The sequence below is a fragment of the Helianthus annuus genome, chromosome 2, assembly GCF_002127325.2.
Source record: "Helianthus annuus cultivar XRQ/B chromosome 2, HanXRQr2.0-SUNRISE, whole genome shotgun sequence".
Lineage (NCBI taxonomy): Eukaryota > Viridiplantae > Streptophyta > Magnoliopsida > Asterales > Asteraceae > Helianthus > Helianthus annuus.
Window position 1 is genome coordinate 21,599,268 of NC_035434.2, and position 144,179 is coordinate 21,743,446.

The 144,179-nt window shown below is 38.3% G+C and overlaps 5 protein-coding genes and 1 long non-coding RNA gene across 6 annotated transcripts; 2 read left to right on the plus strand and 4 right to left on the minus strand.

The window, feature by feature from the left end:
- Nucleotides 1–19,096: 19,096 nt before the first annotated feature.
- LOC110902551 lies at nucleotides 19,097–19,945 on the minus strand. Its single transcript, XM_035980416.1, has one exon. It carries the CDS (start codon nucleotides 19,943–19,945, stop codon nucleotides 19,097–19,099), a length of 849 nt encoding a protein of 282 aa, XP_035836309.1.
- Nucleotides 19,946–22,794: 2,849 nt separating this feature from the next.
- LOC110887560 lies at nucleotides 22,795–24,720 on the plus strand. Its single transcript, XM_022135140.1, has one exon. The coding sequence runs from the start codon at nucleotides 22,795–22,797 to the stop codon at nucleotides 24,718–24,720; it is 1,926 nt and encodes a 641-aa protein (XP_021990832.1).
- Nucleotides 24,721–36,850: 12,130 nt separating this feature from the next.
- LOC110912398 (triose phosphate/phosphate translocator, non-green plastid, chloroplastic) lies at nucleotides 36,851–41,378 on the plus strand. The gene is made up of 9 exons (XM_022157095.2): nucleotides 36,851–37,314; nucleotides 38,373–38,495; nucleotides 38,576–38,728; nucleotides 38,813–38,898; nucleotides 39,789–39,873; nucleotides 39,974–40,093; nucleotides 40,558–40,626; nucleotides 40,740–40,869; nucleotides 40,986–41,378. The coding sequence occupies exons 1-9, from the start codon at nucleotides 36,922–36,924 to the stop codon at nucleotides 41,054–41,056; spliced, it is 1,230 nt and encodes a 409-aa protein (XP_022012787.1). The 5' UTR covers nucleotides 36,851–36,921; the 3' UTR covers nucleotides 41,057–41,378.
- Nucleotides 41,379–50,958: 9,580 nt separating this feature from the next.
- On the minus strand, nucleotides 50,959–55,173 carry LOC110912410 (GDSL esterase/lipase At5g62930). Its single transcript, XM_022157101.2, has 6 exons — nucleotides 55,002–55,173; nucleotides 54,816–54,893; nucleotides 53,612–53,752; nucleotides 53,430–53,506; nucleotides 53,194–53,358; nucleotides 50,959–51,299 (listed from the first exon to the last, which is right to left on the minus strand). Exons 1-6 carry the CDS (start codon nucleotides 55,098–55,100, stop codon nucleotides 51,128–51,130), a joined length of 732 nt encoding a protein of 243 aa, XP_022012793.1. The 5' UTR covers nucleotides 55,101–55,173; the 3' UTR covers nucleotides 50,959–51,127.
- Nucleotides 55,174–58,133: 2,960 nt separating this feature from the next.
- Nucleotides 58,134–68,206, minus strand: LOC110912417 (GDSL esterase/lipase At5g62930). Its single transcript, XM_022157109.2, has 6 exons — nucleotides 67,992–68,206; nucleotides 67,780–67,857; nucleotides 65,012–65,152; nucleotides 64,831–64,907; nucleotides 63,733–63,897; nucleotides 58,134–58,453 (listed from the first exon to the last, which is right to left on the minus strand). The coding sequence occupies exons 1-6, from the start codon at nucleotides 68,088–68,090 to the stop codon at nucleotides 58,282–58,284; spliced, it is 732 nt and encodes a 243-aa protein (XP_022012801.1). The 5' UTR covers nucleotides 68,091–68,206; the 3' UTR covers nucleotides 58,134–58,281.
- A 35,707-nt stretch (nucleotides 68,207–103,913) lies between these two features.
- On the minus strand, nucleotides 103,914–106,624 carry LOC110902619. Its single transcript, XR_002571279.1, has 3 exons — nucleotides 106,491–106,624; nucleotides 105,221–105,292; nucleotides 103,914–104,261 (listed from the first exon to the last, which is right to left on the minus strand). It is a non-coding gene; the product is annotated as an uncharacterized LOC110902619 (long non-coding RNA).
- Between the last annotated feature and the right edge of the window lie 37,555 nt (nucleotides 106,625–144,179).

A 144,179-nucleotide genomic window follows, 5' to 3' on the forward strand; every position in this document is an offset into this window, starting at 1 on the left:
ATATAGATGACATTCTTTTGACAAATATATGTTACATAAGTCAAAGCAGTGTTAACACAAACTTTGATATAATAGATCTCATGATATCTCTTACATGATAGATATCATAACATACTGAGATAGATCCAATGGGACATTAGTTCCGTTCCATAAGTTTAACATTAAATGGGTCCTTACATATGTAACAAACAATACTGCTCTCCTTTAGAGGATGATAGGATAAATGAGATTATTTCCTTACGCTTCATTAATTAGAAGCCTTATGTAAGTTCAAGTATATACTCATTTAGATATTACTCACATTGCAACACACTAGATATGTCTAGATTAACGTGAAGCATTTAATAGAGTATTGCAATATCTTTAAAAGAAACGAGAGGCTATGATTTGAAGAAGAAGTGAGAACTCAAACCGGTTGATTACTCTAACTTTGTAATATTCAAAGATGACAAAAATGTAATTTCGGGTATATCCTTATGTCAGCAGACAAACCTATCTCATGGATGAGTCATAATAAACTGATAATAACAACCTAAGTTATAACGACATAATACAGTCACTAAATGTTGTTGGAAATTTATCAGCGGACTCATAAGTTTATTAACTCCATATAATTATTATTTTGAAGACTTAGTGTGATAAAGTGTAACACCCCGGAAATGTAAAACCTTATATTCGAATTATAGAATATATAATGAACAAGAATCAATTAACTAGGAATTTATAACCTAGTTAAATACAAGACTTGAAGTAACTTATAATAAGGTTATATCAACCAAACTATAAGTTAAATGAAAGTAGAGGGGCCAAATTAATAAAAACTGAAACTTAAAAGGTAAAATGAGAAATAAATCCCAAACTCTCACAAGTGGGGGTGCTGGGATCGATCAGAAGAGCTGGGCGACCAGGGGTTTTCTTCAAACCCTAAAATCCTCACAAAATTCACAAATTGAAGCCTCTAATCTGCTCTAAATCAAGTCTTGAACATAAATTAGTGATCACCTCGTTGTAGGGATCAAAAGGTATGTAAAAATTTGGTATTTTGTTGCATCTTGAATTCTAGGTTAAATATGAAGAACGAAAATTTAGCTTGATTAATTGATGCATGGATGAAATTAGAAGGGATATGAGGTTTAGGAACAAACCCTAGTTGGTTCTTGACAAAATCTTGCATGATACTTGTAGGATTTCATAATCACCATTGTAAGTGATTGATGAGCTTGAAGAAACTTGATAGATGTTAGAATTATAATTCTTGTTCTAGCACAATCTGAATTTAAGAAGTAATTTCAGAAATATTGATGTTAAGATATGTGCAAGTTGACTAATTGAAGTGAAATTAGATGGTAATTACAAGTCATGAACTTGGTAATGATTATGAGAAAATCTAACCCGCTAGGTGTTTGTTGAAATGCCTAAGTGGGGATTTAAATGTTAAAAATAGGATGAAAATGCAGATTTGATTATTGTTTATAATGATACGTTAATAATCATGAAAAGAGTTCTAAACCAATTGTAAATTGAACTCTCTAGGCAAAGAGTCCGGATCGTCAAGCGGACAAGCCAGAGGGAATACGCGCGGGAAAGGTGTGCTCTAAAGGTACGAAATTACCGTTTCGTTACATTAAGTTTATTTGTTAGTCTTATGTCTTTACATTGAAACATGGTAAACAAGATAAACCAATATGTCACGGAAGTGACTATGTGTCTTAAACAAGTAAAACGGGTCAAAACAAGTTGAGTAGTAAACCTTGAAGTTAGTTACCATCACTTGATGAATGGTTATAAACAAAGCGTAAGCCGTGTAGCGGACACGCTAAACTAATCGAGAAATTTAACCCCTAATACAGGAGTTAAAGTTCGAAATTTTAAGCATGTTAAGTAGTATAAAAAGGCAAGTTCGAAACCTTGGAAACAAGCATGTAGATTATTGCGTAAGCAATCCCTCGAGAGGGAAGCAAAACGTCATAATTGGTAAAATCTAGATATGAGTAATTAGCCTTAGTCATGTGACAAACGTGTTCGAAATTAAATTACGGTGATGTAGGAAAAGAATCGGCAAAACTGCAAAATCAAGAAAGAATGTACAACATTTACCGTAATACCGTAATGTAACACCTCGAAAATTTACGTCCAATAATGCATTGACACGTGTCATAGGCTTTGCATATGCGAAAACATACTTTAGAGGGACTAAAGTTGACAAACAGTGAAAACTATGGAACGTAAGGGTCCAAAGTGTCAACAATGGATAAATAGACTCTATAATAACCCTACATGGTGTTTATAACCCTAAACGGATAGATCATGGATCATACGAAGCGGAAAATGCACGAAAGTGAGGAATTACAAACTACAGGGACTAAAAGTGTCAACATGTTGAATTTATACCTCTGAGTGATCTTTTAGCAGCCCCGAAGCTTTGTAATGCTAGAATATACTTACTAGAATATGTGGTAAAAATTTCATGAAGTTTCGTTATCGTATGAGAAAGTTATGGCCAAAACCGTACTTGAGGGGTTAAAAGCGTCAACGTCGAATTTCATGACTTTTCGGGTGAGCGCAAAGTTAACCGAGGACTTTACCATGTTGGTAAATGTCCCAAGGTTCCTAAAAACCAAGTTTGAGGGTTTACGAGTCAAGATAAACGGCAAAAACCTCGCGTGCAAAGAACAGGGACCAAACTGCAACATTTAAACAAAGTTTTGGGACTGCAGACCCCAGGCGGCCCGCCTGGGCAGCCTTAAGCGGGCCGCGTCCCCCTGCCAGTAACAGAATTCGCGAATTTTTGTTTTTGGGTCGGTTTTATGAGTTGATGACAGCTTTCAGCACCTCCCAAATGCACCAATCAACCCTCATGCATGCTAGGACACCTGTGGCTCTCTTACAACACCTGAAACAACATAAATTCAGATCAAATTCCTCATTTGGGGGCACTTGTGTAGCAACCAAGAACACTAGCAACTTTCAAAAATTCACAAGGCATCTCCAGGAGCTTTCTGATCGACAAGGCTACTTCACAGTGCTATCTAAGCTTCATTAGGACTCTTGTAAGCATCCATAACCTTCTCTAATTCGTTCTAGCATAGATTATTAGCCAAAAGTCAATCCGTCATAAATATAGTTTGACTTTTCGATTAAACGAAAATGGCTCAGTCATTTCTCAAATTGAAAGTACCTACAAGTTGGTATTTATGTGGGAAACAAACCCTCAAAAGGGTATTCTCTGATTCCCACTCTAAGTATGCTATTTGTCGAGTCAAAGTTGTTCTTAAAAAGTCAACAGAACTGGTTTTTACAAAATATAACATAAATGGTAATGTAGATGACATGCAATCAGTTTGATCATCAAAAATAACCTTATAATGAAGGTAAGAATATGTTTTATCATAATCAACTCGACAATCTTTAGTATAAACTCGGATCGGAACCGAAAGTCTTATAAAACGACTTTTTCTTTGACTCTCGATTCGGATCCGTGCATGCATGTTTGAGATCTGCATTAGAGCTTATTTTGAACCATTTATATTTATGATTAACCCTCTGGAATTTTACAACTTGATTCCATGCTTAACCGATTCATATGCATGTTTCCGATTTATGCTTAAAGTTGACTATTTTGCCCTTTTTGTTATAAAACGTGATTTTTGGAAAAATGAAAGAGTAGAAACCTTTATTACTGATTTATAAACTTGCACCGAAAATTTGATATCAGTTGGAGGTCCAGATTTCGAGTTATGTCCGATATCGTAAAACTATAGCTTTATGTTAAATAAACGGCGCATTTAGCATATAACCAATTTAAGGCCACTTTTTGATTTAAAACTTTTTACCCTTGATGTTATATAATATTTTGGGATTTTTGAAGATTTTTATTTAATTTTTGGCTGATCGTATCATAGGTCTCTAAGTTGATTCGGTTAATACCGGTTTTGACCTTTTAAGCCATAAAATGAGTTTTATGCATCCTTTTGACCCCTGATTTTATTTGTTAAATAAATTATTTTGAGCATTCTGGAAATATAAAAATCTCAGCTTTCTTTTGAAAACCCGGAAACGGCTCTAAATCGCCTTTCTAAGCGTTTTTAACGCATAGTATGCGTTATACCCCTATTAAACATATAAGGATTATACCTACTGATGTATTTAGCATATTTTTATAAAATAACAGTAAGTATAAGTTTTTGAACTCAGATTTCCAGTTTTGACATTTTTAGCCCTTGTGAAATTACCAAAATACCCCTAAGGTGCATAGCTTGATTTTAAATGATAAGTTTTGTATATGGGTCATACCCTACTGTTATAATATGTCAAATTAAGTATATTTACTGTATAAATCAGACCTGTAACTCAGATTTCCAATTTAACCCTTTTATAATCTTTTAAATGACCAAAATGCCCTTATAAGGCATAAATTGAGTTTAAATTCATTCGAGGCATAATGGAACATAACTTGCTGATATTATATCATATTTAAAGCATATTATCTCAAGGAACTTGCATATGACTCTTTTGGCTACCCGTAACGCTCTTTTAGCGCTCGGTTCGGTTTATGTAACTAGTTTGCATAAATTGACCGAAACGGGTCAAACGTTATCATTTTTGTCTCAAAATCCAGAATGTATTTAGCATACCCATATTATACAAGTATTCAAACTTGTCGGGTCTAAAACACATTCTATCCGGTCTTCGCTTAATCGTGCGCTTGAATCATATCGTCCTTAAACTAACCGGTCTAAGCTTAGGCTTAAATAAAGACCCGTTAGGAATCTAATAGGTTATTATAAACCTTTGTTCCAGAATAGGAGGCCCAGTAAAAGCTACCTTCACTTGCCAATTGTGATTCATACTTACTAAGGTAAATACTTTTAACTTATTTTCCCTATACGGGCTTGGGGTAAGGTATATAAAATACCGCTTGGTCCGGCATCGAATCATTTAATCGTATAGTGGTTGAATTCATTGAGATGACCTTGTTTTGAATGTGTTTTATTACTTGAAGCCTTTGGGGGGTTAATGACCATGTCCCGGATATCCTTGGCATCATCTTACGAGATGGCCACGACCTGAGCACGGGGTGTAGGCGTACACCCGTCAGTGTATAACTCTATATTGTGGTGTGTCTATTAATCTTTAACCCGGTCTACGGATCGGGCTACTGAACGCGGAGTAACATGTAAATCCATTACAAGTTTATATTGCATAATTATCCCAAGTTATAAAAATATTTTATGCCATGTGCACTTAAATCAATTTTCAATCATTTTCAAAATGAGTCAGTTAATTTGTATTTACCAGTGTAAACTGACGTATTTTCCCAAAAGGTTAAGTGCAGGTACTACACGTACTAGGCTGGCTGTCTCCTAGAGCGTCCACAATAGTCTCGCAAGCTCGGACGACAATAAAACTGTTGAACAATTATCTTATTTTATTTGATCCGCCTGTGGATCCGTTTCAACTACTCGTGATATTTAATATTACATTTTATTTAAAGTTGAAACGAATCTATTTCTGCTTCCGCTGTGCATTATTATATTGTGTTGTTTGTCTATGATGATGCCAACTACGTCACCATACCCCCACCGGGCCCACCGGTGACACGTGGAAATTAGGGGTGTGACACGTAACTTACGGTAGCTAGTAAAATGTTACGGTGGTTGCCTACTGAGTTACGACAGACCACTGTACCCAGGGGCCACCGTAACTTACGGTGGCTACCGTAAGTTACGGTAGCGCCCAGTCATGAATGCTGAATTTTTATATTTCTGATTTCTCGAATCTGTTTTTGGACATAGTTTCGATTATGTTAATTTCCAAGGACCTTAATACTAATGTTTATTGCAAATTTTCAGTTTCTAGGTAATTCAAGTAAGTGGATGATGATCAAGCAAATGCCTCCGAACCGAACACACAAATCAACGCTTCCGCACTTGATCCATTTTGTTTTTAGAATATGTAACACTTGTAGTTTTGTCTTGAATGTTTAATTAGTAGGGTTTTAATTTGTATGTTAGGATCATATATGGTCTTAAAAACACAAAAGCTTTTGTAAACTCGTAAATTTTTGTACTAAATGCAAGTTACCTATCATTAATCCTGTTAGTTAAAGTTGGGTCTTACAAGTTGGTAATCAGAGCTCAAGGTTGTCAATAAAGTGTTCGGTTCAAGCTTGATCAAGCATCCGGTTAGAGGTAATCGTTTAAGTATATTTAGAAAATATAGAAATAAATCATGAACAAATATGCATGAAAAGAGTGTGTAAGCTCACTCAAACACAAGAAATGCATGAAACAAGAACGATTGAATCAAGTTATGAACTTGATTGAATCAAAACAAGTAAAGCATGTGTTATAAATGGAATGTTTAACAATCTATGTAAACATTTCAGTAATAAAATGGTGGATGGAGGTAATGATGATGCGGTGCCAAGAGTCACCGAACAAGTGAGGGAAGTGATTGCCAAAGAGGTTGGAAAGGCGATCGAAAACAATTTGTCGGGCTTTATTGATAAAATTCAAAACACAGTTTTATCAATAGTAGACGAGAGAATCAAGAAATTGGAAGATGATTCAATTTTAGCAAAGGAAAAGCCCGGAGGACGAAAGCCTTGTTCATACAAGGAATTCATAGCATGTAAACCACCAATATATAATGGGGAGGTTGATCCAATAGTGTGCCAACGATGGCTAAGTGATATCGAAGGGGTATTCGAGAGGACCCATTGTGACGAAAATGACTACGTAGCCTATGGTACGGGTCAACTAAGGAGTCAGGCGAAAGATTGGTGGGATAACAAAAAGAAAGAGATTGGTAGTGAAGCTGCGAAGGCCATGACATGGGAAGAGTTTAAGACGCCATTTCTCAAACATCATAGCCCTAAGGCGGTCGTTAATAAAATCAAGGAAGAATTCATGCAACTTAGGCATAAGGGCGAGACCATGGACAAAATTACAGCAATGTTTATGGATAAGATGAAGTTTTGCAATGAACTGGTGACCAATGAAGAACAAAAGATATACTACTACCATAACATGTTGAGCGCTGAGTATAGGGAGTTTATGACTCCTTCAAAATACGAGACCCTTACTGAGATCATAAATGTTGCTCGGGAAAGGGAGATCGAATTGAAAAAGAGCGTCGAAAGGGGTGAATGGAGGGCACACGATGTTAATCCAAGCCCTACTAAGAAGGCACGTATAAGCGAAACAGGGAAGAAAACGGATGCAAAGGGCGGGTCGCCAAGTTGCAAAATCTGCGGAAAGGGTCATAAAGGCGAATGTCGCTTCAAGGATAAGCCTTGTCCCATATGTCGAAAGACGGGACACATGGCTATATCATGCCCGGAAAAAGTGACAGTTTGCTACAATTGCTACCGACCGGGTCAGAAAAGATCGGAATGCCCGGAGCTGGTTGGAAAGAAAGATGAGCAAGACCCGAAAGGTGAAGCCCCAAAAGCAAAGGCAAGATCTTTCCAATTGACCGCCGCAAAAGCAAAAGTTGAACCTGAAGTGGTCTCAGGTATATTTGCTGTAAACTCGATTCCTGCACGTGTGTTATTTGATACGGGTGCGAATAAATCCTTTATTTCATATGGATTTATTCGACATCCTTCATTTGTTCTAACGAAATTACCTATGCCCTTAGAAGTAGAGATATGTAATAACAAGAGCTTTATTGTTTGCGATGTATGTGAAAACTGTAAACTGAGCATTGATGACGAAGAATACATGATAGATTTGATCCCGATGTCGATGGGGGAATTCCAAGTGATAGTAGGGATGGATTGGTTGTCCCGATTCCACGCGAAGGTAGTTTGTTTCCGAAAGGAAATAAAACTGACGTCTCCTAGCGGAAAGCATGTTACGATATACGATGAGAAAGGGGGTAACCCGGTGATATGCTCAATACTAGAAGCCCACAAATTTATGAGGCATGAATGCAAGGCCTTCATGGTATACGCAAGTGAGTCGGAGAAAGATTCCCTCAAAATTGGAGACGTGCCGGTGGTGCATGAGTATGAAGATGTGTTCCCGGAAGAACTACCGGGAATACCACCAGAACGGGATGTAGAGTTCGGGATTGAATTGATTCCGGACGCAAAGCCCGTGGCCAAGGCTCCGTATCGACTTGCGCCGTCGGAACTACAAGAATTGATGTCTCAAATCCAAGAATTGCTCGACAAAGGGTTCATCCGACCAAGCGTGTCCCCGTGGGGCGCACCAGTTCTATTCGTGAAAAAGAAGGACGACAGTATGCGCATGTGTATCGATTACCGAGAGTTAAACAAACTCACAGTGAAGAATCGATACCCACTTCCAAGAATTGATGATTTGTTTGACCAGCTACAGGGAGCAAGTTGGTTCTCCAAGATTGATCTCAGATCTGGTTATCACCAATTGAAAGTAAAGGAGGAGGACGTACCGAAGACGGCCTTTCGTACGCGGTACGGGCATTATGAGTTCCTTGTAATTCCCTTTGGGTTGACTAATGCACCCGCGGTTTTCATGGACCTCATGAAACGGGTTTGCAAACCTATGCTGGATAAGTCGGTAATTGTATTTATCGATGACATTTTAGTATACTCGAAGAATGAAGCTGAGCACGAGTATCATTTGCAAGAAGTGTTAGAGACACTCAGACGAGAAAAGCTGTATGCAAAATTCTCAAAGTGCGCTTTCTGGCTGCGAGAGGTACAGTTCCTTGGGCATATCATTAGTGCCGACGGGGTACTAGTAGATCCGTCGAAAGTAGAAGTCGTATCAAAATGGAACGTTCCAAGGAATCCCTCAGAAATCCGAAGCTTTCTAGGGCTCGCAGGATATTATAGGAGATTTATACAAGATTTCTCCAAAATTGATTTACCTTTGACCAAATTGACTCGCAAGGAGGAAAGGTTTGTATGGGGCATTGAACAGGATGAGGCCTTCCAAACGCTCAAAGAAAAGTTAACTCACGCTCCGGTGTTGACATTACCGGAAGGAGTTGACGACATGGTGGTTTACTCGGATGCGTCACATTCGGGGCTCGGATGTGTTTTAATGCAACGAAGCAAGGTCATCGCCTACGCCTCGAGGTAATTGAAGATCCATGAAAAGAAATACCCGACACACGACTTGGAACTGGCGGCAGTAGTGTTTGCTTTAAAAATATGGAGGCATTACTTATATGGGGTAAAATGTACAATCTTTACCGACCATAAAAGTTTGAAATATTTCTTCGATCAGAAGGAATTAAACATGAGACAAAGGCGGTGGTTGGAAACGGTCAAGGATTACGATTGTGAAATACACTACCACCCCGGGAAAGCCAATGTAGTGGCTGATGCGTTGAGCAGAAAGGCAGATTATACCCCGATACGGGTACAATCGTTGCAGCTCATTGTGACCTCGTGCTTACTAGAACAAATCCGAGGAGCACAAGATGAAGCAGTAAAGACGGAAAACTGGAAAAAGGAAAGGATTGTTGGCCAAGTTAAAGATCTCGAGGTAGGCAGTCACGGTTTGAAGACACGTTTCGATAAAATTTGGGTTCCTAAAACATGTGGAGTTAAAAAGCTTCTACTTGATGAGGCTCACAAGTCTCGTTATTCCATTCATCCGGGAGCGACCAAGATGTATAACAACTTAAAACAAAACTATTGGTGGCCCGAAATGAAAAGAGATGTCGTGAAATACATGGAAAAGTGTTTGACATGTCTACAAGTCAAGGCGGAGCACCAAAAGCCATACGGTAAACTCCAACCGTTAGAAATCCCGGTTTGGAAATGGGAACATATTACGATGGACCTATTAACCAAACTACCAAAAACGAACCGCGGTTTCGATGCTATATGGGTAGTTGTAGATAGATTGACGAAAAGTGCTCACTTCATTCCAATTCGTGAGACTTATACGTCAGAAAAGATGTCAGAAGTTTACACTAATGAGATAATAGCACGCCATGGAGTACCGGTATCCATCGTGTCCGACAGGGATACCCGGTTCACTTCAAATTTCTGGGGAGATTTCCAAGAACAAATGGGAACCAAATTGTTCATCAGCACTGCGTACCATCCTCAGACGGATGGACAGAGTGAAAGAACAATACAAACGTTGGAAGACATGCTACGGGCGTGCATAATCGACTTTGGAGGCAGTTGGGATGTCTATCTACTGTTGGTCGAGTTTTCATATAATACCAGCTACCATGCTAGCATTGGCATGGCACCGTACGAAATGCTCTATGGTAGGAAGTGCCGAACCCCGGTATGTTGGGGGTGAAGTGGGTCCACGTGAACTTGCCCACCAAGATATAGTACGAGCCACTAATGAAAAGATTGATGTGGTTCGGGCTCACTTGAAAGCGGCTCAAGATAGACAAAAGTCGTATGCTGACAAAAGGAGGAGACCAATCGAGTTCCAGGTTGGCGATAAAGTCATGCTCAAGGTATCCCCATGGAAGGGGGTTATCCGGTTTAGAAAGTGAGGGAAATTGAGCCCAAGATTTATCGGGCCGTTTACGATTGTTGAACGGGTAGGAAAGGTAGCTTACCGCCTTGAACTACCGGAAGAATTAAGCCGAATTCATAACACATTTCATGTGTCACATCTTCGGAAATGTCTAGCCGATGAGACAACTTATATCCACTAAGCCGTGTAGCGGACACGCTAAACTAATCGAGAAATTTAACCCCTAATACATGAGTTAAAGTTCGAAATTCTAAGCATGTCAAGTAGTATAAAAAGGCAAGTTCGAAACCTTGGAAACAAGCATGTAGATTATTGCGTAAGCAATCCCTCGAGAGGGAAGCGAAACGTCATAATTGGTAAAATCTAGATATGAGTAATTAGCCTTAGTCATGTGACAAACGTGTTCGAAATTAAATTACGGTGATGTAGGAAAAGAATCGGCAAAACTGCAAAATCAATAAAGAATGTACAGCATCTACCGTAAGTTACGGTGGATACCGTTACTTACGGTAGCTAGTAAAATGTTACGGTGGTTTCCTACTGAGTTACGGCAGACCACTGTACCCAGGGGCCACCGTAACTTACGGTGGCTACCGTAAGTTACGGTAGCGCCCAGTCATGAATGCTGAATTTTTATATTTTTGATTTCTCGAATCTGTTTTTGGACATAGTTTCGATTATGTTAATTTCCAAGGACCTTAATACTAATTTTTATTGCAAATTTTCAGTTTCTAGGTAATTCAAGTAAGTGGATGATGATCAAGCAAATGCCTCCGAACCGAACACACAAATCAACGCTTCCGCACTTGATCCATTTTGTTTTTAGAATATGTAAACACTTGTAGTTTTGTCTTGAATGTTTGATTAGTAGGGTTTTAATTTGTATGTTAGGATCATATATGGTCTTAAAAACACAAAAGCTTTTGTAAACTCGTAAATTTTTGTACTAAATGCAAGTTACCTATCATTAATCCTGTTAGTTAAAGTTGGGTCTTACATAAAGTCAGCTACCATGACTCCTTGAACAGTAACAGTTCAAGAGGTGTTGCATTAAGTTTCGATACGCAATTAATTATTCGTTTATGAACGAATTGAGGAAACTAAGTCTGTGTATCGAATACATTCATGATATGCTTAAGGATCCTATAACTGAAGGGTTATTACCCATAAGTCTTATTAAGAGAGCTCATAGACGGGTATTAATTGATGGTCGTGCGCAACTGCATATCGTACTATGAGGTAGTGTTTGGTATGAAGGAATGAGAGATGGAATGGAATGAATGATTACGAGGGAATGAAGAAAAGGATGTTTGGTTGGTCAATGGAATGGAATCACCCATTCCAAAAAGCATTCCATTCCCTCAAAATCATTCCTTCCATCTCCCATGTTTTTTTTCCATTCCATCCCCTCTTGCACCATTCATCAACACCACAACCCACCACCTTCGCCACAACCCACCACCACCACCACCATCACCACCTACCACCGACGCCATCGCCGCCACCCGCCACCACCTCACCCCGACAGCCACCGACGCCGCCGCCACCCACTCGCCACCGTCATCACCCATAGTTGCGACCAACCGCCAACGCCACTCGCCGCCGCCGCCCACCATCATCGTCGACGCCACCACCACCGCCACCACCAACCGCCGCCGCCACCAACCGCCACCTCTGCTGCCAACCACCACCAACGGCCACCTTGCTGCCAGCACCACTCGTCGTCGCCGCCGCACCGCCACTCGCTGCCACCACCACCACCCATCGCCGCCGCCAACACCCACCACCGCCACCTATAACCACCCACAGTCACTACCACCGACCATCACCACCACTCACCGCTGATTTTATTACTCCGTTTTCTTGCCTACCGAACAATACACAATAATAATTCATTTCATTCACACATAGTAACCAAACAAGACATGGAATGGTAATGATCCATTGCATTCCCTCATCCGTTCCATTACCTCGTCCATTCCATTCCTTCGTCCATTCCATTACCACATACCAAACAGACCCTGAATGACTAAGTATTAGTTAATTTTCCTCACCAGTTTGATTTTGTATGTCTCTAAGAATATGTTAAACCGGTATAATGGCATATAGACACATAAAATTACAAATCAAACAAAGGGCTTATGCATATTTTGATCATAACGATTAGGTTTTAAATTAAGGCTATAGTATGACTAATGGGGGTACTGAGTCGCATAATGATTCAACGACTGTATTTCTCTGCTATAGTTCTTGTTTAAGGCTAAAATGAGTGTTAACTCCTGATCAGGCTTATCTAATACACATAGTAAATGATTACTCAGCTAAGTGGGAGAATGTAAGATTAAATATATATATATATATTATGTTATCTTTAATCTAGTAGCCATTATAATCATTTACATTATATAGATCAATATATATAACAACCTATTAAATAATTAGTTGGTAATTGTTGATGGGCCAAATTACCCTTATTAACTAATTAGGGTTTCCTCTTGAGTGCATATATAAGGAGACTAATGTTGAGGTTTCAAGGTTAGACAACTTGATTAAACACATGACATCAAATCGCCTCCTCTCCTAACCGACTCCCCTTTATCGGTTTCTTCATCACCATCATTATATTGCACCAAAAGGAGGAACTCGACCAATCTGACGAACATGACGTCTACTTCATTCTCTAGTTTGGTTACTAGCTAATCAGGTACACACGTCTTATCTTATTGTTCATGATTGAATTTACATAATTAGGGTTTATGTTTTACCCATGTTCTTATAATATAATCAACAGTAAAGCAAGAACGCAAACACATGCAAATAGTATAAATAAATAAACTCATCAAATTGTTTATAAGACGTTGTCAATGTCAAAAACAAGTCCAAACATGAATAAACCTGAGAAAACTGTTCAATCCTACGAATCGTTCACTTAAAGAAAGCTACCTAACCGCTCATGCCTTGAACCGTACACAGCCGCCAAAAGGCGGCTGCCTTCCTTACGTCCCCTCTGTTTTGTGATCTTCAGCCGTCAAAAAATTTCTTTCCCCAATAGCATACCAAAGATAAATAATATATCTCATGTGCCGTCAAAAATAAAACCCCCCAACAAAGTGGCATCAAAAACCCTCTCTATCCAAAACCTCTTACACTTTGCGTAACCCACTTTCCAGCCCATCCAAATTCATTAAGCCCATTATTTTATTTGATTTCTCTTATGGCAAGCCCATCGATTAAACTCACTCCCACTCCAAAGTCCATTTAAATGTTGTAAGCTTGTAATGCATGCCCATGTTTTCCTTTTGTACGAAACTAGTAGATGCCCGTTGCGGGTAGGGCTGTAAACGAGCCGAGTCGAGCCGAGCTAGACCCAGCTCGAGCTCGGCTCGAACTCGATTCGAGCTAGCTCAGCTCGAACTCGAATTTCAAATCGAGCTGAGATTTGAGGCTCGAGCTCGGCTCGATTAGAATTTGAGCTAGCTCAGCTCGGCTCGATCTAGCTCGAACTAACAAAAAACTGCAAAATTTATTACTTAAAAAGCCCTTAAAATGAATTTCTTCTTAGCCTAAGGGCCATAATTGCCATTTAATTTAACCATATGGCTAAAATTGCAAGTATAAATAGTTAATTCACTTTCTCCATTGTCTTTACCTACTTTTATAGGGGAGATACTCCCTTACTTTTTGTTTCTAAGCGATGTGGGACAAAAAATGCAGAATGTAAACCTTATCGAGCCAGCTCACAAGCCGAGCCAGGCCAAGCTCGAGCTCGGCTCGTTTACAAATCGAGCCGAGCCGAGCTGGCTCATTTACAACCGAACCAATTTTGAGCCGAGCTTTCTTCGAGCTTTTTTCGAGCGAGTTTCGAGCGAGCTGCGAGCCACGAGTTTTTTTGAACACCCCTAGTTGCGGGGCGATTGCTGAATAATGAGCGAGTGTTAGACAGCTCATTGACACGAAAAACAATTAAATCGAGTCAATCGATTAAAACAAAACACTTTTATAGTTTTGATTAAAAAAAGTAAAACAATGGCAACATTGTAATTTTTAACTAAGGGAAAGTTGTATTTTTTGACTGGGTAAAATCGTAAGCTGTCAAAAGCTAAAGTGATGGCAGTACTGTAAATTTAAACGAGGGGCAAAATTGTAAATTTTCACGGGGGAAAATTCGTAATTTTGAACTTAGGGTAACAACGTAATATAAATTTGAACTAAGGGCACAATCGTAATTTTAAGCTGGAGGTAAAACCACAATTTTATTTTGAACCGAGGGCAAAATCGTAATTTTGAGTTGGGGGCAAAAGCATAATTTTATTTTGAACTGGGGAGAAAACGTAATTTTAAACTGAGGGCGAAATCATAATTTTTTAAACGCGGAAAAATCACATTTTTGAACAGAGGGCAAAATCGTAATTTTAGCTGGGGAAAAACAGAATTTTATTTTGAACTGGGGGTGAAAATGTAATTCTGAGCTGAGAGCAAAACCACAATTTTATTTTGAATCGAGGGAAAAATCGAAATTTTGAGCTGGGGACAAAAGCGTAATTTTATTTTGAGCTGGGGCAAAATCGTAATTTTAAAGAGGGGCAAAACCGTAATTTTAAATTGGATATAAAATAATAAACTGGTTGGTCCAATGGCGGAGTGCAAGGGAAAATAGTAATTTTGAATTGAGGGCAAAATCGAAATTTTGAGATGGGGACAAAAGCTTAATTTTATTTTGAGCTGGGGTCAAAACGGTAAATTTAAGCAGGAGCAAAAACGTAATTTTAAAATGAATATATAAAATAATAAACTTGTTGGTCCAATGGGGGAGTGCCAGACAGCAGCCTGACACTATTTCCCCAATTGGCCGGTCCTGGGGACAGAGGGCAAAATCGTAAAAATATTTTGAACTGCGAGCGAAATCATAATTTTAAACTAAGGGCAAAATCATAATTTTGAGCTATGGGGGAAAACATAATTTTATTTTGAACTGTGGGCAAAATCGTAATTTCAAGCTAGGGGCAAAAACATATTTTCATTTTGAAGGGGGCAAAAGCATAATTTTAGACGGAGGGCGAAATCGTAAATTTTAACTGGGAGTAGAATTAGAAATGGGATTTTGAACCGAGGGTAAAAGCGTAAATTTTGAGCCAGGACAAAAATATAAATTTATTTTGAATTAGGGGCAAAAACATAATTTTAAACAAAAGAGGAAACCGTAATTTTAGGCTGGGAGTAAAATTAAATTAAGAATGGGCGGTCCAATAGAGAAGTGCCAGACAAGCTGCCTGACACTATTCCCCAAACTCCAAAATTATGAGAATAAAATAAAATTAAATTAAGAATGAGCGGTCCAATAGAGAAATATCAGGCAAGCTGCCTCACACTATTCCCCCAACTCCAAAATTGTATATTTAGGATAATTCCAAGGAAACAAATGAATCAATTTTAATATATTCATTCCAATGATAGTCATGACATGTCTAGTAAACTTTGCATCTCATCTTTTATTTATTTGTTTATTTTAAATACTTCAATCAAACTCATTTTCCAAATTACAAATCTAATAGAAAAACTAATAAAAAAAATAATATTTCTAACTAACATCGATGCATTTATAACAAAAATAATATTCAATAACATGTACTCAAAATGTATCGATCAAATCCTCACACTTATTTTTTTTGTCCCGAAAAAATTATCTAAAATGGAACACATTCAGAATCAATGGCATTTGTAAGAGCATTCACATCCATTCCACCATATTTTCACCCTAAATTACACTAAAAAACACTACATTTTCTCTCTCATTTTCAATTAAATAATATTTTTTATACATTTGTCATTACCTTTTCTCTCTCCTTTACTCACAACCACTTTCAAAATATATTAAAAAATTATAGGGGGTAAACAGTGTCCCTCAAATATACAGATGAAGAGTAACATTTTCTCTCTGCTCCACTCATAACCACTTTTTATACTCTTTATACTATAAAAACTCCACTCACAACATTTGGTGGAATGTATGTGAATGGTGAGAAATAATGTGGTGATGGCAAGTGTCCTCCTATATATATATATATATATATATATATATATATATATATATATATATATATATATATATATATATATATATATATATATATATATATATATATATATATATATATATATATATATATATATATATAGGGTAATGCTAGACAAAAAACCCTAAAATTCTTAGAAAACTCTGGAAACCCAAATCTCCCCCCATTTTTACCCAACCTCCCGACATTTTTTTTTTTTTTTTGAAAAAAATTACACATGTAATATACATGTTTTAGAGTGTTTTGGGCCAAAAAAACAAAAAAGCGCCGAAGTGATTTTTTTAAAATAAATAAACAAAATTCAGTGCCTAACATGTGTTAGACAAAATGCTGAAAGTTGCTGAATTTTTTTTTTTTTAAATTATCCCTTCGGCGCTTTTTTGATTTTTTTGGCCCAAAACTCTTAAAAACATGTATATTACATGTGTTATTTTTTTCAAAAAAAAAAATGTCGGGAGGTTGGGTTTTCTAGGGTTTTTTATATAGATAGGGTTTTCTATCTAGCCCTACCCTATACATATATATATATATACATATATATATATATATATATATATATATATAGGGGAGGGTTATCTTGAGAACGCTAAATATTGCGAGAACCGTGAGAACGAATGAAAAAACCAATCAAAACCAATTTTTTTATACAAACCTCATTGTAATTAAAATACAACATCAAAACAAGAATTTATAACATCAAATAATTCATTTCTCATTTCAAAATCATTCTTTTTAGATTTTTTACACATGTGTAAATATAGCAGATTTACACATGTGTAAATGGCAAACTTACACATGTGTAAATTTTCTTTATTTATGAATTCACGTAAATTTAAACGTGTAAATTGAATTTCTAACATTGTATTCGAATAATAATGATAAGTGTAGAAAAAAATTTTGAATTTGAATTGTTTTTTATCAAGTTCTCATGGTTTTTTCATTTGTTCTCACGGTTCTCACAAATATTTAGCGTTCTCATTTAAACCCTCCCATATATATATATATATATATATATATATATATATATATATATATATATATATAGGGTAAGGATAGTGTAAAAAGGGCCTAAAGTGTGAGAAGTGTAAGAAGTGTATTATAACACTATATATAATACTATATAACACCATATAAACACCGTATAACAATATGTAACACCATCTAATACCATATAACACTATGTAACACTATATATCATTATATAACAAATATAACACTATAAGTTGTCTGATAACATGTCTATGATAGATGTATAGTGTTATATTTGTTATATAATGATATATAGTGTTACATAGTGTTATATAGTATTATATGTTGTTACATATTGTTATACGGTGTTTATATGGTGTTATATAGTATTATATATAATGTTATAATACACTTCTTACACTTCTCACACTTTGAGCACTTTTTACAGGATCCTCTACCTATATATATATATATATATATATATAATTTTTTTTTTCGGGTCCTATATCGATTTGGGCCATGAGCAGTCGCCCACCCGGCACTTGCTCAGGGCCGACCCTGTCCTAACAAAGCCACGCAAGTTCGGGTCCCAAAAGTGAGCAATAAGTAGATTAATCATAGATGTGTGTTTTGTCGTTAAAAAATAAAAGTTAGATTTGTGCCTCTACTTCATTGCAAGAGAAAGTGCATTATGGCTCAAACTCAAAGTGGTCTTAATGGTGGTGTGTAGTTAGTTGTGTCATTTTGAGCGCATCAACAACCAGCTGTTAAATGATCTATATGGTCTTTGATGATCAAGTCAATATACACACGATTTTACAAGTCTGTATCATAGTAAATTAGAAGGTAAAAATGTCTTAGAGTGAGATAAAGTTTTCTCATTTTACACGATGACAATTGAGCAGAACTTAGCGAGTCACACTTGTGTTGGGCCTAAGCCTATTGGCCATGCTCACCGCTCAAATGAGTATATTTTCTACAAAAGTGGTTGATTTAGCTATATTTGGTCAATATTAAAGGGGCACTTTAGGGTAAGTACCCTAGTCCTGACCAATCATCACTCGTCAAATTAAAAAGTGCATTAAGTACCCATTAACTAGTAAGTAGTGGTGGCAGTGTTATGACGTGGGTACTTAATAGAGTCAAATGCCCTAACCAATCACAAGTTACCAACACCTCTCAAAAGTCAACACCCACCTAGAAAACAAACATCTCAAGTGGGTACATGTGTTAGCTTCACAAACCCGCCGGACTTACCCTAGGGGAGTAGGGGGTGGTGGCGGTGTGCTGGTATGGGTACTTACCCTAAAGGCCCTACCCGCTTGGTGCCCCGTCCCCCTAAGAGCATTTACAATGGTTTCTCTGTATATTTGTGAGTGAGTTACTTATATTATAAGGAATGATTGTGAGTGGTTGTGGGTGGAGGAAGAGAACATATTACTGTTCATCTGTAAATATACGAAAACTCTGTTCACCCTTATTATATTTTTAATGTTTCTTGAAAGTGGTTGTGAGTTGAGAAAATAGAAAAGATAATTTTTTTTTGAACAGTAAACTTCAATAGAAACTAGCGAGACCTCAAATCAAGGACCGCCACCACGAAAGTTACAACATATACAAGGGATTAATCGCCCAATCTTTCCACAGAATGGAACAAAACCTAGTCCTGTTTTTTAACCACAAATACGACCAAGACTTAATAGAATAAACGACTTCCGTAACCTTCGGCTCTTTTGCTTGGAAAACTTTGGCGTTTCGAGCCCTCCATATAGCCCAGCAGGTTATCATAACAATCCCTTTGACAGTCCGTTTCCCCCGTTTGTTAGCTGGAATATGATGATGCAGATTTAACAAATCTTCAAAATCGAAAGCAAAAATAGGGCCTATCTTGCACCAATTACCTACCGCAGACCAAACACCAAAGGAAAAGCCACACCCAGTAAACAAATGCATCACGTCCTCGTCCTCCACATCACATAAAACGCAAGTCACATCTGGCATATCAATGTTCCGACTACGAAGTACTATCTTTGTAGGAATGCGCTCCATTTCAGTTCGCCATACAAATAAATTAACCTTGCCTGGAACCCAAGTCTCCCACTTCATCTTGTAGTTACTCGGCTGTTCTGTGCCTTCCTTTATCAGCGTTTTCACATCAGCTACAGAAAAGGGTTGTCGAGTGTCTGTCTTCCAGTTCCATGTATCGTCCGAACCTGTAAACGACACATTAACTAATAAATAAGATACCTGCATCTCTGAGATCTCTGCTACTGAAGAAATGCCTTTTCGCCACTCCGGAAAGAAACGCAGGTTGTTATCCACCCTCCGCAGCTGATCAAAAACAGAACAGAGTTTAGATTTCTCCAAACTGTAAAGGTTCGGCCACCGGTACTTCAGAGCTGTGTTCCCAATCCAAATATCATACCAGAATTTAATAGCTTTCCCGTTTCCCATCGATGGTCTGATGAGGTCGATCAGTTTGCTCCCATTTAGCTACATACGATTGACTTCTTTAACTATATTGTTCCAGCAGCCTTTAATGCAGCAGCCTTTAATGCAGCAGCCTTTAATGCGACTGTTGAGAGGTAAAAAATCCCACCGGCCTCTCCCGTAATGAACAAGTTGCACTACCTTCACCCAAATAGAGTTAGGTTGCGTTTTGAATCTCCACGCCCATTTCGCTAAAAGGGCAATATTAACATCCCTTAGCTTTGTAATGCCCAAACCCCATTTCGCTAAATAGAAAATATAATTATAAAGGTTTAAAAAATATTATTAATTGAAAAGAAGAGAGAAAATGTAGTGATTTTTAGTGAAATTATAGAATTGATGATAAGGAATTCAATGTGGATGCTAAGTGTTTAAACATTATAGCCTATTGGCATCTTAGGTGTGAGATAAGGCTTAGGGACCATTAGGTGTTGGGTCCGATTCCTACGAAGGGATTTTTACTAGATTTATTAGGTTTCCTCATAAATTGGTGTATAGGCATTATTGCCTATGGATAGTGGCGGACCCATGATTTTTTTTTCAATGGGGTTCGCTTTTATTGGTGTTTAGATTTTCCACAACCTAACGTTCGAATTTTCGGGTTGTCTCCATTCGGGTCGGGTTAGAAAGAGAAACATAGTAGAATACAACACTAAAATTCAATAATCCTTGCATAATTAGCTTTAAAATTCGAAATTTCTTTTTAATATTGCATAATTAGCTTTAAAATTTAAGTTTTAACAAAACTAAGTCACAAATTCTAAATTAATATTCATAGCACGAAACATTCAAATCTAAGTTGTTAGATGCTTGCTATCAGCAGCCTCTTCCTCATTTCTCATGAAACTTTTGCAATTTTAATGGTGCTTGAGAGGTTTCTTTTGTAAATGTTGGAATATGCAACACTTGTATAATCTCTGCATGTTTTTCATTCTATTATATGTGCATGGTGGGACAGAAAACAAGTAATGAAATCATTTTAACACATAATATAATATAATATATAATGCATTTATCCAATTGATATACTTCTATAAATAACCGATTTCAAGACATAATATACACTTCAATTTATTCAATTAATATACTCATGTAAATAACTAACTGGTTTCATTAAATTTTCTCTGAGTTGAATATGTATGATATTAACTGCCCCAAAAATATATAAAAAGCAAAAAAAAAAAAAAAAAAAAAAAAAAAAAAAAAAAAAAAAAAAAAAAAACAAGGTATTCTGTAAATAACCGATTTCAAAACATAATATACACTTCATTTAATCAATTAATATACTCCTGTAAATAACGATGAACCTTTATATATAGATTACAAGGCTTTTCCACTCCACCAAACTTAATCTTGATATTATGGATTCCATTTTATATATTCTTATGGGTCCCTAAAAATTTTTACATACTGAAGAGGTATGGTCCCAATTCCCTGCCTACATGGCAGGGACCACACCACTTTTATGCACACAAGGCATCCACGTCAACGAAACACTCCAGAAGCTTCTAGAAACTTCTGGATGATTCACAGTTGGCACCAAAGATGCTCCATCCGACATAAAGGACAACACGTGTCACCACTAGCAGAATGCCACATAGGCCTGCAACAATTCAGGGAGCAGCACTGACAGTGCCGGTACGAGGTATCCAGCGCAGGCGAATGCAAGAACGCCACGTGTACCACTACACCTGCCATGACAGAGCAGACCAAGAGGATATTCCCCTTGGTCGGACAGCTGGCACGCGCTCACAGCTGGCACGGCTGCTCCTTCCTTCTTCACCCTCCGGCTATAAATAGGACCCTTCATCATTCAGGTTCAGGATCTTTACTCTCCTTACTCACTCTATACACACACTGTTTATTTCCTCTCGGAACAGTACTTATTCTCACGCCGGAGCCTGGTTAAGAGGGAAAATCCCCTTCCCCCCTCTTAACGAGACTAACGGTGTTTACTGTTTTGCAGATTTCGAGTTATCAATACGAGTAAAAGAAGAGGTTGAACCCATTGGACGAAACAACCCCCTTGATTATCCTTGTGATAATCACTGTTTCAACATTGGCGCCATCCGCTTTTTTGCAAAACCACTCTCACCTCTTTTCTTTCCTAAAAAATACTCGTAAAAATGGCAGACCAAAATCATTCACACCCAGTCGACGGAGAAGTTTCTTCCTTTGAACTCGTTTCGGACACGGCACACGTCCAAAGGGGTCAAAGGAACGAGACCATCCAAGAGGGACAGCTGAACAACGAGTTTCCATCCATCTTTGGAAGTGCATCCAGGGCTGTTAGCCAAACCACAACTGGACCCGCTTTCCAAACACCAGCAAGAATCATCACTCAAACCACAAACGGAGCTGCTCTCCAATCTCCAACGGGGATATTACACCAAACACCTCCGCCGATGCAGACTCTAAGCCATGGAGCAGGCCCTTCTGCTCCATCGGAACAAGCGCAACTCAACTACTCTGCACTTTTAGGGCTACCCGAGGGAAAAACTCTGGCTTCCTGGTATGCCGAACAAATGGCGTCCATAAACCTCGTTTATACGCAGCTCAGCGCACAACAAGCCTTGCTCCAAGCACAGGCTAACTAATCAGCATTCGTAACTCCACAACCAAGGTCTCTGAGTACACACACTGCTCAGCAGACAAACGCGTGGAACTTACGTCCAGAAAGAGGACCAGTGCAAAATGTAAGAAGACCTAGCGTACACGACACACGCGATACTTATGCTGAGACAGAGAGCAACTTCGTTCAAAACTCCAATCTACAACGAAGGCCGATCCAAACCCGTTTGGGCGTGCGCAACATGAATACGGAATGGGAAGAGGAGGAAGACGACCCAACTTACAAGGAGGAATCCACAGTGTTTAGCAGACTTCCTCCGGAACACGAAGCATACAAACCAACCAAGCGCGCGGGGTATAACCCCAAAGCAGAGCATGATTACACCTTGAGCTATCGTCCTGAGGACATGGCTGAAAATTCAAAATTCATTCGAGAAATCGCGTGCGCGGCCATTGACAAAACGAAATTACCACATAACGTGGGTAAATACAACGGGTTGACGGACCCAGACGATCACCTCCAGGTGTTTAAAGGTGCAGGAGCAACAGGCGGATGGAACTTACCAACATGGTGTCACCTGTTTGCTCAGACATTCGTCGGCGCGGCGCGCAATTGGTTTGACAACTTACCGGCCGGCAAAATCAAATCATGTGTCGATTTCCGAGAGAAGTTCCTAGCACACTTCTCTCAGCAGCGAAGACAAGCCAGAGATCCGGGTGATTGTTTGAACATATGGAGAAAAGACTATGAAAGCGTAGAAGATTTCATTACAAGGTACAACAAAGAATGTTTAGAGATCGGAGACATACCAGAAAAGATGATGCGCGCGCACTTCATGCGAGCGGTCAAGTGCGACGATCTGGTTAAAAGAATCAAAGGGCGAGATGGAGGACCCAAAGACTGGGGAACCTTCATCGAAGCATCCAAGACTATCGCGCAGACAGACAGGCAACTGACCGGTGACGATCACCGTCAGCGCGCGCACAACCATAACGATCGAAACAACATAAGGGGCAGAAATCAACCCTGGAAGGCTTCTGGGCACAGAGAGAGAAGTCCCCCACGGGATGATGCACGCCATACGATCAACCAGATAGCCCATCGAAAGGAAGTGAAGCGTGAAAATAGAGAAAAGCAGTGGACTCCATTGACCAAAACACCTTCTGAAGTCTTGGCCACAGAGAACCATCAGTTCAAACCACCTTTGCAAATGCGCAACAAGAGAGGTCAAGACCCAAATCTCTTCTGTGAATTCCACAAAGATACGGGCCACTTAACCGACGATTGTTTCAGTCTAAAGCAAGAAATCGAGAGAGCCCTGCGAGATGGGAAGCTCACTCATCTGGTCAAAGGCGGAAAGCGCGACTACCGCCAAATACAAAGAAGAGACGAGGGACCAGATAACAAAAAGCTCAGAAAGCTAGAAACCCACATGGTGCAAGGAGGTCCACGAAGACCAAGGAAAAACTACAACAAGCGCGCGCAAGATGATTCATGGCGCGAAAGGCAAGTTATTTTTCCAGTTGTTAGAGGGGGTCCAAGAGAAAAGCGACCAATAATCATTCCGGGTGTGGTCGGCCACTACCAAACAGATTACATCTTCATTGATCCCGGAAGCACCGCAGATATTATATATGAACAATGCTTCAATCAATTTGATCAAGAGGACAAGGCGCGCCTAGAGCCAGTCGACTATCTACTAACTGGTTTCTGCAACGAGGCCGTTTTTCCCCTGGGACAAATATCATTTCCGGTGTTGCTTTCAGACGGGAGAAATTCAAGAACTGAAGAAGTCACATTCATGGTATTGCCGGCACACTCAAGACATGACATCCTCCTGGGAAGAGAATCCCAAGGAGATTTCAGTATGATCTGCTCTGCACCACATTCCGCTGTCGGATTCCCCACCGAAACAGGCATTGCGCTGATATATGCCAGTAAGGAAGTTTTAGCAACAGACGAAATCAGACCAGCCAAAGCAAGCAAGCCGGCACCGCGCATAGAGGCAGAAAAATGGGTATTGAACAGCGCATACCCAGAACAAACGGTCACTCTGGGGCCCGCCATGTCCGACCTAACGCGCGCGGCGCTCAAGAAATTACTGCACGACAACATGGACGTGTTCGCTGGACACCGGCTGATATGGTTGGCGTTCCACGGCACATAGCAGAACACCGTCTAAATGTCTCAGAAGACGCAAAGCCAGTGGTGCACGCCAAACGCCACCTAGGCGACATCAAACACGATGCCATGAAAGAACAAGTGCTAGAGTTGCTAAACGCAGGAATCATCAGGGAAGTCCGGTACCAAACATGGGTAGCAAGCCCAGTAATGGTAAAGAAACCGAATGGTAGTTGGAGAATGTGTGTTGACTACAAGGATCTGAACAAAGCATGTCCCCATGACTGCTACGCTTTACCAGACATAGACGAGAAAATAGATTCTTTGGCAACATTTCGGTGGAAATGTTTTCTGGATTGCTACAAGGGGTACCACCAGGTCCAAATGGCCGTTCAAGACGAGGATAAAACCGCATTCCGCACACCAACGGGGCTGTATTGTTACACCAAAATGTCGTTCGGCTTAAAGAATGCAGGCGCAACATTTAGTGACGCCATTGGTAAGTACATAGAAGTGTACATGGATGATCTGGTAATCATGAGCAAGGAAGAGAGCGCGATGCTGGCAAATATCCAAAAGACCTTCAACACGCTGCGCAGCATAAGTATCAAACTGAACCCAGCAAAGTGCTCATTCGGAATGGAAGAAGGGAAGTTCTTGGGCTTTATAGTCACAAAAGACGGCTTCAAGGTAAATCCAGAGAAGGTCCAAGCCATAGAAAGAATGCCTTCACCGTCAAACATCAAAGACATGCAGAAGCTAGCAGGACGATTAGCAGCACTCAATCGTTTTCTAGCTAACCATGCTGCAAAATCCTTCCCATTCATCAAGACCTTGCGCAACTGCATGAAGAAAAGCCAGTTCCAATGGACTCCGGAAGCAGAAAGCGCATTCCGCGAGATGAAAGACTGTCTCATCAAGCTACCAACTTTAACCGCACCAAACAAAGGAGAGCCTTTGGTACTTTACCTCTCAGCTTCTGATAGGGCAGTCGGGGCCATACTGCTCGTTGATCGTCAAGGTGTCCAAACACCTGTCTATTACGTATCTCGAACCTTGACCGACCCGGAAACCAGATACGCAATCATGGAGAAGCTTGTCATTGCACTGATCCACGCGTCAAGAAGGCTGCGCAGATATTTCGCTAATCACGTCATCCACGTGCTAACAAACTACAATATCGGAAATATCCTAGCAAGGCCAGAAATATCGGGAAGGTTGGCCAAATGGGCAATAGAGCTGGGGGGACACAATGTGATTTTCTGAGCACGTCCATCGATCAAGGGCCAAGTCTTGGCAGATTTTATGACAGAAGTCCTAGACGACAAAGACAGAGAATGTAAGGCGATGGAGAAAGCTGAGAAAAAACAAACAGAAGAGCCATGGCTACTGTACACAGATGGTGCATCTAACGAAGATGGGGCAGGCGCAGGGCTAAGGCTAGTAAGCCCTGACAAACACGAGTTCACATACGCCATACGCCTAGACTTCAAGAGCACAAACAATGAAGCGGAGTACGAAGCCTTTCTGGCCGGCTTGCGTTTGGCAATCAAAATGGGGGTCCGACACATCGAAGCACACGTGGACTCCATGTTAGTAGCAGGCCAAATCAACGGCCAGTATGAAGCCAAGGGCGACATAATGGCACTATATCTCAACCAAGCAAAGATGTTGCTACAAACCTTCTATTCCTACAAGGTGCATCACATAAACCGCAGCTAAAACAAGCCGGCAGATGCTTTAAGCAAGCTTGCGTCGACAAGTTTCCAGCACCTAGCAAAGGATGTGCGCATAGAAGTTTTGAGCAACCCATCTGTTCCACTCAGAGAAGTAAGCGTCATCCAAACAGGAACCACGTCCTGGATGACACCCATAATCATGTACTTACAGTCCGGGATACTTCCAGAAAACAAAGCTGAGGCGCGAAAGATCCAATACAAATCAGAACATTATCAGATGGCAGACGGGATACTGTATCGGAAGTCATATCTCGGCCCGCTGCTAAGATGTGTTGACGCCGACGACGCGAATTATCTGATCCGAGAAGTACATCAAGGCATTTGTGGTATCCATGCCGGGCCGCGAATGGTAGTGGCAAAAGTAATGAATGTCGGATACTACTGGCCCGGGATGCATCTTGATGCCGTGAAAGAATTGAGAAAATGCAGTGGCTGCCAGAGGCACGCGCCAAAGACCATGCGCCCCAAGAACGAACTGGTGCCAGTAACGACCGCATGGCCTTTTCAGCAATGGGGCATAGACATGGTAGGCCCTTTCCCAGAGGCTCCAGGAGCAGTCAAGTTTATAATAGTCGCGGTTGATTACTTCACCAAGTGGGTAGAAGCAAAGGCCCTCGCATCAACCACATCGGCAGTCGTTAAACGATTCATATGGGAGCAAATCATATGCCGGTTCGGCTTACCCCTCAGAATCATCACCGACAACGTAACAAACTTTGCAGCAGATGATCTCGAACGATGGTTCAAAGAACTGAACATCGAACATACCTTCTCTTCGGTTGCTCACCCGCAAGGGAACGGTCAAGTCGAAGCAGTCAACAAGAGCATCGTCGATGGCATAAAGCCAAGCCTCGGTGAAAAACGACGAGGTTGGGTCGATGAACTACCCAGCATACTATGGGCCCATAAAACAATGCCAAAAACAAGCAATGGCGAAACGCCTTTCAGCTTGTTCTATGGGTCTGAAGCAGTGATCCCAGCAGAAATCGGGCTACCATCTCCAAGAATGCTCTCCATGAACCTAATCAATAACAACGAAGAACGGAGGATCGACCTGGACCTCCTAGAAGAACGGAGGGAGATGGCAGCAATCAACGAAGCCAAGTACAAGTCAAAGCTGGAAAAATATTACAACTCCAGAGTCCGAATCTGCACCTTCAATCCGGGAGATTATGTCCTAAGAGACAACGAAGCGTCCAACGCAGAAAAACCCGGAAAACTGGCTCCCAAATGGGAAGGCCCATACATAGTCGATGCAGTACTCGGCAAAGGAGCCTACAAACTACGCACCATCACCGACAAAGAGGTTCCACGAACCTGGAATGCCCAACAACTCCGAAAGTGCTACATGTAACACAACCATGTAATCGTAAAGGGCGTACAGCCAACACATTTACTCTAATACAAGAAGTGTTTGGCTACTTTTATTTCATGCAAATTTCTTGTCACAACTGCATTTATTACTTTGGGCGTACACGAAAACATCAATGGCTCGACCATAGGAAACGTTGTAGACCTCCAAGGCTCGTCACAACCAAGTGAACAGCCGGGTCAGAAACACAACCAAAGCCTACAAAACGCCAAAACATAACTTCGTGCCCACATAAACACGAAAATATCGATAGCAAGGTAACTAAACATTGTAATGCTCCCAAGGCTGATTACAGCTGAGCTCACACAATAACCTGCAACTCGATCACTTCGTATGTCACATACAAGCGCGCATACTTAAACGACAGAATAAAAACGTTGTAGCAACACAACATCACCTGTCAGCGCCATCATTCATTCGTGACACCTGATCAAAGTAACTAAACATGCACATATTATGACGATAACAAATTCGCATAACCATAGAAAAAAGCGACAAAATATTCACACGAATCCCAGGCACATACGCCCACAGGTAACAAAATTTAAATTGTTTTAAACAACCGACATTACAGGCCCATTCGCGGCCATACACGGCGCACAGGCCGGAGTCCACCTTTCAAGTCTGGCTGGGGCAGCACCCCCGGCCGCGTCACTATCCTCTCCTAACGCTTTCTTCAACAACGCTACCCCATCCACTTTACAAGCCAACTTCTCAGCAGCCCGAACAACAGCAAACTCAAGCGTGGCAAATTCTCCCCGTTTGGCAGTAAAAGCACCTTCACAATCTTCCTTGTACAGCTCAAAATGATAATCCTTCTCTTTGTTTATGACTGCTGCTTTACCTTCAGCATAACCAAACTTTCGGCCACTATTGTAAGCTGCCCTACCCAACTCAAACATATAAGTGGCAAGCTCAGGAGAATGCAGGATGCGATCAGCCAGCTGCACAAAAAGGAAGCTCGAATATGATGAGTAGAGGAAATAAAAATAAAAAGGCAAAAGCAAAAAGAAAAGAGAAAATAAGGCAAACAAAGAACATTACCAAAGGCACACCACGTGAAAGCAACCACCTGCTGTCAGCTGAGGCCTCCTCAGCAAGAAGCTCGGAAGCTTGGCACTCAGCCGTTTTCTCAGTAAGCAAGCCCTGAGCAGTCTCACACTCAGTAGCTTTCTCCTGAGCAAGAAGCTCCAGCTTGTCAATCCGAGCAACATACTCCTTCTCCTTTTTCTCAGCAGCAACACGCGCCTGCTGCGCCTCTTCAGCAAGGGCCGTCTTCTCACCAGATAACCGCACGATGGCATCACGCTGCGATTGCATCTCCAAATTCGTACGCACACACGCAGACTCCCAATCTTTCTGTTTTTGCTCATTTAACTGTTTCTGCTCTTCAAGCTTCCGCTCGACTTCAGCAACCCTCCACTGCAAACCCTTCTTCTCAGCATTAAACTTTTCCCTCTCTTCAGCAAACGACTTCTTCGCCTCCTCAAACGCAAGAGTCTCATCTCCCATCGACCGCCACTCGCGAAGAATTTCTTGCGAGGTGGCAAAGAAATGAACCCCAGCACTAACATGATCGTCCATAAGGGCAAAGCGGTTACGATTCTTCTGAAACATCCTCTCAGCATGCGGAAGAGACAATGAGAAAAACTCATGACAATTCTTAACATCATCCATCTGAGAGCCCTGAGTAAGGCTCCAACGGGGGGCGTGGGGCAAATCGTCGCAGGCTGGGTTACCCCAGGAATCATCAGGATTACGCTCAAAGTGCGGACTCCGGACAACGCCGGAAGTAGCTCCACCCCCACCAGGAGGACGTTTAGTGTAGATGGTTTGTTGTGGGGTGGTCTCACTAGACTCCATCTGCACTTCAACACCTTTTCCCCTGTCACCTCCACCATCACCTCCGCCATCACCTCCAGCAGCATCACCTACTTCAAACATACCTTCGGCAAACCCTTCACCACCTTCCACGTTCACCTCAACACCACCACGAGGAGGGGTCAAACCAACTGTCCTCGACGGAGGAGAAGTAGGTGGAGTAATCTGAGAAATATCTACCGCTCGAGGTTTCTTCCCAATCTTGACTGCTATCATAAAACATGAATCAAGAACAACTCCGAGAAAACAACAAAAAAAAAAAACCAAGAAGGAAAAACACTACAATGCACAACTAGAAGCTACTTACCAGTTGGAGGAGCAGAGGCAGCAAATATCTCCTCCAAAAGGTTCCCACGACCCCCACTAAACACGCCCAAATCAATCTCAGACTCCGAGGGCGCTGGGGGGCCTCCTTTTGAAGCTTCGCCTTCTTGGCAGCAAAAACAGCAGCAGCCTGCTCATCAAGTCGACGTTTGTGATCATCGAGAGCTTTTTTCTTCATGTGCTCAGATAAGGTAGCACTGTCATCAGGATCCGACTGTTGACTCTTTTCACCAACCCCTAAGTCAGACAACGTATCAGAAACTACCACATAACCTAGACAAGGATGAGTAGAGGGTCGCTTACGAGAAGAACCAGCACCTTTACTCTCAGGCTTCTTCTCTCTCCTCCCAGACCTATCAGTTCTCGCCTTTTTCCTCGACTCCAACTGAGCAGAAGGATCAACCGGCACCTCTACATCATCGTCGTCACCAACAACCTCGTGCACAGGTTCAGTAACATCACCGTGCACGGTACCTGCACGCGCGCAACGAGAGGTTAGATCTTCAAAGTTTTGACCAGAACTTTCACTTGAAAGAACAATGACTTCTTCGCGACCCGCAACGAGAGGGTCATTCAAAACATCTTCACCTAGAACTTCGGCGACATATCTATTCAAGCTCTCATCTGACGGATGCAAAAAACGACCCCGGATCTGGTCTAACCACGTCGGGTTCCCATCCGCTTGAATAGCCTCAACCATGGTACCAGCTGTCTTCGGATCCAAGACGTTTAGCAAGCTGTAACCAACTGCAACGGAGCAACAAGATGAGGGAACACATCAAAATATACTAAACCTAAAGGAAAATAAATCAAAAACAAACTCAAGGAAGAAACATACATTTACCCTGATGGCTGTACACAGGTTGACCCAGTGGATGTTTGGGCACCCACAACAAACTCATCCCGGCCCCAACTAAAGCCATCTCATCCAGCTGAGAAATGGCAGTCGCCTTAGAAGTTATCCTTTTATACCAGTCCTGAGCAGCATAGTCTTGCATATAATCCACCTTCGGAATCCCTTGACTCATATGTCTGTAGGGCATCTCTATGGGAATCACACCACGGCGGATGTAAAAGAACTTCTGTTTCCAGTCATGAAGGCTCTTTAACGGCACAGAGCACACCGGAGCAACACCCGTTCTCGCTTGAAAAGAATAAAAACCACTGGTGTATGTAACGCTGTAAAAAACGTTGAGCATTTCGAAAGTAGGCTCAAGACGATAAGCCCTACAAACATACTCAAAGTGGGTAATGCGTGGAAGCCCAATCGCATTTATTTGAGAAATATGAAGTCCATAACCCCTTAACACAACAGCAGTAAACTTCGTTATCGGTAATCGGAAACTACCCTCCCGGAAAAACGCTACATATAAGGTGATATAGCCCGGAGGAGCATCCAAAGCAGTAGATCCAGGAGGAGGATACTGAGCCCCCCACTCAGGACGGAAGTTCATCCCCCTCACCAGGTTCTGAAACTCATCCTCCTTCCAGTTAATAACAGCCTGATCCGGACCAGGAGGGGCTCTACCTCTATGTTTTCTCTTCTTCTGGGAAGGATTCCTCTCAGACATAGTGAATACAAAGAAGTAAGAAAACCTAAACTCAAGAAAATATAGAGAAACGGCGAACAAGGGGAGAAGATAGAAAGAAAATCACACTTGAGATTTGAAAATGTAAAGGAGAAAGGGTAACCGCCTTTTATTTATACCCATCGCATTTAATGCGATGGGTAGTGGAACGGCAGGGCACAGAAAAAGCACCCAATAGATGACTGCCACGTCAGAGGAGAGAGAAGACGTCGTCTCTTTTTTCGGGAAGCATGGGCGACAAAATCGGCTGACGTGACAGAAAGTCACTGCAAAAGCAACTGTTCACCTCCGATAAGACAGGGATGTCAGATGGTCACACCAAACACTTCCCCATAACCACCAAACTTCCACCAGAAGGAAACATCAAAGGCCAAAACCCATGCGCCATGCGTCCATTTAGCTCACCTTTTTCAAAGGGCCAAAACCCATGCGCCATGCGTCCATTTGGCTCACTTTTTTCAAAAGGGCCAAAACCCATGCGCCATGCGTCCATTTGACTCACCTTTTTCAAAATGCCAAAACCCATGCGCCATGCGTCCATTTGGCTCACTTTTTTCAAAAGGGCCAAAACCCATGCGCCATGCGTCCATTTGGCTCACCTTTTTCAAAAGGACCAAAACCCATGCGCCACGCGTCCATTTGGCTCACTTTTTTCAAAAGGCCAAAACTCATTCGCGATGCGTCCATTTGGCTCACTTCTTTCAAAAAAAGACAACATCTACACGCAACGCGCCCATTTTGGTCCATTTTACATGTACCAAACTCTACGCGATGCACAGAACCCACAACTCTCATAAGTCCAGAATCCCTCCTAGACGATCAACTCAACTAGAAGGCACACTGGACTGGGAGGACTTGAAGAGGTATGGTCCCAATTCCCTGCCTACATGGCAGGGACCACACCACTTTTATGCACACAAGGCATCCACGTTAACGAAACACTCCAGAAGCTTCTAGAAACTTCTGGATGATTCACAGTTGGCACCAAAGATGCTCCATCCGACATAAAGGACAACACGTGTCACCACTAGCAGAATGCCACATAGGCCTGCAACAATTCAGGGAGCAGCACTGACAGTACCGGTACGAGGTATCCAGCGCAGGCGAATGCAAGAACGCCACGTGTACCACTACACCTGCCATGACAGAGCAGACCAAGAGGATATTCCCCTTGGTCGGACAGCTGGCACGCGCTCACAGCTGGCACAGCTGCTCCTTCCTTCTTCACCCTCCGGCTATAAATAGGACCCTTCATCATTCAGGTTCAGGATCTTTACTCTCCTTACTCACTCTATACACACACTGTTTATTTCCTCTCGGAACAGTACTTATTCTCACGCCGGAGCCTGGTTAAGAAGGAAAATCCCCTTCCCCCCTCTTAACGAGACTAACGGTGTTTACTGTTTTGCAGATTTCGAGCTATCAATACGAGTAAAAGAAGAGGTTGAACCCATTGGACGAAACAACCCCCTTGATTATCCTTGTGATAATCACTGTTTCAACACATACCGTTTCTACTTACTTTTTAAAAAACATTGGGATCTCAGGACCCCGACCCACATAGTATGGGTCCGCCCCTGCCTATGAAGATGAATATGCTAATCAGGTGGTTCCGCTGGTGATACTATGATACGTTCCGCTGGTGATACTATGATACTCCAGTGGTCTGTCATACTTCGGTGATATGTAAGTGATCCACATTTGTTTAAAAAAATACTAACAATATTGTAAAGTACTATAATTAGAAAAGCAGAAAATAATTTTTTTACGAGTTTGTGATCACATTTAATATATTAATTATTTATGTAATATGCAATTAAATATAACGAGTTGGTGACTCAACTCCAACCCAAACTCAGAAAGTGAATAACTTATAGTAATTTAGATTCATACCTTATAAAATAAAACTAAAACTAATCTAATATACCAAATTGAACATTCTTAGTGATTAGGTGGTCCAAAGCAACCACATCAACTAGACAACCATTACTAAATGGTCCAAACCAACTACGCCATAAATTACATTTCATGCATATAGAAAAGGTCCATCTTTATTAGCCACATGTTTATTATAATGATTAATAAATAATATTCTAATGGTATATTTATATTCATATTCATATATGATAAAAAATAAAGAGAATGAACAGTATATTTATTATTCAATTAATATTACCATTGATTTATTATTAACTTAATATATTACAATTCATATATGATAAAAAATAAACAGAATGAACAGTATATTTATTATTCAATTAATATTACCATTGATTTATTATTAACTTAATATATTACAATTAGATTATTAAATTAATATTAGAATTAGATTAAGAGATGAGCAAATGATATTTGGTATAGGTACCGGTCTCAAATTTATCAAACTGGTGTATTTTTGGTACCGGTTCCGCACAGGTATTCACCGGTTTTTACCCTCAAATACCGGTGTTGTACTAATACCGAACCGTGCCATACTAGGTATATTCGGTACCGGTGCCCACTTTTGGGGATTTCGGTACTAGTATTTGCGGTACCGGTTGGTAACGAGCTCATCAAATCTTGTAGCAACGCAGCAATGCAAGTAGCAAATGGTATTGGGTATAGGTACCGGTCTCAAATTTACCAAATCGATGTATTTTTGGTACCGGTTCCGCACAGGTATTCACCGGTTTTTACCCTCAAATACCGGTGCCGTACCAATACCGACCTGTACCGAACCGTGCCATACTAGGTATATTGGGTACCGGTACCCACTTTTGGGGATTTCGGTACCAGTATTTTCGGTACCGGTTGGTAACGAGCTCATCAAATCCTGTAGCAACGCATCAATGCAAGTAATTGCACCGTTTAGATTACTTTTCATACACACAGTAAGTAAACTGTATTTCGTTTGAATGAGGTTTTATATACACAACAACTTATTTTGCTTTCTTTTTTGTCTTTTTCTGTAATGAATGAATTGTAGCATGTAAAATTAACTTGAATATTTAGAATATTGATGAGCAAATCGCATCAAATCCTGTAAACGAACCGGTATCGTATCGGTACCAAATTTACTATACCAAATCATTTTCGGTACCAATTTGGTACCCACCTTTTGGCGTTTTCAGAATCGTTACTTTCGGTTCGACACCGGTCTAGCACCATACCTGTATTTATTGATTTCTACCTTCAAATACCATACCGTATTGTACCGAGCATTTTCGATGCCGGTACCTAATTTCGATGATTTTCTGGATCGGTACTTTCACTGCCATTACCGGTACCGAGCTCATCCATATTTTAACGTGTTAGCACCGTAATAACTGAACTGAAAACAACCGAATTTCCAACGTGTAGGGCGTGTGAGTTCTATTATTATATATTAGGTTATTTAAAATCGTTTTTTTATGACGGAGTGACTATCCTTACCATGTCATTTTATTTATGTTTTGATATTCGGTATCTGTTTGCCGTTGCTGACACGCCTTTTGTAGTCATTGGGTCCCGCCGCAACACGCGGGCGGCAAATATAACTAGTTTAACATAATAGTTCTTTATAAACTTCATAAAAAAGTTGGTAGTTTTGTTTAATGCTCTACGTTTGTTTCATTTTCTACATACAACCAACTGAAATGATTCATTATTTGAACCAGGCTTGAACAAACCAAAATTCGAATTTGGTTCTCGAATAATCAAATCGACTTTATGATCTCAACCCGATTAAACATGAATACCTGAATTTAAATTATATATAAGACCATGGGGTGTGGTGTCGGGGAAGGGTTCGGGGTGGTAAGGTGGCATCCCTTCCCGTCGGGGAACCCCCTCCCCCGTCGGTGCAATCAGGGTTGGTCCTCCCTGAAATGCTTCTCTCTCTCTCTATCTCTGCTTGCTTCTCTCTCTCTTTCTTAAGATTATTTGATGGTGCTGATTGGGGCACCACACCCTTTGATGGGTGAAGGGAAGGGGTTCAGAAAGGTGGGGGAAAGGGAACCACACCATAGTCTAAGAGCATTCACATTCATGCCATCAAATTATGTGTATAGAGTTTTTATAATATAAAGAGTATAAAAAGTGGTTGTGAGTGGAGGAAAGAGAAAATGTTACTGTTTATCTGTATATTTGGGGGGACACTGTTCACCTCTATAATTTTTTAATATATTTTTTAAGTGGTTGTCAGTGGAGTAGAGAGAAAATGTAATGTTAAATGTATAAAACATTTAATATATTTTTTAAGTGGTTGTCAGTGGAGTAGAGAGAAAATGTAATGTCAAATGTATAAAACATATTATTTAATTGAAAAACTGAGAGAAAATATAGTATTTTTTAGTATAATTTAGGTTGAAAATGTGATGGAATAGATGTTAATGCTCTAATATCAATAATGTCAATATGAAGTTCGGTTTTCGATTCCGGTTTTAAAAGTTTTAGATTCTAAAAACACAATTCAAGTAAACAAAATAACTTGAAAAGGATGGGAGTTACAAAAGAAATATGAAAATAAAATAATAATAATAATAATAATAATAATAATAATAATAATAATAATAATAATAATAATAATAATAATAATAAAATATAGATGCATCCATACAACAAAAACAAAAACGTTGAAGAGCCATTCCACCAACCCACGGTCAATCCTATATTATGTCTCTGGACTCATACTTGTTCTATATTCATAAATTGACTTTTAAAATATAAATACCACGTAATAAAACAAAGAAAAATAATAAAGATAAAATTTAAAGGCGAATAAACTTGATATTATTAAAAATTACTTAATTGTATTAAGTATTAAATATTTCAAGCCAGTCTTTTAGCTGAGTTTAATATCACATATCGGGTAATGAGCATCCCAAGTAGTTTTTTTAGTACATAACATAATACCATAAACGGTATACATGATATCTTTCGTATATTATAAACTCAATAGGTGATGAGTAACACATACCCTATGAGTATGAGACAGTTATAAGACACAATATCAAAACAGTAAAATCGGTGGTGAAGTGGTAAGGAAAGACCTATTGTTTCAAGTAACCTAGTTCGATTCCTACCCCATCATTTAGTTTTGGCGTCACCTGGTGATGATGGAAAACTAATCGAGTAGGCTGTGAGCGCTAGTTCGATCCTTGAACTGAGCGGGTTTTTCTATATCCAAAGTATATAGAGATTCTAAACAAATATGATTATATTCTAAGGTATATTATTATTCTTATATTGAATAAAAAAAAATATAAATTATATTGAGATTCTAAACAATAAACCCTATTAAATAGTAGAAGAACACCACAAATCAGACTTGTTTTCCCTCCTTTCCACGCTCTTCTTCTTCCTCCACCAACAACCTCTCTTCAATGGCGAAACTGCTTCACATTCACCCTTCCACGTCACTTCCACTTCCAAAACGACCTCATCACACGTCGTTTCACCCACTCACTCATGCTTCATCACCATATCCTTCCAATTCATCGATCAATTTCAACTCAAACACTCATTTAACACCTTCAATCTGTTATTCATACTCATCACAAAACCCTAGCCTTTCGATTTCCAATCCGTTACATATTATCGACCACAGATCACGCGACGGTTACGCAGTGAAAGCGACGTTGAATCCTGAAAGTTCCGGCGAAAATGACGCCGTGGCGGCGGCGGAGAAGGCGAAAATGACGGAGCTGTTGGTGCTTGGAGTGTTGTTTGGCCTCTGGTACCTGTTTAATATCTATTTCAACATTTATAATAAGCAGGTGAGTTCGTTTTCTTGTTTTATTGAAGCTGTCTGTTTATGTAGGTTAAATTAGGTATTTGATGTTTTGATCGATGTATAGATTACATGTGAAATGATCTTGTTGATGCTGCCAGTTTCTTGTTCCTCAAGTTGTGTGTGATCATCGTGTATTTGTTTCTATAGTTTTTTTCGATGTATTTGAGTTGAAATTTCGATGTATAGATTACATGTGAGATGATATTATTGATGCAGCCAGTTACTTGTATTATAGAATCATGTATTTGTCTCTATAGGTGTGTAATCGATGTATGGATTACATATGGAATGATATTGTTGATGCAATCAATTTGTTATTCCTCAACTTGTGTGTGTGATCATCGTGTGACTACTTGTATAGAATCGTGTATTTGTTTGATTGTTTCTATAGGTTTTTTTGATGTGTAGATTACATTTGAAAATTGAAATGATATTGTTTATAGTTATACAATCAGTTGCTCAATCATGTGTCTATTTGTATACAAATATAGAATCGTGTATGTATTTTTATAAATTTTGGAGTTATTATGTGGAATCAGTTCATGTGATTTTTTTTTGTCATGACCTGAACTGCAAAATGTTTTGGTGATTATTATTATATATTCAGGCAAAGTTAGGTTGAAGACTTAATTTTGGTGATTATGGACCCACAGGATGAAGAGTGAAGTGGTGTAAACAAACTGAAAGTTGTAATTTGATTAATTAAATGAAAAAAAAAAATGAAAGTGAATAGAATATTATCCTTGATTGGTCTCTCCAGTTGATCATTGACACGTGATTTTATTCAAATTGTTGTATTACTGTTTCATTGGATTTAATAGATAAAATGAAAAAAGATTATAGGCTGATTTATAGATTCATATTGTTGTTCTAATGGCTGTGTAATCCAACCATTGATGTAATTAATGTACATTGATTATCAGCTGTTTTCATGACTAATAAAATCTTTTTATCCTCAAAGTTCTGTAAATTAATACTGAGTTTTCTTAAATAATTTGGTCAGAATAATAAAGGCGGTTCATCTTGATTAATGTTTTTCAGGTTCTAGAAGTTTTCCCAAATCCAGTAACGATGACTGCAGTTCAGCTTGTTGTTGGGACATTCATTATATTTATGTCATGGGCTTTAAATCTTCATAAATGGCCAAATATCAGTCGCGGACAGGTACGAAGAAACTGATCAAATTGATGCATCGATTGCATATTTGTATATTTCTTGAAGCTAACTTGATTACATTTTGGCAGCTTTTAGCAATCCTTCCATTGGCTGTTATGCATACGTTAGGTAATCTTACGACCAACATGAGTCTCGGCAAAGTTTCTGTTTCGTTTACTCACACGATCAAGGCAATGGAACCGTTTTTTACAGTTGTACTATCTACAATGTTTCTAGGAGAGGTTTGTTTACTATTATTCTACTTCTATGCATTCTTGTATATTTTTTTACATCAAAATACATGTTTAACGGTGTTGACTGAACAGATCCCGACAGCATGGGTATTGAGTTCGCTTGTACCAATCGTTGGTGGAGTGATACTTGCATCATTGACCGAGGTCTCTTTCAATTGGTGAGAACCGAAAGTTGAAATTTGACGCCTTTTGTTTTTTTCCCAATGGTGTCTTTTAATTTTAGTTACAGCTGGCAAAATGGACGGGTTGTGTAACGTGTTACAACAAAATCTTTTTAGTATGTGTAGGCAAAGTTCCAGTTGGGTCAGGTTGAACCACAAACATATTTTGTTTGCTTAATAAATAGCTAATGGTTCAAATATGATTACAGAAAGTCAGAAACTATGTTATTGCAATAATAATCAATTTTTTAGAGTAAAATGCCGTTTCGTCCCTGAGGTTTGGCCAGTTTTGCGACTTTCGTCCAAAGGTTTGTTTTTCCGCATCTGGATCCAAAGGGTTTGAAATCTTCTCATTTTCATCTGGCTTGTTAACTCCATCCATTTTTCTCTGTTAAGTCAGGGGTATTTCCGTCTTTTTTGCTAACTTAAAGGGCAATTCGGTCTTTTTCACTTTATGTAAAACGACCGAATACCCCCGAAAAAGACGGAATTGCCATTTAAGTTAACAGAAAAGACGGAAATACCCCTGATTTAACGTAGAAAAAAAGGATGTAGTTAATGAGCTGGACGAAAATGTCAAAATTTTAAACCTTTTGGATCCAGATGCGGAAAAATAAATCTTTGGACGGAAGTCGCAAAGCTTGCCAAACCTCAGGGACGAAAATGGCATTTTACTCATTTTTATAAATTGAAATGATTTATCAGGCTGTTAACCTTTAAAGTTACCCTTTGTGCAACTTTCAACCCGTTCAACCTACTTTTTTATTTGACCAATCGGAGATAAACCGTAACCCAAATTGACCCATTAAAAAGTAAACGGGTCAAAATTACCACATGTAGTATTAAGTAACTACCGAAACTATCTTAAGTTTTCATTCTGGTAATAGGCCTGGCTTTTGGAGCGCAATGGCATCGAATTTGGCGAATCAGTCACGTAATGTCCTGAGCAAGAAGCTCATGGTTAAGAAAGAGGTAACATTGGTTAAAAACTATTTTTATTTAGCATTGCATTTTTTGTTATGATATTGTTAAATGTAAAAAATAAGAGTTAACTAAGATTCATATTTTACAGGAATCGTTGGACAACATTACTCTATTCTCAATTATAACAATCATGTCTTTCTTCTTGTTCACCCCTGTTGCATTGCTAGTGGAAGGAGTCAAATTTACCCCTGCATACCTGCAATCCGCTGTGAGTATTAATCTATACAAGATTTGAATTTATTAGTTTTATAACTATGTTTAGTTAGAAGCTGCTGCCTAAAAAGGTGGTTGTTAAAACACATTTTAGCATGGGTCGCAACGGGCTGCATGTTGAGTCACCTTTGTCCTTTATTTGATCTTTATAAATAGTTAAATCCTAAATTATGATTATGTAAACAATGCTATTACAATGACGATTAAATTGTTTTGAATAAATGGTTTAGGAGGTTGTATGCATTAAAAATTAAGTTTGGACGGCTTTCTACCTGTGTCATTCCCTTTTTAGCCAATTTTGTAAATTTGACTCATTAGAAATAAAACACAGACTCGGATTGCTTGATCCGTTCATAATGAAACGGGTCGAGAATCAAGAAGATTGCCACCTCGTTATTCTGATTAAGTAATTATGTTAAGTGTTTATCTGACCACTGATTCTCATCTTTATATTTTCAGGGCTTAAACATCAAACAAGTGTTCATAAGATCTCTACTCGCTTCAATCTGCTTTCATGCATATCAGCAGGTATTTATACGCGATTTCTTGTGTTTACAAATCTCTATATTGAGCTTAAAGTCCTATGCGAACAAAGATGACCTGTTTTGACCCGTGTAAATGCTAACATGTTTATTACACAGATTGCTTATATGATACTGCAAAGAGTATCTCCAGTTACACATAGTGTGGGCAACTGTGTGAAGCGCGTGGTGGTAATCGTAGCCTCTATCTTCTTCTTCCGTACACCCATCTCGCTTACTAACTCCATAGGTAAATAAACATCTCTTGTCATGTCATTACAATCATTTACCATGATACCCCTCTTTCAATTAAATTCAAATTCGACCTTTTTATTTTTTATAAATTTTTTAATTCATCTTATTCAGGCACTGGAATTGCCCTTGCTGGAGTATTCCTATACTCGCAGGTGAAACGCATCAAACCCAAAACAACATAAATCAGTCTGGACTGGATGGAATCGATACCTAATATATGAATATATTATGAACCGGGAATCGTGTTTTTTGAACTCTCAGTTCATTGATGTTTATAGGTTCAGACCCGTTTTTGCACACCCTTACAATCATCGTTGGATACGCTTCGGTAATAGAGTCGATATTAAAGCACAGTGTACAATTTTTATGCAGTATATGTATCTATACTTCATATCAAGGATCCTTGATCAAGTCATTAGAGACTTATGACAGTTCTCATTATTTCTTTAGATAATGAAGTGTATATATGTATAAGGCTCGGTTTTGGCCATTTAGATTGACATTTTCGCGTGGTGTCTTGTCTCCTTATCGTTGCATTCCAATGGTTCTTGATGGAGTTCTCGATTCGACCGGGCAACTTCTTTGCTATTTCTGACCATTTGTTTCCGACCCATGCATGGGTTTCGATTAATATTATGTCTTCCTCTTCGGTCCAAAAATCCTTCTGATGCTTGGAAATGGTACCCACAAATTGAGATAGTAAATGAAACTGGATATTGTGACAAATAATGTTAAGAAAAAGAAATGGAAGTTTAAGAAAAAAAAAAAGTCTATCCAAAGCATAGTTTTAAGATGGCAACTGGCCGGTTTGAACTCAAAAACCGCTTCGACCAACAAAATGTTGCCTATTTTAGGTGGTTTGTCATTGGTTTTGATTAACTTTGTTTCGGTTTTCATCGATCTTGTCTAGTTCAGACAAAACCAGTTTCTATTCGCTCCATTAGCTTGTAACTGAACCAAAGGGATTTGATAGTTTTTAATGGGTTTGGTTTAGAATAGCTTGTAACTGACCCAAAGGGATTTGATAGTTTTTAATGGGTTTGGTTTAGAATATGATGTAACTTCATATATCTATTCAAAACTTGAATATCATACTTTCTAGTAAATAACATAATATCAAGTACACCTATTTTCACATTTGTTACATCTATACTCTTCTCTTAAAACTCGCATTAAGGTACGAGAGTTTGAAGTAGAAAGATAATGGTATAACGTTTGTAAGTACGAAATTTTAAGTATTTTAAATGTGTATATTTAATGTTAACTTTTATACAAAATTAATGTATATTTATATGCTTTCTAAATCCAAACTTCTGTAAAAAAGATATAAAAATATTCTTATAATTTTAAGCATCCTTTTTTTTTTTGGTTTATCTAGGTGTTTTTATTAAAAATAAGTGCACTTTACATCAATAGCGCAGGTAAGCGAGCAACAAGCTGCGCCGCTACCCTTTTCTGAATAGCAAACCCTAGCCTATTAAAGACAAACCCCTACCCCCCCTGTTGATGAGCAACTGTTATGGACAACCTTTTGGACCCTAGTCAACAAACGGATAGCTTCTGGAGCTAGGGAGCCAAAGGTGTCGAAGGCGAAGGGGACAAATGCATGTTGGTTATCAGCACATGCTTTAGCGTGTTTATCCACCTTTTTTGATTCTGCTTTCCTTATAGCTTGTCCTGCTACAAACCCGCTTTCCCTTAAACCAACTAAGGGGGAGACTCCTGTGAGATCCACACAAGCATGTTTCCCTCCTGCCCAGCCAAAGACGAGCAGATCCGCTGGTCTCAGTGTAGATCTCCCTTCCATGGGGTCTGTAAGGAAATTCACAGGGGCCTCCTTCTTCGCAGAAATCCTCGCTCTCCTCAAGATGTCCCCCAAAACATCTCTCACCCAGTCATGCCGATATTTGAAACCAGGGAGCTCCTTACAATGAACAGCATGCTCCCCGTATTTATCCATGCAGGCTTTACGGCAGATTGGGAAGGTTTCGTCTTCTGGATACATAGGGATCATCAGCCGGTATTTGAGGATAGCCCTATACTCAACAGCCGACATGCATTGCCCTAGCCCCTCGTTTGGGATAACAGTCAAAAAGTCTTGCGCATGGGGGCCTTTCAAGCACTCAATCACCGCCTTCTGGCGGGGAGACAGATCAAATGTTTCTCCCAGACTCTGAGCGATTTTGTCAAATAGAGCATTCGCCAAAGTTTTTTGTGGCTTTGGGGGGGCGGTGTCCATATTAGAGAAACCGCCAATATCAAAGTCTGGAAGAGAGACACTTAAGTACTCAAGGGCCTGTTGGTAGTCTACATCAAGCTTAACAACTCCACTGTTCCGAAGGATATGGTCTTGCAATACATACGACTGAGCTCTAGACGCCACAAAAGCATAAACTCCAACCTCCCGAGCTGAGAGGAGGCCCAAACCACCCAAACGCATCGGCAAAGATGCCAAACGCCACTGAAGGTCACTAAAGTAGGACCCCCCGCAAACAACAATGTCTTCGATAGCCTCTCGGAGACCATCGTCAAAACAAGATACTGCATTTGCCATCAAGTGGGGTTGGCAGGTCCGCAACCCAAATAGTAACTTAGCTACCCCCATGCAAGACCTTAAAAGAAGAAGCTCGCACGGGGGGTCCTGGAGGCAGGGCAGGAGTTTCATAAGGTCAACCGCTGCCGATGCCCGCCGCCCAGCTAATTCCCCGATAAAAGCAGAATCTCGGCTAACCGCCCCCCCAAGGAGCTTAACCCCCCTCTCAGGTCTACCTATCCCTCTCGGGAAAAGGCCGTCCTGATCCTTGAGACCGTCACACGATGGCCAGTACACTTCCGTTTTCTCAATATTGAGATGGAGCCCTAGGGATGGTCCCTCCGTGTTGATGATGTCCAAGGCTTTAGCAACTTCTATTGCATTACCTATAATCGTGCCATCATCCAAATACCAAGCATTAAAGGGGAGGTTACAGTGCTCCTGGACACGGAGAATAAGGGGGTGTAAGGCTAGGGCAAAGAGAAGGGGCCCCAATGGATCTCCCTGTTGCACTCCAGTGGTGGCCCCAATACACTCGCTGCCAACATACAACCTAGCGGGTTGGGCGTACAGGAACTTGACCCACCGATAGATAGATGGACAACGTTGGTGGACTTGTTGGAGGAACGCTGAGCGGTCAACCATGTTGAAAGCATTGGTGAAGTCTACCGTAAGCAAGGCCATGGACCCATCTTCATGAAAAGAGTTCAGTAACCTGTTCGCACTATGAAGCACCGCCTCCACCCCATTTGGTGTACCAACCCCGAATTGAAAATCCCCCAAATACTGGGCCATGTCCTTCCCAACCTTCTTCATAGCCACCTTAGAGACCAACCTACGCCAGATGCCCCCCACGGCGATAGGCCTAATACCATTATCAGGTTTCAATAAGGGGGTGAGGGGGGCTGAGGCCACAAACTCTGCCAACACCTTAGGGCAAAGCCCCTCAAGCCATAGGTTGACGACTCTAGTAATAGCTGTGAGCAGACCCGAGAAACTAACCGAACCCTCACAACCAATAGCGTCCAACAAGTGTTGAGCCCGCATCCCATCTCTGCCACAAGATGTCCCTCTAGGGAAGGATTGGATACATTTAAGCACGCAATCCTCTGTTGCAATAATAGTGGGTTGGGCAATAGGGTTGGAAGGCAGTGATGGGGGTGGCACCACCGGATGTTTATCAATAAGAGCTTTCATGGTCGATTCTCCAAAAGGGGCAACCCCACTGGAACATAAAACTTTGACCGCCGCCGTAAAATGCCCATCCCTGACCTTCCGCAGGCATTGCTTGATATTGGGATCCTTTTTATTGTCTTCGCCTCTTCCGGAAAACCCCCTTAGGCACCCCAACGTCCCCCCACTATTCAAGAGAGAAGAGACCAGATCTGTGAAACCAGACCCATCTTTCCACAATGAAAGCGCCTGCAAGATGCTGCTGCACTGCAGGGATTTTCTATTTCCTGATCTCCGCTCTTGCCTGGAAGAAGGCCTGACAACCCTCAGTGTACAACACGACAACAAAAGCAACTGAACCCAATTTTCAACTGAGCCTGGAGACGCCACCACTTTACGTAGGGCACCCGTTAAAACCTGAGCGAACGCAAGTCGACAACTGGGGGGATTGCATTTAACGGTTTGAAAACGGAAGGAAAAAACACGCTCGAGAAGGGCAACATCGGTTACCACCCCTTTCGGAGAGAGTGTAAAAGTGTCGGCTACCACTTGGCATGGCTTCCTAATCCCAACAATGAAATCGTCCACGTCCCCCGAGGTTGGAGCAAAAGACACCATCTCATCACCATGCTTGCAGCCCCTACTAAGAGCATGCATAACCATGCACTCCCCACATAACCATTTGCCTCCTTCCCTTAGGACTTCCCCCACATCCAGAAAAAGATCCAAATCCTTAGTAATAGCCTTCTTCACATGAATCTTCCTATTTTTAGTCTTAAGGTGGGTGCTTTGCATGTGTTCAAGAAGGCGAAAAAACCCACTAGACCCCGGTTTACCATCCTTGCATTCGTGGAAATGCTTAAGGGGGCAAGCCCTTAACCCACTATCACACACTGACGCCAACCCAACAGTCTTGACATTTCTACCTCTACGCGCGGGGACCATGCGCAAAGCCAAACGCAAACAAAAAAACAACACAATAAACCGCTAACTCAAGGGGAGTTAGGGGTAAAAGAGAAACAAACACAGGGAGCAAAAGAAAAGACCCTTTATAAGACGGGGGAGGGTAGCAACCCTAAGTTGCCCACCCTAAAAAACGCCCCCTGCATAAGTGTGTCACCCCATAACAATAACAGAAACAAAAAGAAATAACAACTATTTATTAGTATTATCTCGGCTACCTTTTCCTTTTTTTTTTTAAATCAAATCTTTCCTCCCCAAATCAAACCTTTTTTCCCCAAATCACCAGATCCTAACAATCTTGAACAAAAAGAATCATCCACTTTTAACCAGATGAAGATTGAAGAATTAGGGTTTTGTGAAAGTATTTTAGGCTGGTGAATCGAGATGAAAACCCAGCCAACTTGATACAAACCACCGGAATAACGAGGCCGGAAAACGTGACCCACCGGCGTATTTACCAAATACGCCGGAGAACTTGAACTCGCGTTCAAGATTTAAATTCGCCTGAAATTAATTTCGCCGGAAAAGGCACCGGAATGATAAAAACACAGAATCTTCAACAGAAAAACGCCGGATTTCGAAAAAAATGCCCAAAGCTTTCAGATCTCATTTTTAAAACAACTTCAAATGAAATGAGAAACCCAAAACTTACTTGAAAATGGAGATTTGAGGCAGTGATTTAACGAGAAATGGGGGCGAAGTGGGTGTGAAGAAGAGGGAAAAAAAATAACAAAGAAAAAACATTTAGATATTTTATGAATTGGGCTTTGGGCTTTGAGCTTTAGACTTGTATGAAATACCCTTTTAAGGTTTTGTTTTCTTGATGAAATTAAGATGATTCATACCTTGATATTTGGCCGATGATTGTGCCATCTTTCTCTACATTGTTTTCCAATTTTTCCTTTCAACATTTGAGCAAAATGTGACCATTTTCTCTCTCCATATTGCTCCACCAATTGCTTTAGAACCCTACAAACATCCAACTTATATCATAAATAAAACCCGTTAAAAGTAATACGAATAATACGTAGTGGCAGATCCAGCAATTTTTCCATGGAGGTGCGAAATATTTTTAAAAATTTTAGGCCGTCTAGATATATAAATAAAAAATTCGGTTCGGGTCGGGTCATGTAAAACAAAAAAATATCAAACTAAAATTTATATAATCATCAAAATCACGCCATAACTTTCTCCCTCATTGTGCCTATCAGTGGCGGACCTAGGAAATTTTACCATGGGGGGCGTAAATTCTGTAAGAGTCGTTCGCTATTGCTATATAATAAATGTTTTTACAGTTGGGGTTTGGTCGGGGGCGGAAATTCTATGATTATCATTCAAATCAATAACTTAATAACATATCTCAGTGTCACATTATCACATATTCACTCACAATTTAAGTATTTAACATGGATTTCACATAATCACATTGGTGATTGGACTCAACCATAACTCATATGTGTTCAAATATTCAATGTTCTTAATTTCTAACCCACGTTAACAATAAATAAATAAAACTATATAATACAATTCGTTTGCTGTTAAAAAAAAATACAATTCGATATATTTAATTGGTATTTAAAAATTTAAGGTAATATGTCTTTAAATTATTGTAAAACTTCATTTTAATACTTGTAATAACGTTTCTTAATAGGGCATAACAATTTTTTTACTTTTATGTTAACAAAGACTTTTCGTTAAGTATTTCCACCTCATTTCCTCCCGAATACTTTTTTTAACGGCAAATTTCTTTTAATTCATGTTGTCTGTGGGATTTGAATTCAATATCCCCCCTCCTAAACTCAGATGTTTAAAAGTTTTGCCTTTGTCAGTGGATCAACACTCCATAGGTGGAATATTTTATTTAACGACACTCCCTCTCGAATTCTAAACAAATAATAGTTTATTGGTTTAATCAAGATAATCAACAATTTCGCTTTTATACTCAACTTTCTCGAAGTGCCGTCGGTATTTAATGGGTGTTTGAAACACCAGTGTTTGGTTAGAATTTTCACAAATATTTAAAACAATTTCATTTTTGATAATGACGATAACAGTTGTGACAAGTCATTATATAAAGTAATTATACAGATAGTTAAAGTTAATCAAGTGAGACGTTATAAGATAGTAAACTAATCTAACAACATTAAATAAAAATAAAAGTCAAAACTTATTTTTTACTTAAATTATTTATAAGATAAAATTAAAATAAAGATACTATAAAATTAAATTAGTATACGATAAAAAAAGAAAAAAATAAATAAAGATAATTACAAGAATTGAAATTATTGTATATACGATAAAAAAAAGAAAAAAAATAAAGATACAAGAATTGATATTATTGTCTTTTCAGTTCCTTCTTTTACTGACACAAAGGAGGATAAAAATTAAAAATTAAAAATATATAATCAAATTAAAATATAAGAGAGTGGGTCCTCCTAACCTTCTTCTATTGTCTTCTTCGTTTTAGTTTGTCTTGCAACTCTTCTCTCTGCAAAATACCTTTTTTTTTTCCGGTGAACACCTTTTAATCTTTTTATTTTTGCTTCACATATGCACCTTCAGGAAGATTTCAACGGGTGCGATAACAAATTTTTAGAGGGTGCAATTCATGCTTAAAAGTTACACTAAATTTTTTTTTAAGGAGTGAGCCCGCCCACCCAGCTCAGAAGATGGTGATGGTTAGGCCGGAGGCTACAGAAGATGGTGATGGTGGAGGGTTCAATGATAAGGGTATTTTTGTAACTTCACATCCACTTAACTGAGAAAACTAACCCCCATCCATTTCAGGGACTATCCGAGTAACAACTAGTCAAACCATAGGGAGCAAGAGTGTAATTTTAAAAAGTTGGGGAATAAAGGTGAAATTTCGACAAACCACAGGGACTATCCGGGCAATTTACTCTTTTTAAAATGATAAAATGGGGTAAAAAGACTAAAATACTCTTGGGTGATCAGATTTAACCAAAATAATAAACTGGGTTAGCCTCAAAGGACATACCGTGCAAAATTTTGAAACATTAAGTACAAAACCCATAAATTTTAAAGCTAAAGGACACCGCCTGCAATTTGGTGTAAACATAAAGGACAAAACTTGTAATTTACTCTAATATTAATAAGAAGGTTGTATTGTGTTGTGTTGTATTGTTTTGTTAGTAGACATTTGACATAAATCACTCTTTTTCTTTCTTCATCAACGCTCTGTACAAGTGACTATATAGTTATCACGGTTCTCCGCTTTAAAGGGTTAGTTTTCAAATATAGACGAAAGTACATTATTTTTAAAATCGTTAAAGTTTATGGGATTTCATCAGTACTCTCATAACCAATAAAATGAGGTAAAACACAGTTTTCGCTGCTTGGGTGTCCTTCGAGAGAGTTAAAGACATAAACTAGTAAAAGTTGAATTCAAACTTGGCTCCTCAAACACCCAAGCACTTACCACTGTGTCACCCTTTGAAGCGATATCAATTAATTAAGATCTTAATACGTATCTTTAATATGTATCCGGTGTTTGAAAAGCGCTAGTACTAGGATCTAGAGCAACTATATCATAACGACTAAAACGTGACAAATAACGATGATCTTTATCGTCACTACCGTATTATCAGGGGCGGACCTAAGTTATGAGCTGGGTGGGTGGGCGCACCCCTTGAAAAAAAAAATTAGTGTAACTTTTAAGCATGAAATCCCCATTGCACCCTCTAAAAATTTGTTATCGCACCCCTTGAAATCTTCCTGAAGGTGCATATGTGAAGCAAAAAGAAAAAGATTAAAAGGTGTTCACCGGAAAAAAAAAGGTATTTTGCAGAGAGAAGAGCTGCAAGACAAACTAAAACGAAGAAGACAATAGAAGAAGGTTAGGAGGACCCCCTCTCTTATATTTTAATTTGATTATATATTTTTAATTTTTAATTTTTATCCTTCTTTGTGTCAATAAAAGAAGAAACTGAAAAGACAATAATATCAATTCTTGTATCTTTATTTTTTTTCTTTTTTTTATCATATATACAATAATTTCAATTCTTGTAAGTATCTTTATTTTTTTTCCTTTTTTTATCGTATACTAATTTAATTTTATAGTATCTTTATTTTAATTTTATCGTATAAATAATTTCAGTAAAAAATGAGTTTTGACTTTTATTTTTATTTAATGTTGTTAGATTAGTTTACTATCTTATAACGTCTCACTTGATTAACTTTAACTATCTGTATAATTACTTTATATAATGATTTGTCACAACTGTTATCGTCATTATCAAAAATGAAATTGTTTTAAATATTTGTAAAAATTCTAACCAAACACGGGTGTTTCAAACACCCATTAAATACCGACGGCACTTCGAGAAAGTTGAGTATAAAAACGAAATTGTTGATTGTCTTGATTAAACCAATAAACTATTATTTGTTTAGCATTCGAGAGAGAGTGTCGTTAAATAAAATATTCCACCTATGGAGTGTTGATCCACTGACAAAGGCAAAACTTTTAAACATCTGAGTTTAGGAAACGGGCTAAACGGGTCATAGCCAGAAACAATGATCCCGTAATCCGGGAGAAAAGATGGACCCATTAGAGAAAGGTTATTCAATTGGTGTAAATCTTGACCGGAAAACCATCTTTTGTTTCCAGTTCAGGCCCGTGTTTTAAGTAGTTGTTTGAAAGAGATAGTGTGGGATCTTCACCAAAATTTGTTTGAAACTCCATGTGAGAACAAATACTAAACATTCTCTCTTGTTTTTCATTTCTGTTTTACATTGTTATTTAAGGAGGGAACAATAAAGTTTGCTTTTAATATATAAGATTTTTATAAAAAAAAGGTATTTTTTTTAAATTATATCAAGAGTAAATTGCTTTTTTAATCCACGTGTTTTAATGGTTTTAACCACTTAAATCTAAAATAAAAAAAAAATTTAACGACCTGGGTTCCTAATAACACATTTTATAACATTTTGATTCCAACTTTTTAACACTTGTACTTTTGATTTTGGACTTAAGTGATTAAAACCACTAAAATACAAGGACTCAAAACGTCATAAAATATTAAAATGAACGGTTAGGGACTTAGGGCGTTAAACTTTTTGATTTTGGAGTCAAATGATTAAAACCACTAAAACACATGGATTCAAAAAGTAATTTACTCGTATATCAAATATTTGAAAGTCTAAAATACTTTTTGAGCCCCTATGTTTTAGTGATTTTAACCCCTTTTAAGATCTTCTAAGGTCTACAGACACCACCACCCAATTTCACGAATGGAAACCAAATATATTAAATATTATATACTACTAAAAGAATATCATAAATAATGTTTGAAGTTGTTCAATACTTGAAATTGTCACAAAAAGAGTATTACCATCTGATGACAGTTTTTAGGATGAGTTTAAGAAGAAAATTTAGGCAACAGGAATTACAACATGTGACTTAACAATATAAGATCATAAATGGATTTGAGGAATAGTTTTATAGTTGGACTGTTGGAGTACAGGTCCAGAATTAAGATTAAGGAACAAATAGAGTCATTAACATAATAAGTTCCAAATAAGAATTATTTCAAGAATTATGAAATAGTAAAAAGGTAAAGATAGATTACAACAAGCCTCTTTCCTGGAAAACCTTTGCAGGGTTTTGAGGATCAATTTCTGAGTGATGAGGGAAATCAGAAGGCATATCAGCGGCACAAAGCGACGCTCCGTTAAACACTTTTACAACTTCTTCATAAACAACCCTGTTCCCATCTGGGGTTAGGTGCAGTCCATCACTGCCAACACACAATTTGCAAAACTAGTTATTTTACTTTAAATGGTGGATTAACGGATGGGATTGGTAGTACCCACACGGCCACACCGGTACCGAATATAAACAAAACTGGGTATTCATCGAATATTATTGTACTGAATATATTGGTATGGTACCAGTATTTCCGTACGGTACCCGCTTCAATACCACTTTGTTTTTTTTTTAGCACTCCATTGATCTTGGTACCCGTACCCGTGTAGGTAGGTAAATCGGTACGAGTACCAAATAGGCTAAATCGTTATGTGTACCGGTATTCAAGAAACCATATTACCACAATATGAAAATGAAGTATGATATCAAATTCGGTACCAATATCATATTTTTACTGAATAGGCAAAATCAGTACTAGCATGGGTACAGATACTGATACGGGTACGGGTATCGGTACCAGTATTTGGGAAAAAAATCCCATCCCTAGATTAAGCTAACACAGCCGGATTCTCAAAATATATGTATTTTTTTCCTTCCAAAATCAGATTTACTAAGGCTCCAAATTTTGTTTGACATTGCAAATCCATACCAAAAGATAAAGCACTATCATATTTGTTTTAAACTAGTCTTAAGTCCCCTGCGTTCAAGGGCGAAGGATATAAGGGGCGGGGAGGGGCGCCCGACCCCCCGAACTTTTCGCTCAGTAGTGTTATATATGTGGTTTTCGTATAGAATTTTTTGGGCATATACGTTTTTGACCCCCCGGGTTTATAGAAATTTTTGGGTATATACGTTTTCGACCCCCTCCCCCCCCCCCCCCCCCCCCCCCCCGGTCATTCAGGTCAAGCTTCGCCACTGCCTGCGTTGCAGGGCGGGGAGCGTAAAACCGTGTAACCAGCGTTGCGGGGTTGGGAGGCGTAAAATCATGCTAAGTAGCAACCGAACAACGACTAAAAACCGGGAAAAAACGTAAAACAAAAACACGAATTTGTAACACCAAATGACTCACGTAACGTAATAAATAGATGGAATCGAATTTATACCGACACATATTAGAAAATCTATCGGGTATAAAAACTTGATGGAGCAAATGTGACCACAAAATACCGAAGAACCGAACGACAACAAATCCAGAAAAAACAAACGTAAAATAAAAACTAATAAACAATAAACCCGTTTAACTTTTGTGGCAAAATTATAAAAAGTTAGAATTTTATTACAAATTTAAAAAGACCATAAAGTTACTATATCAAACAAGGAAAAAAGAAAAAAAACCAACAACAGACAAAAAAAAAAAGAAAAAGAAAAAAACATTACTGTTCATTGGCATGTTAGAAATTAATATAGGTATATAATTAGTAATATAAATATATTTATAATTTTTAAATTGTCTATGATTTCGTCTGGTTTTTAGATAACCGGTTTGCTTGTGAAAACAATGGATTTAACAATATACTATCACTTAACATGTGCATTGAAGGTAAATATCAATTTCATTTCTCTAGTTAATGATACCCAAATATTGTCTTATTGGTAAATAACCTATATTTTCTCTGTAAGAGTCGGGGTTAGGATAGATGCGGCAATTTTGACTCGTTTACTTATAGTAGGTCGATTTGGATTGCGTTTTAACTCAAAACGGGTCACATGGGTTTAAAATCATCTAAACTCAATGGATGCAATCTCCTAAACCGCTTTATTCAAACTTTTAGATCATAACTAAACACATTAAACACAACCCAACCGTTTCAACCTTTACTAAAGTTGAAACATTTAAACCTGAACCCGTTTTGAACCGCTACTCAGCCCACCCGACCCGCCCATATAAGTGTTTTATCGTACTTTTAGTGTCTTGCGATATAGTAGTTAAACTGTTAAACCAAGTTAACAACCATACGAGCAATAAGGACGGTAAAATCACCAACCTTAGAAACTTTTTCTGCCAGCCCTGCGTTTCTTGCATCTTTGACCATAAGTTGACCGAAGAAACACCGAGTTCCTTAGCTACCTCAACACACTCGTTTGCATAATTTCCAGCTACTTCATTTGTTCTTTCCGGAGCAGTCATTGCTTTTTCTCCATATACAGATCTGTAAATTAAAATATACCATATAAATTCACAAAAACATACATAAAAACTGAATTTAAAACTGAATATTACGTTGCATATTGTTGTCGCCCTTCCTCGTCAATAGGCGGGGGAGTTATAAGGACAATTAGCATCGTGGGGGAGCATTCCTGCGTTAATATGTTTTTAAAACGTTAAAGTTTGACAAGATCTGGGAATCAGAAAGAAAAATTTGAACTGAAAACGAGAATAATGAAACGGTTAAATGAGTGAACCTTTAAATGACGAACGATTTTTCTCAAATTTTCTTTGTATTCTTCAAGAGGAACGTGTTGGCGTTCACTAGCTCTACCTGGAAGTGCTGCATCGTTAGCCCCTAAAAAGACTGTAGTGGCAACTGGAGGGGTAGTTGAACCCTGCAAAAATAGAATCCTTCGTAAAAATATTCGAAAATATATATATTTTTTTTGTTTTTTTTTTTTGCAAATAGTATTTGTTGCTAAAAAAATAATTTGAGCTATACATGCAATATATTAGCACTTTTTAACATATACATGAACAAAATAAACCAAAAAGCTATCAGTAATTACTATTTGTCCCAAGAGAACTGCAACGTTTTTAAATGAAAATGCAGTTCCATAAATAGACTTGACTATTGAGGACGAGTCTAAAACGGAGATGTTCTTGAACCGTTAAAAACGATCGCACGGCCCAAACCGAAGCAAGTCAGCCTATATGAGATCCAAACATCTCGGTTTTTGGCAGTTTGATGGTAAGACTATGGGGTGTGGTATACCGCCCCTGGCCAACTCAGCAAGTTTGGCGCCCTATAGCGCCCCTCCCCCATTTCCCGGCCGCCAGGGGGGGGGGGGGAGGGCTATCGAAGGTCCGTTGGCCCAGTAACGAGCGCTAAACGGTTCTATTTGGTGGACCCCATACAATTAAACCGTTTGACAACGGAAATATTTAAAAAAAATTAACTTTTATTTTTAAATATTCACACTATATATATCCTACCATTTCTACCATCTATTCTCCATAAAGTTTATACATTCTATCAAATTCACATAATGTTTCCCAACAATCAAAATGCGTGGGACTCCAACAATCCGTTTTGGGGTAACTTAGCAAACGACAAGCAAGAAGAACGATACCGAAGAGACCCGCGAGCCGCGAACGGGTGAGATTGGGTATTATCCGATGCCACCTACCTACCACCCCAATCTCCCCTCATCCAACAACGATTCAGCCCCATGCCACATCATCACCATCATTTCAATCCTGCCTATGTGTCAGTGATGTGGCAAGAAATAGAGATTAGATCAGATCAGATCAGAAGCATAGCTTGATGAGATGAGATTCAGATCATTACAAACTAATAATATCCCTCATTAGGAATATTAGAAATTGTTAATAAATTTAATCTCTGAGATTCATGAAAAAGAAAAAGAGTTGAAAATGAAATACTACTACTAGTACCAGAGGGAAAATGTGATGCAGCAAGAAGAGAGCCCAACGAGTAGTGTATCCACCGTATCCTCGTACCACTATATCTGCCTATATTTATTTACACAATTATAATTGTCAAATGATCAGCCATAACTAAAGAAATAGGAATATTAATGCATTAATTAATTAGGGTTGGTTATAAGGAAATGAAAGAACCTTGCGAGAGTAAGTATCAGTGAGAGAAGCACCCCATCCACCATATTTGAACGATTGCTCTGTTATTGAATCCCCAAATAGTACGATTTCAGGCCTCATTTTGATTCTCTCTAAAACACACACACACGATCGATCTGGGAGGGTTCACTGCACACCAACTATTTGAAGACGATGATGATGAAGAGTTGACTTAAAAGCAAGTTACCACCAAGAATCATGAGCCCGTTGGTCCGGATATATTACGATTTTACCCCAGTTTAAAATTACGAATTAGTCCAAGGTTAAAAATTACAGTATTGTTATCGCTTTAACTTTTAGTAATTTACGATTTTACCTTAGCCACAAATTATACTTTTGTCCCCGTTTAAAATTTACAGTATTGTCATTGTTTTAGTTTTTTTTTAAATCCCTCATTGGCCCGTGTATAATACAATTTTACCCTCAATTAAAAATTATGAATTTGCCATTGCTCAAAGTTACGATTTTGCCCCCGGGTAAAGATTACAGTATTACCATCGCTTTAGCTTTTGACAAGTTACATTTTTACCCCAGCCAAAAATTACAATTTTGTCCCCAATTCAAAATTACAGTATTGTCTAAGGTTTACTAGGGAACTGTAACTAGGGGTGTTTGTTTGTTATTGACCATCTGGTGCATTGGCAGTCTCATGACTTTTCAATGTGAAGGTTATGGGTTTGAGTCTCATTTGGAACAGAACTGCTCTGGGTTGAGTCAGGGGTTTTATCACAGTGAGTCTTCAGGCAATGTGTATCCTCTAAAATGGTGGAAGGCCAGTTCACCACCACCTTCTGCTTTAGGAGGCATGGGGCGACCTTTTGCTGTTGGATTTACTCGAGTGATCAGGCTTTTGGTGGTCGTTGAAAACTTGATGGAACACCTTACTACACTCAGACGATGTGTTATAGAGGGGTTCGTTGACCAAAAAGTCTTGTCATGTAGTGCCACGTAGGCGCACTACATTATCACCTTCCATGCCACTAAAGGGGTGTTGTGGATGAGCTCCATTGAGGCTATGTTCAGTGATTTTTAATCATTTCACGAGATGGCCTCACGCCTCCATCAATAACCTGTGACGGTGTTAGCACCATCAGCGTGACCAACGTGGCACTCCACGCCCTGGTTAACCCTTTTAACAAATAGCCTCATTGATAAGAAAAGCCTACAATTTGGTAATTATATTTATTCAACTGAATCCATTTGATATGAATAAATGATAATCTTGTATTTTAAGGTTTGTTCATGCATGTTTTTCCATATAATATAAAAATCAATTTTGAAATTAAGATTTTAAGTAGGTGAGAACATTACATAACACGTGAGAAAAAACAATTTCAACCGATTAAACTTTTATCAATAATCCATAAATTATTTATATCAGAAACCATTTGCATAGTATTATTCTTTTATCATGTACTTAACATGTATAGAAAATATAATATACACATGATATACATGTTTGGTAGGTGTTAATGTGTTATTGGTAGGTGTTAGACCATGCGTAGTGTGCAAGATTCACTATTGGGCGTTTTGCGCCATGTGGCAGCCCAGTCAGCAAAGGGTATTATTGGGCGTTTTTTTTAAAATGGGTACAGTGGGGATGTGTGTATTATGTTAAAAGGGTGTAGAGAATTAAATATAAATAAAAAAAACCAACCAAAAAACCTATTGGCTAAAAAAAGGAAGCTCAAAAATGATTGGCCAAACAATTGCCCCATGAGCGTGATTAAAAACACGCCTAAACAAGAAATATGCCAAACACGCCCATGCGTAGTGGCATGTGGGCGAGATTGGGCATGATTGAGCACAAAAAACGCCCCAAATGGCAACCACTACGGGTAGTCTTAATGTGTTACATAAAATGAACAATTAAATTAGTTTATTCATATGATTTTTATTTAATTATTTTGTATTCCTTCGTGTAACGTTGTAACCAAGAAACATCCATCCATGTATTCCTCTGTGTAACGTTGTAACCAAGAAACATCCATCTATCTAATGCAATAAATACAAACATAAAAAATAAAAAATAATGTGTTCGTGATTATCATTCTAACGTTTTAGTCAATTTTGGTCTTGTTGCTCTTGAATCTCGTACTTAGCAACGCTTTTGAAAAACCATGTACTATAAATATCAAGATCTTAAAGGATATCCTAACAAGTCTAGATTGTTTAAAAAAAATCATATTTGTTGTCTATTTCAACAAGAACCAACCATTTTAAGTAGAAAACACGAAAAGTAAACATACTCGATTTTTGAAAGCCAGGAAAATGACCTTTTGCAAGATCGGGCAAGGCTTCCTTTTGTGAAGCCAGGTCAGGTTACCCGAGGAAAGAAAAGGCCAGATAAGGTGACCTTAGACAAGACCAAGTAAAGCTTCACGAAGTGGGGTCATGTAAGGCTATCTTTATAAATTATAAATCATATAAAAACACAAGTTGTGGTTACTGTAACGTCTAATCATGCTACAGTAACTTTTTTTTTCTTTTTTTTTTAAATTGACTAACTAATTAACTAATTTGGTATTTAAGACCATAAAAAAACGAGGGAAACTATCAAAAAACTGATATATATATTAATATGCAACATTATGCAACCATAATCTTTAAATGTCATGGTAATTCCGATTTAGATTTTTTTTAAACATAGTTGTATTTAAAAATCAACTATATATATCGGTGCCGGTATTTTTCCATTATGGAAATGATGTTTGTGTTCTCTTTTATGTTTTTCGACAAACAAAACAGATAATGATCAAACTCTGCGTGGAGAAAAACGATCACATTAGCGCACCTGAAAAAACTAGTTTGAATAATAATTCTAAGTTATTGTATGTGCAATAGAATAGTTTTACATTTCATGCACAGTGGCAGAGCTTGACCAAAGGTTCTAGGGGAGGGGGGTGAAAAGTCATAGGACCCAATTTATATATTATATAAACATTTAGGCAAAGTAATTGGGGGATCCTTTATAATTTTAAAAATTTTCAACGAAAAAACACAGAAATTTTACACTTCTAACCAAAACACTGGGGATTTGGGGGGGGTTGCACCCCAGGTATCAACTAAGCTACGCTCTGTTCATGCACATTGTATACCGTGCTTTCGCAAATCTACAATACAAGATTGTTTTAACTCTACATATCCATGTTCACAAAACCGTATGCATGTCATTGAAATACATCACGATGGAAAATGTTACAGGAGAGAAAAGGGAAAGGGAGACTAAAACAAAGAGTCTTTCTTTTCTATCTTTTACAAATCACAACAAGCATCTTTCCTGGAAAACCTTTGCAGGGTTTTCAGGATCAATTTCTAAGTGATGAGGGAAATCAGCAGGCATTTCAGGGGCCGAAAGCCAAGCTCCACTCAGTACTTTTACAACTTCTTCATAAACGACCCTGTTCCCCTCTGGTGTTAGGTGCAATCCGTCACTGCCAACACACACAATTTGCAAAACTAGTTATTTTACTTTGCCAAAAAGAAAAAAAAAAGTATAGTCTGCAGCATATGGTGGATTAACCAAACACGACCGGATTTTCATATATTTTTTTTCCTTACAAAATATTATTTAGAGTAAAGTACACGGATATTCCATGTGATTTACCAAAATTTTGGATATGGTCCCTCGCTTTCCAAAAGTACACAGATTGTCCTTGTGGTTTGCACTCTGTAACGAATTTAGTCCCCTACTTTTTCCAAAAGTACATGGATGGTCCTTGTGGTTTGCACTTTGAAACGCATTTAGTCCTTAATTTGGACATGCTAAAACCTTTTGATTTGTTGGCTGGGGACTAAATGCGTTACAAAGTGCAAACCACAGGGACCATCCGTGTACTTTTAGAGAACTAGAGACCAAATCCAAAATTTTGGTAAATCATAGGGACCATCCATGTACTATTAGAAAGCTAGGGACCAAATCCAAAATTTTGGCAAACCACAAGAATCATCCGTGTACTTTACTCTATTATTTACTTAGGCTCCAAATTTTGTAAACATAGCTAATCTGCACCAGAAGATAAACTAGTATCATATTTTGTTTTATATAAATATATGAGTAAACTGCCAAAATGGTCCCTGAGGTTTGGTCATTTTTACCACTTTAGTCCAAAACTCAAACTTTTTGAATCTGAGTCCGTGTGGTTTCAATTTTGCTGCCATTTTCATCCAAAATCAAAATCTTGTTAGATTTTTTAGTTAACATCCAGTTTTTTTTTTTTTTTTGTCTTTTTCCTCCCTTTTAATGAAGAGAAAAATGGTCTTTTAACGTTTTATTATAGCAAATTAAAAAAATCTGACAATTTTACATTTCATTAAAAGGGAGGAAAAAGACAAATAAACTCGATGTTAACTGAAAAATCTGACCAGATTTTGCCTTTGGATGAAAATGGCGACAAAATTGAAACCACAGGGACCCAGATTCAAAAGGTTTGCGTTTTGGACTAAAGTGACCAAACCTCAGGGACCCTTTTGGCAGTTTACTCTAAATATATTTTTATATTTTAAATTATCTTTGACGTCATATGGTTTCTGGATGACCGGTCTGGTTGTGAAAACAACGGATTTAACAATATACTATCACTTAACATGTCTTTTGAAAGTAAACTAGATAAATGGACCTCTAAACCACTGAGCACGACTATCCCTATGACAAGAATAATTTCATACTGTAACCTACCACTCCTGCAACTACTCCTACGATGCATTGTCTCTCCTAAACTCATCCAACAACAAACTCTCATGATCCTACTTAACCTAAGTATATAATCCTGTAGCAAATGCCCACTATCACATAGTCAATCTCACCTGTTGACCACCTAACTTGAAGATCACTATATCATTCACATCTAAACCTACATACGATATCTGGAATGAGAAGGTAGCATAGAACTCATAACACAATTCTCTGTAGGTATGTCTCCTAAAACCTAACAACCTCAACCATCTGGGCGTAAATATATCTGTCACCCTCTGTCAAATCTCAAGCTGATCCTAGACCCCAATGGATAGTCCTTATAGGAATGAATTCCTGGCTACTAACCTATGCAAGAAGCTATACTCGTGGGTATTAGGGGCAAACTGCAACCACCTATGAGGGTGTAACGGCTCATAATCCAGACCAAAAGGCTGGTCTGGTTGCCCCTCTGCATCTGCTCCTGCCTCAGCATGGCCAGGAGGTCCTAATGGAATAACCACCTCTAAAGGCTCTACACGAATGGGCTCAGCATGAATAGGATCAGGATGTACCTGAGGTGAAGGGGTATGCTCAAAGTCTTATGAGTGATAAGATGGTGTGTCAGAATCGGATGAATCATGAAGTCTCTTGACCCGTCTGCTAGGTCCCGCGTGCGATGAATATGCTATCTACACAAGATTTTAGCATATGAGGCCAAAAAAAAGAGTGATTACATATATTATATTCAATTCTAGGGTAACAAATGAGATACTACGAATTATGGGTTTAAAGTGTTCATCTAAGGGCTTACGACCCGTAGACATTCATAAGGTGCATGGGTCATAGGCATTGAAATTTTGCAATTATACACAAACAACGAGTTATCTACACATTTGAATACATGCTCACATGCTCTCCTCAAAATAGTTACCCTAGGTGCCCACAAAACCAGCTCTAATAACAACAAAACACATATCCGTGCGGCATCATACTCGTCAATTTTCATCAAATCGTCTTCAAATTTTTTTATAGTTCAAGACGTTTTATTTTTTGATTTTCACCCGAAAACAACCTATATTTGAAGGAATTAGCTGATGAGGGGGGTTTTACCCAAGGGTCTCCAAATCTTAGGCCCGTAATAAGACAAAATTCTTTGGGGCCGAAAAACAACGTATGTCGACCAAACTGATAACTAATACCCTCTTTTAGGTTAGTAGTAGGGATCTAATGTTGTGCAATACCAAGTAGTATTACGCTCTCATAAATAACAGACTATATATCCAGCCAAAGACCAATCCATGTCTCTCTAAACTTAATTTCTATCGACTTTATCATTTTTCCTTTTATTTCCTCTAAAATATTTGTATACTATTAATTTAAAACAAGGTTAGGCATTAGGTAGTTGTACTTCATGCTATTAAGGTTTTCCTACCTATTTGTATGTGTATCTTGAGCTATGTGGTTTGTAACTTCAATTTATTTATATACTATTAATGAATTTGTAACATTTGTATGAATGTTTGGTTGTAAATTGTGCTTAAGTGTTTGTACCTTAATCAAATAATTTGTATGCATGTTTGGTTGTAAATTGTGCTTAAGTGGTTGTACCGTAGTCAAATAATTGTTTCATTATCTTACCAAATTCAATATGTTTTGTATTCATGTATGGTTCTAAATTGTGCTTAAGTGGTTGTGCCCTAATCAAATAATGGTTTCATTATCTTACCATATTCAATCAGTTTGATCCATTCAAATTTGTGTTGTTTTATTTGTAAGTTATTATTATTTATAATTATAATAATCTAATTAATTTAGCTAAAATCTTGTATAAATATAATTTGCAACATATTGATGCAATGGTTGTTGTAATGTATGCGTTATGGTTTGTATAGTGGTAATGATATATATTATATATAGATTACGATGAACCTGTCAAACGGGAAAAAATAGACGTGGGTTCATCGTAACGCGCGAGTCCTAGATCAACTTAGTTATTTTATTCTATGTTTTACGTTTCGGTTTAATTTCTTCGCATTAAATTTCAGTGTCGATGGTCGTTAGCAGTAGTGTGGCATCAGTGCTCGCCCCCGCCGCAACGCAGGGTACTTAATACTAGTTTAAAATATTAGCGAACGCAACTCTTACTTTAATTCTAGCTTAGTTCTTCTTCTACAAACAAAAAAATATTACGTTGACTTATTACTAATTAACACATGATTTTAACTTATATATTTCGTAATTATCAAGCGAATGACATCATATCTTTATACATATGTGTATTATTAATTAACCGTTCTAAACATATCCTTATACTAACATAATCTTACCATTTAAATGTCGCCGCGTTGTGGCGAACTTTTTTTTTTATTTAGTCTGTGTTTATATATGTTTGAAATCACTACGAGCGCATTGCACACGGAATCGCTGACAAGAATAAAAAGAAAATGTAGAAAAAAACACTAAAAAATAACCGAAAGAAAATCAACTAAAAAAGTTGTATGGTAATGATGTTGTTCGGTAGAAGCCCGTAGATGTGCAAATAGTAATTGGTACCGGTACCGAATTTCCTGAACCCAAAGATCCTAAGTACTAGTTCGGTACTGACGTTTGGCGTTCCTGGTACCGGTTCGCTATCGGTTTTTACCTTCATATACCGATATCGTAACTGGTATTTTCAATACCAATACCGATTCGGTATCAGTTGGCACCGAGCTCATCCGTACCCCTGAAACTAAAAAAAAGTTGTACGATACCGTTGGTGTTCGTACGGTACCTACGATCAGGGATGAGCAAATGGTACTGGGTAGCAGTACCAAATTTCTCGAACTAAAAGATTATCAAACTCAATCCGGTACCGACTTTTGGCGTTTTATATACCAGGCTGGTGCTGGTTTTTTTACCTTCATGTACCGATGACGAACCGGTATTTTCGATACCAGTACCGGTTAACACCAAACTTATTAGACTTAAAAAGTATAGGAGATAATAACAATTATAATATTAAGATAACAAAACTAAAAAAAAAAAACTATATATAGTATTTTAGAGTAAACTGCCATTTTGGTCGCTGAGCTTTGGTTACTTTTTCCACTTTAGTTCAAAACTCAAACCTTTTGTATCTGGGTCCCCGTGGTTTCAGTTTTATTGTCATTTTGGTCCAAAAATGAAATCAGATCATACTTGTCTTATAAAATCCTGCAATTTTGTCATTTTCCTCAGAGGCAAATCAGGTCATATTTGTCTTATAAAATATGGTATTTATTTATAAAAAAGAAATGATCATTTTGCCCCTGCGGAAAATGACAAAATAACAGGATTTTATAAGACAAATATGACATGATTTCATTTTTGGACCAAAATGGCAATAAAACTGAAACCACAGGGACTCAGATGCAAAAAGTTTGAGTTTTGAACTTAAGTGGCAAAATTGACCAAACCACAGGAACCAAAATGACAGTTTACTCAGTATTTTATTATATGATAGTGCACTGTTCATTTCATTTGAAATTAACATATAGGAGAATATCAATTTCATTTTGATTCCCAAATATTGTCTTTTTGACCTGTTTACTTATAGCGGGTCCATTTCGGTTGTTTCGTAACTCAAAACGGGTCAAATGGTTTGAAAAGCAACTAAATTAATAAATTTTACATTTCATGCATACAATCTCCTTAACCACTTTTTTCAAACTTTTAGATTTCAAACCCAGCCATTTCAACCTTAACTAAAGTTGAAACATTTCAAGTCGAAACCCGTATTGGCCCGTTACTCAACCCAAACAACCCGCCCATCTTGCCACTTAGGTACATGAAGCTTGATTCGGATTATACACAAGGTTGGCTTGCAATTAATATTTTTGGTTTTTATATCTTCTTTTCATAAAATAGGAATCGATCATTCCTCATTCAGGCAATGCTCATAGATACAGTCAAGTTGCTAAACGATATAAGCGATTTATCTTCTACTTTTAGCTTCTTGCAACATAGTAGTTGAATTCAAGATTCCATATGAAAAGTAGAGACTGTAAAATCACTAACCTAAGAAACTTTTTCTGCCAGCCTTGTATTTCTTGCATCTTTGACCATAAGTTGACTGAAGAAACACCGAATTCCTTTGCTACCTCGACACACCCGTTTGCATAAATTCCAGTGACTTCATTTGTTCTTTCCGGAAGTTTCATTGCTTTTTCTCCATGTGGGGATCTATAAATCAAAAAATACCATACAAATCCACGAAAACATACATTAAAACTGAATTTGGAAGTGCGAAAAGTCGCAGTTTTGAACCATTTACTTGTCAAACGGGTTAATCATCTTTTTGAAAATGCTTATTTCACCTCAAGGGTAATCTTGTAATTTGCAATCCACCAAGAATGCTCGGTTTCAGATAAGTCATCTCAAATTGCTAATTAGAAACAACTTATTTACCCTAAAATATGCAGATAAGCATAATCATTTCTTTTCATCCAAACACTAAAAAATGCTTATCTGATTTTATGAAATTTAAATAAGTAATGTCACACCCCTAACTGGCATCGTAATAATATTGTGTGCACGTGTCAACCCAACCGCGTACACCAAGAACCATTACCAAACCGCCCATCTACCGCATACAGGGATGTCAGTCGTGTCGGGTTGGCATGTTGGCGGGTTACGGGTTGGCGGGTTGAAATGTGCAACCAGAACCCAACCCATATTATTATTCGTGTCAAAGCTCTCAACCCTAACCCGCACACACATAAATTCGGGTCAACCTGAACACGACCCATTTAACCTAGATTTTAAATGTTTCATACATGTTGACGAGTTATAAGTGGGCAGTTGGATTGTAAAAGTAATATGAATAGTTTTTTGAAAATGGATTCAAAATTGCAAGTGTGTCTTCAGAAAAAATGGAAAACGAAAAAAAAAAAAAGAATTGTAAAAGTTTTTTTAAATACTTAAACGGGTTAACAGGTCAACCCGTTTTTTTGTGAGTCAAGTGTCAACCCGAACCCAACCCGTTTTGAAAAAAAGGTAGTACGAACCGACCCAAAACCTGTTTTTTTCGTGTCGGGTTTGGGTCGGGTTTCGGGTCGTATCAGGAATTGCCACCCCTAGCCACATCTATAGTGTGACAAGCATAATGAACTATACGCTGCATATTGTTGTTGCCATTCCTCGTCAATCGGTGGGGGAGTTATAAGGACAATAAGCATCGTCGGGGAGCATTCCTGCATTAATATGTTTTTATAACCTTAAAATTTGACCAAGTTTGGAAAAATGAGAAAGTAGATTGAACTGAAACTGGAAATAATGATATGGTTAAACGAGTAACCTTCAAATGACGAACGATTTTTCGCAAATTTTCTTTGTATTCGTCAAGGGGAACATGTTGGCGTTCACTATATCTACCTGTAAGTGCTGCATCATTAGCCCCAAAAAAGACTGTAGTAGCAACAGGAGGGGTGCTTGAAGTCTGCAAAAAAAAAAAAAAAAAAAAACAAACACGCTTAATATGAATATTCGAAAATCGTTCTTGCAAATAGTATTACAGAAAGTGATGGGAAAATAGTGTTGTTAAACGAATAATATGAAGCATATAAAAAATATAATAACCCTCATTAACATATACACGGATATAAGTAAGCCAAAAAGCTATCAGTAGACGTTCTAAATTATTAAAAAAAAAATTAGTAATCACTCTTTGTCCCAAGAAAACTGCAACGACTGATTTAATATGCTTATTATATGCAGCTTCATACATAGACTTGACCAGGGGCGTAGCTTTGTGCCTGTGGGGGCCGGGAGGGGCGCTCGACCCCTAGTATGTAGTTTCGTATAGAATTTTTTAGATATATACGTTTTCGACCCCCCAGTCGGAAATCTCAAGCTTCACCACTGGACTTGACCTTTGAGCAAGACTCTAAATAGGGGTGTTTTTAAACCGTTGAAACCTGAAACCGATTGAACCGCCCAAACCGAAGCAAGTAACTTTGAGATCCAAACAGTTGGATGGAATATGTAGTTATAATTTAACAATTCGGTCCGGTGTGTAACTTGGAATAGCGTTTAACCTTTATTATTTACATATTTGTTCTCATTCCGGAACATGTAGTAATTTACATGATCATGAACCATCTTTATTATTTTTAAAAATAAATAAAAATGAATAACTTTGGAAATATAAAAATCATTTTAAACTGTCGAAAACGAATCGCCAAACCAGTAAAACCCGACCTAACCCAACCGATTTGGTTGGTTTGTCATTCCCCTAAATCATATTCTAATAATCAAACATATTCTAATATCTCTTTAATAACTTGATCAGATCAAATCAATTCAGGGGGTGTTTGACTAAGCCTTTTCACACCTCCATATAACTTATTGACTTTTATAAAAAGTTAATAAGGAGAAAAAATGTTTGGCAAACTCAAAAGGACTTTTAAAATGACTTCTTGTATAGAGAGGAAAAGTCGGTTTTGAAAAGTTAGAACATTGTGGCTTTTTGAAGCTCCTTATAACTTTTCATAAAAAAATTACAAAAATGCCCTAAGTGCCCTAATACACATAGGTAGCGTTTGGTCTATGCAGTTAAAGCGGTACAAAATCGAATAGCGGTCAAAGTCCGCTATATGATATATAGGTTATAGCGGTGGTATAGCGGTAATTTTTATACCATGCATAATTTATGTATTTATAATATATATATAAATATATCTTTGAAAAATATTAATAGTAATATCAAAATTCATAGTAATATCATTCCATTATCAAAAACCTGTCGCAAATCAAATACTAATAGTAACTTTGAAGTATTTAATTTAAGAATTAACACAATTAAACACCGTTACTGCTATAACCGCTATAGGCCACCGCTATAGCACCACTATAGTACCGCTATAGCACCGGTATAGCGGTATTTAGCGCCGCTAATAGCGGAACCCCTATAGGCCACCGCTATTTGGACCGCTACACACCCTGAGGTCCGCTAACCGCTATAGCACCACTATTGACTGCTTAGCGTTTGGTATGTAGGAATGAGAGGTGGAATGGAATAGACCATTACGAGGGAATGAAGAAAAGAGTGTTCGGTTGGTCGATGGAATGGAATCGTCCATTCCAAAATGCATTCCATTCCTTCAAAATCATTCCATTCGTCCCCCCAGTTTTTTTTCCATTCCATTCCCTCTTCACCCTTCATTAACAACACCACAACCCACCACCGTTGCCACCACCCACCACCACCATCCGCCGTCGTCATCCACCTCCGTCGCCACCCGCCACCGCCGCTGCTGCCACCTGCCGCCGCCACCCACCATCGCCGCGGGCACCTCCGATCACCGCCACCACCCACTTTGATCATCGCCGCCACCGCTGCCACCATCGCTGCAGCCACCTCCGATCACCGCCGCCGTCGCCACCCTTCTCCGCCACCGCTATCAAACGCCACCACTCACCGCCGCTACCACCTCCGATCACCGCCGCCACCCACCTTCGCCGTCACCCACCACCACCACGGCTGTCACCACCCGCCCCGTCTCCACCCGCCGCCGTCTCCACCGCCGCCGCTACAACTGCCACCTATCACCACCCACCATCACCGCCCATCACTGACCACCGCCATCCGATTTTATTCGTTCGTCTTTTCTTGCATACCAAACAACAAAAAGTAATGGTTCATTCCATTCTCAGATGGTAACCAAACAAGACATGGAAAGGTAATGATCAATTCCATTCCCCCGTCCATTCCATTCCCCGTCCATTCCATTACCCCATACCAAACAGACCCATAGTTGTTCTTTTCCATATCCATGTCCCGTTTAGTTATTTTACATAAACAAGCTAAGCCAAACACTTTCTAAAAAAACAACTTATCCAAACACTTTTTTTTAAAAACTCTTTTTCAAAAAGTTTTATCTCCATAAGCCCTCGTAACAAAAAGTCCCTTTTTTTGAGTTAAATAAGCTTAGCCAAACACCCCCTCAATTAAGCACCAACAATCATCATCTGATACCTAATTGCATGTAAATAAAATCTTAATCTACTACAAAAACCCTAAACAAACATCAATCAAATAGAACAAAAACAATAGAAATGAATTACCAGAGGGAAAATATGATGCAGCAAGAAGAGAGCCCAGCGAGAAGTGTATCCATCGTATCCTCGAACCAGTATATCTGCCTATATTTTATTTTACACACACACACAAAATAATAATAATAATAATAAGAAGAAGAAGAGAATTAATATTATTAAGGATGAGCAGCCATAACTGCGGCAAAGTGAGAATTAGGGTTTTAAGGAAAGGATTGAACCTTGCGAGAGTAAGTGTCAGTGAGAGAAGCACCCCATCCGCCAGACTTGAAGGATAGCTCTGTTATTGAATCTCCAAATAGTACAAATTGAGGTCTCATTTTGATTTGATTCTCTCTCTCTCTCTCTGAAACAGTTACTCACACGATCGGTGTTCACTGCAACTAAATAGTGTCTTCTGGAAGAAGAAGAAGACGATCAAGGGTTGTCAACTTTGTAAATATTATTATTCGGTGGGATATTATCTATATCTCTTAAAAAAAGTTGCCACCGACACCCTACACTTTCGAAATAGTCACGTTATTCGCCCCTGCAATATTCTGTCTACGCCTGTAAATGAACCGAACGAATACGAACACAGGTATGTTCGTGTTCGTTTATTTAACTTTAACTGAACACGGATATGTAATCGAACACAATTTTTTGTTCGTGTTTGTCCATTAAGAAATCAGGCATGATCGTGTTCGTTTATGTTCGTTCGTTTAAAGCCTAAACGAACAGTTCACGAACATAAACGAACATAAATGAACATAAACAAAAAAAAGTAACTGAACATATTTGAATGAACATAAATTAACATATATTAAACAAACATAAACGAATACAAATGAACGTAATTGTATATATATATAAAAAACACAATTTAACATTAGTGAATAGAAACAAACAAGTCTAATATATTACACTTTATCTGAAAACACATCTAAATTAGGGCTCATAGATACTAATATTTAGTAAGTAATCAATTACGATCTAAGAAAAAATTTTAAGTTTCATTTCTATTACTAGAAAACTCAATTACTAATTAGTTGTGTTTATATAAGTAGTTAGAAAACCTAATGTTTATATAAATATAACTATTTATGTATTTAAGTTATGTTTATATAAGTAGTTAGAAAACCTAATATTTATATAAATATAACTATTTATGTATTTAATACTATTTAATAAAATATGAGCAATGCTCAAATGATTACCGAGATCAAATGCATTGGAAATAAAAACTTAATGAACTATGTAAGAAAGGTTTCGAGGACGAAACCTCTTTAAGGGGGATAGCCTTGTAACACCCCGAAACGGGTTTGGTAATCAAATCACGTTAATACTAAAAGACGGGTAAAGTACCGTTAATGATAAAAGTCAACCTGGTGAATATTATGATTTAAAATAAATAAACCTAATATTAAACAAAAGGTAAACGAATGCTTTTGAGGAAATAAAGTTTATAAAAGGGCCGAGTTAACGGGACTTAAAATAAAACGAGTTGTAATCTCCCCGAACCAACTAAGTTAACTAGGGATGTTTAACCTAGTTAACAAGAGGGAATATGGTTGGAACTAAGTGGGTTGTGGCCTACTTAATAACTAACCAAACATGAGGGACCAAAGTGAGTTAACTTGAAAGTCAACTAATTAAAAGGTAAGCAAAACAAAACACACACAGTGTGTGTTTTGGATCGAACAGAACAAGCTCTAATGAGCTAAAACCCTAGTTCACACTAAATGATCAAATTGAAGGTCTAATCGAAGCTCAAATTCACAATTGAACGTAAATTAACGATCACCCAAGCTAGGGAATCATGAGGTATGTAGAATTTTGATAATTCTTGAAGTTGTGAAATTGGATGAACATCATAATTTGAGAATTATGTATGAATTATAGAAAATATGGCTGAATTAGTGATGTATACTTGCTTAGGAACAAAGCCCTAAGTGAAAACTATACATATATGGACATGATTTGAATGTTTAGATGATTCACCACACTAGAATAAGTGGGTTTTAATCATATGATGAAATTGATGATATAATTATGTTTAGAATCATCATACATGATAGAAATAAGAGGATACTTGAACAATTTATGTGTTTAAGTACATAATCATATTTGCCATGAAATGGGTTTTGTATGATATGATGAAAATGATGATATATTCATGTTAAATGATGTTTGATATCATCATGTGTGAAGATTGATTAAGGTATTTGGCTAAAGTTGATGTTTAGGTGAATTATATATATATGATGCAATGAATTGATTCATATTGATATAACAATCTCAAATCCTTGTATGATATAATGTTGGATCAGTTCTGTTTAAATGTAATGGAAAACATGAATAATACCTGTTACAGCAGACAGGCCAGCAGAGAATCCAGTCAGAGATGCAGCCATTGAGTTCGACATGATTGTCAGGATGATCTGGTTCCTCCTTAGGGTGTAAGTTAATGATGGTGATGAAACCGAAATAGGGAGGTTTCGGTTATAGGGAGAGAGTCACGAATTTAATGTTAATGAGGGTTTGTGATTGTGTAATGTGTGTAACCCTTTAACTCTCTAATAAGCCCCTTATTTATACACCCAAGAGGAAACCCAATTAGTTAATAAGGGTAATATGGTCCATCAACAATTACCAACTAATTATTAATAGGTTATTAAATATATTTTGATCTAATATAATATAAATGATTCTATAGGCTACAAGATTAAATATTATATTTATATATTTAATCTCACATTCTCCCACTTAGCCAAGTAATCATTTATCATGAGTATTAGGTAAGCCTGGCCAGGAGTTAACACTCATTTTAGCTTTAAACCAAGAACTATAGTAGAGAAATACAGCCGTTGAATCATCATTCGACTCAGGACCCCCATTAATCATACTATAGCCTCAATTTAAAACCTAACAGTTACGATCAAAATATGTATAAGCCCTTTAGCATCTGATTTGTATTTATATTTGTCTATATGTCATTACACCGGCAGAACATATGTTATAGACATACAAAATCAAACTGAGGAAATTTTATTAATTAAAACATAAGCTAGTACAATATGCCATTAAATAAGGTCTTTAGTAAGTCCCATATTCGTTACATGTTCTTCGTAAACTTTAGGTGGGAGACCTTTAGTCATCGGATCCGCTAGCATATCTTTAGTACTAATATACTCAATACAAAGATTATTTTCCTCAACTCGTTCACGTACGAACAAGTATTTTGTATCGAGATATAAATCAGCTCCAGTCGAACTGTTACTGTTCGAGAAACTAACGGCAGCTGAGTTATCACAGTAAAGCTTCAATGGTCTAGAAATGGAATTAACGATTTTGAGTCCAGTAATCAGATTTCTAAGCAACATTCCATGACAGGTTGCGTTGTAAACAGCAATGTATTCTGCCATCATTGTGGAAGTTGTAGTTAACTGTTGTTTATGACTCTTCCATGAGATAGGTCCGCCTGCTAACATAAAGATGTAGCCCAAAGTGGATTTCTTGTCATCTTTGCATTTGGCAAAGTCAGAATCAGAATAACCTACCACTTCTAAGTGATCACTTCTTCTATAAGTCAGTTTATAGTCTTTCGTCCCTTGCAGATATCTGAGGACCTTCTTAGCTGCTTTCCAGTGATCTAGGCCAGGATTAGTCTGATAGCGGCCTAGCATTCCAGCAATATAAGCGATATCTGGGCGAGTACAGACTTGAGCATACATTAGGCTCCCGACTACTGACGCATAAGGTATCTGGCTCATTTTCTCCTTTTCAACCTCTGTTGTCGGACACTGGAATGAACCGAAAACATCTCCCTTAACTACTGGAGCGACGGAGGGTTTGCACTGTTGCATGTTGTAACGTGTAAGGACACGATCTATGTAAGTCTTTTGAGACAATCCTAAGATCCCTTTGTGTCTATCTCGGTGAATTTCGATGCCAATGACGTAAGAAGCATCTCCGAGATCCTTCATGTCGAAGTTATGCGAGAGTAACCGCTTCGACTCATGCAACATGTCTAAACTATTACTTGCCAATAGAATATCATCTACGTAAAGGACAAGTATAGTAAAATTACTCCCACTCATCTTGAGGTAGGTGCATTGATCCACTTGATTCTTCATAAAACCTTGCCTCTTCATGACTTCATCAAACTTGAGATACCATTGACGTGATGCTTGTTTTAACCCATAAATGGATTTCTTCAACTTACAGACTAGATGCTCCTGACCTTCAGGTTTAAAGCCTTCAGGTTGTTTCATGTAAACATCTTCGTCTAAGTCTCCGTTAAGGAAAGCAGTTTTGACGTCCATCTGATGTAGCTCTAAATCAAAATGAGCTACTAGGGCCATAACGATCCTTAATGAATCTTTACGAGAGACAGGTGAAAACGTCTCTTGATAATCAATTCCCTCTTTCTGAGTGTAGCCCTTTGCAACCAATCTCGCTTTATAGCGTTCAACGTTCCCATTCGGATCCAGTTTTGTTTTGAACACCCACTTACAACCTACAGGTTTGACACCGTTGGGTAATTCTACCAAATCCCAAACGTCATTTTTCTTCATGGATTCAAGCTCATCAATCATTGCTTTGTTCCATTCAGAAGACTGATCACTGCTAATGGCTTCATTATAAGAGATAGGATCATTGAGCTTTCCAGCATCCATTTCAGTCAGGTAGGTAACGTAATCATCCCAATTAGTAGGCCGTTTCTGCCTAGATGACCTCCTGAGCTGATTTGCGGGTTCAGCGTTGTCTTGGTTTTGAGCGTTTGATGTGCCTTCGTTATGAGGTATGATGGGTTCTGGTTGTGGAGATGGAGTTTGTGCAGTGGCTTCAGGTGCAGTTGCATGGGGTACAAGAGGAGTAAACGGAGTAATGGTGTAACACCTCGAATTTTTGTGTCCAATGATGTGTTAACACGTGTCATTTGATTACACGTGGCATCTATAATAAATAAAGGACTAATTTTGACAAACCTTGAAAGTATATAAATTCGAGGGTTATAAATGTCAACAAGGGTAAATATACTGTATAGTAACCCTAAATAAATGCTTGTACCTTCAAACGAATAAATCATAAATCGTACGGAAGCGAAACGCGGAAGAAAGTGAGAGATTACGAACTACAGGGGTTAACTGTGTCAACATGTTTAATTATACCTCTGAGTGACCCTTTAACGTTCCCAAGGCTTCGTGACAGTATTATACGCTCACTAGAATATACTATATAAATTCCGCGAAGTTCCGTCTTAAAAACGAGAGAGTTATACTCGAATTCGTATGAGAAGGGTTAAAAGCGTCAATAATGAAAGTTAAGGCTTTCTGAATAATTAATAAACTAACCGGGGACTTAATAATGCGGGTAAATAACACGAGGCCCCTATCGGTAAATAACCAAGGGCCAAACCGCAAAGTTACCCCTTCAAACCCGAAAGGTCAGGTAAATCATTACGAAAGATTTCGTTATTAATTACCGGATTCTGATAATCATTACAAAAGATTTTAAAAATCTGAAAAACAGATCTCTCGCGACCCGCGTGAAGGTTAGGCTTAAGTGTAGGCGGGCCGCGAGCCTCCTAAATTACACGCCTGATATTTGAACTTTAGGCGACCCCGTTAAAGGAGCATGGAACTTCCATGCGGGTCGCGTAAAGTGCCCAGATGCAGAAACTTTGTAGTTTCTTGCCTTTTGAGCATTGTGAACGATCAAACCTCAATAAATGAGGCATGGGCACCCTACACTTGACCCATATCACTCAAGAGACATCTACCCATCATCATGATCAGTGTAGGTTGTTGTGTAGTGATCTAGAGAGCTTTCCTTGGCTATAAATAGCCACATTATGTGCATAACATTCACACAACACAAAACACATTCATCTGATCATTCCAAGAGCTCTCTAGCATCCATCTCTGCTCTATAAGCAAGAACACACTTCTGTAAGTCGTTCACAACCATTTTGATCATACATTTCCATAGTTATAGCCTATAAACACAACCGTCGTAACTAACGGTTGTCATTACCATAACTTGCAAATGGTTCAGTCTTATGACGGATCAAAAGTAGTTTTGAGTAGGTAATTATGTGGGTAATAAACCTCTAAAAGGGTTCCCCCTGATCACCACTCTAACTATGTCAAATATCGAGTCAAACGTGCGGTTAAAAAGTCAACAGAAAGCTATTTTAGCGATTTATGCATAATCTGTAATGTATATGTTATGAAACCTGTTTTGACACTTATAAAATATGATATTAAGTATATAAACTTGTTTGCGCTCGTTTGAATCGATCATTTGCTATATTGAACCGGTTCGGAGCCGAATGTCGCAAAAGTTTGACTTTTGCTTTGACTTCAGTTCTGACCCGTTTTAGTGAGGTATAGATATGCCTTAGGACTCTCTTAGGACCAGGTCACACGTTGGTATAAACCTCTGTGATCGGTTCATGAGTTATCCGAGTCTTTTGCGCATTTCCGTCATTCGCCTAAAAGTTGACCGTAACGGCCTTTTTAAAATTAAAACGAGTATTTCGGACACGTGAACGGACCAAAACCTTGCTTATTAAATTATGAGCATGTCCTTAAAGTTTCACGTCAATCCGAGGTCTAGAATGAGAGTTATGCTAATTAGCGCAATTTAAATAAACTTTTGTAATAAACGGCGCAATTAGCATAACACCTATCTAAACCAAGATTTCGTCACCAAAACTTTTACCCACTGTATTAAAATAATATTTTGGGAATTTTAAAGATTTTTAATAATTTTTACCTCGCTCATAACCTGCGGTTATGGCTACGGTTCGGTAAATACCGAATATGCCCTTTTCGGCCAAAACATGAGTTCTACAAGGTCTTTTGACCCGATTCCAGTTGCTACTGGTTTTAAATAATAAATAAAGTATTTTAAGCTTTATAAGCTGTTCGGGAAACTCAGATTTCCTGTAGAACTCGAAAAGCCCTTTTAAAGCCTTTAAAATGACCGAAAAGCCCCTACGGGGCATAATATTAACTTAAACTCGTTACGGGCGTCACGGAAGGTATCCTACTGATACCACAACCCATTTAAGGCATATTGACTTAGGAAATAAGCGTACGACTCTCATAGTTAACCGTTTCGCCTATTGCGCGCACGGTTCGGCTTATGAAACTAGTTTTCATAAATTAGCCGATACGGGTCAAATTATATTATTTGAACCCCAAAATCCAGAGTGTGAACCATTAACCCGTATAAAACAAGTCTCTGAACTTGTTGGGTCAGAATCACACTCCATTCTCGGTTTTCGCCTTTTCGCGCGATTAAACCATATCTATATATATCGGAACCAACCGGTCTAGGCTACGGCCATTATAACGACCCGTTAGGATTCTAAGAGGTTAATTAAAACCTTCGTTCCAGATTAGGAGCCCCAGTAAAAGCTATCGGTGATTTAATCCAATTAAGGAAATATACTTGCAAAGGTAAATACTTTAACTTATTTCCCCTATATGGGCTTGGGTTACGGTATATTAATACCGCTTGATTGAGCATTATATTCTTCCATCGCTTAGGTGGTTAATTAAATAATATGATCGGCTCATTTAAACAGTTTTGTTGCTTATAAGCCTTTGGGGGGTTTAATGACCGTTGTCCCGGATATCCTTGGCATCATTTTACGAAATGGCCACGACCATCGACATCCCGGTGTAGGCGTACACCCGGTATAAAGTGTCGACATTAAATTAAAAGACGTAGCCGTTGGTTTTTATACTACGGTTTTACGCAAACGTGGTGTGTCTATAAATCTTTAACCCGGCACGACCCGGGCTACTGAACGCATAAAAGAACATGTAAAACGTTCACAAGATTTTATTATAATTTTCCCAAGTTATAAAAGAGTTTGTGCCTTGTGCATTCAAATCAATTTTAATAAACATTTTCAAATGTGTCAGTTGAATGTATTTACCAGTGTAAACTGACGTATTTTCCCCAAAAAGATTAAGTGCAGGTACCTAAACGTAAATTGGCTGGTATTAGCTCCCTAGCGTCGGGATAAGTCTCGCAAGATTGATTGCAGTATCTGATGGAACAATACTTTATGTTTATTTACGATCCACTGTGGATATATATTCAACCCCTGTAATACATTTGATATTACAACCAGAGGTTGAAGTTTATATATTTATCTTATGCTTCCGCTGTGCATTATATAATTGTGTGGTTTGACTATATTGTTGCCAACATCGTCACGGTAATCCCCCACCGGGCCCACCGGTGAGACACGTGGAAATCGGGGTGTGACAGGTTGGTATCAGAGCCAACGTTGAGTGAATTAAACACTATCCTATTGTGTTTAATCTCAATGACACAATTGCACATACTTGAGTCTAGACAATAACTTAGGACAAATTCGGATTATTACTCCTTTTTGTCTTTATTTTCGATTTGATTTTTAATAAGTTTTGGAGCAGGAAAATGCCACCTGTTATATTCCGAGGAAGAGGAAGGGGAAGAAGAGGCAGAGGAGAAATCGTGACACATCACGATAACGAAGCTGGACCATCTGGTACAAGACATCCTTCGATGACAAGGAGCGAAGAACCACAACGACGAAGAGATCTTTATGAACCAGCGAGGCATTCCACTTCGCACAGCTCAACGCCATCCTACCGGCACTCCTTTGGACCAAACTCAGAGAATGATCCCAACAACCCACAACCTTCCTTCATACCTCTACAACGTTCGGTATCACACCGAAATTACGACGACCCTACTCCATACTACATAGGTCAGTTTAATCCAGCTGACTACATACAGGAACCTTCAGGCTTCGTTCCACTAGGTCCACAAGACCACTTTTCTGAAGATCCCATGGAGGAAGATGAGGATCCTACTGAACCAGCTCGTGGTACGCCCACGCATCCGATAGAAGTCTCTGATGGGTCATCCTTCCATGGCACACCCTATCAGGGGCCAGACAGTTTCCAAGCGTTGTTTGACCGACATGAGTGGTACTACACGCCACCTCAACAGACATCTCAACAACCGAGACATCCACAGGATCCCTCTGAGGATTCCCGCTTTGAGGCAGTTACGCCACCACCTCCGCCACCGGCACAACCAGTAATACCTGATCCGCTAAGGCGTAGGAGGACGAATGCTCGTATGTCTACACGAGGAGGAGGGGGTATTCACTTCAGCACTCCTCGACATTCTAGTAGTAGCCACTATCCGCCACTACAAGAAGAAGGACCTTCAAGTCCTATACAGGAGGCGAACTCCGCACCAGCTGCACAAAATTCGCCACCATTTGGGTATGACCAACCCATACCAGCTTACACGGGTCCAACGGCTTACAACCCGTTCGAACCGTCACAAGCACAATACAACTACGGCTATGAGCGCGACCCATATGTGGTGTCGGCAAGATATAATGCGCGCTACCCTGACGGAGCACATGGAAACATGGGACCCCCGGACTACTCAGCTCATGGGTATCCAATACCTCCCAGACCTCCAGTTTCGCATCAAGCGCCATAACCACGTTTCTTTCCTCCTGAACAGGAAGAAATACTCCATCGACTAGATCGTGTGGAGAGAGAGTTCGAGGAAGAGAAGAAAAGCCACCGAGGATTTCTCAAAGGCTTGGCAAACCTACTAAAGGGCAAAAAGAAGAAACGTGACCATTAGCCCTTAATAGTCGTACTAATGTAATTTCTACTTTGAAATAAGTCCCTGCGTGGACATTTATCGTATTCAGTCTCTACGAAGACTTATCTTTAGTCCTTGCATGGACACCTATCTTGTATTAGTCCTTGCGTGGACTTGTCCTTTATTTTTAAACCTCTATGGAGGTATGTATTATTTGAAAGACCCGTTTAGGGCAATATGTAACTTTATTTGAGAATTTGGAATGTATGTTATGAGTTTTGTTTTAATATGTATAAAATAAATCGAAACCATTCCTTTTATATTGATCTGCCTAAATAAAGAATCTTAAAGGGGTGAAACCTAGCTTGGTGTCTTTAAGATCCAGTCAAGATGGTACGACCTAATTGAAAAGATTCTGATTCTCTGTTAACCTCTGTACGCATGTTAACAATCATGGCAGATGTGATTCGTTAAAATCACGCACGTCATTCTTATACAATAATCCTTTAAGGATTTCAAAACCCAACTAAATGATTTATAAATCGTGGGTTAAATCACCAATGAAGGTGATCAATACTATTAAAACATCCATTAGTGATGTAATGCCTACGGGCCAATATTATTAAAACATCCATTAGTGATGTAGTGCCTACGGGCCAGTATTATTGAAACATCCATTAATGATGTAGTGCCTACAGGCCAACCATGTTAAAACATCCATTAGTGATGTAGTGCCTACGGGCCAGTATTATTGAAACATCCATTAGTGATGTAGTGCCTACGGGCCAACCATGTTAAAACATCCATTAGTGATGTAGAGCCTACGGGCCAGTATTATAAAAACATCCATTAGTGATGTAGAGCCTACGGGCCAGTATTATAAAAACATCCATTAGTGATGTAGTGCCTACGGGCCAACCTTATTAAAACATCCATTAGAGATGTAGTGCCTACGGGCCAACCATATTAAAACATCCATTAGAGATGTAGTGCCTACGGGCCAACTATACTAAAACATCCATTAGAGGTGTAGTGCCTATGGGCCGTAATAATTGTCTTATAAAGACAAAAGGCAGTGGTAGTCTATGACTCTCTGTCGGAAAGAGATAAAAGAACTACAGTTCAATTCCCTATGCCTTTGATTCTCTGAAATCTCGGCTAATATTATAAAACATCCTCGTGATTAGGCTTTATGCCACCAATACTATTTATATAGCTGAAATAGGATATATTCAAATCCTAATATTTAATGAAATAATAAGTTAACCAAATATGGTCTCTGTACCATGGTTGACAAATTGTCATAAAAGACAATTATATAATAATCTACTGAATAAAATTTTGTTATCTTCTGTAACAGATTCAAGTTACAATGGCGGATCCCAATGGAGAGAACAGCCACACAAATGAAGATGACTATGACAATACGCCAGTGCATCTGACAGGCGCACAACTGAAGGCTCTGATTGACAATGCTGTTCAGGCAGCTATTGATCGTCAATATACTGAGTCCCAAGGCAGAACCGTGTCAAAACCACCCTCTAAACCAAAGACACACTCCAAACCACCCTCAGAACCCAAGAAAGATGACGACAAACACTCGTCCACTGAGCACAGCGTTCATCGCGATAGAGAATATACTGATGCATCCAGTGCTAAGGGTTGCACCTACAAATACTTTGTATCATGTAAGCCCCGGGAATTTACAGGGGAGAAAGGTGCGGTTGACTGTATCACCTGGCTAGACGAGATGGACACGATTGTGGACATCAGCGGGTGCGCTGAGAGGGACGTGGTAAAGTTTGTGTCCCAGTCATTCAAGGGCGAGGCCCTGGCATGGTGGAGGGCGTTGGTGCAGGCATCTGGTAAGTCTGCTTTGTACAAGATGACATGGGAGGAATTTATTGCCCTCATAAAAGAAAACTACTGCCCTCAACATGAGGTTGAGAAGATTGAGGCGGATTTTGTCTCACTAGTGATGACAAACCTGGATTGTCAAGCATATCTGACAAGCTTTAACACCATGTCGCGCCTGGTGCCATATCTTGTGACACCAGAACCTCGAAGGATTGCCCGTTTCATTGGGGGCTTAGAGCCGGCGATCAAGGCCAGTGTGAAGGCCTCTAGGCCGACGACCTTCAGGTCAGTTACTGACCTCTCCTTGTCTCTTACACTTGATGCTGTCCGTCTGAGGGCACAAAGGAGCAAGGAGGCTGAAAAGCGAAAACGTGAGGATGATACCTCACGAAAGTCTGGGAAAAAGCACCGTGGAAACGGTGAGGGCAAGAGAGGGTCGGAGGCAAAGAAGGAGGGGCAAGCTGATGGAAGACCTCACTGCAAGGTCTGCAAGAAACCTCACTCCGGGAAGTGTAGGTTTGCGTCTGGTTCACAGTCGCAACAAAAGACTCCATCCTGTGGGCTATGCAAGTCCAAGGATCATAAGACCGTGGAGTGCAAAAAGATAAAGGATGCAACCTGCTATGGTTGTAACGAAAAGGGGCACATAAAGAGTAATTGCCCTAAGTATGCCAAGAAGGCGGAAGAGACAAAGAAGTCAAATGCGAGAGTTTTTCGCATGGATGCAAAGGAAGCGGTTAAGGACGACAATGTGCTTACAGGTACTTTTCTCGTAAATAATATATTTGCAAGAGTACTATTCGATTCTTGCGCTGATAAATCCTTTGTGGACCAGAAATTTTGCCAACTACTAAATATGCCTATCAAAACCCTTGATATGGAATACGAAGTAGAGTTAGCAGACGGCACGAAAGAAACCGTCTCAACTGTTCTAGAAGGATGTGAAATGTCCATTAGGAACCATTCTTTTCCTTTATCTCTACTTCCCTTCAAATTAGCGGGTTTTGACATTGTGCTAGGCATGGACTGGTTATCCCGTAATCAGGCCCAAATCATCTGCGGCAAAAGGCAGATAGTTTTAAAGACTCCGAGTGGTGAATCTCTTACCATTCGAGGAGATACGCATTACGGATTGCCCGAAGACGTATCTATGCTGAAAGCTTCTAGATGTTTGAACAGAGGCTGCGTAATTTACATGGCCCAGGTGATAATTGAAGAACCAAAGCCGAAGATCGAGGATCTTCCTGTCATTTCTGAATACCCCGAGGTTTTTCCCGAAGAACTACCTGGTTTGCCACCAGATAGACAAGTGGAGTTCAGAATAGACATCATTCCCGGAGCAGCTCCGATAGCAAGAGCACCTTACAGATTAGCTCCGACGGAAATGAAAGAACTGAGGACCCAGTTGGATGAACTGCTGGCGAAAGGTTTTATCAGACCTAGTTCATCTCCCTGGGGAGCTCCTGTCCTATTTGTAAAGAAGAAGGACGGATCGATGCGGTTGTGCATCGACTATCGAGAACTGAATAAAGTTACCATAAAGAATAGATATCCTTTACCAAGGATCGATGATCTATTCGATCAGCTGCAAGGAGCAAGCTACTTCTCGAAGATCGACTTGAGGTCGGGCTATCATCAACTAAGGGTCAGAGATGAAGATGTACACAAGACTGCATTTAGGACTCGCTATGGTCATTACGAGTTCCTAGTGATGCCTTTTGGGCTCACAAATGCACCGGCTGCGTTCATGGATCTCATGAATCGCGTTTGCAAGCCGTACTTGGACAAATTCGTCATAGTCTTCATCGACGATATCCTTATCTATTCCAAGAACCAAGCAGACCACGAGAAGCACCTCCGTTGCATTCTCGAATTACTACAGCGTGAGAAACTCTACGCCAAATTCTCGAAATGTGAATTCTGGCTAAGAGAGGTTCAATTTTTAGGACACGTTGTGAGTGAGCGTGGTATCCAAGTGGATCCCGCTAAGGTAGAGGCAGTCATGAACTGGCAAGAGCCAAAGACGCCTACCGAAATCCGTAGCTTCCTGGGGTTAGCAGGATACTACAGGAGATTTATTGAAAATTTTTCGAGGATTGCTGCGCCCTTGACTTCCTTGACCAAGAAGAAAGAAAAGTACATTTGGGGCCCAAAGCAGCAAGAGTCCTTCGAAATACTGAAGCAAAAGCTAAGCAACGCACCTGTGTTGACATTACCTGAAGGTACTGATGAATTCGTAGTTTACTGCGATGCATCACACACAGGCATGGGGTGTGTGCTTATGCAGAAGGGCAAGGTGATTGCCTATGCTTCAAGGCAATTAAAGGTGCATGAAAAGAATTACACCACCCATGATTTGGAGTTGGGTGCCGTTGTATTTGCACTTAAGTTGTGGAGGCACTACCTTTATGGCATTAAATTTGTGATTTATTCTGATCACAAAAGCCTCCAGCACCTGTTCAACCAGAAAGAGTTGAACATGAGGCAACGCCGTTGGATGGAAATCCTGAATGATTATGACTGTGAAATCATGTACCATCCCGGCAAGGCGAATGTGGTCGCCGATGCCTTGAGCAGGAAGGAAAGGGTAAAACCCATTCGAATCAATGCCAAGAGCATTGAGGTTAAGAATAATTTGATGGAAAGGATATTAGCTGCGCAGCGTGAGGCTGTGTTGGAAGCTAATTATCCTAATGAAAAGCTGGGAGTAACTGAGGAGCAGTTGACTCTTAGCAAGGATGGAATTCTTAGGCTGAACGGACGTATATGGGTTCCGATTTATGGAGGACTACGAGATGTTGTTCTCCAGGAAGCCCATAGTTCCAAATACTCAGTCCATCCTGGTGCTGACAAAATGTACCAAGACTTAAAGGCAAATTATTGGTGGATAGGCTTGAAAAAGTCTGTAGCCGCCCATGTAGCAAAGTGCTTGACTTGTGCTCAAGTCAAAGCCGAGCACCAAAAGCCGTCTGGCTTGCTACAACAGCCTGAACTTTCGGAGTGGAAGTGGGAATGCGTAACTATGGACTTCATAACCAAGTTACCCAAAACCAGGAAAGGAAACGATACAATATGGGTCATAGTCGATAGGCTGACTAAATCGGCTCATTTTCTACCCATCAAGGAGACGTATAGCTCCGATATGTTAGCCCAACTTTATGTTGATAAGATTGTAGCCTTACACGGCATACCTGTGACTATTATCTCCGACAGGGATACTAGATACACATCTCACTTCTGGAAGAGTTTCCAGCAATCTTTGGGCACGCGTTTAAACTTCAGTACGGCTTACCATCCACAGACGGACGGTCAAAGTGAGCGTACTATCCAAACGCTAGAAGACATGCTTCGTGCATGTGCGATCGATTTAGGTGGTAACTGGGATAAAAACCTACCCCTGATCGAATTCTCCTACAATAATAGCTACCACACCAGCATAAAGGCTGCGCCTTTTGAGGCATTATATGGTAGGAAATGTAGATCGCCTGTTTGTTGGGCGGAAGTAGGAGAGGTCCAATTATCGGGACCAGAGATTGTTTTCCAGACGACGGACAAGATTGTCCAGATCCGGGAACGTCTCAAGGCTGCCCGCGATAGGCAGAAGAGCTACGCTGATCCAAAGCGTAAGGATTTTCACTTCGAAGTGGGTGAAAAGGTATTACTTAAGGTATCACCCTGGAAGGGGGTGATGCGTTTCGGCAAGAAAGGCAAACTGAGTCCGAGATACATAGGGCCTTTTGAGGTCATTGAACGGGTCGGATCAGTTGCCTATAAGTTGAACTTGCCTGAAGAGCTCAATGGAATTCACAATGTGTTCCACATCTGCAATCTCAAAAAGTGCTTCGCCGATGAATCATTGGTGATTCCACACGCAGATGTGCATATAGATGAGAGCTTAAAGTTTATAGAAAAACCTTTGTCGATTGAAGATCGACAGGTAAAGAAGCTTCGCAGAAAACACGTACCGATCATAAAAGTCAAATGGGATGCTCGTAGAGGTCCTGAATATACGTGGGAAGTCGAAGCTACAATGAAAGAAAAGTACCCCTATTTATTTGAGTAAATCTCGGGTCGAGATTTATTTTAAGGGGGTGAGGATGTAACACCTCGAATTTTTGTGTCCAATGATGTGTTAACACGTGTCATTTGATTACACGTGGCATCTATAATAAATAAAGGACTAATTTTGACAAACCTTGAAAGTATATAAATTCGAGGGTTATAAATGTCAACAAGGGTAAATATACTGTATAGTAACCCTAAATAAATGCTTGTACCTTCAAACGAATAAATCATAAATCGTACGGAAGCGAAACGCGGAAGAAAGTGAGAGATTACGAACTATAGGGGTTAACTGTGTCAACATGTTTAATTATACCTCTGAGTGACCCTTTAACGTTCCCAAGGCTTCGTGACAGTATTATACGCTCACTAGAATATACTATATAAATTCCGCGAAGTTCCGTCTTAAAAACGAGAGAGTTATACTCGAATTCGTATGAGAAGGGTTAAAAGCGTCAATAATGAAAGTTAAGGCTTTCTGAATAATTAATAAACTAACCGGGGACTTAATAATGCGGGTAAATAACACGAGGCCCCTATCGGTAAATAACCGAGGGCCAAACCGCAAAGTTACCCCTTCAAACCCGAAAGGTCAGGTAAATCATTACGAAAGATTTCGTTATTAATTACCGGATTCTGATAATCATTACAAAAGATTTTAAAAATCTGAAAAACAGATCTCTCGCGACCCGCGTGAAGGTTAGGCTTAAGTGTAGGCGGGCCGCGAGCCTCCTAAATTACACGCCTGATATTTGAACTTTAGGCGACCCGCGTTAAAGGAGCATGGAACTTCCATGCGGGTCGCGTAAAGTGCCCAGATGCAGAAACTTTGTAGTTTCTTGCCTTTTGAGCATTGTGAACGATCAAACCTCAATAAATGAGGCATGGGCACCCTACACTTGACCCATATCACTCAAGAGACATCTACCCATCATCATGATCAGTGTAGGTTGTTGTGTAGTGATCTAGAGAGCTTTCCTTGGCTATAAATAGCCACATTATGTGCATAACATTCACACAACACAAAACACATTCATCTGATCATCCCAAGAGCTCTCTAGCATCCATCTCTGCTCTATAAGCAAGAACACACTTCTGTAAGTCGTTCACAACCATTTTGATCATACATTTCCATAGTTATAGCCTATAAACACAACCGTCGTAACTAACGGTTGTCATTACCATAACTTGCAAATGGTTCAGTCTTATGACGGATCAAAAGTAGTTTTGAGTAGGTAATTATGTGGGTAATAAACCTCTAAAAGGGTTCCCCCTGATCACCACTCTAACTATGTCAAATATCGAGTCAAACGTGCGGTTAAAAAGTCAACAGAAAGCTATTTTAGCGATTTATGCATAATCTGTAATGTATATGTTATGAAACCTGTTTTGACACTTATAAAATATGATATTAAGTATATAAACTTGTTTGCGCTCGTTTGAATCGATCATTTGCTATATTGAACCGGTTCGGAGCCGAATGTCGCAAAAGTTTGACTTTTGCTTTGACTTCAGTTCTGACCCGTTTTAGTGAGGTATAGATATGCCTTAGGACTCTCTTAGGACCAGGTCACACGTTGGTATAAACCTCTGTGATCGGTTCATGAGTTATCCGAGTCTTTTGCGCATTTCCGTCATTCGCCTAAAAGTTGACCGTAACGGCCTTTTTAAAATTAAAACGAGTATTTCGGACACGTGAACGGACCAAAACCTTGCTTATTAAATTATGAGCATGTCCTTAAAGTTTCACGTCAATCCGAGGTCTAGAATGAGAGTTATGCTAATTAGCGCAATTTAAATAAACTTTTGTAATAAACGGCGCAATTAGCATAACACCTATCTAAACCAAGATTTCGTCACCAAAACTTTTACCCACTGTATTAAAATAATATTTTGGGAATTTTAAAGATTTTTAATAATTTTTACCTCGCTCATAACCTGCGGTTATGGCTACGGTTCGGTAAATACCGAATATGCCCTTTTCGGCCAAAACATGAGTTCTACAAGGTCTTTTGACCCGATTCCAGTTGCTACTGGTTTTAAATAATAAATAAAGTATTTTAAGCTTTATAAGCTGTTCGGGAAACTCAGATTTCCTGTAGAACTCGAAAAGCCCTTTTAAAGCCTTTAAAATGACCGAAAAGCCCCTACGGGGAATAATATTAACTTAAACTCGTTACGGGCGTCACGGAAGGTATCCTACTGATACCACAACCCATTTAAGGCATATTGACTTAGGAAATAAGCGTACGACTCTCATAGTTAACCGTTTCGCCTATTGTGCGCACGGTTCGGCTTATGAAACTAGTTTTCATAAATTAGCCGATACGGGTCAAATTATATTATTTGAACCCCAAAATCCAGAGTGTGAACCATTAACCCGTATAAAACAAGTCTCTGAACTTGTTGGGTCAGAATCACACTCCATTCTCGGTTTTCGCCTTTTCGCGCGATTAAACCATATCTATATATATCGGAACCAACCGGTCTAGGCTACGGCCATTATAACGACCCGTTAGGATTCTAAGAGGTTAATTAAAACCTTCGTTCCAGATTAGGAGCCCCAGTAAAAGCTATCGGTGATTTAATCCAATTAAGGAAATATACTTGCAAAGGTAAATACTTTAACTTATTTCCCCTATATGGGCTTGGGTTACGGTATATTAATACCGCTTGATTGAGCATTATATTCTTCCATCGCTTAGGTGGTTAATTAAATAATATGATCGGCTCATTTAAACAGTTTTGTTGCTTATAAGCCTTTGGGGGGTTTAATGACCGTTGTCCCGGATATCCTTGGCATCATTTTACGAAATGGCCACGACCATCGACATCCCGGTGTAGGCGTACACCCGGTATAAAGTGTCGACATTAAATTAAAAGACGTAGCCGTTGGTTTTTATACTACGGTTTTACGCAAACGTGGTGTGTCTATAAATCTTTAACCCGGCACGACCCGGGCTACTGAACGCATAAAAGAACATGTAAAACGTTCACAAGATTTTATTATAATTTTCCCAAGTTATAAAAGAGTTTGTGCCTTGTGCATTCAAATCAATTTTAATAAACATTTTCAAATGTGTCAGTTGAATGTATTTACCAGTGTAAACTGACGTATTTTCCCCAAAAAGATTAAGTGCAGGTACCTAAACGTAAATTGGCTGGTATTAGCTCCCTAGCGTCGGGATAAGTCTCGCAAGATTGATTGCAGTATCTGATGGAACAATACTTTATGTTTATTTACGATCCACTGTGGATATATATTCAACCCCTGTAATACATTTGATATTACAACCAGAGGTTGAAGTTTATATATTTATCTTATGCTTCCGCTGTGCATTATATAATTGTGTGGTTTGACTATATTGTTGCCAACATCGTCACGGTAATCCCCCACCGGGCCCACCGGTGAGACACGTGGAAATCGGGGTGTGACAAATGGTAAGCGACGAGTCTCTCCCCCCCGCGTCTTGTACTTCTTGCAATTCTTCGTAAGGGTTGGTACTGCTCCCACTGACCTTGAAATCCTCCAGGAATGCAGCACGCTTGGTTTCAACAATACGAGTGACATGGGAAGGACAATAGAAACGATAACCCTTTGAATGATCAGGATACCCAATAAAGAAGCATGTAACTGTTTTAGAGTCAAGTTTCCTTAGGAAAGGATTATATAATTTTGCTTCAGCAATGCAGCCCCATACTTTCATATATTTAAGACTCGGTTTCCTTCCTGTCCAAAGTTCATAAGGAGTTTTAGGGACAGACTTAGAAGGAACTCTATTGAGTATATGAACAGCTGCTTTTAATGCTTCAGTCCAGAGGAATAATGGTAAATTAGTGTTGGCTAACATACTGCGCACCATGTTCATAAGGGTACGATTTCTTCGTTCAGCGACACCGTTCTGCTGAGGTGTACCAGGCATGGTGTATTGGTTCACAATCCCCTGGCCCTTACAAAACTCATAAAATGGACCAGGAGCTTGACCCACATCAGTATGTCTTCCATAATATTCACCGCCTCTGTCTGATCTCACAACTTTAATTTGACGATCTAATTGCTTTTCAACTTCAGCTTTATAATCTTTAAAAGTTGTAAGAGATTCAGACTTTTCCTTTATAAGATACAAGTACATGTAACGAGAATAATCATCAATGAAAGTGATAAATGAAGTATGTCCTGTGATGCCAGCGATTTGATAGGGACCACTAATGTCAGTGTGAATGAGTTCTAATAAATTAGAGCTCCTAGTGGCACCTTTCTTATTCGCTGATGTCATTTTGCCTTTAAGACATTTGACACATGTTCCAAAATCAGTGAAATCGAGAGGAGGTAAGACTTCATCCTTTACGAGACGATTTAATAGTTCTCTTGAGATGTGGCCTAAACGTTGATGCCACAACATAGATGAGGTCTCTAAGTCTCGAAATTGTTTCTTTTCCATCTTTGTGAGTGATTCATTAATATTATATGACAACAAAGATTTGGAAAAATTATCATCTAGTTCTAATCTATAGAGACCACCATCCAGAATGCCAGTACCATAAACAACGGAATCATAGAGAATAGAGAGTTTGCGATGACCATGAGAAACGACAAAACCGTCCATGTCTAACTTTGGTCCTGATACAAGGTTCCGAGTTACCTCAGGAACATATAAGGTATCATAAAGTTTAATACATAAACCAGTTTTCAAAAATAATTGTAATGTTCCTATGGCCTTCACTTCTAATTCCCGATCATCCCCAACTTTAAGTGTTCTTTGGTTTCTTCCCAGCTTCCGGATTGTAAGGAATCCCTGAAGTGAATTGGTAACATGAACCATAGAACCAGAATCAAACCACCAAGAATTAGCAGGAACATTTAAATTAAAGGACTCAAGTATCATGAAAAAATCGTTACCTTTCTTAGCCAGCCACTCCTTGAAGTCAGGGCATTCCTTTTGCTTATGTCCTGTTTTCTTACAGAACTTGCAATAGGGTTTGCCTAAGGAGTTCTTAGAGCTGGAAGGTGCACTTGTATTAGGATTTGGATTTGGCTTTTGAACCTTAGAAGCATCCTTTCTTTGATAAGAGTTCTTCCTTTTCTTTGAGCTGGAGGTGGTGAAGTTAGCAACATCAGTAGTGCGATCCATCTTCATACGCTCTTCCTCCTGCACGCACATAGCGATCAGCTCACTCATCGTCCATTTGTCCTTCTGAGTGTTGTAATTGATCTTGAATGCTTCATAGGACGAAGGAAGCGAAGTGATGATGAAGTGAACAAGAAAACCATCACTGATTTCCATCTCAAGGCCCTTCAACTTATTGGCCATGTCATGCATCATCATGATGTGTTCGCGAATGCCGCCCCTCCCATCATATTTAGTTGTCACCAGCTTGAGGATAAGAGTGCTTGCGTGTGCCTTTGATGTTCCCTTGAATTGATTCTCCACAGAAGCCAAATAGGTTTTAGCATCTTCAGAATCAGGAATGGCCCCTCTGATTGAGTTATGAATGGACTGCTTCATGAACATGAGAGACATGCGGTTACACCTAGTCCATTTATCATGGACTATCTGCTCAGCAGCAGTACTTGTAGCGGTAAGGTCCGCTGGCTTATTCTCTCTTAAAGCATAATCAAAGTCTAGCAATCCTAGAGTAAGCATGAGGGCATCCTTCCATTCAGCAAAGTTATCACCAGTCAAAGGTGGAATCCCGTAATTGGGTGCTGATAGTGGAAATAAGATGAGCAAGTTATGATACAAAAGAAGAAGTCCTAATGTGATCTAATGGGCTTGTTATACTAAGGCAGGCATAAATAATGACCATTTTAATTATGAAGCTGTGATAATGTCTATTACTAACATCAAAATAATAGACTTAATTAAAAATTCTACTTAAACGAAGACAAATCAGCTTTGGCCAGAAGTGTAATCATTTAAGTATGTGTGCAAAGTAATCGTGACAGATCAGCTTTGGCCAGAAATGAGACAATCACTTTAGTTATGCACTTGTCAAGCATGCTAAACATAAATGAATTAAATCAGCTTTGGCCAGAATTAGGACATTTCAGGTTTGTAATGCATACTCAACATAGCTTTTATAATACTTGAACAATAAATAGATGTATTAAATCAGCTTTGGCCAGAATTAATACATCAGAAGCTCATTCAAGTAAAGCTATTTTGGTTTTGCAAAAAATTATCTGATTCTGATAAATTAATTAAGTGTTAACAAAAACAAGTATTTAATAGCAAACCACCTTTTAGTTCACATTTAAACAGCCTAAGTTTTGAGATCTCGAGTGAGGTCTCGAGTCATGGTCTCGAGTCATGGTTTCGACTGAGTTTTGAGATCTCGAGTTAGTTATGAGGTCTCCAATCGCAACCTTAGTCTCGAGTTGTAGCGTTATTATCTCGAGTAGCAACCTTGGTCTCGAGTAGCAACCTTGGTCTCGAGTAGCAACCTTAGTCTCGAGTAGCAACCTTGGTCTCGAGTAGCAACCTTAGTCTCGAGTAGCAACCTTGGTCTCGAGTTATGACCTTATGGTCTCGAGTAGCAACCTTATGGTCTCGAGTAGCAACCTCATGGTCTCGAGTAGCAACCTCATGGTCTCGAGTTATGACCTTATGGTCTCGAGTAGCAACCTCATGGTCTCGAGTAGCAACCTCATGGTCTCGAGTAGCAACCTCATGGTCTCGAGTTATAACCTTATTAACAGCTGTTTTGTGATGATAACTGAAAACTCAAAATTTTAGGGAATGTGGGATAATGTTTCCTGTTTTAATGCTGATCTAAACTTATCAAAAGATTTCGAAAATAATAACTGATTATCTTTTAACAGTTTCCGAAATTTTTAGTAGATAAAATTCAGATCAAAAACAGTAAAACACCCACTAATCCGAATTATATTCCAAAACTTAATGATTTTTTCGAGTTTTCTTAGAACATTATGATGAACCCTAAAAAATTTAAAACATAATTCTGGGATCCGAAACCTGAATTTTAAGATTTTAGTTAACAGATTTCGGATACTAAGTTACCCATTACGATTTCGAGTCAATTTTATCAATCATACTTTTCCGAAACAGTGATTTCGGCTCATTAGAACTCGAAATCAGCCGTGATTTTAATGACTTCAAAAACTTCCGTTTTCCAGATTTTTGATCCCAGAATAATGGATACGAAAACAGAACTGATTTATCAACATATGCTCTGATACCATATGTTGGATCAGTTCTGTTTAAATGTAATGGAAAACATGAATAATACCTGTTACAGCAGACAGGCCAGCAGAGAATCCAGTCAGAGATGCAGCCATTGAGTTCGACATGATTGTCAGGATGATCTGGTTCCTCCTTAGGGTGTAAGTTAATGATGGTGATGAAACCGAAATAGGGAGGTTTTGGTTATAGGGAGAGAGTCACTAATTTGATGTTAATGAGGGTTTGTGATTGTGTAATGTGTGTAACCCTTTAACTCTCTAATAAGCCCCTTATTTATACACCCAAGAGGAAACCCAATTAGTTAATAAGGGTAATATGGTCCATCAACAATTACCAACTAATTATTAATAGGTTATTAAATATATTTTGATCTAATATAATATAAATGATTATATAGGCTACAAGATTAAATATTATATTTATATATTTAATCTCACATATAATAGTCTACCATACAATGATTGATGTAGTGTTAATTCGAAGACTTATGGTTACAAGAATTTGGTTAATAAAGTGGTTAAAACGATAGCATAAGAATGATGCTTAATGGATGTTTGACAAAGTACTTGAATGAGTAGTTGAGCTACATCGTGTAATTCCTTACGTCAATAGGCAGTTTGACTAGACCAATGATACGATCGAATGATAATTTCAGCATAAAAATCGTAAGATGGAATAGTCGTGATTGATAATGACTAATCTAACCATCTTACGAATTATAATGATAGTTTGACGCTTGACAAGTTAGGTGGAAGCTTGGGAAGGAAGCGGGTCAAACGAATCAAGTATGAAGGAAAAGCATAATTTGGATGCAAGGTAAGTAAATCTTACACTCCTTTTAATTTGTAAAATATTCCTTTATTGTATTGATTACGAATAAGATAAATAAGTATTTGAAATGTGATGTTTCGACGAGTAGTCGTACGGAACAAGATAAGCGAAAATGATAAGAAACCATGTTGATGGTTAAAAAGGAGTAAATCGGTAATTCGGTCACACAATGACAAATAAATAAAGAGTTTGAATCAAGTTACCTTCTGGTGTAATCCATAATGAGTAACAAGAATTAAGATATAAATTTTAAGTAATATGATCGTACGGATTAAACCGGAACGAGTTATATGTATAATATGGTAAATAAATATCATCTCGCAAAGATAACCGGTCATTTAGACCAAATGGGTCAAAATGTAACGCCCAGATTTCCTAATCCGAAAAAGTATTATTATCATACTATTATTTAACAAAATTCGGGCATGACCCGTTCGTATTATGAACAATTCCATGTAAGACCAACTTGTAAGAACTTAAATACGACACAACGGAAAATATGAGCCCAAAAATTTCGTTCTTAGAAGGTCATATTAATTACATGAAGACTCAATTACAAATTGTAATACATTCATTAGAAAGGATTCACAATGTTACATTATATCAAGGCTTCATGACCTATTTAAAACAAACTATGTGACCTTTCTTTCCCGTACAATCCTTGCTCTCAACTCGATCTATGTCTGCTTCACTTCGCTAGTGGTAGAGAAAACTCGAGCGATACCTGTGGACAGCACGTACAACCCAACCATTAGCCATTAACACACCATACAACATTAAACTATATAATAGAAATTCGTAAAGCATTCTATGAAGTAAACGTGGAATTGTCCAAGTGCTTTCTTAAAAACTCTTTATCCAAACCCGGTTTCATTCCTTCATGAACCCGACAATCTCATACCTGCATTACATTCCAACTCAAGCACATCATTAGTAATCGTAAATACTCAAACGCCTTGATAACGTTCACACATATGTCTCTAGCATTGTACATTCATTCACACATACATTCACACTTACGCACTTATTATCATATATACATACGTACCTTCATACATGCCTATGTCCCTTCCTACGCACAAACAATTATTCACGAATATATACACAAATTCCTGTTTACCACTTCTTACATATAGGTTTATGCCGAAATGACATGTTCATAACTTTACATAGTATAGACGATATACAAATCGACCTACGTGCCTTCTAGATTCCTATACATATATGCTTATAAAATTTCCTACACTAACACGAAAACAATCCGTTCATTCACTAACCGACGACCTTTAACATCAATTATATTCAAAACCATTCTTAACATACGTTATGAGGCCTTGGATGTCACGGCCCCCGTGCCCGGTTTGACCCGGTCCAGGAGCCGTGAGATAGAAAATCCCGTGGTATTTATTTTTACAGCGGAAGTCTTTAACAGGATCGTTTAAACTTGAAAATGCTCGAGTATTATTTATTTATAATTCGGGATAAAACCCCGTAATTTACAGTGGAGAAATTTTATAATTTCTTTATTTTACAAACGTGTTTATTTATTTATTCGAGCCACTACTTTAAGCTTCAGAGTGCTCCTGCGCACTTGTACTTGATTAAAAGTAGGTCACCTGAAACATGTTGTAAAAATATTTTGTCAGCGGGGAAATACTGAGTGAATCATTCATTTTAACTAAAAAGTCATATTGTTATAAATTACAGTATTAAGAGAGATTACAATGTTTTTATCAAACAAATTTACAAGAATAGGTATTTGTCACTCGACCGTATTTGTGACTATGGTCAAACCACTATTGGGTCCCGTCGCCCCAATAGTGATGACTATCACAAATTTTAGGCTTGCCCACCTAAAGTGATAAAATAGTAATGTGCACAAAACCCCACATACCGGCTGCAATTTGGTGATTACATAAACTTAATCCTTGTAATTATAACTTTGAAAATAACTTGGAGTTTTGTAAAACAGTTGATAAGAAGAGAATGACTCACATTGCAAGTTTAGACGGGCAGTACTTAGCCTACTGATGAGCCGAATAACCTAGTTTAACAATAATGCACACAACCAGGTTAGTAACGAATACAGCCGTTACGATAATTCACGAGATACAACCCTCACAACAAATGACAAAGTGCGATACTTAATATCCAGCGGATTCACAACGAATAACAGAGCATAGCTCAAATATCCTGTTGGAATCACGACGAATAACAAAGTATAAACCCAGATTGAGCAGCACTTAAACACTCGTTGGATAGTTTTAATCGATCGGATATCGAATCGTAATAGCGATTGAGTTATTACCCGGTAATGTGGCAGCACCTTGCTACTATATGAAAATTATAATTTTTCACAGTAAAGCTTCGTTTGAAAACGAATTTGAACGACACGGAATGAAAGCTCCTGAGCTAGGCTATTTATAGCCTGAAAATGATCCTGACGCGGCCCGCGTGGGATTACGCTTAGGCCTTACGCGGCCCGCATTGCCGCCTAATCTAGGCGTAGGCCTGATTAGTCATGGGCTAGGTTTAACAGGTGGCCCAAAACGTGGCCCGTTTACGTTACCGGATAACTATGAGTTATCGCGGCCCGCATTAATTTACCTTCATCTTGTACGCGGCCCGCCCGGACTCATAAACTCATCCGGTTTAGTTATTAAGTTGAAGCGGCCCGCGTCGAGATTAAGTTATCTCTTACACGGCCCGCCTAAAACCCAAAAATCTGATTTTTCTTGATTTTTCATGTAGGTTAGGGTTTTAGGGTCCGGGTTTTTATATACAGGTATACTAGAGATATTTTTGAAGGTCCTTACATCCTCCCCACCTTAATAAAAATCTCGTCCTCGAGATTTACTGAAATAAGTGTGGATATTTGCGTTTCATCTCCGATTCCAGCTCCCAAGTATATTCAGGTCCTCTCTTTGAATCCCATTTGACCTTGACTAGCACTAGTCGTTTATGTTTGAGAAACTTAATCTTTCTATCTTCTATTTGGAGGGGTTTCTCAACAAACTTCAACCTTTCATTTACCTGTACATCTTGGAGAGGTGCTACCAGAGATTCGTCAGATAGACATTTCTTGAGATTGGATACATGAAATACATCATGTACTCCAGATAATTCTTCTGGTAGTTGTAAACGGTAAGCAACTGGTCCGACTCGTTGAATTACTTGGAATGGTCCTACGTATCTTGGACTTAGCTTTCCTTTCTTTCCAAATCGCACTACTCCTTTCCAAGGAGAAACCTTTAAAAGTACTCTATCTCCGACTTGGAATTCTAATGGTTTACGGCGGTTATCTGCGTAGCTTTTCTGGCGATCCCGAGCGATCTTTAGTCTTTCTTTGATTTGAGTGATCTTGTCGGTGGTTTCTTGTACAATCTCAGGTCCAGATAATTGATTTTCTCCTATCTCTGCCCAGCAAACTGGAGTTCTACACTTGCGTCCATACAATGCTTCGAACGGGGCAACTTCAATGCTTGAATGATAACTATTATTATAAGAGAATTCAATTAAGGGCAAATGATCATCCCAGTTTCCACCGAAATCTATTACACATGCCCTAAGCATGTCTTCCAAAGTTTGAATGGTTCTTTCACTTTGTCCGTCAGTTTGGGGATGATAAGTCGTACTTAAGTTTAATCGGGTACCCATAGCTTCTTGGAAACTTGTCCAGAAATGTGAAGTAAAACGGCTATCCCTATCTGATACAATAGAGAGTGGAACTCCATGTAGGGATACTACTTCATCTACGTATAATTTTGCTAATCTTTCCATGGTGAAAGTTTCTTTCATGGGTAGAAAATGTGCTGACTTGGTTAATCGGTCCACAATTACCCAAATAGCATCATTACCTTTTCTGGTTTTAGGCAATTTAGTAACAAAATCCATGGTTATAAGTTCCCATTTCCAAACAGGCATCTCTAATTGTTGAAGTAACCCTGAAGGTTTCTGGTGTTCTGCCTTAACTTGTGAACAAGTAAGACACTTAGATACATAACTAGCTATATCCTTTTTCATACCTATCCACCAGAAATTATTTCTTAAATCTTGGTACATTTTATTATTTCCAGGGTGCATGGTATACCTAGATTTATGGGCTTCTTCTAAAATTTTATTCCTTAAATCTCCCTGTTTAGGTACCCAAATCCTTTTCTTGTGGAATCTCCAAATTCCATCGTTTCTTTGTTCTAGTTCTTTTATGTAACATTTCATTCCTTCAGCGTCGTCTTTAGTTGCTGTCTCCTGAACTTTCTTCAATTGTTCCATTAAATCTACTTGTAGATTTAATCTCAGAGCACGGACTCGCTTTTGCTTCTCATGATATTTACGACTTAAGGCATCTGCAACTACATTTGCCTTTCCCTCGTGATAATGGATATCACAGTCGTAATCACTTAGAATTTCCATCCATCTTCTTTGTCTCATGTTTAATTCTTTTTGCCCAAATATGTATCTTAAGCTTTTATGATCCGTATAGATAGTAAATTTACTTCCATACAGATAATGTCTCCAAATCTTAAGGGCAAAAATTACTGCTCCTAATTCTAAGTCATGAGTCGTGTAATTTTCTTCATGCTTTTTCAATTGTCTTGAAGCATGTGCAATTACCTTTTTGCGTTGCATTAACACACATCCTAATCCTAGCATAGAAGCATCACAGTAAACTTCAAAATCTTCTATTCCATCTGGTAATGCTAAGATTGGGGTATTTGTTAACTTTTCCTTTAAAATTCTAAAAGCCTTTTCCTGTCTTGGTCCCCATTCAAATTTTACAGCTTTACAGGTTAGCTTAGTTAATGGTACGACTATCTTAGAAAAATCTTTAATAAAGCGTCTATAATAACCAGCTAATCCTAGAAAACTTCTAACTTATGTTGCTGATTGCGGGGCTTTCCATTTGGTGATGGCTTCAATCTTGGAGGGATCTACGTGAATACCGTCGTGATTTACCATGTGTCCTAAGAATTGCACTTCCTTGAGCCAAAATTCACACTTTGAGAATTTGGCATAAAGCTTTTCTTTTCTTAACAAAGTTAAGAGTGCATGTAGGTGCTCACAATGTTCCTCCTGACTTTTGGAGTAAATAAGTATATCGTCAATGAAGACGATCACAAATTTATCCAAATACGGTTTACAGATTCTATTCATCCATCATGTCCATAAATGCTGCAGGAGCATTTGTTAATCCGAAGGGCATGACTGTAAACTCGTAATGTCCATACCTAGTTCTGAAAGCAGTTTTAGGCATGTCTTCTTCCTGTACCTTTAATTGATGATATCCGGAACGCAAATCTATCTTAGAAAAATATCTAGCTCCTTGCAATTGATCAAAAAGATCATCAATCCGAGGTAATGGATATCGATTCTTAATTGTAACCTTGTTTAATTCCCTATAGTCGATACACATTCTCATCGATCCATCTTTCTTCTTTACAAACAACACTGGGGCTCCCCATGGAGAGACACTTGGTCGTATAAATCCTTTACTTAGTAATTCATCTAGTTGTTTCTTTAATTCTAACATTTCAGTTGGCGCTAACCGATAGGGTGCCTTGGCTATCGGTATCGTTCCTGGAATTAGATGAATTCTAAATTCTACCTCCCTATCAGGTGGCAATCCTGGTAAGTCTTCTGGAAAGACATCCGGGTATTCGGATAATATTGGAATATCCTCCAGTTCCTTACTTTTGGTATTAACAACTACTGAAACCATATAAGCTATTCCTTGTTTTCTTGAATAACTGGCCAACTTTATTACTGAAATAAATTTCAGTGGCTTTTGTGGTTTGTCTCCGGTAATTGTTACTAATTCTCCTGTGGGTGTATGAATTTCTATGGAATTTTTATCACAGAGAATTCGAGCATGGTTGGCTACTAACCAATCCATTCCTAATACGACATCGAATTCGGCTAAGTTCATTGGTAACAAGTTTGCAGAAAATTTATGGCCTAATAGTTCTATATTTCCTTCTTGCAAAATCTTGTCTATTTTAACAGAATTTCCATCTGCCGTTTCAACTGTAAAAATTTGCCTAAGATTGGCTAAAGGTAAATTAAGGGCTTGGCAGAACGAAGTATTTATAAAACTTTGGTTTGAACCAGAGTCAAATATTACTTTTGCATAAACGTTGTGAACTAAAAATGTACCAGCTATGACATCAAGAATTAGTTCGGCTTCCTGAGTAGTTAATTGGAAGGCTCTAGCGTTCCTCTTGGTAGTTCCTTCAGCCGCTTTAGTCTTGTTGTTTGCTGGTTTGACTAATTTAGGGCAATCTGGCTTATAATGCCCAGTTTCTCCACAGTTGTAGCAGACTGTGGTTTTCTTTCTACAAGTCTCTTCCCGATGGCCTACCATTTTGCAATAGTTACAGGGTTCCCTACATTTTCCGAAATGCTTCTTTTTACAATTTTTGCAATATGGCATGACAGAGGATTGTCCTGTTCCCCTTTTCTTGAAATTACTACCACTACCCACACGAAATCCTTGGGAAATTTTCTGAGCCAAATCTTTCTTTCTATTTTCTTCTCGAGTGCATACCAGTCCTTCAGTTAAAGTGTTGGCTAGTTCCACCGCATCATCAATTGTGCATGGTCTCGCGGCTTTGACAATGTCACGAATCTCGCTAATTAAACCCCAAATATAACGAGAAATAAGTACCGGTTCTGGCGAAGCCAGAGTAGGTACAATTCTGGCATACTCAAAGAATTTTGAAGTATACCCTCGACAATCTACATCCACCATTCGGTGGCTTAGAAATTTATTCGCCATCTGCTCTTTCTCATATTCAGGGCAGAACTTTCTTTCTATCAGCTGTTTAAATTCCTCCCAACTTATGGCATAAGCCAGGTCACTTCCCTTGGCTTGTAAGACAGTATTCCACCATTCCAACACTTCTTCCTTAAAAAGGTGCGAAGCGTACATGACTCTATCTTCTTCGGCACATTTGCTTATTTTAATTACGGCTTCGGTTTTCTCCAACCAACGTAGTGCCGCAGTTGCCCCTTCGTTGCCTGCAAATTCCACAGGTTTACATGCAAGGAATTCTTTGTAAGTGCAACCAGGTGTTGCGGCTTTCATCCTTTTGTGTAGCGGGGCCTGAATTCCATTGTTATTATTATTACCACCTCCGTTGATACTATTACTTGCAATATCGTCGTGCGTACGTTTACTAGGGTGAGCTTGCGAAGGCTCAACAGGACTTTTTACCGCAGCGACGATAGCTGGGATAGCATTAACTATTCCTTGAGCAACGATATTTTCTATATCTTGCCGATTTAGGAAGCGATCCTCGTTATTATGTTCTGACTGGTTAACTTTGTTAACTGGTCCATTTACAGCGTGTTCCATCTGAATGTTTATAAACTATTATTTAGCACAAATACTTGAGTCCATTATACAATCAAACTTTATTTAAAACAAATAAGCACACAATCCTATAGATCTATTACAACGGAAATTCCCCAAAACATACTATAATCATTACATCCTGCATTTATTTTATTCCCTCATACTTATTTATTTACTAGGGTTGGTCTTTGTGTTGCTACTTATCTTGATTACGGATCAAGATTTGTAGCAGTAGTAGCTAACATATAAAGGTCTGACCATTTTTCATCTAACCTGTCTTCCCATGGTGGGTTTTTACCAATTTTCTTATTAATCACTATTTCTTTGGAATTGGATGTTCCTACTTTTTCTTGGCTTTTTCTAATAATCCAGTCTCTTTTCTCGGGAGTAAGTGGGTTTTCATAAGATGCTTTACGAATAAATATTCCTTCATTGGTATTCACTGAATATCTTGAGGGCTTTGGTTGGGGTGAGATTTTCTTAGTCTTTTGGGTACTGTCTAATTGTTGGTAAATATCCGAGAGCTTTTGTTTACCCATTCTGTACATTAACAAATAGGCAATTAATACTTTAATAAAAACAATTAAGAAAACAGATTATCACAAAAACATGTACAGCCAAAATTGTCGACTTTGCGACTATCCGATTTATATATTTTTAATATTATGCTTCCGTACACACAGCTTATCTTACAAGGTTTTATTTTAAACTATCTTACAAGAGTTATATTTTACTATTATACATTACAACCACACCTCCACCTGCGATCCCTGTTAACTAGCTTTTTCAGAAATGACGCTCCCTCTCGTCATATTTCCAGGAGATCTGTTCTCCTACCTCCCGAATTCTATTTCCTTCATCCACCAACTCCTCACCGTAGTGGCGGAGTTCGGCTAGGTTTTCGTTACTCATGGGTGGATTTGGCATTGGTTCCGGGTCGAATTGAGGGAGAAAAGTGTTAGGGCTATTCATGATATTCTGAAATTGCCAGTCGGCAGACCACCACTGTTCTAAGGTTCCTGGAAAAGGTCTAGGGTGCATAATAGGGTCTGGAATAGCAGGTTCTAGGTTAACAGGCAGTAAGGCTTCTGCTGGGTAGTTAGGGAGAGTTTCATCGGTTGATCCAATGATATCTCCTAACGACAGTTTACGATATAGCTCTTCCTCCCAAGATAGGGGTTCCTGATTTTGTCTAGAACTCTCTCCAATTTCTATGCCTTTTCCTTTGTCTTTTGGGTCGTCCTTTTTCATGGTTTTCTGGGTTGCTGGCTTCTTCCTACGCACACGCCTCCAACCCGCCCACCTATGTCTCTTTTTCACTACTTTAGGTTTTTCCTGAGGCTGGGCTTTAAATACCATGGGCTCCTCTACGTCCGCCTGGTATCCAGTAGTAATACCGGTGATATCCATATCTGTACTATGGATTGAAATATTTTGTAGGGCTTCTGATATTTCATTCATGCTGTTAACACACATGAAGACGCACATAATCCTAAGTTAAAATTTTGTAAACTAAAATTTCACAAAATCACAGAATGGCAATTAGATAAATTAAGTATTTCTAAAATACTTAATTGGCTTAAATCAGTGGCTCTGATACCACCTTTTTCTGTCACGGCCCCCGTGCCCGGTTTGACCCGGTCAAGGAGCCGTGAGACAGAAAATCCCGTGGTATTTATTTTTACAGCGGAAGTCTTTAACAGGATCGTTTAAACTTGAAAATGCTCGAGTATTATTTATTTATAATTCGGGATAAAACCCCGTAATTTACAGTGGAGAAATTTTATAATTTCTTTATTTTACAAACGTGTTTATTTATTTATTCGAGCCACTACTTTAAGCTTCAGAGTGCTCCTGCGCACTTGTACTTGATTCAAAGTAGGTCACCTGAAACATGTTGTACAAATATTTTGTCAGCGGGGAAATACTGAGTGAATCATTCATTTTAACTAAAAAGTCACATTGTTATAAATTACAGTATTAAGAGAGATTACAATGTTTTTATCAAACAAATTTACAAGAATAGGTATTTGTCACTCGACCGTATTTGTGACTATGGTCAAACCACTATTGGGTCCCGTCGCCCCAATAGTGATGACTATCACAAATTTTAGGCTTGCCCACCTAAAGTGATAAAAATAGTAATGTGCACAAAACCCCACATACCGGCTGCAATTTGGTGATTACATAAACTTAATCCTTGTAATTATAACTTTGAAAATAACTTGGAGTTTTGTAAAACAGTTGATAAGAAGAGAATGACTCACATTGCAAGTTTAGACGGGCAGTACTTAGCCTACTGATGAGCCGAATAACCTAGTTTAACAATAATGCACACAACCAGGTTAGTAACGAATACAGCCGTTACGATAATTCACGAGATACAACCCTCACAACAAATGACAAAGTGCGATACTTAATATCCAGCGGATTCACAACGAATAACAGAGCATAGCTCAAATATCCTGTTGGAATCACGACGAATAACAAAGTATAAACCCAGATTGAGCAGCACTTAAACACTCGTTGGATAGTTTTAATCGATCGGATATCGAATCGTAATAGCAATCGAGTTATTACCCGGTAATGTGGCAGCACCTTGCTACTATATGAAAATTATAATTTTTCACAGTAAAGCTTCGTTTGAAAACGAATTTGAACGACACGGAATGAAAGCTCCTGAGCTAGGCTATTTATAGCCTGAAAATGATCCTGACGCGGCCCGCGTGGGATTACGCTTAGGCCTTACGCGGCCCGCATTGCCGCCTAATCTAGGCGTAGGCCTGATTAGTCATGGGCTAGGTTTAACAGGTGGCCCAAAACGTGGCCCGTTTACGTTACCGGATAACTATGAGTTGTCGCGACCCGCATTAATTTACCTTCATCTTGTACGCGGCCCGCCCGGACTCGTAAACTCATCCGGTTTAGTTATTAAGTTGAAGCGGCCCGCGTCGACATTAAGTTATCTCTTACGCGGCCCGCCTAAAACCCAAAAATCTGATTTTTCTTGATTTTTCATGTAGGTTAGGGTTTTAGGGTCCGGGTTTTTATATACAGGTATACTAGAGATATTTTTGAAGGTCCTTACATTGGAAAACCTTTTTTAGTCAAGTCCCATGCTCAGAATATCAAAACAAATTCAGCAAAATGCCAGCAGCACGGTCCCTCACGGGCCGCGTAAGCCTTGGCTTACTATTTCGTGGGGCGTGACAGCTCCACCGGGCATGTCGTGCCTAAGCTTCATACAAATTTTCTTTCAAGGCCTCTATACCCTCTTCCTAATGACATAAATATTTTCTTATGTTGATCGTTAGAAGTCGATTATTTCATACCATTCCATAATTATCCTACCATTCAATCCGTTCATACGTACAGATAAATTTACAGATTCTTACTTATTAATCAAGAACTAAACATTTTACTAACCTCGACTTCATTACATAGGTCAGTGATCCGTAAGTCGGATCGACCCACTTCTTTATAGATACTTTCCGTACCAGAATCCATCCTATTCATTCGTGTAATACGCTCCCACTCATGAGCATTCTTCCATCAGCTCTACCGCTATCATCATACTAAAGAATTCCACCATTCTTATCTGTAAAATTATCGGTTAGCACATAACATTTCACATTTGCATTCTACATGGTGTTTGTTCGCCTAAGTCTCTTTCACAAATTTCTTACATACATGTTTAAAACGTATTACACATTCCATTTCTTATATACTGTTCCTTTCATTTTAATGGTTATCTCACCATCTTTTGTAGTTTGACTTTTCGAAAGCCCAATTGTAATTACATTCTGATCTATATTCACCAATTACCTAATTCTAACACACCTACCTCTAGTCGAGCTATAAGCTCCTGTCACAACCTTTATACATACATAGCGCGAGTCAAATCCATGCCTTGCGTTGACTATTTCATTCCAGTTTGTGACATTACATGACCATACATTATGCTCACCTACAAATATATGCCTTGACCATTTAAAACATTTCATACCGGGTTCAATGGCAATCTCCGTTTGACCCGGATAACTCATTCGTCCTTTCAACCACCTTGCATACAACGTATTCACATAAATATGTATATAGATAAAACTTTAAAACATAACTTGGGTAATATCCACTTTTTAAAGAATATTTACTTGTTTGGTCCGTAATTACTTACGAATTTAAACCTTTCATTCTTATAATTCATTCACTTCTATGCTTCGATTCCGTCTCGCGGTTTCTAACATATCTTTCATACCCTTCCTTCCTTTTATGTTTCGGATCCGTCTCGCGTATTCGAACGTATCATTCACATTCTTCATTCCTTCTATGTTTCGAATCTGTCTCACGGATTTGAACAAATCATTCACCTTTTCCATTAATTCTTTGTTTTGAATCCGTCTCGCGGATTCAATCATATCATTCATACTTTCTCTTTCGTATTTGGTACTTTTAATTTCTTGAGAGTCTTACATTTCCCTACACCCTCACGTCCATCTACTCCCTAATTCTAATTATCACGGTCTCACGAACGTCATATGTTTCTTGTGTACTGGCCATGTACACAATCCACATACTAGTTTCGTGTCTTCGTGTAATCGCCACCTTATGTCCGAAGGATTAGTTTTCAGTACGTGTAACATTTTCAAAACTTCATTACTTTTCCATTAGTATCTTTCATTTAAAATTCTTCTTCTGTTGATAGGTTTTACCATTACTTGTACTTACATATATTGAATCTACGTACCTGGAACCAATTTATCTTACTATGTATCTTGGTGTCGGTCCTAGACCGCTCTCGCGGATCATCTTGTCCAAACAACTATGCTTACCTTACACATGACATAATGTTAGTTTCTTCATATACATACTTAAATACATACTTACATTCGCTTCTACCTTTAGATCTTGATCGAGTCTTGGATTGTACGGGTTCCTTGTCACGAGAGCACACAGGTTTGAGTTCAAGTATTTGCCTCCTCATACTTGATTTCCCTAAAACCAGGGCTCTGATACCAACTTGTAACGCCCAGATTTCCTAATCCGAAAAAGTATTATTATCATACTATTATTTAACAAAATTCAGGCATGATCCGTTCGTATTATGAACAATTCCCTGTAAGACCAACTTGTAAGAACTTAAATATGACACAACGGAAAATATGAGCCCAAAAATTTCATTCTTAAAAGGTCATATTAATTACATGAAGACTCAATTACAAACTGTAATACATTCATTAGAAAGGATTCACAATGTTACATTATATCAAGGTTTCATGACCTATTTAAAACAAACTATGTGACCTTTCTTTCCCGTACAATCCTTGCTCTCAACTCGATCTATGTGTGCTTCACTTTGCTAGTGGTAGAGAAAACTCGAGCGATACCCGTGGACACCACGTACAACCCAACCATTAGCCATTAACACACCATACAACATTAAACTATATAATAGAAATTCGTAAAGCATTCTATGAAGTAAACGTGGAATTGTCCAAGTGCTTTCTTAAAAACTCTTTATCCAAACCCGGTTTCATTCCTTCATGAACCTGACAATCTCATACCTGCATTACATTCCAACTCAAGCACATCATTAGTAATCGTAAATACTCAAACGCCTTGATACATGCCTATGTCCCTTCCTACGCACAAACAATTATTCACGAATATATACACAAATTCCTGTTTACCACTTCTTAGATATAGGTTTATGCCGAAATGACATGTTCATAACTTTACATAGTATAGACGATATACAAATCGACCTACGTGCCTTCTAGATTCCTATACATATATGCTTATAAATTTCCTACACTAACACGAAAACAATCCGTCCATTCACTAACCGACGACCTTTAACATCAATTATATTCGAAACCATTCTTAACGTAAGTTATGAGGCCTTGGAAAACCCTTTTTAGTCAAGTCCTATGCTCAGAATATCAAAACCAATTCAGCAAAATGCCAGCAGCACGGTCCCTCACGGGCCGGGTAAGCCTTGGCTTACTATTTCGCGGGGCGTGACAGTTCCACCGTAAGCTACGGTGGCTACCATAGCTTACGGTGGCCATAAAATCCTTACGGTGAGATGCTACTGCCTTACGGTGACCAAAAAGACTCCAGAACCTACCATAGCTTACGGTGGCTACCGTAAGCTACGGTAGTGCCCAACTCAACTCCCATTTTAATCACTAAAACTCCCACATCTTGTCCCACACACATCCGAATCATATAAAACTTGTTCCTAACGGTCCGTAAAATATTCCCTTACATAATTGACTAGAAATCCTTACCCCAGAGTCCTAACCATTAAGAATTACGATTACATTATATTATTCATGCGCATTAATTTGACCCGTTTGATCTTTATTATGCACTTCCCGACTTACTAACCACATTCGACTCTTTTCCATTAGACTTACCTTATCATTACCTTTAATTCATACTCTCTTACATGACTCTAAATAAATTACTAAACAACAAAACATATTAAGTCAAAAGGGTAAGTTTGACATTCAGTTACCTTAAGCGTTCCTATTCGCATTCGCTTTCTTGCCTCCTCTTGACCCATTTGCCTTCCATGCTCATGCGATACCTATCCTTTCATGCCATCATTCCCATGACATTGTTAGTATATATGTTTATTCCATATCAACATCCATTTTAAATTCATAGTTACATTGACTTTTCTTAATCAATCATTCATCAACGTGCATAAGACACGAATCGGCAATCACATTGTTCCACATCTATGAAATCTAATTCCTCATTATACATAGCACATAATTAGTCTAACATATATCATATGATTCCTCATAATATTTCATTAATATTCGTAAATCTAACCATGCTATTAACTTATTCCTTGACTTTTTAGAAAGTTAACGATTAAGCATACAAACTCCCAACTTAGTAACTTATGTCCATATTGATGTAGTAGGCCATAATATCGATACCATATATATTTCATACTCATGTTTTAGAACACATTCAATCGCATGATCAATTAATTACACCATACACATGTATAAACAATTCATTACAACTAACGCTTTCATCATCCTACAATTGTCAACCACATTCAAAGTTAGTACTTTAACATAATTTCAATGTCATTCTTTCCTAATAAACCCACAAGCTACACATTTAGTGTACATCCATTTCTAGATTACCATTGAACAACTAGTCCGACACATGAGGTGCACCACACCATTCAAGTATAGAGTACAAACTCCTAAAACATACTTTTTTTTTTTTACCAAAATCATCTCGTTAACTAACGCCCACATGTATTCCATGAAAACATACATCTCATGCTAATTTCACTATCAAACACCTCATTATCACATTCTATACCTAACTACCAAATTCTTGCATACAAATTTCACCTTCTAACTTCACCTAGTCATTTCATCAAACACTTGGCGCGCATATAAATTTTTAAGCCTAATGTACAAGTATTTTCATACTTTTTCTTCCTAGTTCTTCAATTATCAACAATACAACATATCCAACTAATTACATACCATGTTCAACCTAACTAGCAAGGATTAATCACATACAACATAATATATCAAGAATTTAAACAAAGATTGGACATGGGTGACATACCCATGTCGCCACTTTTACCAACCCAAGTGGGTTTCATCTTCAAACACCAATTAACATCAATCTTGTATAATTCACATTCCATATGATAATTCTAACATATATTGATGCTTAATTTCACTAAATTTCGTAAATTAATCAAACCCATTCCATCAATTAGCATCAAATCATACAATCTAACTTACCACATGTTGGAAACCCTTAGATGATTGAGAAATCGATCACATGCATACGAATTTCATCCATAAACGCCTCCAATTGTTAGGTTCTTGATGATTTGGAGAAGAAGGGTTTTCCCCTCTTCTCCCCTTTCCCTGCGTCACACACCCCACCAACACACACTGCACTTTCTTTCTTTTTATTTATTCCTTGTTTAGTTTAAGCATTTACATGTTCAGCCCTTGTAGTTTTTAAGTTGTCATTCTTGTATGATTTTTCTAACTTTTTGGACTTCTTTCATTTATTTAAAACTTAACTAATCTTTTAAAACACTTAAACATTCAAATAATTCATTCTAAGATTTTTGGGGTGTTACACAAAAGGTGAAGATATCACCATTTGACAATATCGACTAATGATTATTTGTCGAGTTATATGCTTACAGTAGTAAATATCGAATGGATAACTGTGTCGCTATTAATTAGCGGTTATTAAAACATGGTATTAAAACGAGTCTATACTTTGACCCGAGTGAGGTACGAGTAAGTAAAATTTTAGCAAAGATGTGCGATTTTGGTCAAATAATTTCTTGAAAGTCCTTCGTCATAAAAGAAAGGCTAAAGTTGACCAAAACACCCTGGATTGATAAACTGAGCAAACGACCTTTACGGATTGTTTAGAAATAAGCATTAAGGTCAAGTAAAACCTTAGGATGAGTATAAAAGGGAAAGATGTGAAACTTTTGGGTCAAAGGACTCGAAATGAGGATTTTCCGTAAAATGATAAACCGAGGGGTAGAACTCAGAATAAATAGTTTACCACATTAAATCCATCACAAATACAGTTGTGGTGGAAGACGAGTTGATACGTAAATGTAAATATAATGCAAGCAAAGAATGAGCGAGATATAAGTTAAAAATGCTTAAAATTCCTTAATGGGTCAAAATAAGCATATACGTATAAACGGGTTAATGATGCATAAAAACCCGTAATTTGAACCTTGTAGAATAGGAAACATTTACAATATGATGTTCATGAGAATTTGAATGTAACAAACATGTTTGTTTGATAAAATCATGAACGGGTCAAAAGCTTTGTAAAAAGATAATAAGCCGAGGGCTTAAAAACCTAGAAAATTGTTAATCCGGATATCGGATTTTAACTCCATGTGATGGAGAGTCGAATTACGATCACGTAGGAAGAAACGAATCGTAAAACGGATCAAAATATAGTGAGTTATGCTCATTTTGGTGAAACAAAGTGTGGCTGGAAATATGCAGGTTTTGCTTAATATCCTTCTGTCGAAACCGTACCCTCACGCCCCGTGACGGGGGTTACGCTATGCAGTCGCGGCCCGCGACGGGGCTCGCGTCACGCGACCATTTTGATGAATACCGTCGCGACACCCGACGACTTAAAAAACCTGGAAAGTGTTTGTTGTTTGTTTGTTTGAGTATTAGGAACTCACATAAACATGTTTTAATCTCTTATAACTAACTTATTTCATGTTTTTATGAAATGTAGGTATAATGTATAGTACCAGAGGACGATCAAGCTCAACGAAAAAGCGAGCACGATCAAGATTCAAGCTTCCGCGTTATGTTTCGTCGTCACGTTTTAAACGACGAATATCTATACTTTCTATAAAAGAAGAAATCCAAGTGACATAAGAAAAGCTGATGTGTCAGCTAGAGAGCATGTCCAACAAGGCTTTTCTTATGTCATTATTACATCATAATGCCTAATATTAAAAGACTTTAAAATTCAAAATTGGCCCACATCCACCTTTTCAAAGGTCAGCCCATTTGTATAATGCCTTATACTCAAAGGTCTGCCCTCATTCATAATTTAAAGTACTGATGTTTATTGAAAATTAAAAAAACCTCTTCTCACGTTCAAAATTCAAAATTCTGGCTCCACATTCAAAATTCAAAATTCAAACCATATGTATTCTAATCCTATAAATAAGATATAATTATCTGGCTCCACATTCAAATCTCCCTCGCTCATATCTACATATGAATTTGGCTCCACATTCAAATTTCAATTTATCTCTCTCCTTTATATTTGCGATCATATCTCTCATGATTGAGCCGGTTAATCTTCATATACAGTTCTTTATTCCAATATCATTATTCCAACATCGTTGTTTCATGGAAGCTCTGTTTCACACACTCACCTTTAACCTTGGCTTTGCGGGTTATTTTAGGTTTGTGGATTCTTTTAAACTGTTGATATATGATGATCATATTTATTTTAAGGTGTTGATATATTTCAGCTTTTTTTTTTTCGAGCGACCAGTAGGGAGTTCTTCTGCACTGTTTTTGAAGTCTAAAGTGCAGAAACTGGAGTACTTCTTTATGATAAATGAAGAAGTTAATGGTAATTATGAGAATTTGTTTTTTTTTCTAATTTTATTTTTGTTCTTTCGGTTTATTGATATTTAACTTTTTACTATGATTATTATATCCTTCTTTTACATGAGACTTGAAGAAATATACAAATAACATATATGAATTTTACTCCACATTCAAGAGTTAAAAATGTCATCATACCCTTCTGTAGGTTCTTATGATTTAAAGTATCGGTTTATCAAGCAAGTTGAGGATCAAGTATATGAGGATAGGGCTACTGTTCAAGAGCTGAAAAGCTGAAGAGGTGTTTTGGTGATGTCTTTCTGCACTTCGGAATTCAAAAACAGTGCAGAAGCTTTTCATCATGTTTTACTACCATTATATCCTTCTTTTGCATCAGAGTTGAAGAAATATACAAGCTAAAAATGTCATCATATCCTTCTGTAGGTTCTTGCTTTAAAGTATCGCTTTATCAAGGAAGTTGAGGATCAAGTATACGAGGATAGGGCTACTGTTCAAGAGCTGAAGATTATTAAATTTCGTTGTTCAGTTCTTAATGTAATTGTTGATCTATCGTCATATGTGATATGTAAATTTTAATTCTATTAATCTTTGTAGAGCATTTTATTTTTACTGATTTGAGCATCGTCAGTTGTTAGTGTTGATAACTGCTATTGTAAATGTTGAGTTGCTATTGTTGCTAGCATATGTTTGGCAAAAGATTTATCCACTGTTTAAAGGTATTGTCTATTCTCATAATTCCTGTTTTTTGTAACGACTGTTGAGTTGCTACTGTTGCCAACATCTGTTATTCCCAACAGCGGTTTCTAAAGGATTGTCAACCATCAACCCAATAGAAGTTTCTGAACATTCTTAAAAAATAGGTATTTTGAAAAAAATTGACAAAAAATCTTTAAAAGTCTGTTGAAAACAGCTGTTTTTAAAACATCTGTTTGGCAAAAGATTCATCCACTGTTTAAAGATATTGTCTCTTCTCATAATTCATGTTTTTTGTAACGACTGTTGAGTTGCTACTGGTGCGAACATCTGTTATTCCCAACAGCAGTTTCCAAAGAATTGTCAATGATTAACACAATAGAAGTTCTGAACATCTATTATTGCTCAACGTCTTTAAATGAAGAGGTTTTTTACCGCTGTTGATTTACCACTGCTCAACAGTTCTGAACATCTGTTATTGCTCAACTGTTATTGCTCAACAATTCCTGTTTTTTTGTAATGACTGTTGAGTTGCTACTGGTGCGAACATCTGTTATTGCCAACAATAGTTTCCAAATAATTGTCAATGATTAACACAATAGAAGTTCTGAACATCTGTTATTGCTCAACGTCTTTAAATGAAGAGGTTTTTTACTGCAGTTGACAATAGAAGTTCTGAACATCTGTTATTGCTCAACATCTTTAAATGAAGAGGTGTTTTACTGCTGTTAATATACCACTGCTCAACAGTTCTGAACATCCGTTATTGCTCAACTGTTGATTTACCACTGTTTACAACATTTGTGTCAGATGAAGTGGTAGTAGCCTTTGTTTGCCATGTAGATTATTGTTGGTCTTTAAATGAAGAGGTTTTTTTTTATATTTTTTATGGCAGAGGTTTAAAATTTGTTCTTTCAGTTTCTTGATATTTAATTTTATAGTTTTCACATGAAAATTTATTTTTTAAATGTTTTGCATTAAATGGCTGCTGATATTTAATATCAATTTATTCGTTTATATTAAAAGTCTATTGAAAGGACTGCTAACTTACTATTGTTGTATAAGATCTGTTGTTGCCCAACAGTGGTTTCCAAATATTGCTGAAGGGTATTGTCTGTTCTCATAGGTTCTATTTAATCTGAGGACTGCTGAGTTACTAATGTTGCCTAACATCTGTTGTTGGCCAACAATGGTTTTCGCAACAACTGTCATCCATTATCAGAGCAGAGGTTGTGACGTGGACAGATGTTAGCCATCAGATCTTTCTAACTTCTGACACGTCAGCATTCACCTTTTCACTTTATAAACCGATGATTCATCCCCAAACAGAGGTTTTACTTTCGTCTGGAGTTTAAAATTCAGCAGAGCGGTTTCCACCTTCTTCTTCAACACTTCTTCGTCAACCTCTCGCAACTTTCAATTCCGATCATGAGTTTGGTGATGAAAAAATCGCATAACTACGTTGCTATTTTTGAGAAAACCGAGAACAATACTCTCTATCATTCGATGATTGATGTTCTTACATCATCAAAATATAAGGTCATTCTTACCGCCGACGCACCCATTTTCCAAGAGACGCTTCGCGATTTTTGGGCTAATGCGAATATTGAAGAATAAAACAATGTGGCCATAAGTATAACTTCAAAAGTCGGAGGTGAATCGGTTGCTATTACCCCTAGTACCATATCAACAACATTTGAGGTATACGACTTGGCAGGTAAGACCTCTTTGCCGAAAAATGAGATTCAAACATACTTGATGGGGAGGGGATATGATGGACAGTTGAATCAGGCAACTATGTTTAAGGTAATTTTCCACCGCCAATGAAATTCCTGTTCTATACTCTCTTAATCTGTCTCTCAAATAAAACTACTTCTTTTAATGAAATACCTTTGAAAATTCAGTCATTGGGGTATGCAATTTTGACAAATACTGATTTTAACTACTCCCAAGCACTGTTTGCTGATTTGGTTGCAAATTTAAATAACATTAAAAAGGGCAAAATTGCTGCTATTAGAAAGGGCAAAACTGCTGCTATTAAAAAGAGGAAACTTGCTGCTATTAAAAAGGGGAAAACTGCTAGTTTTCTTATGTTTCCTAGACTATTAAGCTACTACCTGCAAAAATATGTTTCTCAAAAAGCTTTTGAAAAAGGTGAAGCTATTAAAATGAATAGTCTAACTTTTACTCGCCTTATGGCTAAAGAGTCAGATGTTTTCAAAACTGAAGCAAAGGGGAATGAGGAAATTTTAGATGAGTCTACAACTACTCCTCAAACGTCTACTGCTGAGCCCACTGCTCTTGATGATCACAGCACTACAACCACTGTTGTGAAACCCCCACCAACAAAACTCAAAAGACCAAAACAAAATCCAAAAAGCCCACTGAAACCAGTAAAACGGGTCTTCTGGAAGATGAGATCCCAGAGGTTAACCCCGTGACAACACATATGTCACACCCCAACCAATGGCGGAAACATCGGGATGAGACGAAGTGTGAAGATTGCTAGAGACATGATAACGCTATTTGTGACAATATTTAATAAACCGATTTCATTTCATAATTCATTTGTCAACATTACAAAGAAATCAAATACATCAAGTTCAAGGGAAATACAATACGACATAATCCAAATTGATACAACGATTAAACCTAAACGTCTATATGTGTATCTAGGCATCAACGCTACTTCAATTCATGGCATCATCATCCTCAACCTGTAACATGTTTAAAATAAAGTTCAATGCAAAAGCAAAGGCGAGTATACAAGTTTGGTACATACGTATCAAAAGATAAGTTTAAACAATTCCATGTGGCAAGCTCTTGATACGAGATAAACAATAAAATTGGCATGTGTCAAACATATCAAACCAATGATGAAACGGAATATGCTCATGACATAACCACAAGTCTACGGGCGGGTCGTTAATCCTATAGCGCTATATATGTCATCGTTTGGCTCGTACGAAGTTAATGATAAGTCTAACACATAATGTCCTCAACCCAAGTTTAAAGTATCAAGTAATCAAATAAGCATGCGTGTAATGGGAATGTTTATGTATTATGATAAAGTTTGTGTGTAAGTTTATAAATAACATGTTACACCCCAAAAAGTGGTAAACGAAAAAGGGGTTCAAGTATACTCACATAATTGCCAAGTCTTCCGATTATCCAAGTATGACGAGTTGATGAGATAGGAGGACGGAACACCGAGGTCACCCTATATGGGCAAACGATGGTGCATGAGTAACGGAATAATAACGGAGGATTTCAAATGGAAATTTAAAGTATAGCAAGTCGGGGGATAAGTATATATGTATATAGTTTAATCAATAATTCTAAATTAAGTTTATCGAAAGTATTATAGAAGTAACGCCAAAATAAATATACGTTTTCAGTTATCGTTATAAAAGTTATTTGAATCCGATATGTTTTCATTAGTGCTTCGACTAAAAAGTATAAATATATTTTACGCAAATCGGGCAGAGTTTCCCCTGTTTTTGGACGGTCCCGACAATAGTTGTCGTTATATTTTTTTCCAAAAATTCAACAAACGATAAATGAAACAATATAAATATAAACGACAAAGTATATTTCCATTACGTTTATAAATTATATGAAATTTGGTTTCACGATTAAAACATCGACATAAACACTAAACGGAACTTCAAGGCGTTAGAATGTTTACCGAAAATTGAATATGACCGGGTTGACCGCCGCTGACCGACTTGACTTATGTTGACGAGGTTTGACTGAGCCGAAACGAGGTCAGAAGCTGCTGAGCCGAGTTCACCCGAACAATTAAAACAATCGAACTTGAAACGAAACTTAGCCAAAACAAACTGAAACGAAACTCGAATCAAAACTAACCTGAGCTGACCCGGTTTATTGACCTGAAAACATCGAACAGAACCTTAGATTAGAACCGTATTGAACCGTCTTTGACCCGAATCCGAACCGTAATAAACCCAAACAGATTCTGACTGAACGGACCTGGACCTGAAGTCGATTGAAACAAGACCCGAACCATATTTGAAATAAAGCTCGAATCCACTGACCCGAACCCGCTGGCTCGAACCTGCTGACCCGAGTAGGCCCTGCACCGAACTGAGTTGAACCGCGACCTGAACCCCGAATCGAACCCGAAAGCAAACTGAACTAACCGAACCACATAACCACTTCACTGACGTGAAACTTTATCGGGACGATACACCGCCACTACCGTCGCGTCTCACCGTCACCGGCGTCCACTGCCGCCGCCGGAGAAGGAGCATGGGACGGGTGTGGTGCGGGTCTGTCGGAGAAGCTCGTCGGAGCTCCGATCAGGCGAGAGGGAGATGGAGTACGGGTGTGCGAGAGAGATAGAGGAGGCGAGGTGTAGGTGCTCGTCACCGGCGGAGGGAGTCGCCGACACCGACGCAGGTGCAGCTCCGATCATCTTGACCAGCAGATCGAGAGGGAGAGGGGTAAGTCTGAGTTGTGTGAGAGTGTCTGTGCTTGTGTGTGTGGATCAAAGGATAAGGATTCAATTTCAAATCTTTTTATTTCACTGTGTTATAATGGTGTGAAGATAGGGTTTTCTCAAAGAGATGAAGGTAGAGGAACATTTTGGGAGGGAAATGTTGGATGTGTAGAAAACGGCTGATGAAGAAAAATGGAGTTAGGGTTAGAGATTTTTTTATACATTAAGTTACTAGTCTAAGATCCTGCGAGTTTCGCGGATGGCTTACCACACAAATATATAACTTAAAATTGTCGAAATAATCTTTTGAAAGAAATAACAGTTCAAGTACTATAAATTGATTCCCTAAAAACTCCGTTATGTAACAGATTTTGATGACACTATTATAACCAAACCAAAACCATGATGCACCAATAAAGCGACAACAAATTCCTTATTCATCATCATCAAAGGCAAGACATCAAGTCTAATTAACAGTAGAGATGAGCACGGTACCCGTTCGGTACCGAACCGGTTACCGGTTCCGGAAAACAGAGAAAATTGGTACCCGTACCGGTACCGAATATACCGGTACGGTTCGGTACTTGTACCCGGTACCAAATGCTCATCCCTAATTAAAAGGGTATACAAAGTCAAGTCAGCAAGGCCATCAATGAAATTATACAGATCTCAAGTAATATTTCTCATGACTGGATTCAGTTCCTTTAAGTTTCCTTTCCTAGAGTGCACATATAATTTACATTCTCGCCATCCATGATATAATCTTAAGATTAATTTTGATACTTAAACTGAATTTTTTATTATTGATACATTGACCTCTATATGGTAAATCACTTGAAACACCAAGTAAGCCATCTGGCGCAGTTCATATATATATGGATGAATAATGTATATACTTCAAAACGAACAGCTTCACACTCGGTTAATACAACTCTATCCTTTATGTTGTTACGCTCAGTTCATGTAAATGGTTTAGATATGACCATTCTCATCACTTTTAATCCATTAAAACTGCACATAAGCATCTGCAAAATGAAAATTATAATTATAAAGTAAAAACTTGGTTGTGAACTTACCAAATTTAGGTAAGATCACATACCTTTTCCCCATTTGATTGTTTAAAACATGAAAAATGATATTATGTGAAAATGGGTCATAAACACCAGGTCATAGGATCCACACAGTTTTAACGAAAAAACAAAAGTCAAATATGAAAATTTTGACCAAATTGTGTGTTCTAATTTTGTTATCAGCAAAACCACTTTATTTATCATAATTTAATAGGTAACTTGAAAGAGAGACATTACTATTTGGAGAAACATTATTATTTTTTTCCATTGAGCATGAACAATAACTTTTGTTGGCTATACTTTAGTTAGGCTATAGACTTGACCCGTTTGAGTTAAAACAAAACCTAGGTCGACCCATTCAAAAGTAAACAGGACAAAACTTAACGCTGCCACCTCTAGTTATAATGCTATAAGGATATGTGTTAGAAAAGCAAGATAAAGATTAAATGAACAAAAAGTATATCAACACTCAAAAATCGGTAATCATGTAATCTACTTGGAGCCATTATCATCAAGACCATGCAACTAAACCACAGTTGTTTGGCGCTTACCTTTTAGCCTTACCACATATGTCCTACCAAACTCCATATTTCTTCGAGCGCTTATGCTACCAGAACTTTGCAACCAATGCACTACATATAAAACACTCATATCAATAATTACTTCGGAGTGCTTTAGAAACTTATTATTTGCTTATTATTTTTTATACAAACAATCTGAACTACAAAAAGCATACTCAAAATAACTTATTTCATTCGAATTTTCGAAGGATGATTTTTCATCAGATTAGATCGTTTCTACCAACTAAAATTCAGTTGGTGGACACTTCATGTACATTTTAAACCTAACCCATCCCATTTAGGCACCGAACCCATCCAATTTGGTCTACTACCAAATTAAGATCCATAAGAATGGGTCAAAACGGATGAGTCGAGGTGAGATAATCCAACATACTAAAGTAACGATAAATTAGCTGTCCCAGAAGCATTTGGTACCTTTAATTTATCTCTAAGTTATTCAAATCTGAATTAAAAAAAACAATGCTCTTTCATCTGCAATCCTAAAAACCCAATTTAAGGAACTAAAAAGTATCATTGATAAAAAAATACCCCGATTGCCTATTTTTGCATTCAAGTGGTACCAACCGAACATATTTGGTCACTCGATTAATCACTTACTTGCGCAAGAACGGCAGATGCCAACTATAAGCTTGTTTCTAAGGTCTCAGGGGCAACCTGCAACATTATTTAACTAAAAGTGAAATACGGTGTGTAAAATGCTTCAAATAAAAGAGATAGGACAATGGTGATTGGAGACCTTGATCCTTGTTTTTCAACATTTTTGTATTTTCTTTTAATAAAGTTACGTTGGTAATAGTAAATCAACTGATGTAGCCCCAACCTTTTCCAAATTGAGCACATGATCATCATCATCATTATCATCATGAGCACGCACAAATGTCTTGACATTAGGGAAATACTTGTTGAGAGCCCAAAACGATTATATAATTTGCATCCGGTGAATCAAATGATATAGCTGCATCACAAACTCTATGAGCACCAACTTTATGCAACACCTATAAGTTCATGGAAAGAAAATTGGTTTAGAATTTGAGTTTAAATGTTACATTTTCACTTAAAGTTGCGTATAGCTTCACCTCCCGATTAAGAGCATCACCAAAATGCACAGGTAGATCAAGTGCACGTCCCACTGATACTCGATCACTTAGATTATGAAATTATTTAGATGTAAGTACGTCTGTTATATACTTAACTCATGCAAGAATTAAACGACTTCATACCTATTCACGTCAAGAGCTTAAGGAAGGTGCTGGGCGATGATCTGAAAGAACAAAAAAGTCAACAAAAGTTAGAAAAGAACATTAAATTTATAACGAATGTAATTGACAACGGTGCTAAACATGTCCAACACGTCCGAACTCAAATGTAATGATATGATCTTGCAAATCATATGTCCGAAAAAAGTTCAATGGAATATGAGAATCAAGTAATAGAAGGATAAGAGGAATGCCTTCATGAAGAAGAGGCCTAATAGAAGGCCACGCTATGGAGCAAAATCTGATTAGAATTGTAAACAAAATTCAGTTTTCGCAAGTAGCAGAGCAGCAAGAAAAGCTGCAAGTACCATTGAAAGGCCAACCTGATCCATTTTAGAAAATTGGTATTAATGTTGTGGAGATTACAAATGAAATGACCAAAGATGTAAGTCTACTTACTTCACGAACATTGGTAGTAAAAACCACTCTTCCTTCTATGCGAGATGCTAACCAATTCCTCCAGCAGTTTGTGATTTAACAAAGGCTTGAGTTCTTACTGTGTATTTGACTATTCACAAAAATATAACAGTTATAAGTAATATTCAAATAAAATTATAACCCTAAGAATGCTCTCTGTTTGTAAAAATCAATAAAAAAAGAAAGAAGAAGTAAGAAAGTTAAAACCTTTATAAACTGGAAAACAATACAACCCAAATCAAATAGGGTCTCGGAGTTTATATGTCACAAGAGTATGATTTAATCAAATAGGGTCTCGGAGTTTCAATGATTTAATTAGAAATATGAAAAATAAATTATGCTTTATCAGAATAGTATAAATGTATAATAATGTCTACCATAGGCATCTGTTTTGAGAATAATATTACAGCTTACCTTAATCATCACAGGGAAGCCTATCTCGTCAGCTAACTTGATGCCTTCTTCAATGCTATAGCAAGACAATGAAAATATATCACATAAGGTTTTGACATAAAAAAGTTAATACGATAAATGATAATGCGATGTAAATGAATTAAATTACTTGTAATAGCCCATCACTTCCTGGTACGGTTGGAACACCAGCGTTCTTCATGGTATCTCGAGCCGTTAATTTGTCCCTCATAACACGAATGTTGTCAGCCTGCAAACAGATACATTAAACAATCTTAGATAAACTATTAACTAAGTGTGTGTTATAAGAGTAAAACAAACGGGTTTGGAACTAATGATTAAAGATGGACATAATAAACTTACTTACATTTCCATCATCATCATCATCATCAGATATATCATCCTCGGACACAATTTCTTCGTCATCATGAGACCAATACTCTGAGAAATCAAACTACCAACTAAAGACGTTTCACTTTTTCCCCCACACCACTTTTATCATTTTAAACAAACAACATCATCATCCTCACTCACAGCTCTCTCACTAAACTCAGACACATACAAAAATTCAAACCTTTTATCAATAGTTCAAGTTGATCTTTATGCCCTATGCTGGATAAAGTTATCTATTCATATCAAAATACCCAGTTTCCCCTAACCCATTCAATCTAAGTTGAAATAAAACAAACAAAAGAAAATATTCAGTAGTGTTTCTATTAGAAGGGGCCTTAATAATGTTCTTGTACCAGTCATGTGCATACAATTCCATGTATGCTTACATAAACCCATAATGTAAATTTCCATGTATGCATCTTCTTTCAACATCACTGTTATACATATCAAAATCATCCAATAAATAACCCTAATTATTAAGATATACAGAACCCACAAATCAAAATCAGTAAAACTCATTATCCAATTCGAATTCAAACCCAATTCAAAAAAATAGAATCGAACCTGTAAAACATTAGATGGACTAGGGAATGATTGAGATGAAGATTCAAGTACCACAAACCCACTGCTGTCGCGACTCCTCCACCATCAACATTAGACCACCACTGCCGCCGCTAGACATAACCACTGCCTGGTTTCGCTGCCTCTATCATGGTTGATGTTTCAATTAGGGTTTTGATAGGTATGAGAAGCTACAATTTTGATTGAATACGACTTTCAATTAGGGTTTTGATACGTATGGAAGAAACTGAAAGGAGTTTAATCGGAGAGAGAGCGTGTGAAGGTAATAAAGGGAAAAGAAATGGAAACCTATTCATAATTTTGTAGAAGATTTTGAAGTGATTGATGATTGATTAGAGTTTCCATATGAAGAACACAGCTCTTTCACCAAATAGAGAGAATGAGAAAATGGCGCCTAAAAACATAATTCTCTGGCCAAAGAGCATTGCCACATCAAAGTCAAAAAGTCAACATTATTTTGCTTTAGTATAAGAGATAGATATACACAATAGTCCCTCAACTTTTAAGGAGTTAATTAATTAGCTAACATGTTTTAAGTTCGATTTCTTGTAATTAACTAGGTTATCTAAATAACCTTTAAATCAATTAAATTAATTATTTTATTTTATTTTTATTTTTTTTTACAAAACAAAATAATTAATTAATTAAGCCATAAGTAAATAACCATTTTTTTACGGACTAGATTAAATATGAAGATTTTTCGACGATTATAATAAAACGATTAATACAAGGATACAAAGTTACCAAAAATAGGAATATGAACAATGGTTTCTAAAAATGGAAAGTTATGAAAACGCGGGGCGTTACAGTCTCCCCTCCTTTAGGAAATTTCGTCCCGAAATTTATTCTGAAGGAAGACTTGAAAGGGTTTTGACAAACATAAGAGTATTGTTTAAAATTGAGGCTTTGGAGTTTGAGACAACAAAGAATAATTGAGGTATAAGGGTGAACGATTGATCTACTTACGATTATGAGTGTAAGAAGGGTAAGTGTATTGGACGAACAAAAGCAATGCGTTAAAAATGAAGTCTCGTCATGAATAATCGGATATCACGCGCTTAGCAATGCGTTTGTGAGTTTGTAAGGTTTTGTATTAGGTCTGAAAGATCTGTAAACCACTGAATTTCTCATGGCACGTTTTACGAAAGTTTAGTAATATAGTGAAAACACTTATATATAGGAAGTACCAGCGGCGTATCCATCATGTTTTGACCTTGTTACGTCTGTTTCGTTATTCTTGTCATGTTACGTTTTGTGTCTTACCATACACAGTAGTACACTCTATGATTCTCATGCGCCTATCACTATAATCCCGTGTGCACCCGCGATTATTTTGATCGTCGCATGATCTGCATAGCTTGTACTAGTTATGTATGAATTAGGGTATACATAATTTAAAAATTAAGAATGTGTATGTGTATGTATGGGACCCACGTAAGCAAATCCCTCGGATTACGCTTGCGTACGGGTTAGAATGTATGAATCATGTGTATGAATGAAGGTATAAGCATAAATATAAGTTTAAGTATGAATATGCACGTAAGTATGAGTATAAACATAAAACGTACGAGTAGTATGAGTATAAGTATAAGCATACGTATGCGTATAAATGTAGGTTCGAATAATAAAATTTACGTATATAGTGTTCGTTGGGACATAGAGGATTTAAGCGTATAAAAGCATTCAAAAGGTTGAGTATGTAAATACGAACGATATAAATGAAGTTGTCACGAGATATCGACTAAAATGTGTATGATGATATGCATGTATAGTTGTTTGCGCAAAACGTGAAGTTAAAATAGATTGAGTTGTCACGAAATATAGACTCTAGTTTGTGAATGTAAAGGGAGTATAAAACGTTTATTGGTTCTGTGGAAAGTACTTTGTAAAGGAATGGAAATGCTACAACGGTTTTAAAAGAGTTTACATAAGTTGAAATTTTGTCGGTTCTTATGAAGTTTCCTTGCCCACGTGTTTTGAATTTAATTGACGTATCGAGTGGGGTTTTGAAAAAGTTCTAGAGATTAATAAGTTTGCATCGTTTTAAGTAACTTGTGTTAGAAAATTTTGAAACTTACAGCTTCTTGTGAAAAAGTTGATCCTTAGAAAAAGGAATTTGGTACATGAACTTAGTGATTGTTGAAAAATGTTTCATTGGTTTTGAAAAGGAATTTTAGTAAATGATTGAATAATATTGGTAATATTTTACAGGTGTGTGCGAAAAAGTTGATTTGATTTTCACTTGAAAATAAAAATCTCTAGTTTAATGGTGTGAGGGGAGCGTGTTTCAATGTTTACGTTGATTGGCGAATTTGTGGGCAACGGATTTATTAAACCGACTAGGCTGACAAGTAGTATTTCGTGAAATTTTGAAAATCGAGGAACACGCGTTTATGGTAACATTAAAATTTTTGTGTATGCGAGTGATGTGAAAATAGATTATAGAATAAGAGGTACGTTTAAATAAATGAAGCATTTGAAATACATGATAAATGATTTAGGTATAAACATGATCGTGTTTACATAATATAGCCTAGTAAAAGAAAGCGTTGGTAACGATCACCTAGGTAAGGGAATCACCCCAAATCCGTTGGTGAGGTCGTTGTAAGATGAGAAAAGAAGCGGACTTAATCGTCAAGGTAAGGAAATCACTCCTATCTCGATGATATGTCTCTGCTCGTTGTTTACAAAAGCGTAAATAAAATTACGTGAAATCATGCATGCTAATAATGTATAATCGCATGAAAAGTAAGAGTATGATGTGTGCGCAAAAATGATATATCGAAAAATTGTTCAAAATTGACAAAAGATCGAAAATAATAAAGCGTAAGCTCGAATAAAACTTGGATGGTTCCAAACGGAACATTGACTAACCAAAGTGGTCGAAAGATCTTTTGAAATTGAGAAACATGCTTTGGCCTAATAGATGGAATACTCTCGCCGATATCTCGGTTAACGGTATTCACCCTTCCAGTTACTTCATGTTCCCAATCCATCAAAAAATTCGAGACTTGACGGGATTTTTGAAAATCAAGGAGTGGAACTAGTCAACGAGGTGCGGGTTTCACCCCTAACTTGACGACTTCGTACCCTAACTTGACGAATTTAAATTTGAAATTTCCATTAAGATGTGGATTTCACTCCTAACTTAATGGTGAATTTCGTGCAAAAATAGAATCAAACGGAATGAAAGTCGTTTACCAAATTGTGGGTTTCACGCCTATTTTGGTGAAGTCGTCTCGTTTGTGTATCACGAGTGGTTTGAGTTTAGTATAGACGAGTAAAATGCCTAAGGAAAGCATATGTTTGAAATATTAAATCAAGTATAACACATAATGCATTTAAAAAAAATTAACACATAGGATACGTTTTCAAGAAGTTAACTCATAAGCAACATTTCAAGAATAGCACGTAAAGATGTTTCATACAAGTAGAATGTGAAGCAAATATGGTCGAATTTGGTGCTTAACTATAGACTAGGTCAACAGCATGGCAATTTTCCTAATTCCCTATAGTTATAGCTCTGATACCAATCTGTCACACCCTAACCAATGGCGGAAACATCGGGATGAGACGAAGTGTGAAGATTGCTAGAGACATGATAACGCTATTCGTGACAATATTTAATAAACCGATTTCATTTCATAATTCATTTGTCAACATTACAAAGAAATCAAATACATCAAGTTCAAGGGAAATACAATACGACATAATCCAAATTGATACAACGATTAAACCTAAACGTCTATATGTATATCTAGGCATCAACGCTACTTCAATTCATGGCATCATCATCCTCAACCTGTAACATGTTTAAAATAAAGTTCAATGCAAAAGCAAAGGCGAGTATACAAGTTTGGTACATACGTATCAAAAGATAAGTTTAAACAATTCCATGTGGCAAGCTCTTGATACGAGATAAACAATAAAATTGGCATGTGTCAAACATATCAAACCAATGATGAAACGGAATATACTCATGACATAACCACAAGTCTACGGGCGGGTCGTTAATCCTATAGCGCTATATATGTCATGGTTTGGCTCGTACGAAGTTAATGATAAGTCTAACACATAATGTCCTCAACCCAAGTTTAAAGTATCAAGTAATCAAATAAGCATGCGTGTAATGGGAATGTTTATGTATTATGATAAAGTTTGTGTGTAAGTTTATAAATAACATGTTACACCCCAAAAAGTGGTAAACGAAAAAGGGGTTCAAGTATACTCACATAATTGCCAAGTCTTCCGAGGACTTAAAAAACCTGGAAAGTGTTTGCTGTTTGTTTGTTTGAGTATTAGGAACTCACATAAACATGTTTTAATATCTTATAACTAACTTATTTCATGTTTTTATGAAATGTAGGTATAATGTAAAGTACCAGAGGACGATCAAGCTCAACGAAAAAGCGAGCACGATCAAGATTCAAGCTTCCGCGTTATGTTTCGTCGTCACGTTTTAAACGACGAATATCTATACTTTCTATAAAAGAAGAAATCCAAGTGACATAAGAAAAGCTGATGTGTCAGTTAGAGAGCATGTCCAACAAGGCTTTTCTTATGTCATTATTACATCATAATGCCTAATATTAAAAGACTTTAAAATTCAAAATTGGCCCACATCCACCTTTTCAAAGGTCAGCCCCTCATTCATAATTTAAAGTACTGATGTTTATTGAAAATTAAAAAAAAACCTCTTCTCACGTTCAAAATTCAAAATTCTGGCTCCACATTCAAAATTCAAAATTCAAACCATATGTATTCTAATCCTATAAATAAGATATAATTATCTGGCTCCACATTCAAATCTCCCTCGCTCATATCTACATATGAATTTGGCTCCACATTCAAATTTCAATTTATCTCTCTCCTTTATATTTGCGATCATATCTCTCATGATTGAGCCGGTTAATCTTCATATACAGTTCTTTGTTCCAATATCATTGTTCCAACATCGTTGTTTCATGGAAGCTCTGTTTCACACACTCACCTTTAACCTTGGCTTTGCGGGTTATTTTAGGTTTGTGGATTCTTTTAAACTGTTGATATATGTTGATAATATTTATTTTAATGTGTTGATATATTTCAGCTTTTTGTTTGTTTGCGAGCGACCAGTAGGGAGTTCTTCTGCACTTTTTTTGAAGTCTAAAGTGCAGAAAGTGGAGTACTTCTTTATGATAAATGAAGAAGTTAATGATAATTATGAGAATTTGTTTTTTTTTTCTAATTTTATTTTTGTTCTTTCGGTCTATTGATATTTAACTTTTTACTATGATTATTATATCCTTCTTTTACATGAGACTTGAAGAAATATACAAATAACATATATGAATTTTACTCCACATTCAAGAGTTAAAAATGTCATCATACCCTTCTGTAGGTTCTTATGATTTAAAGTATCGGTTTATCAAGCAAGTTGAGGATCAAGTATATGAGGATAGGGCTACTGTTCAAGAGCTGAAGATTATTAAATTTCGTTGTTCAGTTCTTAATGTAATTGTTGATCTATCGTCATATGTGATATGTAAATTTTAATTCTATTAATCTTTGTAGAGCATTTTATTTTTACTGATTTGAGCATCAACAGTTGTTAGTGTTGATAACTGCTATTGTAAATGTTGAGTTGCTATTGTTGCTAGCATATGTTTGGCAAAAGATTTATCCACTGTTTAAAGGTATTGTCTATTCTCATAATTCCTGTTTTTTGTAACGACTGTTGAGTTGCTACTGTTGCCAACATCTGTTATTCCCAACAGCGGTTTCTAAAGGATTGTCAACCATCAACCCAATAGAAGTTTCTGAACATTCTTAAAAAATAGGTATTTTGAAAAAAAATGACAAAAAATCTTTAAAAGTCTGTTGAAAACAGCTGTTTTTAAAACATCTGTTTGGCAAAAGACTCATCCACTGTTTAAAGATATTGTCTCTTCTCATAATTCATGTTTTTTGTAACGACTGTTGAGTTGCTACTGGTGCGAACATCTGTTATTCCCAACAGCAGTTTCCAAAGAATTGTCAATGATTAACACAATAGAAGTTCTGAACATCTATTATTGCTCAACATCTTTAAATGAAGAGGTTTTTTACCGCCGTTGATTTACCACTGCTCAACAGTTCTGAACATCTGTTATTGCTCAACTGTTATTGCTCAACTGTTATTGCTCAACAATTCCTGTTTTTTTGTAATGACTGTTGAGTTGCTACTGGTGCGAACATCTGTTATTGCCAACAATAGTTTCCAAATAATTGTCAATGATTAACACAATAGAAGTTCTGAACATCTGTTATTGCTCAACGTCTTTAAATGAAGAGGTTTTTTACTGCTGTTGACAATAGAAGTTCTGAACATCTGTTATTGCTCAACATCTTTAAATGAAGAGGTGTTTTACTACTGTTGATATACCACTGCTCAACAGTTCTGAACATCCGTTATTGCTCAACTGTTGATTTACCACTGTTTACAACATTTGTGTCCGATGAAGTGGTAGTAGCCTTTGTTTGCCATGTAGATTATTGTTGGTCTTTAAATGAAGAGTTTTTTTTTTTATATTTTTTATGGCAGAGGTTTAAAATTTGTTCTTTCAGTTTCTTGATATTTAATTTTATAGTTTTCACATGAAAATTTATTTTTTAAATGTTTTGCATTAAATGGCTGCTGATATTTAATATCAATTTATTCGTTTATATTAAAAGTCTATTGAAAGGACTGCTAACTTACTATTGTTGTATAAGATCTGTTGTTGCCCAACAGTGGTTTCCAAATATTGCTGAAGGGTATTGTCTGTTCTCATAGGTTCTATTTAATCTGAGGACTGCTGAGTTACTAATGTTGCCTAACATCTGTTGTTGGCCAACAATGGTTTTCGCAACAACTGTCATCCATTATCAGAGCAGAGGTTGTGACGTGGAAAGATGTTAGCCATCAGATCTTTCTAACTTCTGACACGTCAGCATTCACCTTTTCACTTTATAAACCGATGATTCATCCCCAAACAGAGGTTTTACTTTCGTCTGGAGTTTAAAATTCAGCAGAGCGGTTTCCACCTTCTTCTTCAACACTTCTTCGTCAACCTCTCGCAACTTTCAATTCCGGTCATGAGTTTGGTGATGAAAAAAATCGCATAACTACGTTTCTATTTTTGAGAAAACCGAGAACAATACTCTCTATCATTCGATGATTGATGTTCTTACATCATCAAAATATAAGGTCATTCTTACCACCGACGCACCCATTTTCCAAGAGACGCTTCGCGATTTTTGGGCTAATGCGAATATTGAAGAATAAAACAATGTGGCCATAAGTATAACTTCAAAAGTCGGAGGTGAATCGGTTGCTATTACCCCTAGTACCATATCAACAATATTTGAGGTATACGACTTGGCAGGTAAGACCTCTTTGCCGAAAAATGAGATTCAAACATACTTGATGGGGAGGGGATATGATGGACAGTTGAATCAGGCAACTATGTTTAAAGGTATTTTTCCACCGCCAATGAAATTCCTGTTCCATACTCTCTTAATCTGTCTCTCAAATAAAACTACTTCTTTTAATGAAACACCTTTGAAAATTCAGTCATTGGGGTATGCAATTTTGACAAATACTGATTTTAACTACTCCCAAGCACTGTTTGCTGATTTGGTTGCAAATTTAAATAACATTAAAAAGGGCAAAATTGCTGCTATTAGAAAGGGCAAAACTGCTGCTATTAAAAAGGGGAAAGTTGTTGCTATTAAAAAGGGGAAAACTGCTGGTTTTCTTATGTTTCCTAGACTATTAAGCTACTACCTGCAAAAATATGTTTCTCAAAAAGCTTTTGAAAAAGGTGAAGCTATTAAAATGAATAGTCTAACTTTTACTCGCCTTATGGCTAAAGAGTCAGATGTTTTCAAAACTGAAGCAAAGGGGAATGAGGAAATTTTAGATGAGTCTACAACTACTCCTCAAACGTCTACTGCTGAGCCCACTGCTCTTGGTGATCACAGCACTACAACCACTGTTGTGAAACCCCCACCAACAAAACTCAAAAAGACCAAAACAAAATCCAAAAAGCCCACTGAAACCAGCAAAACGGGTCTTCTGGAAGATGAGATCCCAGAGGTTAACCCCGTGACAACACAGATGTCACACCCCAACCAATGGCGGAAACATCCGGATGAGACGAAGTGTGAAGATTGCTAGAGACATGATAACGCTATTTGTGACAATACTTAATAAACCGATTTGATTTCATAATTCATTTGTCAACATTACAAAGAAATCAAATACATCAAGTTCAAGGGAAATACAATACGACATAATCCAAATTGATACAACGATTAAACCTAAACGTCTATATGTGTATCTAGGCATCAACGCTACTTCAATTCATGGCATCATCATCCTCAACCTGTAACATGTTTAAAATAAAGTTCAATGCAAAAGCAAAGGCGAGTATACAAGTTTGGTACATACGTATCAAAAGATAAGTTTAAACAATTCCATGTGGCAAGCTCTTGATCCGAGATAAACAATAAAATTGGCATGTGTCAAACATATCAAACCAATGATGAAACGGAATATGCTCATGACATAACCACAAGTCTACGGGCGGGTCGTTAATCCTATAGCGCTATATATGTCATGGTTTGGCTCGTACGAAGTTAATGATAAGTCTAACACATAATGTCCTCAACCCAAGTTTAAAGTATCAAGTAATCAAATAAGCATGCGTGTAATGGGAATGTTTATGTATTATGATAAAGTTTGTGTGTAAGTTTATAAATAACATGTTACACCCCAAAAAGTGGTAAACGAAAAAGGGGTTCAAGTATACTCACATAATTGCCAAGTCTTCCGATTATCCAAGTATGACGAGTTGATGAGATAGGAGGACGGAACACCGAGGTCACCCTATATGGGCAAACCATGGTGCATGAGTAACGGAATAATGACGGAGGATTTGAAATGGAAATTTAAAGTATAGCGAGTCGGGGGATAAGTATATATGTATATAGTTTAATCAATAATTCTAAATTAAGTTTATTGAAAGTATTATAGAAGTAACGCAAAAATAAATATACATTTTCAGTTATCGTCATAAAAGTTATTTGAATCCGATATGTTTTCATTAGTGCTTCGACTAAAAAGTATAAATATATTTTACGCAAATCGGGCAGAGTTTCCCCTGTTTTTGGGCGATCCCGACAATAGTTGTCGTTATATTTTTTTCCAAAAATTCAACAAACGATAAATGAAGCAATATAAATATAAACGACAAAGTATATTTCCATTACGTTTATAAATTATATGAAATTTGGTTTCACGATTAAAACATCGACATAAACACTAAACGGAACTTCAAGGCGTTAGAATGTTTACCGAAAATTGAATATGACCGGGTTGACCGCCGCTGACCGAGTTGACTTATGTTGACGAGGTTTGACTGAGCCGAAACGAGGTCAGAAGCTGCTGAGCCGAGTTCACCCGAACAATTAAAACAATCAAACTTGAAACGAAACTTAGCCAAAACAAACTGAAACGAAACTCGAATCGAAACTAACCTGAGCTGACCCGGTTTATTGACCTGAAAACATCGAACAGAACCTTAGATTAGAACCGTATTGAACCGTCTTTGACCCGAATCCGAACCGTAATAAACCCGAACAGATTCTGACTGAACTGACCTGGACCTGAAGTCGATTGAAACAAGACCCAAACCATATTTGAAACAAAGCTCGAATCCACTGACCCGAACCCGCTGGCTCGAACCTGCTGACTCGAGTAGGCCCTGCACCGAACCGAGTTGAACCGCGACCTGAACCCCGAATCGAACCCGAAATCAAACTGAACTAACCAAACCACATTACCACTTCACTGACGTGAAACTTTTCGGAACGATACACCGCCACTACCGTCGCGTCTCACCGTCACCGGCGTCCACTGCCGCCGCCGGAGAAGGAACAAGGGATGGGTGTAGTGCGGGTCTGTCGGAGAAGCTCGTCGGAGCTCCGATCAGGCGAGAGGGAGATGGAGTACGGGTGTGCGAGAGAGATAGAGGAGGCGAGGTGTAGGTGCTCGTCACCGGCGGGAGGGAGTCGCCGACACCGATGCAGGTGCAGCTCCGGTCATCTTGACCAGCAGATCGAGAGGGAGAGGGGTAAGTCTGAGTTGTGTGAATGTCTATGCTTGTCTGTGTGGATCGAAGGATAAGGATTCAATTTCAAATCTTTTTATTTCACTGTGTTATAATGGTGTGAAGATAGGGTTTTCTCAAAGAGATGAAGGTAGAGGAACATTTTGGGAGGGAAATGTTGGATGTGTAGAAAACGGCTGATGAAGAAAAATGGAGTTAGGGTTAGAGATTTTTTTATACATTAAGTTATATACACAATAGTCCCTCAACTTTTAAGGAGTTAATTAATTAGCTAACATGTTTTAAGTTCGATTTCTTGTAATTAACTAGGTTATCTAAATAACCTTTAAATCAATTAAATTAATTATTTTATTTTTATTTTTTTATTTTTTTTACAAAACAAAATAATTAATTAATTAAGCCATAAGTAAATAACCATTTTTTTACGGACTAGATTAAATATGAAGATTTTTCGACGATTATAATAAAACGATTAATACAAGGATACAAAGTTACCAAAAATAGGAATATGAACAATGGTTTCTAAAAATGGAAAGTTATGAAAACGCGGGGCGTTACAACAGATGTCACTACAAACCACTATTGCAACTTCCTCACAACATGTGGAAAGACCTCAACCCATAAACCAAACTCCTCATGATTCCTCACAAAAGGAACATGTTGTATTCACTGGGACACCACAATATGATGTCATACCCTCATATGAGAGTATACTTAAAAGCCCTTCTCCCACGGCAATGTCTCTTTCGACAGCAATCCATTCATCTTCCATTCCACCAAAGTTTGTAACTCTGCTTCAAGCTATTGACATTCTGAGTGATAGCAATCCCTCTCACGAACACTTTACTGAGAGTTTAACTTCAACAATAGCTATGTCTGAACCTTTTCAATTACCTAACCAAGAATTAGTTGAGGAAGCTACACCTCTTGAATTTCAGCAAATTCTTGATGGTATTTTAAGTGGAGCAGCTACTACAAATGTCAAATCTAGTGATTTACATTTGGACAGTAGTTTCATCAGTCAGACTCCCTTGAAGGCAACCCCTGTTGTGTCTATCAAGGTATCTACTGGTGAGTTCAAGTTAACCACGGGTGAGATCACTAAGGTAACCACTGATGCAGAAGGAAGTCCCCAGAACCAAGAACAAGGGGCATCTGCTAATGAAAATTTGGAGATACCTCCTCTTTCAAAAGCAGATACAACCACCTCTGGTGGGAATTCAGATGATCCTATTAAGTTAGGTAATGGATTAAAATACCAGGATTTGACGGACAGGATATCTAACTTGGAAACAACTGTTGCTGATATGAAAGATCAATTGAAGCAGTTGGTGGATGCTTTCAAAAGTTGACCTTCTCATCAGCAGTTATGCCAAGAGCTTCGGAATTCGGTACAACCCATTCTTGCAGCTCAAAGGGAACTGGCTGAGATTCAACTTAATTCCCACATGAAGCTAATTAGAGTTATGGTTGAAGCAAGATACAAAGACACACAGGCTGACATCAAGGGCATAAAAGAATGCATTGCAAAGTTAACTGGTACTACCCCTACACCTGTGTTTGAAAAAGACGATGAAGATGATGCTGAAAAGAGGGAAAAGGATTCCATGAAAATCTTTGGCAAACCAACACCAAGGAATCAGCCGAAACAAAATCCAAAGCCTGCTAAGCAAACTTCTGCAAAATCTCCTGGAAAATCTAATACTGGTAAGAAAAAGGGAATTGATGATTCCCTTAACAAACAGACAGATAAGAAGATTTAACGAAAACAGAAGAGGAAGCATACAAAAGAGGAAGATGAAGTGCTCAACATTGGAACTTCAAATAGTAGAAAATCACGGAAAGATAACGAATCACCACCAGAAAAACCAACCACTGCTACGAAACTCAAAACCACTGCTGAACCTAAGAAGTCAGATTCTGATACACCTAAAACAAAACTCTCACCAGAAAAACCACCTATCAAAAAGCAGAATACAAAATCCTCATCACCACTGCCAACATCGACTGAGACACCAGTTGTTTCAACAGTTGTTAGTCAATCCACTGATTCTACCCAATTTCAATTTCCATCACAATCAACCCTTACAGTCATGGCACCTTTTCTTCCCTAACTCCTCCTTCTCCAAAATCTGTTTACACAAGAAAGAGAAAATTCATGGTGCATGAAGAAGAGAAGGAAGAAAAAGATATACCCGCACCAATTCCGTTATCAGCTACTCCGTTCATTCAAACTTCACCTAAACCATTCGTCCCACCTCCATCAACAAAGATCAATCCGTTGGCAGTAACTTTCCCTCTGGAACTGCTTGCAGTTCAAGATGAAATGACTCAATTTTACACAGAGGATGATCCATCAAAAAGAACCTTTCCATCTCTTCAGGGATTTGAAACTCCAAAGAATATTTATGAATATCTGAAGCTAAAGGGTAAGCAAGCAGAAGATAAGGCAAATGAAGAGTGTAAAGGGCTAGGAGACATTAATTTATCAGCTCGCATGCAACATTGGCTCAGTGAAGTCAAGAAGTGGAAGATTTTGCTAGAGACCTGAGTAAGAATATGTCAAATCTGTCACCAAATGCTGAGCTAGAAAAGACATTAAGAAATGATTTCTTGAACACTATCATGGAAACCAAGCCCTACGAAGCCTACAAATCTGATTTCAAAGATTGGCCCCTTGAGGCTCTTAATGAGGAAGTTAATAGAATTGAATAGATGAATAAAGATCCTCAAATGCCAAAATCTACTCCCAACTGGAAACAATACAAAAAGGTTAAAGTGGATGAAGTGTTGAAGTATAAGAGAATGAAGGCAGAACTTGTAGCAGCTAAGGTTGGGACTGCTAGACAAATTGGAAAATGGACTAAGCAGTCTATTGATCGAACTTACAGTAGGTTAGAAGAGCGAAGAAAGACAGATCCATCCCTTCCTAAAAAGCCAGTATACAAAGATGAAACGACTGTTATACGTCGGCAGACCGTTACATCTAAAAAGCTGTTCTCATCAGCAGATGTATCCATTGCTGCCTTGAACCAAAGAAAAAGACAACAACTGATGGATGAGGAAGATGAAAATAGTATGCTGAGTACAGAAAAGAGTCTATCAGAAATCAGTTACGATATGGATTGGATGATGCTTCGTTGCAATTACAAGCTCAAGTTGCTCAAACACTTCAGAAGTTGGCAAGCAGGCCTCAATCGCCAAACTCCTCTCAAATAAAACTTCTCCCAAGAAACCCATCAGACCCAAAACTACTAAAGTGGAAGTCTGACAAATAGACCCATGAATTGACTTTGATCAAGTCTGATGGTATTGTTGAAAAGATATCAAGGGAGAATGCATTTAGTCTAAATCCAGTTGACCTCCAAGATCTTTTTAACCTTCATCTTGATAGGATGAAGATGATACCGATTCCTTGGATTTTGAGCTCCAATTCAAAGGGCAAATCTGGGAAATGTTGATGAGAGAATAAAGATCTGCTGATTTCTAAAATCTGCTGATTCCTTGATTTAGTCTTGCTGAAAGTTGTTGAGGCGGGTGATTGTGTTTTTGTAGTTAACGTTTGTTGAACTTTAAGTTGTATTCACATTCTATGAAGTACGTATGTCTATAAACAGTTTATATTGTCTTTTTAACCGATATTCTATGTTTATAGTTGTCTTTTAGCTATAATAGATAACATGTTTTGGTACAATATCTATGCACGTATCTATATGTTCTTTTAATATGTGTTATGCATGCTTGTCTAAGAAACGACTGGTGTTTGCAGCTCTCATTTTTAATGAGAGTACTAAATTCTTTATTAATAACATTATTCTCTTAACATCTGTTTACTAACCTTTGTAATTTCTGTTGACTGACCGTTTTAACATAGGTTGACTAACATGCATATTTGTTTACTATCTATACATCTGGCAAGCTCTGTTGGAGATAATGGATAACATTTTTTAGGAAAGTCTGTTGGAAAGCAACAGAAGTTTTTAACAGTTAATAGACAACAGTAGTTTGCTATCAACATAATGGAATTGTTGTTGAATAAACCTATTGACCATTAGTGTATATCAATTTTATAAGTCTGCACTAATTATTTTTTACTCTCTGTCAATATGGGCAATGCATGGTTTTCTAAGAAACGACCCGTGTTTGCACACGGGTCTTACCGCTATTCTATATAAAATGTTGAAATGTTTCATTTCTTAAAATGTTTTAAGAAATCCGTATTTTCAAATGTATGTGTAATCGTAAATACACATTTATAGTCGATAACTTATATGAAAATCGTATAAATCAAGTAAGGGTCTTACAAACAACTTGCCATATAGACACATCATTAGACCATTAGTGTCTTATATATCTTAAGAAACATTTAGGTCGGGTTACTCGAGCTTAATGCCTAATTACTAGCTGCTCGGAATCCAAGTGAGTTTACGTCCCTTTTTTACTGTTTTATACTTTTGGGGGGAAACATGCAAAGTTTAAATTACGCGTACGTTAGTTATTTATGTAATTTGTAATCTTAATGTGTTCGTGGGTTTGCTTTTGGGAGTTAGCGTCCAACTAGAAAGTCCTCGTTTCTGTAACCATTAGCTGCTTAGTCATGGAATTCTAGAATAGATCTATTGCGTTGACACCCCCACCGCTGATTGGTGGCTCCAATCCTTTGTAGTGCTTGTAATTGCCTTTTTGTCTGTTGTTGACTTAATTCTTCGATATGTGAGGCGCAGTTGTTCGTTTTGGTTTAGTTTTAGGATCATGATGTCACATTTGTTAATGTCTTAATTACACATTAATAAGATCATGCATTATACATAAACTATACGTACATTTTCATAAGTCGTTTCCACGAGGAAACGGATTCTACAGTTGAGTCTTAAAACCTGTGAACTCACCAACATAATGTTGACGATTTTTAGCATGTTTTTCAGCAAAGTGATTGAAGTTATGGAGTTTGGAAAATAAGTATGCATCATATAATACCGCTTTTGAAGAAGTTAAACCTTTATTTCTCGTTATGTCATGGGATATCATTGTTTAATCCTTAGTTATTTTAAATAAATGTATTGGGTCGATGTAACCTTTTAACATGTACTTTTGAAGTCTTGTAACTCTTAAAACTATTTGGTATCAATGATTACGTTTAAATCACATAGATGTTTGCTTAATCGAATGCTTGAAAACCTTTCGTAACTCGCACCTCGCTTGGCTTCCGCATCGGCGGCGGGGTGTGACACTACGCATTTAGTGTCACACCCCAACCGATGGCGGAATCATCGGGGCATTGCACTGAGCGAAACAGATTGTCCAGAAGTATCCATAACAATTATTATTACTATTCAATTTATATAATACGTCCCATACCGTACCTCAAGCTGCAAGATCTACAGACAACTATGCTCTAGACTTTTATTCTAGCTTCGCCTCCCTAGCAGATAAGCATCTTAAACACATGTCACATATGTTAAAATAAAGTCAATACACAAAATGTAAAGGTGAGCATACAAGTTTTATAATAGCATAATAGAGTTCGAAATAGTTTACGCATAACCAGCATGTACACAGAGGAAAACGAAGCATGTTAATTATCGACATGGATCTATCGATACCAATGACTGCGGGTTGACTGCCCGAGGCAGTTCGCAATACATGATTACCACCATAATCCATGCAAGTAATTGTCCTTAACAACCCCCGTGTGAACGGGTGCTGAGTCCAAACTATAGTACTATCGTCGTTAAGGCAGGTAGACAGCATTCCTCGTGTAAACATAACAACAAGCATTCATTTAGTCATGTAATACATGCGGTAACGGTTAGCGTTCAAAGTAATTGAGTAGTGTGTTCAATTGTGATTTAGAATAAGTAACATATGTGTTGGTGCACTACATCTGCTGATTACGTCTTGTATCGAGTCATAGTCTTAGGTTGTTAGATCTGGGCACGAAATACAAGAAATTGTGAGATTGTATAGATTTAGGTTTGTTGGATCGCTCATGAGGCCCATTAGTGTTTGGACCGCTCGAACGGACATATGTTAGGACCGCTCGAACGGACATACAAGTGGACCGCTCGAACGACAAAGTGTTGGACCGCTCATGTGTCAAATGTCTGGACCGCTTATTGGGCATGTCCAATAAGCGATCCCAGTAGCCTATAAATACCCTTGGAGCGATTTCATTTGTTATGTTGGCTGAATCTCGTACCGAAGTGCTGCCGGATCGAGAACTGATTGTAATCGCTGTCAAATCAATATAGAAAGAGTTTAAAGTGAATCGCAAGCTATTCCTACGTTGATTACTTGTTTTCCGCACCTGTAATTGACGAAAACGCCTCTGATCGACTCATTTGGGTCGCAATACGATCCTACAGTATGTAACACCCAAAAGTGCTAAAGCAAAAAGGGTTCGAGTATACTCACAACGATTGATGGATTGAAGGGAGCACTTGCAAGTAGGGTTAGCCTGAATAGTTTGATAGCATAACGATAAGCAATGCGTAAAACGGAAAACAAGTGTTGGAGGGTCGGATAGCTGGTCGGTCGGACGGCTGACCGTTCGGTTGACAGTCCGGTCGGACAGCTGTCCGGTCGGTCGGTAGGCCGATCGGATGGCTGTTCGAGTGGATTGTTTCTTCCTTTGAGAAGGATGTGTTTGCGTATGATGGTTTGGCTTTTGAAGTTTTCGTTGTAGCATTTGAAAGCATTGAAGTATCTTTACCTTTCAGGTCGGTCGATCGGACAGTTGTTCGATCGGCCGGCAGCCCGATCGGTTAGGTACTTTTAACAAGACAAGTTCTCAACAGGGTGTCATCTGATCGGATGGCTGTTCGATCGGGTAGCACTCCTAGTGTATTGAGCATGTTGAAAATAGACTAAGGGTTGAAGTATAGTATCTCATGATCCGAAGTGTAATCCGATCGGACGGTAGTCCGATCGAACAACTGTTCGTTCAATACTAGTCTTCAAAAATTGATTAAGTGTAGGGCCATGTGTTAGCCGATCGGCTGGCCAGTCGATCGGCTGACTGTCCGATCGGCTGGCTGTCCGTTCGGACAGCAGTCCGATCGGCCATTATCCTGACCTGGTCAGCCTGTTCGTCTAACATTTGGCTGTTCTGATTGTTTTGTTGTTATATCGAGGTGTTTAGACAACGAGTCGAACCATAGAACCCTCGTTCTTACTTGTTTCTTCTGATCGGACAGGAATCACCCAAATCCGGCCGGTGAACTGTTCGGAACGGAGTTTAACGTTTAACCCGAAATCGGTGAACCTCGTGGATAGAATCCGGATCTTGAGTCATGCAACCACCGGAATGATTAGCAAATCGACATAGGCCCCACTTCTATCGGTTTGAAGGCATTGAGTGTAAAAGAGTTGAAAGAAAGTTGGAAAACCATCTTTCAATCCTTTTCACCGTGTAAATGTTTAGATCTATAACAGATCTTTGTTTGTTTCTATGGAAATCGGCTAGATCCAAGTTATTCTTGGTGGATTGAGGCCAAAACATGAATTTCTTCAAGAACACCATGATGACATCATCCTAGAACACTTGAATCTTGATGATTTCACGGTTAGAAATAAAGATTTGAAAGATAGAAAGGTATAGGAGTGCGTGTAGATCAAGAAAGTACAAGATTTAGGAGAAAATCTTACCGGAATCGGGAGGAATCTGAGAAAAAGAGGGGAGCACGAGCTGGTCGGTCAAAGGTTTCCAAAAGTAGAAAGGATGACAATGACAGGGGTATTTATAAGATGCCATAAGAGGAAAGGGCTGGCCGATCGGCCAGGCAGCTCGATTGGATAGCCTGTCCGATCGGACAGCAGTTCGATCGGCTGGCTGTTCGATCGGCTGGTAGCCTGATCGTTCAGCTGCACGATTCGAGTGCTCGGTGTGACGATTTTTGATATTTCGATCTCGATTGCGATTGATGAGAATACGATAGAATTTCCTATTCAAATTACTTTTAATCCCAACCACTATATCTAACATACAATCATCTATATCTCGCGCTATCTCTTCTCCACCAAATATCATGATTCGATTTCGATTAAGTCCGATTGGGTTTCGATTTCGAGTCGAGTTTCGATTGATTACCACACATAACATAAAGTAGACACGCATAAGTAACACATAAGGCACACACACACGTATATTAACACTAAAATTCACGTAATTCGAGTCTCGAGTTCGATGATGATTAGATTAGCTTGATTATTAATTGACTTTATCGCATTGTTACATCCTATCATTCACAGTCGTAAAGCGGTTCGCATCGATAAATAAATTTTGATTAATTCGATTGTACTTTAACACTCCACATAATACAACTAACGTAAACATAAAATAGACTAACTACCGTCAAAGAAGTCAATCTTGACTTTGACTTTGACTTTCGAAAACACGGGGTGTTACAGCCTCCCCTTGTTTAGGGAATTTTGTCCCGAAATTAGGCTGAAAGCTGCACAACACCATGAATCACCTTTTGCTACTTTCTCTCTCTAGACTTTCACTTAAACAACTACGGGTACTTCGCCTTCATGTCGCTTTCGAGTTCCCAAGTGAACTCTGCGCCTCGTTTGCCTTCCCATCGGACTTTCACGATAGGAATGCGCGAGCGTCTGAGCTCCTTGGTTTGGCGATCCATGATTTCAACAGGCTTCTCTACGAAGTGTAGCGTTTCGTTTATTTGAAGGTCGTCGAGAGGTACAATCAGATCATGCTCAGCCAGGCATTTTCGGAGGTTTGACACATGGAAAGTCGAGTGGACGTTACTAAGTTCCTCCGGTAGTTCGAGTCTGTAGGCGACTTTTCCGATCCTTTCCAGAATCTTAAAAGGTCCAACATATCGAGGCGCTAGTTTCCCTTTCTTGCCGAATCTGACCACTCCCTTCCAAGGTGATACCTTTAGGAGTACGTAGTCGCCAACGTCAAATTCAAGGGGCTTGCATCTTCTATCGGCGTAACTTTTCTGTCTACTTCGAGCTTTCAACAAGTTGTCTCGAATTTGGAGGACTTTGTCAGTCGTTTCTTGCAATAGCTTAGGACCAGTTAATTGCGAGTGACCGATCTCGTGCCACACACTAGGCGATCGACATCTTCTTCCATATAGGGCCTCGAATGGTGCCATCTGGATGTTGGTATGATAACTGTTGTTGTACGAGAATTCGACTAGCGGCAGATATTTGTTCCAATTACCGCCGAAGTCTATGACACACGCACGGAGCATGTCTTCAAGAGTACAGATCGTTCTCTCAGTATGTCCGTCGGTTTGAGGATGGAATACGGTACTTAAGTTAAGCGTCGTACCAAGAGCCGCTTGAAATGTTTCCCACAATCGCGACGTAAACTGGGCATCACGGTCAGAGATGATGTCACGAGGCGTACCATGATTACAAATGATCTCGTCGGTGTAGATTCGGGCTAATCGTTCTACCTTGTAGTCTTCCCGTATTGGCAAAAAATGGGCTGATTTGGTCAAACGGTCAACGATAACCCAGATGCTGTCGTGACCTGATGATGTGGGCGGAAGCTTTGTTATGAAATCCATAGCTATACTCTCCCACTTCCATATAGGAATTGGGGGTTGTTCGAGTAAGCCACAGGGCCTTTGATGTTCCGCCTTGACCCTTGCACAAGTCAGGCATCTTCCGACATAGAGAGCGATATCCCTTTTCATGCCCGGCCACCAGTACTTGTAGCGAAGATCTTGGTACATTTTATCGGCACCGGGATGAATTGAATATCGGGATTTGTGGGCTTCGTCCATTAAAATCTTTCGCAATTCGGTCCGCCTAGGGATCCAAATTTGGTCCAGAAAATAGAAGATCCCATTCGATTTGCTGACAAGCTGAGCTCCATCGTGATAGATTTTCTCCTTCTTCAAGGTGCGTTCATTAAAGCAAGCATGTTGGGCTTCGCGAATGAGGGTTTCGAGATCGTGTTGGGCTTGGGTATTACGTATGCTGAGCAAATAGCTCCGTTTGCTGTGCGCGTCGGCAACGACATTTGCCTTGCCTGGGTGATAACGAATCTCACAGTCGTAATCGTTGAGGAGTTCTACCCATCGGCGTTGACGCATATTGAGTTCTTTCTGATCAAAGATGTGTTGTAAACTCCTGTGACCGGTGAAGATCGTACACTTGGTACCATACAGGTAGTGTCGCCAAATCTTTAATGCAAAAACAACCGCGCCTAGCTCGAGATCATGGGTTGTATAGTTCTTCTCGTGGATTTTGAGCTGACGAGATGCGTAAGCTATGACCTTGTCCCGTTGCATGAGAACGCAACCAAGACCAAGGTTGGAAGCATCACAATAGATAATGAAACCGTCGTTCCTATCAGGCAATGCGAGAACAGGAGTATTGCAAAGCTTGTGCTTGAGGGTTTGGAAAGCAGACTCTTGTTCAGTCCCCCAAACAAAAGACCTGTCTTTATGCGTAAGAGCGGTAAGCGGCACAGCGATCTTGGAGAATCCTTCGATAAATCGTCGATAATAGCCTGCTAATCCGAGAAAAGAACGGACTTCAGACGGGTTCTTTGGCGTAACCCAGCGCTTAACTGCTTCAATCTTCGCAGGATCGACATGGATACCTTGACTATTCACGATGTGACCTAGAAACTGAACCTCTTTTAACCAAAATTCGCACTTGGAGAACTTGGTGTAGAGTTGATTCCCCTGGAGTAACTCGAGAACCAAACGTAGATGTTGCGCGTGTTCGGATTTCGATTTGGAATAGATCAAGACATCATCGATGAACACGATGACGAAATGGTCAAGATACGACTTACTGATGTGGAAAGTAGTTCAACTAAATAAACTAAAATTACCCTAAATTAAGACTCAAGTAATAAAAATCTAGACTCTCTAACCTGACTAAACTACTCACCGGCAAGTGAACAGGTCGACTCTAGCACAGAAAAGTAAGTCCGGATGTCGAACCCACAAGGACTCTAATGAATTACGTTAACGACTTTATTTAGACTAGACACTGACACGACTAAACAATTGTTGTGGTTTAAGGGGGGTTTTTACTAAAATCCTAAAATTGCAAATAAATTGAGATTAAACTAAGACACGAACGAAGACTAGGGTTTTAATTCAGATGAGATTAACGACTACCTAGACTTGAATCCAGTTTAACTATGAATGGACTTCTAACGGTTTTATTGTTGTATGGAGCCGGGATCGTAAAATACTAAACCTTAAGGTACTTCAATGCTAAGACTTCCCGACCCTACTCAGGAAGAAACCTAGGAAACCCTACAAGGCTGTTGTGTATACCGACTGTTAGACTTCCTCTCAGTCCTCTAACGACTCTAAAAGTGCCCTAATACGACTATCTACCTCTCAGCGCGACAGTCTAAGGCAATTCTAGGTTCTAACTTTGTTTACTAGACACAAATGCAATTAGGGAACTAAAGTTGACTTCTCTCAAAATCTAATTTAGCTATATACTGCACCGAGACCTAATAACTAACTCGAGCCTCTCAGCGACAAGTTAAGCAGAATATTTACTTCTAATTATATTTCAATTACTGTTTCTAAGGCTATCGGCCGATTTACCCAAAGATCACCCGAACCCGCAAGGATGCAAATAATCAACACAGATCTATTATGTGAAAGGCATCCACCAAAATCTATGTGAAACAGTAATTAAAGCCAAAACTGGGTCAGAACAGTGGATTCTAAATAAACAGATGCTGATATACAAATCTCTCCCCTTGAAAGTGATTACAACTACTGATGACCTTCTATCTGCTGATCTTGCCAAACTGCTGACTCATAACTGCTGCTCAACTAAAGATCTGATGGAAGACTAAAATCCTGCTGATTCAATCTACTGCCTTGAGTCAAGCACTGCTGATCCGGACAAGTGCTGTTGGGTTCACAGCAGCAGAAGGTTGCAACAGCTGTTCTAAAGTCTGTTATGTAATAGAATGTATTAGCAGTAGTTAACACAAGCAGTGTCTGTATAGATCAGAGGTTAGAGTTTGTTAAGAGGTTAGATGTCACTTTCATGGTGACGTCAGCAAAGATGCTCAGTAGTTTGCAAGTGCCTATAAATAGTTCAGTACTTTGTTGTTAGTGCACTACATCTGTTGATTGCGTCTAGGTGTCTAGGATCAGGTCTTATATCGTATTGTATAGCATAGGGCACGTTTTACGAGAAAACAGGAGTCTGTATAGGTGTTATATGCTAGGACCGCTCATAGGGACATAGGGATGTTGGTCCGCTTATTTGGCATGTATGGACCGCTTATTTGAACATACCTGGTCCGCTCTTATGAACATGTGTCACATGAGCGGACCCAGCAGCCTATATATAGGGGTTGCTTGAGCGATCCTCATAACGTCGAATCAAAATTCCACGCCGAAGCTCTGCCGGTGTGAAGATCGAGCTGTAAAACGTTGCAAATCAATAAAACAAGCAGTTAGAAAGAAGAACAAGCTACTTCTACTTGTATTTCTTATTATTCCGCATCTGAAACGCAAGAGATAACCTCTGAACGACTCGTTCGGGTCAGCAAACGATCCTACAAGTGGTATCAGAGCTTGGGAGGAGGTTTTCTGCAGATTGTAGCTGTTTTTCATCGTTTCTTCTCACTTCTACACCTTCTTTTCTCATTTCCGGGAGATTTCACGGTTGAATTTCGTTCAAAAACTCACAGACTGTGTATAATCATACTTAGACAAACCCTTGAAAGATTCAGGCCGAAATACAGCTTAAAAACAGGTTAAAGCATGTTCGTTTTATGGTTCGCTCGTAGTGACGTCATCATGAACCGCTCTTAGGTCACGCTTTGGATCGCTCTTTAGTACAAATTTGATTCTGGTTCGCTCAAAATTTGTTTCTGGACCGCTCATAAGTTAGTTTCTGAACCGCTCGAGTGTACATTTCTGGACCGCTCCAAAGACATCTTGGATCGCTCAGTTGGATCATATTGGACCGCTCTTAAGACATTTATTTCTCTGGATCGCTCATTCGAACTACTTTGGTCCGCTCGAACGAACAACTTTGGTCCGCTCGAGCGATCTTTAAGTTTGGACCGCTCTAAAGGATATTTCTGGTTCGCTTATTGTGCAAAGTTAATTCGCTTTTCGATCATCTGTTTAGCTCGCTTATAAGTCAGTATGGATTCCGAGTTCTACAATGCGTTTGCTACACCGTCGACTCCAGCCGCAATTGCTCAAGCAATGAATTTAGAAAACGAGACGGGAACGACTCAAAAGCCCCCGAAATTGATGAGTATTGAAGAATACTACGGGAGGAAAGATCGATTTGAAAACTGGGTTCAGGCAAATCATCTCAGATCGTGGGAATGCATATTGGAAAAGTACACATTGCCTCGAACAGAATTGCAAGTTATTAAACAAATATCCGAATTTTCAGAACAAGAACGTGCCATGTACAGAGCAGAGAAAATGATGATCAGTCTGTTACAGTAGGCGATTAAAGAAGACATATTCATTTTGTTACAGCACGACAAAACTGCTAAATCAATTTGGGATGCTCTTACAGTAAAATTCAAGGGTAGTGAAAGTATGATCAAAAGCAAGAAGGCATTGCTTAAGAAAGAATTTGATTTGTTTAGCAGTTTACCGGGAGAGGATACTAAAAAGTTGATCGAAAGATACTGTCACTTGGTGCGATCGTTATCGATGTTGGGAGTTGAAAAAGGTCGTGAGGAATGGGTTGATAAGTTGGCTGATGCGTTACCTCAGAAAGAGTGGGGAACGTATTTGATGATACTAAAAAACACGGGTGTTTATGACAAACTAACAATTGGTCAGTTTATCGAGAAGTTAGAGGGACAGGATCTGGAACAACAGAAGATAGCCAGGATGAATAATCCTAGTGGTCAACAGGATGTAAAAATATACTATAAAGGTAGCATTCCAGTTTCTGAAGCTGAAAGAAGTCCAAAGATTCAAACCGCCTTCAGTGCTGGAGATTCATCAGAAAAGGTTGATCAGAGTTCAAACAAGATTAGCAGCGGGTTTTCATCGTTTCCGAGTGTCAATCCAAAAGAGACTAACACGAGTTATCAGTCTCAGAGTACAAAAACCGGAAACGGATATGTGATTCAGTGCAACATAGCTCTTAACCTTCCAGAAGGCAAAAGTTTATCTGAAGACACTGCTAAAGACCACATGGCACTTCTGGGTTCAGTTCTGTTATCCTATGAAGGTCTTGTTGCTGGTCGGATCGGAAATCCTATGCTTACCAAAGAGGATTACGATCAAATAGACGCTGAAGAAATGGAACTCATGGATATCAAATGGTGTCTTGCTAGTGTTCTTCGACGAGCTGAGAAATTCAAAACCATTACTGGGAGAAATGACTTTCTAGATGCTCATGTATCTACTTTAGGTTTTGATAAATCTAAAGTTACTTGTTTTCGATGCAGGGAGAAAGGCCATTTCAAGCGGGAATGCAAGGGAAGAGAAGCTAGCGGAGCACAGAATCCATTCGGGAAAGATGATTACTACCGCAAAGCCATATATCAGCAAGTTGGTCAATCCCAAGAACCACAGACAGCTCACGGGAGAAAGATTGAAGATTCCAAAAGAGCATGTGTTGTGGATTTTAGCTGGAATGATTATATATCATCTGAAGCCACAGCAGCACGCATTATTGATCAAGATGATGAGAAACTACCAGAAGGTTTCAGTTGGGATATGTTTGTGGATGAAAAGGGAGAATTTAAAGCGTTCATTGCCAAGATTGTCCGAGAGCCAGATCTGTTTACTACTTGGATGAAATCGATTGGAGTGAATGTATCTAGTGAGGATGAAAAGTCTGTTACATCTGATGAAAATGCAGATAGTGTTGATGATGAAATTTCTGAAAGATCTGGAGAAATTTCAGCAGATTCAGATGAAAATGCTGAATATGTTGTTAGTTCTGATGAGAGTGTACAAAATGAGATTGTTTCAGAAAAGACAGCTGTTTTTGATAAAACACCGACTGTTTCTGATGTTTCTGATGATGATTCTGAAAAAACAGTTCAGTTTGATCAGTCACCTGATCACAGCAGCGGTGATGATGAGGAAAAACATATAAATGTTGCTAAATCTCATCTTTCTCCTGAAAGTTTTCATTTCTATTTTGCAGATCGGATAGAGAAACTAAAGGAGAAACGAACTGCTAAAGAACAACAAGTTGAATCTGAAGATGATATTCAAAATGCTGAGAATGTTGCTGAGAAAATTACTGATGTTGTGAAAGAAGTAGAAAAGGTGATTGAAGTAGAAAAAGTGGTAGAAGTTTTTAAAACAATCGAAGTTGAGAAGATTGTTGAAGTCGCCAAGCCGTGTGAGAAGTGCATGGAGGTTTGCAAGG

Excerpts from the sequence above, each read along its gene's own strand:
- LOC110902551 (XM_035980416.1), bottom strand. The coding sequence starts at position 19,945 with ATGGGAAACGGGAAAGCTATTAAATTCTGGTATGATATTTGGATTGGG.
- LOC110887560 (XM_022135140.1), top strand. The coding sequence starts at position 22,795 with ATGAATACGGAATGGGAAGAGGAGGAAGACGACCCAACTTACAAGGAG.
- LOC110912398 (XM_022157095.2), top strand. The coding sequence starts at position 36,922 with ATGGCGAAACTGCTTCACATTCACCCTTCCACGTCACTTCCACTTCCA. Across the intron at positions 38,729-38,812 it reads CTACAATGTTTCTAGGAGAG|ATCCCGACAGCATGGGTATT; the intron begins GTTTGTTTACTA and ends TTGACTGAACAG. Across the intron at positions 40,627-40,739 it reads GCTTTCATGCATATCAGCAG|ATTGCTTATATGATACTGCA; the intron begins GTATTTATACGC and ends TTTATTACACAG.
- LOC110912410 (XM_022157101.2), bottom strand. The coding sequence starts at position 55,100 with ATGAGGCCTGAAATCGTACTATTTGGGGATTCAATAACAGAGCAATCG. Across the intron at positions 54,894-55,001 it reads CTGATACTTACTCTCGCAAG|GCAGATATAGTGGTACGAGG; the intron begins GTTCTTTCATTT and ends AAATAAATATAG. Across the intron at positions 53,753-54,815 it reads TGCATCACATTTTCCCTCTG|GGTTCAACTACCCCTCCAGT; the intron begins GTACTAGTAGTA and ends CTATTTTTGCAG.
- LOC110912417 (XM_022157109.2), bottom strand. The coding sequence starts at position 68,090 with ATGAGACCTCAATTTGTACTATTTGGAGATTCAATAACAGAGCTATCC. Across the intron at positions 67,858-67,991 it reads CTGACACTTACTCTCGCAAG|GCAGATATACTGGTTCGAGG; the intron begins GTTCAATCCTTT and ends AATAAAATATAG. Across the intron at positions 63,898-64,830 it reads TGGCAACAACAATATGCAGC|ATCCCCACATGGAGAAAAAG; the intron begins GTATAGTTCATT and ends TTTGATTTATAG.